The 135,815-nt window shown below is 41.7% G+C and overlaps 76 non-coding genes across 76 annotated transcripts; all 76 read left to right on the top strand.

Annotated features, from left to right (window-relative positions):
• The first annotated feature begins 28,446 nt into the window (after positions 1 to 28,446).
• Positions 28,447 to 28,518, top strand: trnaa-ugc (transfer RNA alanine (anticodon UGC)). The gene has a single exon. It is a non-coding gene; the product is annotated as a tRNA-Ala (tRNA).
• A 1,958-nt stretch (positions 28,519 to 30,476) lies between these two features.
• Positions 30,477 to 30,548, top strand: trnag-ucc (transfer RNA glycine (anticodon UCC)). The gene has a single exon. It is a non-coding gene; the product is annotated as a tRNA-Gly (tRNA).
• A 404-nt stretch (positions 30,549 to 30,952) lies between these two features.
• On the top strand, positions 30,953 to 31,024 carry trnaa-ugc (transfer RNA alanine (anticodon UGC)). The gene has a single exon. It is a non-coding gene; the product is annotated as a tRNA-Ala (tRNA).
• Positions 31,025 to 32,982: 1,958 nt separating this feature from the next.
• Positions 32,983 to 33,054, top strand: trnag-ucc (transfer RNA glycine (anticodon UCC)). Its single transcript has one exon. It is a non-coding gene; the product is annotated as a tRNA-Gly (tRNA).
• A 404-nt stretch (positions 33,055 to 33,458) lies between these two features.
• On the top strand, positions 33,459 to 33,530 carry trnaa-ugc (transfer RNA alanine (anticodon UGC)). The gene has a single exon. It is a non-coding gene; the product is annotated as a tRNA-Ala (tRNA).
• Positions 33,531 to 35,489: 1,959 nt separating this feature from the next.
• Positions 35,490 to 35,561, top strand: trnag-ucc (transfer RNA glycine (anticodon UCC)). Its single transcript has one exon. It is a non-coding gene; the product is annotated as a tRNA-Gly (tRNA).
• An 837-nt stretch (positions 35,562 to 36,398) lies between these two features.
• On the top strand, positions 36,399 to 36,470 carry trnag-ucc (transfer RNA glycine (anticodon UCC)). Its single transcript has one exon. It is a non-coding gene; the product is annotated as a tRNA-Gly (tRNA).
• A 404-nt stretch (positions 36,471 to 36,874) lies between these two features.
• Positions 36,875 to 36,946, top strand: trnaa-ugc (transfer RNA alanine (anticodon UGC)). Its single transcript has one exon. It is a non-coding gene; the product is annotated as a tRNA-Ala (tRNA).
• A 1,958-nt stretch (positions 36,947 to 38,904) lies between these two features.
• On the top strand, positions 38,905 to 38,976 carry trnag-ucc (transfer RNA glycine (anticodon UCC)). The gene has a single exon. It is a non-coding gene; the product is annotated as a tRNA-Gly (tRNA).
• A 404-nt stretch (positions 38,977 to 39,380) lies between these two features.
• Positions 39,381 to 39,452, top strand: trnaa-ugc (transfer RNA alanine (anticodon UGC)). Its single transcript has one exon. It is a non-coding gene; the product is annotated as a tRNA-Ala (tRNA).
• A 1,526-nt stretch (positions 39,453 to 40,978) lies between these two features.
• On the top strand, positions 40,979 to 41,050 carry trnaa-ugc (transfer RNA alanine (anticodon UGC)). The gene has a single exon. It is a non-coding gene; the product is annotated as a tRNA-Ala (tRNA).
• Positions 41,051 to 43,009: 1,959 nt separating this feature from the next.
• Positions 43,010 to 43,081, top strand: trnag-ucc (transfer RNA glycine (anticodon UCC)). The gene has a single exon. It is a non-coding gene; the product is annotated as a tRNA-Gly (tRNA).
• A 404-nt stretch (positions 43,082 to 43,485) lies between these two features.
• Positions 43,486 to 43,557, top strand: trnaa-ugc (transfer RNA alanine (anticodon UGC)). Its single transcript has one exon. It is a non-coding gene; the product is annotated as a tRNA-Ala (tRNA).
• Positions 43,558 to 45,083: 1,526 nt separating this feature from the next.
• On the top strand, positions 45,084 to 45,155 carry trnaa-ugc (transfer RNA alanine (anticodon UGC)). The gene has a single exon. It is a non-coding gene; the product is annotated as a tRNA-Ala (tRNA).
• A 1,959-nt stretch (positions 45,156 to 47,114) lies between these two features.
• On the top strand, positions 47,115 to 47,186 carry trnag-ucc (transfer RNA glycine (anticodon UCC)). Its single transcript has one exon. It is a non-coding gene; the product is annotated as a tRNA-Gly (tRNA).
• Positions 47,187 to 47,590: 404 nt separating this feature from the next.
• On the top strand, positions 47,591 to 47,662 carry trnaa-ugc (transfer RNA alanine (anticodon UGC)). The gene has a single exon. It is a non-coding gene; the product is annotated as a tRNA-Ala (tRNA).
• A 1,959-nt stretch (positions 47,663 to 49,621) lies between these two features.
• Positions 49,622 to 49,693, top strand: trnag-ucc (transfer RNA glycine (anticodon UCC)). Its single transcript has one exon. It is a non-coding gene; the product is annotated as a tRNA-Gly (tRNA).
• Positions 49,694 to 50,097: 404 nt separating this feature from the next.
• On the top strand, positions 50,098 to 50,169 carry trnaa-ugc (transfer RNA alanine (anticodon UGC)). Its single transcript has one exon. It is a non-coding gene; the product is annotated as a tRNA-Ala (tRNA).
• Positions 50,170 to 51,695: 1,526 nt separating this feature from the next.
• On the top strand, positions 51,696 to 51,767 carry trnaa-ugc (transfer RNA alanine (anticodon UGC)). Its single transcript has one exon. It is a non-coding gene; the product is annotated as a tRNA-Ala (tRNA).
• A 1,959-nt stretch (positions 51,768 to 53,726) lies between these two features.
• On the top strand, positions 53,727 to 53,798 carry trnag-ucc (transfer RNA glycine (anticodon UCC)). Its single transcript has one exon. It is a non-coding gene; the product is annotated as a tRNA-Gly (tRNA).
• Positions 53,799 to 54,202: 404 nt separating this feature from the next.
• On the top strand, positions 54,203 to 54,274 carry trnaa-ugc (transfer RNA alanine (anticodon UGC)). The gene has a single exon. It is a non-coding gene; the product is annotated as a tRNA-Ala (tRNA).
• Positions 54,275 to 56,233: 1,959 nt separating this feature from the next.
• On the top strand, positions 56,234 to 56,305 carry trnag-ucc (transfer RNA glycine (anticodon UCC)). Its single transcript has one exon. It is a non-coding gene; the product is annotated as a tRNA-Gly (tRNA).
• Positions 56,306 to 56,709: 404 nt separating this feature from the next.
• Positions 56,710 to 56,781, top strand: trnaa-ugc (transfer RNA alanine (anticodon UGC)). Its single transcript has one exon. It is a non-coding gene; the product is annotated as a tRNA-Ala (tRNA).
• Positions 56,782 to 58,307: 1,526 nt separating this feature from the next.
• Positions 58,308 to 58,379, top strand: trnaa-ugc (transfer RNA alanine (anticodon UGC)). Its single transcript has one exon. It is a non-coding gene; the product is annotated as a tRNA-Ala (tRNA).
• Positions 58,380 to 59,904: 1,525 nt separating this feature from the next.
• Positions 59,905 to 59,976, top strand: trnaa-ugc (transfer RNA alanine (anticodon UGC)). The gene has a single exon. It is a non-coding gene; the product is annotated as a tRNA-Ala (tRNA).
• A 1,958-nt stretch (positions 59,977 to 61,934) lies between these two features.
• trnag-ucc (transfer RNA glycine (anticodon UCC)) lies at positions 61,935 to 62,006 on the top strand. Its single transcript has one exon. It is a non-coding gene; the product is annotated as a tRNA-Gly (tRNA).
• Positions 62,007 to 62,410: 404 nt separating this feature from the next.
• On the top strand, positions 62,411 to 62,482 carry trnaa-ugc (transfer RNA alanine (anticodon UGC)). The gene has a single exon. It is a non-coding gene; the product is annotated as a tRNA-Ala (tRNA).
• A 1,958-nt stretch (positions 62,483 to 64,440) lies between these two features.
• Positions 64,441 to 64,512, top strand: trnag-ucc (transfer RNA glycine (anticodon UCC)). The gene has a single exon. It is a non-coding gene; the product is annotated as a tRNA-Gly (tRNA).
• A 404-nt stretch (positions 64,513 to 64,916) lies between these two features.
• Positions 64,917 to 64,988, top strand: trnaa-ugc (transfer RNA alanine (anticodon UGC)). Its single transcript has one exon. It is a non-coding gene; the product is annotated as a tRNA-Ala (tRNA).
• A 1,959-nt stretch (positions 64,989 to 66,947) lies between these two features.
• On the top strand, positions 66,948 to 67,019 carry trnag-ucc (transfer RNA glycine (anticodon UCC)). Its single transcript has one exon. It is a non-coding gene; the product is annotated as a tRNA-Gly (tRNA).
• A 340-nt stretch (positions 67,020 to 67,359) lies between these two features.
• On the top strand, positions 67,360 to 67,431 carry trnaa-ugc (transfer RNA alanine (anticodon UGC)). The gene has a single exon. It is a non-coding gene; the product is annotated as a tRNA-Ala (tRNA).
• A 1,958-nt stretch (positions 67,432 to 69,389) lies between these two features.
• Positions 69,390 to 69,461, top strand: trnag-ucc (transfer RNA glycine (anticodon UCC)). Its single transcript has one exon. It is a non-coding gene; the product is annotated as a tRNA-Gly (tRNA).
• A 404-nt stretch (positions 69,462 to 69,865) lies between these two features.
• Positions 69,866 to 69,937, top strand: trnaa-ugc (transfer RNA alanine (anticodon UGC)). The gene has a single exon. It is a non-coding gene; the product is annotated as a tRNA-Ala (tRNA).
• Positions 69,938 to 71,896: 1,959 nt separating this feature from the next.
• On the top strand, positions 71,897 to 71,968 carry trnag-ucc (transfer RNA glycine (anticodon UCC)). The gene has a single exon. It is a non-coding gene; the product is annotated as a tRNA-Gly (tRNA).
• Positions 71,969 to 73,263: 1,295 nt separating this feature from the next.
• trnag-ucc (transfer RNA glycine (anticodon UCC)) lies at positions 73,264 to 73,335 on the top strand. The gene has a single exon. It is a non-coding gene; the product is annotated as a tRNA-Gly (tRNA).
• A 404-nt stretch (positions 73,336 to 73,739) lies between these two features.
• trnav-uac (transfer RNA valine (anticodon UAC)) lies at positions 73,740 to 73,811 on the top strand. Its single transcript has one exon. It is a non-coding gene; the product is annotated as a tRNA-Val (tRNA).
• Positions 73,812 to 75,708: 1,897 nt separating this feature from the next.
• trnag-ucc (transfer RNA glycine (anticodon UCC)) lies at positions 75,709 to 75,781 on the top strand. The gene has a single exon. It is a non-coding gene; the product is annotated as a tRNA-Gly (tRNA).
• A 404-nt stretch (positions 75,782 to 76,185) lies between these two features.
• Positions 76,186 to 76,257, top strand: trnaa-ugc (transfer RNA alanine (anticodon UGC)). Its single transcript has one exon. It is a non-coding gene; the product is annotated as a tRNA-Ala (tRNA).
• Positions 76,258 to 78,215: 1,958 nt separating this feature from the next.
• trnag-ucc (transfer RNA glycine (anticodon UCC)) lies at positions 78,216 to 78,287 on the top strand. The gene has a single exon. It is a non-coding gene; the product is annotated as a tRNA-Gly (tRNA).
• Positions 78,288 to 79,124: 837 nt separating this feature from the next.
• trnag-ucc (transfer RNA glycine (anticodon UCC)) lies at positions 79,125 to 79,196 on the top strand. The gene has a single exon. It is a non-coding gene; the product is annotated as a tRNA-Gly (tRNA).
• A 404-nt stretch (positions 79,197 to 79,600) lies between these two features.
• Positions 79,601 to 79,672, top strand: trnaa-ugc (transfer RNA alanine (anticodon UGC)). Its single transcript has one exon. It is a non-coding gene; the product is annotated as a tRNA-Ala (tRNA).
• A 1,958-nt stretch (positions 79,673 to 81,630) lies between these two features.
• Positions 81,631 to 81,702, top strand: trnag-ucc (transfer RNA glycine (anticodon UCC)). Its single transcript has one exon. It is a non-coding gene; the product is annotated as a tRNA-Gly (tRNA).
• A 404-nt stretch (positions 81,703 to 82,106) lies between these two features.
• On the top strand, positions 82,107 to 82,178 carry trnaa-ugc (transfer RNA alanine (anticodon UGC)). Its single transcript has one exon. It is a non-coding gene; the product is annotated as a tRNA-Ala (tRNA).
• A 1,958-nt stretch (positions 82,179 to 84,136) lies between these two features.
• Positions 84,137 to 84,208, top strand: trnag-ucc (transfer RNA glycine (anticodon UCC)). The gene has a single exon. It is a non-coding gene; the product is annotated as a tRNA-Gly (tRNA).
• Positions 84,209 to 84,612: 404 nt separating this feature from the next.
• trnaa-ugc (transfer RNA alanine (anticodon UGC)) lies at positions 84,613 to 84,684 on the top strand. The gene has a single exon. It is a non-coding gene; the product is annotated as a tRNA-Ala (tRNA).
• A 1,959-nt stretch (positions 84,685 to 86,643) lies between these two features.
• trnag-ucc (transfer RNA glycine (anticodon UCC)) lies at positions 86,644 to 86,715 on the top strand. Its single transcript has one exon. It is a non-coding gene; the product is annotated as a tRNA-Gly (tRNA).
• A 404-nt stretch (positions 86,716 to 87,119) lies between these two features.
• trnaa-ugc (transfer RNA alanine (anticodon UGC)) lies at positions 87,120 to 87,191 on the top strand. The gene has a single exon. It is a non-coding gene; the product is annotated as a tRNA-Ala (tRNA).
• A 3,917-nt stretch (positions 87,192 to 91,108) lies between these two features.
• On the top strand, positions 91,109 to 91,180 carry trnag-ucc (transfer RNA glycine (anticodon UCC)). The gene has a single exon. It is a non-coding gene; the product is annotated as a tRNA-Gly (tRNA).
• A 404-nt stretch (positions 91,181 to 91,584) lies between these two features.
• Positions 91,585 to 91,656, top strand: trnaa-ugc (transfer RNA alanine (anticodon UGC)). The gene has a single exon. It is a non-coding gene; the product is annotated as a tRNA-Ala (tRNA).
• A 6,093-nt stretch (positions 91,657 to 97,749) lies between these two features.
• On the top strand, positions 97,750 to 97,821 carry trnaa-ugc (transfer RNA alanine (anticodon UGC)). Its single transcript has one exon. It is a non-coding gene; the product is annotated as a tRNA-Ala (tRNA).
• A 1,959-nt stretch (positions 97,822 to 99,780) lies between these two features.
• Positions 99,781 to 99,852, top strand: trnag-ucc (transfer RNA glycine (anticodon UCC)). Its single transcript has one exon. It is a non-coding gene; the product is annotated as a tRNA-Gly (tRNA).
• Positions 99,853 to 100,256: 404 nt separating this feature from the next.
• trnaa-ugc (transfer RNA alanine (anticodon UGC)) lies at positions 100,257 to 100,328 on the top strand. Its single transcript has one exon. It is a non-coding gene; the product is annotated as a tRNA-Ala (tRNA).
• A 1,970-nt stretch (positions 100,329 to 102,298) lies between these two features.
• Positions 102,299 to 102,370, top strand: trnag-ucc (transfer RNA glycine (anticodon UCC)). Its single transcript has one exon. It is a non-coding gene; the product is annotated as a tRNA-Gly (tRNA).
• Positions 102,371 to 102,774: 404 nt separating this feature from the next.
• trnaa-ugc (transfer RNA alanine (anticodon UGC)) lies at positions 102,775 to 102,846 on the top strand. The gene has a single exon. It is a non-coding gene; the product is annotated as a tRNA-Ala (tRNA).
• Positions 102,847 to 104,371: 1,525 nt separating this feature from the next.
• On the top strand, positions 104,372 to 104,443 carry trnaa-ugc (transfer RNA alanine (anticodon UGC)). Its single transcript has one exon. It is a non-coding gene; the product is annotated as a tRNA-Ala (tRNA).
• A 1,959-nt stretch (positions 104,444 to 106,402) lies between these two features.
• Positions 106,403 to 106,474, top strand: trnag-ucc (transfer RNA glycine (anticodon UCC)). Its single transcript has one exon. It is a non-coding gene; the product is annotated as a tRNA-Gly (tRNA).
• A 404-nt stretch (positions 106,475 to 106,878) lies between these two features.
• trnaa-ugc (transfer RNA alanine (anticodon UGC)) lies at positions 106,879 to 106,950 on the top strand. The gene has a single exon. It is a non-coding gene; the product is annotated as a tRNA-Ala (tRNA).
• Positions 106,951 to 108,211: 1,261 nt separating this feature from the next.
• Positions 108,212 to 108,283, top strand: trnag-ucc (transfer RNA glycine (anticodon UCC)). Its single transcript has one exon. It is a non-coding gene; the product is annotated as a tRNA-Gly (tRNA).
• A 1,295-nt stretch (positions 108,284 to 109,578) lies between these two features.
• Positions 109,579 to 109,650, top strand: trnag-ucc (transfer RNA glycine (anticodon UCC)). Its single transcript has one exon. It is a non-coding gene; the product is annotated as a tRNA-Gly (tRNA).
• Positions 109,651 to 110,054: 404 nt separating this feature from the next.
• On the top strand, positions 110,055 to 110,126 carry trnav-uac (transfer RNA valine (anticodon UAC)). Its single transcript has one exon. It is a non-coding gene; the product is annotated as a tRNA-Val (tRNA).
• A 1,959-nt stretch (positions 110,127 to 112,085) lies between these two features.
• On the top strand, positions 112,086 to 112,157 carry trnag-ucc (transfer RNA glycine (anticodon UCC)). Its single transcript has one exon. It is a non-coding gene; the product is annotated as a tRNA-Gly (tRNA).
• An 837-nt stretch (positions 112,158 to 112,994) lies between these two features.
• trnag-ucc (transfer RNA glycine (anticodon UCC)) lies at positions 112,995 to 113,066 on the top strand. Its single transcript has one exon. It is a non-coding gene; the product is annotated as a tRNA-Gly (tRNA).
• Positions 113,067 to 113,470: 404 nt separating this feature from the next.
• trnaa-ugc (transfer RNA alanine (anticodon UGC)) lies at positions 113,471 to 113,542 on the top strand. Its single transcript has one exon. It is a non-coding gene; the product is annotated as a tRNA-Ala (tRNA).
• Positions 113,543 to 115,500: 1,958 nt separating this feature from the next.
• Positions 115,501 to 115,572, top strand: trnag-ucc (transfer RNA glycine (anticodon UCC)). The gene has a single exon. It is a non-coding gene; the product is annotated as a tRNA-Gly (tRNA).
• Positions 115,573 to 116,409: 837 nt separating this feature from the next.
• trnag-ucc (transfer RNA glycine (anticodon UCC)) lies at positions 116,410 to 116,481 on the top strand. Its single transcript has one exon. It is a non-coding gene; the product is annotated as a tRNA-Gly (tRNA).
• Positions 116,482 to 116,885: 404 nt separating this feature from the next.
• trnaa-ugc (transfer RNA alanine (anticodon UGC)) lies at positions 116,886 to 116,957 on the top strand. The gene has a single exon. It is a non-coding gene; the product is annotated as a tRNA-Ala (tRNA).
• A 1,958-nt stretch (positions 116,958 to 118,915) lies between these two features.
• Positions 118,916 to 118,987, top strand: trnag-ucc (transfer RNA glycine (anticodon UCC)). Its single transcript has one exon. It is a non-coding gene; the product is annotated as a tRNA-Gly (tRNA).
• Positions 118,988 to 119,391: 404 nt separating this feature from the next.
• trnaa-ugc (transfer RNA alanine (anticodon UGC)) lies at positions 119,392 to 119,463 on the top strand. Its single transcript has one exon. It is a non-coding gene; the product is annotated as a tRNA-Ala (tRNA).
• A 1,958-nt stretch (positions 119,464 to 121,421) lies between these two features.
• trnag-ucc (transfer RNA glycine (anticodon UCC)) lies at positions 121,422 to 121,493 on the top strand. The gene has a single exon. It is a non-coding gene; the product is annotated as a tRNA-Gly (tRNA).
• A 404-nt stretch (positions 121,494 to 121,897) lies between these two features.
• trnaa-ugc (transfer RNA alanine (anticodon UGC)) lies at positions 121,898 to 121,969 on the top strand. The gene has a single exon. It is a non-coding gene; the product is annotated as a tRNA-Ala (tRNA).
• A 1,959-nt stretch (positions 121,970 to 123,928) lies between these two features.
• On the top strand, positions 123,929 to 124,000 carry trnag-ucc (transfer RNA glycine (anticodon UCC)). The gene has a single exon. It is a non-coding gene; the product is annotated as a tRNA-Gly (tRNA).
• Positions 124,001 to 124,404: 404 nt separating this feature from the next.
• trnaa-ugc (transfer RNA alanine (anticodon UGC)) lies at positions 124,405 to 124,476 on the top strand. Its single transcript has one exon. It is a non-coding gene; the product is annotated as a tRNA-Ala (tRNA).
• A 6,093-nt stretch (positions 124,477 to 130,569) lies between these two features.
• On the top strand, positions 130,570 to 130,641 carry trnaa-ugc (transfer RNA alanine (anticodon UGC)). The gene has a single exon. It is a non-coding gene; the product is annotated as a tRNA-Ala (tRNA).
• Positions 130,642 to 132,600: 1,959 nt separating this feature from the next.
• trnag-ucc (transfer RNA glycine (anticodon UCC)) lies at positions 132,601 to 132,672 on the top strand. Its single transcript has one exon. It is a non-coding gene; the product is annotated as a tRNA-Gly (tRNA).
• A 404-nt stretch (positions 132,673 to 133,076) lies between these two features.
• On the top strand, positions 133,077 to 133,148 carry trnaa-ugc (transfer RNA alanine (anticodon UGC)). The gene has a single exon. It is a non-coding gene; the product is annotated as a tRNA-Ala (tRNA).
• Positions 133,149 to 135,107: 1,959 nt separating this feature from the next.
• trnag-ucc (transfer RNA glycine (anticodon UCC)) lies at positions 135,108 to 135,179 on the top strand. The gene has a single exon. It is a non-coding gene; the product is annotated as a tRNA-Gly (tRNA).
• Positions 135,180 to 135,815: the final 636 nt, after the last annotated feature.

Here is a 135,815-nt window from a genome sequence, read left to right as displayed (position 1 = left end):
TGCAGCAAAATACTGAAGGGAAAGTGGGTTTGCCTTCATATTTGACCCAGAACAACTCAGTTCAGCATGGAAATATCATTGCAACAGCTTTTATTTAGCCAGAAATCAAGAGTGTAAGTTTTTATGCGCTTAAAAGCATTTTCAGGCCGAATGAGCAAATATGCTTGTTTCTGCCAATTGCAGCAAAATACTGAAGGGAAAGTGGGTTTGCCTTCATATTTGACCCAGAACAACTCAGTTCAGCATGGAAATATCATTGCAACAGCTTTTATTTAGCCAGAAATCAAGAGTGTAAGTTTTTATGCGCTTAAAAGCATTTTCAGGCCGAAAGAGCAAATATGCTTGTTTCTGCCAATTGCAGCAAAATACTGAAGGGAAAGTGGGTTTGCCTTCATTTTTGACCCAGAACAACTCAGTTCAGCATGGAAATATCATTGAAACAGCTTTTATTTAGCCAGAAATCAAGAGTGTAAGTTTTTATGCGCTTAAAAGCATTTTCAGGCCGAAAGAGCAAATATGCTTGTTTCTGCCAATTGCAGCAAAATACTGAAGGGAAAGTGGGTTTGCCTTCATATTTGACCCAGAACAACTCAGTTCAGCATGGAAATATCATTGCAACAGCTTTTATTTAGCCAGAAATCAAGAGTGTACGTTTATATGCGCTTAAAAGCATTTTCAGGCCGAATGAGCAAATATGCTTGTTTCTGCCAATTGCAGCAAAATACTGAAGGGAAAGTGGGTTTGCCTTCATATTTGACCCAGAACAACTCAGTTCAGCATGGAAATATCATTGCAACAGCTTTTATTTAGCCAGAAATCAAGAGTGTAAGTTTTTATGCGCTTAAAAGCATTTTCAGGCCGAATGAGCAAATATGCTTGTTTCTGCCAATTGCAGCAAAATACTGAAGGGAAAGTGGGTTTGCCTTCATATTTGACCCAGAACAACTCAGTTCAGCTTGGAAATATCATTGCAACAGCTTTTATTTAGCCAGAAATCAAGAGTGTAAGTTTTTATGCGCTTAAAAGCATTTTCCGGCCGAATGAGCAAATATGCTTGTTTCTGCCAATTGCAGCAAAATACTGAAGGGAAAGTGGGTTTGCCTTCATAGTTGACCCAGAACAACTCAGTTCAGCATGGCAATATCATTGCAACAGCTTTTATTTAGCCAGAAATCAAGAGTGTAAATTTGTATGCGCCTAAAAGCATTGTCAGGCCGAATGAGCAAATATGCTTGTTTCTGCCAATTGCAGCAAAATACTGAAGGGAAAGTGGGTTTGCCTTCATATTTGACCCAGAACAACTCAGTTCAGCATGGAAATAGCATTGCAACAGCTTTTATTTAGCCAGAAATCAAGAGTGTACGTTTTTATGCTCTTAAAAGCATTTTCAGGCCGAATGAGCAAATATGCTTGTTTCTGCCAATTGCAGCAAAATACTGAAGGGAAAGTGGGTTTGCCTTCATATTTGACCCAGAACAACTCAGTTCAGTATGGAAATATCATTGCAACAGCTTTTATTTAGCCAGAAAACAAGAGTGTAAGTTTATATGCGCTTAAAAGCATTTTCAGACCGAATGAGCAAATATGCTTGTTTCTGCCAATTGCAGCAAAATACTGAAGGGAAAGTGGGTTTGCCTTCATATTTGATCCAGAACAACTCAGTTCAGCATGGAAATATCATTGCAACAGCTTTTATTTAGCCAGAAATCAAGAGTGTACGGTTTGATGCGCTTAAAAGCATTTTCAGGCCAAATGAGCTGATTTCTGCCAATTGCAGCAAAATACTGAAGGGAAAGTGGGTTTGCCTTCATATTTGACCCAGAACAACTCAGTTCAGCATGGAAATATCATTGCAACAGCTTTTATTTAGCCAGAAATCAAGAGTGTAAGTTTTTATGCGCTTAAAAGCATTTTCAGGCCGAAAGAGCAAATATGCTTGTTTCTGCCAATTGCAGCAAAATACTGAAGGGAAAGTGGGTCTGCCTTCATATTTGACCCAGAAAAACTCAGTTCAGCATGGAAATATCATTGCAACAGCTTTTATTTAGCCAGAAATCAAGAGTGTAAGTTTTTATGCTCTTAAAAGCATTTTCAGGCCGAATGAGCAAATATGCTTGTTTCTGCCAATTGCAGCAAAATACTGAAGGGAAAGTGGGTTTGCCTTCATATTTGACCCAGAACAACTCAGTTCAGCATGGAAATATCATTGCAACAGCTTTTATTTAGCCAGAAATCAAGAGTGTACGTTTTGATGCGCTTAAAAGCATTTTCAGGCCAAATGAGCTGATTTCTGCCAATTGCAGCAAAATACTGAAGGGAAAGTGGGTTTGCCTTCATATTTGACCCAGAACAACTCAGTTCAGCATGGAAATATCATTGAAACAGCTTTTATTTAGCCAGAAATCAAGAGTGTAAGTTTTTATGCGCTTAAAAGCATTTTCAGGCCGAAAGAGCAAATATGCTTGTTTCTGCCAATTGCAGCAAAATACTGAAGGGAAAGTGGGTTTGCCTTCATATTTGACCCAGAACAACTCAGTTCAGCATGGAAATATCATTGCAACAGCTTTTATTTAGCCAGAAATCAAGAGTGTACGTTTATATGCGCTTAAAAGCATTTTCAGGCCGAATGAGCAAATATGCTTGTTTCTGCCAATTGCAGCAAAATACTGAAGGGAAAGTGGGTTTGCCTTCATATTTGACCCAGAACAACTCAGTTCAGCATGGAAATATCATTGCAACAGCTTTTATTTAGCCAGAAATCAAGAGTGTAAGTTTTTATGCGCTTAAAAGCATTTTCAGGCCGAATGAGCAAATATGCTTGTTTCTGCCAATTGCAGCAAAATACTGAAGGGAAAGTGGGTTTGCCTTCATATTTGACCCAGAACAACTCAGTTCAGCTTGGAAATATCATTGCAACAGCTTTTATTTAGCCAGAAATCAAGAGTGTAAGTTTTTATGCGCTTAAAAGCATTTTCCGGCCGAATGAGCAAATATGCTTGTTTCTGCCAATTGCAGCAAAATACTGAAGGGACAGTGGGTTTGCCTTCATATTTGACCCAGAACAACTCAGTTCAGCATGGCAATATCATTGCAACAGCTTTTATTTAGCCAGAAATCAAGAGTGTAAATTTGTATGCGCCTAAAAGCATTGTCAGGCCGAATGAGCAAATATGCTTGTTTCTGCCAATTGCAGCAAAATACTGAAGGGAAAGTGGGTCTGCCTTCATATTTGACCCAGAACAACTCAGTTCAGCATGGAAATAGCATTGCAACAGCTTTTATTTAGCCAGAAATCAAGAGTGTACGTTTTTATGCTCTTAAAAGCATTTTCAGGCCGAATGAGCAAATATGCTTGTTTCTGCCAATTGCAGCAAAATACTGAAGGGAAAGTGGGTTTGCCTTCATATTTGACCCAGAACAACTCAGTTCAGCTTGGAAATATCATTGCAACAGCTTTTATTTAGCCAGAAATCAAGAGTGTACGTTTTGATGCGCTTAAAAGAATTTTCAAGCAAAATGAGCTGATTTCTGCCAATTGCAGCAAAATACTGAAGGGAAAGTGGGTTTGCCTTCATATTTGACCCAGAACAACTCAGTTCAGCATGGAAATATCATTGCAACAGCTTTTATTTAGCCAGAAATCAAGAGTGTAAGTTTTTATGCGCTTAAAAGCATTTTCAGGCCGAAAGAGCAAATATGCTTGTTTCTGCCAATTGCAGCAAAATACTGAAGGGAAAGTGGGTTTGCCTTCATATTTGACCCAGAACAACTCAGTTCAGTATGGAAATATCATTGCAACAGCTTTTATTTAGCCAGAAATCAAGAGTGTAAGTTTATATGCGCTTAAAAGCATTTTCAGGCCAAATGAGCTGATTTCTGCCAATTGCAGCAAAATACTGAAGGGAAAGTGGGTTTGCCTTCATATTTGACCCAGAACAACTCAGTTCAGCATGGAAATATCATTGCAACAGCTTTTATTTAGCCAGAAATCAAGAGTGTAAGTTTTTATGCGCTTAAAAGCATTTTCAGGCCGAATGAGCAAATATGCTTGTTTCTGCCAATTGCAACAAAATACTGAAGGGAAAGTGGGTTTGCCTTCATAGTTGACCCAGAACAACTCAGTTCAGCATGGCAATATCATTGCAACAGCTTTTATTTAGCCAGAAATCAAGAGTGTAAATTTGTATGCGCCTAAAAGCATTGTCAGGCCGAATGAGCAAATATGCTTGTTTCTGCCAATTGCAGCAAAATACTGAAGGGAAAATGGGTTTGCCTTCATATTTGACCCAGAACAACTCAGTTCAGCATGGAAATATCATTGCAACAGCTTTTATTTAGCCAGAAATCAAGAGTGTACGTTTTGAAGCGCTTAAAAGCATTTTCAGGCCAAATGAGCTGATTTCTGCCAATTGCAGCAAAATACTGAAGGGAAAGTGGGTTTGCCTTCATATTTGACCCAGAACAACTCAGTTCAGCATGGAAATATCATTGCAACAGCTTTTATTTAGCCAGAAATCAAGAGTGTAAGTTTTCACGCGCTTAAAAGCATTTTCAGGCCGAATGAGCAAATATGCTTGTTTCTGCCAATTGCAGCAAAATACTGAAGGGAAAGTGGGTTTGCCTTCATATTTGACCCAGAACAACTCAGTTCAGCATGGAAATATCATTGCAACAGCTTTTATTTAGCCAGAAATCAAGAGTGTAAGTTTTTATGCTCTTAAAAGCATTTTCAGGCCGAATGAGCAAATATGCTTGTTTCTGCCAATTGCAGCAAAATACTGAAGGGAAAGTGGGTTTGCCTTCATATTTGACCCAGAACAACTCAGTTCAGCATGGAAATATCATTGCAACAGCTTTTATTTAGCCAGAAATCAAGAATGTACGTTTTGATGCGCTTAAAAGCATTTTCAGGCCAAATGAGCTGATTTCTGCCATTTGGCAGCAAAATACTGAAGGGAAAGTGGGTTTGCCTTCATATTTGACCCAGAACAACTCAGTTCAGCATGGAAATATCATTGCAACAGCTTTTATTTAGCCAGAAATCAAGAGTGTAAGTTTTTATGCGCTTAAAAGCATTTTCAGGCCGAATGAGCAAATATGCTTGTTTCTGCCAATTGCAGCAAAATACTGAAGGGAAAGTGGGTTTGCCTTCATATTTGACCCAGAACAACTCAGTTCAGTATGGAAATATCATTGCAACAGCTTTTATTTAGCCAGAAAACAAGAGTGTAAGTTTATATGCGCTTAAAAGCATTTTCAGACCGAATGAGCAAATATGCTTGTTTCTGCCAATTGCAGCAAAATACTGAAGGGAAAGTGGGTTTGCCTTCATATTTGATCCAGAACAACTCAGTTCAGCATGGAAATATCATTGCAACAGCTTTTATTTAGCCAGAAATCAAGAGTGTACGGTTTGATGCGCTTAAAAGCATTTTCAGGCCAAATGAGCTGATTTCTGCCAATTGCAGCAAAATACTGAAGGGAAAGTGGGTTTGCCTTCATATTTGACCCAGAACAACTCAGTTCAGCTTGGAAATATCATTGCAACAGCTTTTATTTAGCCAGAAATCAAGAGTGTAAGTTTTTATGCGCTTAAAAGCATTTTTAGGCCGAATGAGCAAATATGCTTGTTTCTGCCAATTGCAGCAAAATACTGAAGGGAAAGTGGGTTTGCCTTCATAGTTGACCCAGAACAACTCAGTTCAGCATGGCAATATCATTGCAACAGCTTTTATTTAGCCAGAAATCAAGAGTGTAAATTTGTATACGCTTAAAAGCATTTTCAGGCCGAATGAGCAAATATGCTTGTTTCTGCCAATTGCAGCAAAATACTGAAGGGAAAGTGGGTCTGCCTTCATATTTGACCCAGAAAAACTCAGTTCAGCATGGAAATATCATTGCAACAGCTTTTATTTAGCCAGAAATCAAGAGTGTAAGTTTTTATGCTCTTAAAAGCATTTTCAGGCCGAATGAGCAAATATGCTTGTTTCTGCCAATTGCAGCAAAATACTGAAGGGAAAGTGGGTTTGCCTTCATATTTGACCCAGAACAACTCAGTTCAGCATGGAAATATCATTGCAACAGCTTTTATTTAGCCAGAAATCAAGAATGTACGTTTTGATGCGCTTAAAAGCATTTTCAGGCCAAATGAGCTGATTTCTGCCAATTGCAGCAAAATACTGAAGGGAAAGTGGGTTTGCCTTCATATTTGACCCAGAACAACTCAGTTCAGCATGGAAATATCATTGCAACAGCTTTTATTTAGCCAGAAATCAAGAGTGTAAGTTTTTATGCTCTTAAAAGCATTTTCAGGCCGAATGAGCAAATATGCTTGTTTCTGCCAATTGCAGCAAAATACTGAAGGGAAAGTGGGTTTGCCTTCATATTTGACCCAGAACAACTCAGTTCAGCATGGAAATATCATTGCAACAGCTTTTATTTAGCCAGAAATCAAGAATGTACGTTTTGATGCGCTTAAAAGCATTTTCAGGCCAAATGAGCTGATTTCTGCCAATTGCAGCAAAATACTGAAGGGAAAGTGGGTTTGCCTTCATATTTGACCCAGAACAACTCAGTTCAGCATGGAAATATCATTGCAACAGCTTTTATTTAGCCAGAAATCAAGAGTGTAAGTTTTTATGCGCTTAAAAGCATTTTCAGGCCGAATGAGCAAATATGCTTGTTTCTGCCAATTGCAGCAAAATACTGAAGGGAAAGTGGGTTTGCCTTCATATTTGACCCAGAACAACTCAGTTCAGTATGGAAATATCATTGCAACAGCTTTTATTTAGCCAGAAAACAAGAGTGTAAGTTTATATGCGCTTAAAAGCATTTTCAGACCGAATGAGCAAATATGCTTGTTTCTGCCAATTGCAGCAAAATACTGAAGGGAAAGTGGGTTTGCCTTCATATTTGATCCAGAACAACTCAGTTCAGCATGGAAATATCATTGCAACAGCTTTTATTTAGCCAGAAATCAAGAGTGTACGGTTTGATGCGCTTAAAAGCATTTTCAGGCCAAATGAGCTGATTTCTGCCAATTGCAGCAAAAAACTGAAGGGAAAGTGGGTTTGCCTTCATATTTGACCCAGAACAACTCAGTTCAGCATGGAAATATCATTGCAACAGCTTTTATTTAGCCAGAAATCAAGAGTGTAAGTTTTTATGCCCTTAAAAGCATTTTCAGGCCGAAAGAGCAAATATGCTTGTTTCTGCCAATTGCAGCAAAATACTGAAGGGAAAGTGGGTTTGCCTTCATATTTGACCCAGAACAACTCAGTTCAGCTTGGAAATATCATTGCAACAGCTTTTATTTAGCCAGAAATCAAGAGTGTAAGTTTTTATGCGCTTAAAAGCATTTTTAGGCCGAATGAGCAAATATGCTTGTTTCTGCCAATTGCAGCAAAATACTGAAGGGAAAGTGGGTTTGCCTTCATAGTTGACCCAGAACAACTCAGTTCAGCATGGCAATATCATTGCAACAGCTTTTATTTAGCCAGAAATCAAGAGTGTCAATTTGTATACGCTTAAAAGCATTTTCAGGCCGAATGAGCAAATATGCTTGTTTCTGCCAATTGCAGCAAAATACTGAAGGGAAAGTGGGTCTGCCTTCATATTTGACCCAGAAAAACTCAGTTCAGCATGGAAATATCATTGCAACAGCTTTTATTTAGCCAGAAATCAAGAGTGTAAGTTTTTATGCTCTTAAAAGCATTTTCAGGCCGAATGAGCAAATATGCTTGTTTCTGCCAATTGCAGCAAAATACTGAAGGGAAAGTGGGTTTGCCTTCATATTTGACCCAGAACAACTCAGTTCAGCATGGAAATATCATTGCAACAGCTTTTATTTAGCCAGAAATCAAGAGTGTACGTTTTGATGCGCTTAAAAGCATTTTCAGGCCAAATGAGCTGATTTCTGCCAATTGCAGCAAAATACTGAAGGGAAAGTGGGTTTGCCTTCATATTTGACCAAGAACAACTCAGTTCAGCATGGAAATATCATTGCAACAGCTTTTATTTAGCCAGAAATCAAGAGTGTAAGTTTTTATGCGCTTAAAAGCATTTTCAGGCCGAATGAGCAAATATGCTTGTTTCTGCCAATTGCAGCAAAATACTGAAGGGAAAGTGGGTTTGCCTTCATATTTGACCCAGAACAACTCAGTTCAGCATGGAAATATCATTGCAACAGCTTTTATTTAGCCAGAAATCAAGAGTGTAAGTTTTTATGCGCTTAAAAGCATTTTCAGGCCGAAAGAGCAAATATGCTTGTTTCTGCCAATTGCAGCAAAATACTGAAGGGAAAGTGGGTTTGCCTTCATTTTTGACCCAGAACAACTCAGTTCAGCATGGAAATATCATTGAAACAGCTTTTATTTAGCCAGAAATCAAGAGTGTAAGTTTTTATGCGCTTAAAAGCATTTTCAGGCCGAAAGAGCAAATATGCTTGTTTCTGCCAATTGCAGCAAAATACTGAAGGGAAAGTGGGTTTGCCTTCATATTTGACCCAGAACAACTCTGTTCAGCATGGAAATATCATTGCAACAGCTTTTATTTAGCCAGAAATCAAGAGTGTACGTTTATATGCGCTTAAAAGCATTTTCAGGCCGAATGAGCAAATATGCTTGTTTCTGCCAATTGCAGCAAAATACTGAAGGGAAAGTGGGTTTGCCTTCATATTTGACCCAGAACAACTCAGTTCAGCATGGAAATATCATTGCAACAGCTTTTATTTAGCCAGAAATCAAGAGTGTAAGTTTTTATGCGCTTAAAAGCATTTTCAGGCCGAATGAGCAAATATGCTTGTTTCTGCCAATTGCAGCAAAATACTGAAGGGAAAGTGGGTTTGCCTTCATATTTGACCCAGAACAACTCAGTTCAGCTTGGAAATATCATTGCAAAAGCTTTTATTTAGCCAGAAATCAAGAGTGTAAGTTTTTATGCGCTTAAAAGCATTTTCCGGCCGAATGAGCAAATATGCTTGTTTCTGCCAATTGCAGCAAAATACTGAAGGGAAAGTGGGTTTGCCTTCATAGTTGACCCAGAACAACTCAGTTCAGCATGGCAATATCATTGCAACAGCTTTTATTTAGCCAGAAATCAAGAGTGTAAATTTGTATGCGCCTAAAAGCATTGTCAGGCCGAATGAGCAAATATGCTTGTTTCTGCCAATTGCAGCAAAATACTGAAGGGAAAGTGGGTCTGCCTTCATATTTGACCCAGAACAACTCAGTTCAGCATGGAAATAGCATTGCAACAGCTTTTATTTAGCCAGAAATCAAGAGTGTACGTTTTTATGCTCTTAAAAGCATTTTCAGGCCGAATGAGCAAATATGCTTGTTTCTGCCAATTGCAGCAAAATACTGAAGGGAAAGTGGGTTTGCCTTCATATTTGACCCAGAACAACTCAGTTCAGCTTGGAAATATCATTGCAACAGCTTTTATTTAGCCAGAAATCAAGAGTGTACGTTTTGATGCGCTTAAAAGAATTTTCAGGCCAAATGAGCTGATTTCTGCCAATTGCAGCAAAATACTGAAGGGAAAGTGGGTTTGCCTTCATATTTGACCCAGAACAACTCAGTTCAGCATGGAAATATCATTGCAACAGCTTTTATTTAGCCAGAAATCAAGAGTGTAAGTTTTTATGCGCTTAAAAGCATTTTCAGGCCGAAAGAGCAAATATGCTTGTTTCTGCCAATTGCAGCAAAATACTGAAGGGAAAGTGGGTTTGCCTTCATATTTGACCCAGAACAACTCAGTACAGTATGGAAATATCATTGCAACAGCTTTTATTTAGCCAGAAATCAAGAGTGTAAGTTTATATGCGCTTAAAAGCATTTTCAGGCCAAATGAGCTGATTTCTGCCAATTGCAGCAAAATACTGAAGGGAAAGTGGGTTTGCCTTCATATTTGACCCAGAACAACTCAGTTCAGCATGGAAATATCATTGCAACAGCTTTTATTTAGCCAGAAGTCAAGAGTGTAAGTTTTTATGCGCTTAAAAGCATTTTCAGGCCGAATAAGCAAATATGCTTGTTTCTGCCAATTGCAGCAAAATACTGAAGGGAAAGTGGGTTTGCCTTCATAGTTGACCCAGAACAACTCAGTTCAGCATGGAAATATCATTGCAACAGCTTTTATTTTGCCAGAAATCAAGAGTGTAAATTTGTATGCGCTTAAAAGCATTTTCAGGCCAAATGAGCTGATTTCTGCCAATTGCAGCAAAATACTGAAGGGAAAGTGGGTTTGCCTTCATATTTGACCCAGAACAACTCAGTTCAGCATGGAAATATCATTGCAACAGCTTTTATTTAGCCAGAAATCAAGAGTGTAAGTTTTTATGCGCTTAAAAGCATTTTCAGGCCGAATGAGCAAATATGCTTGTTTCTGCCAATTGCAGCAAAATACTGAAGGGAAAGTGGGTTTGCCTTCATAGTTGACCCAGAACAACTCAGTTCAGCATGGCAATATCATTGCAACAGCTTTTATTTAGCCAGAAATCAAGAGTGTAAATTTGTATGCGCCTAAAAGCATTGTCAGGCCGAATGAGCAAATATGCTTGTTTCTGCCAATTGCAGCAAAATACTGAAGGGAAAATGGGTTTGCCTTCATATTTGACCAAGAACAACTCAGTTCAGCATGGAAATATCATTGCAACAGCTTTTATTTAGCCAGAAATCAAGAGTGTACGTTTTGATGCGCTTAAAAGCATTTTCAGGCCAAATGAGCTGATTTCTGCCAATTGCAGCAAAATACTGAAGGGAAAGTGGGTTTGCCTTCATATTTGACCCAGAACAACTCAGTTCAGCATGGAAATATCATTGCAACAGCTTTTATTTAGCCAGAAATCAAGAGTGTAAGTTTTCACGCGCTTAAAAGCATTTTCAGGCCGAATGAGCAAATATGCTTGTTTCTGCCAATTGCAGCAAAATACTGAAGGGAAAGTGGGTTTGCCTTCATATTTGACCCAGAACAACTCAGTTCATCATGGAAATATCATTGCAACAGCTTTTATTTAGCCAGAAATCAAGAGTGTAAGTTTTTATGCTCTTAAAAGCATTTTCAGGCCGAATGAGCAAATATGCTTGTTTCTGCCAATTGCAGCAAAATACTGAAGGGAAAGTGGGTTTGCCTTCATATTTGACCCAGAACAACTCAGTTCAGCATGGAAATATCATTGCAACAGCTTTTATTTAGCCAGAAATCAAGAATGTACGTTTTGATGCGCTTAAAAGCATTTTCAGGCCAAATGAGCTGATTTCTGCCAATTGCAGCAAAATACTGAAGGGAAAGTGGGTTTGCCTTCATATTTGACCCAGAACAACTCAGTTCAGCATGGAAATATCATTGCAACAGCTTTTATTTAGCCAGAAATCAAGATTGTAAGTTTTTATGCGCTTAAAAGCATTTTCAGGCCGAATGAGCAAATATGCTTGTTTCTGCCAATTGCAGCAAAATACTGAAGGGAAAGTGGGTTTGCCTTCATATTTGACCCAGAACAACTCAGTTCAGTATGGAAATATCATTGCAACAGCTTTTATTTAGCCAGAAATCAAGAATGTACGTTTTGATGCGCTTAAAAGCATTTTCAGGCCAAATGAGCTGATTTCTGCCAATTGCAGCAAAATACTGAAGGGAAAGTGGGTTTGCCTTCATATTTGACCCAGAACAACTCAGTTCAGCATGGAAATATCATTGCAACAGCTTTTATTTAGCCAGAAATCAAGAGTGTAAGTTTTTATGCGCTTAAAAGCATTTTCAGGCCGAATGAGCAAATATGCTTGTTTCTGCCAATTGCAGCAAAATACTGAAGGGAAAGTGGGTTTGCCTTCATATTTGACCCAGAACAACTCAGTTCAGTATGGAAATATCATTGCAACAGCTTTTATTTAGCCAGAAAACAAGAGTGTAAGTTTATATGCGCTTAAAAGCATTTTCAGACCGAATGAGCAAATATGCTTGTTTCTGCCAATTGCAGCAAAATACTGAAGGGAAAGTGGGTTTGCCTTCATATTTGATCCAGAACAACTCAGTTCAGCATGGAAATATCATTGCAACAGCTTTTATTTAGCCAGAAATCAAGAGTGTACGGTTTGATGCGCTTAAAAGCATTTTCAGGCCAAATGAGCTGATTTCTGCCAATTGCAGCAAAATACTGAAGGGAAAGTGGGTTTGCCTTCATATTTGACCCAGAACAACTCAGTTCAGCATGGAAATATCATTGCAACAGCTTTTATTTAGCCAGAAATCAAGAGTGTAAGTTTTTATGCGCTTAAAAGCATTTTCAGGCCGAAAGAGCAAATATGCTTGTTTCTGCCAATTGCAGCAAAATACTGAAGGGAAAGTGGGTTTGCCTTCATATTTGACCCAGAACAACTCAGTTCAGCTTGGAAATATCATTGCAACAGCTTTTATTTAGCCAGAAATCAAGAGTGTAAGTTTTTATGCGCTTAAAAGCATTTTTAGGCCGAATGAGCAAATATGCTTGTTTCTGCCAATTGCAGCAAAATACTGAAGGGAAAGTGGGTTTGCCTTCATAGTTGACCCAGAACAACTCAGTTCAGCATGGAAATATCATTGCAACAGCTTTTATTTAGCCAGAAATCAAGAGTGTAAATTTGTATACGCTTAAAAGCATTTTCAGGCGGAATGAGCAAATATGCTTGTTTCTGCCAATTGCAGCAAAATACTGAAGGGAAAGTGGGTCTGCCTTCATATTTGACCCAGAAAAACTCAGTTCAGCATGGAAATATCATTGCAACAGCTTTTATTTAGCCAGAAATCAAGAGTGTAAGTTTTTATGCTCTTAAAAGCATTTTCAGGCCGAATGAGCAAATATGCTTGTTTCTGCCAATTGCAGCAAAATACTGAAGGGAAAGTGGGTTTGCCTTCATATTTGACCCAGAACAACTCAGTTCAGCATGGAAATATCATTGCAACAGCTTTTATTTAGCCAGAAATCAAGAGTGTACGTTTTGATGCGCTTAAAAGCATTTTCAGGCCAAATGAGCTGATTTCTGCCAATTGCAGCAAAATACTGAAGGGAAAGTGGGTTTGCCTTCATATTTGACCAAGAACAACTCAGTTCAGCATGGAAATATCATTGCAACAGCTTTTATTTAGCCAGAAATCAAGAGTGTAAGTTTTTATGCGCTTAAAAGCATTTTCAGGCCGAATGAGCAAATATGCTTGTTTCTGCCAATTGCAGCAAAATACTGAAGGGAAAGTGGGTTTGCCTTCATATTTGACCCAGAACAACTCAGTTCAGCATGGAAATATCATTGCAACAGCTTTTATTTAGCCAGAAATCAAGAGTGTAAGTTTTTATGCGCTTAAAAGCATTTTCAGGCCGAAAGAGCAAATATGCTTGTTTCTGCCAATTGCAGCAAAATACTGAAGGGAAAGTAGGTTTGCCTTCATATTTGACCAAGAACAACTCAGTTCATCATGGAAATATCATTGCAACAGCTTTTATTTAGCCAGAAATCAAGAGTGTAAGTTTTTATGCGCTTTAAAGCATTTTCAAGCCAAATGAGCAAATATGCTTGTTTCTGCCAATTGCAGCAAAATACTGAAGGGAAAGTGGGTTTGCCTTCATATTTGACCCAGAACAACTCAGTTCAGCATGGAAATATCATTGCAACAGCTTTTATTTAGCCAGAAATCAAGAGTGTAAGTTTTTATGCGCTTAAAAGCATTTTCAGGCCGAATGAGCAAATATGCTTGTTTCTGCCAATTGCAGCAAAATACTGAAGGGAAAGTGGGTTTGCCTTCATATTTGACCCAGAACAACTCAGTTCAGCATGGAAATATCATTGCAACAGCTTTTATTTAGCCAGAAATCAAGAGTGTAAGTTTTGATGCGTACAAAAGCATTTTCAGGCCGAATGAGCAAATATGCTTGTTTCTGCCAATTGCAGCAAAATACTGAAGGGAAAGTGGGTTTGCCTTCATATTTGACCCAGAACAACTCTGTTCAGCATGGAAATATCATTGCAACAGCTTTTATTTAGCCAGAAATCAAGAGTATAAGTTTTGATGCGCTTAAAAGCATTTTCAGGCCGAATGAGCAAATATGCTTGTTTCTGCCAATTGCAGCAAAATACTGAAGGGAAAGTGGGTTTGCCTTCATATTTGACCCAGAACAACTCAGTTCAGCTTGGAAATATCATTGCAACAGCTTTTATTTAGCCAGAAATCAAGAGTGTAAGTTTTTATGCGCTTAAAAGCATTTTCAGGCCAAATGAGCTGATTTCTGCCAATTGCAGCAAAATACTGAAGGGAAAGTGGGTTTGCCTTCATATTTGACCCAGAACAACTCAGTTCAGCATGGAAATATCATTGCAACAGCTTTTATTTAGCCAGAAATCAAGAGTGTACGTTTTGATGCGCTTAAAAGCATTTTCAGGCCAAATGAGCTGATTTCTGCCAATTGCAGCAAAATACTGAAGGGAAAGTGGGTTTGCCTTCATATTTGACCCAGAACAACTCAGTTCAGCATGGAAATATCATTGCAACAGCTTTTATTTAGCCAGAAATCAAGAGTGTACGTTTTGATGCGCTTAAAAGCATTTTCAGGCCAAATGAGCTGATTTCTGCCAATTGCAGCAAAATACTGAAGGGAAAGTGGGTTTGCCTTCATATTTGACCCAGAACAACTCAGTTCAGCATGGAAATATCATTGCAACAGCTTTTATTTAGCCAGAAATCAAGAGTGTAAGTTTTTATGCGCTTAAAAGCATTTTCAGGCCGAATGAGCAAATATGCTTGTTTCTGCCAATTGCAGCAAAATACTGAAGGGAAAGTGGGTTTGCCTTCATATTTGACCCAGAACAACTCAGTTCAGCATGGAAATATCATTGCAACAGCTTTTATTTAGCCAGAAATCAAGAGTGTAAGTTTATATGCGCTTAAAAGCATTTTCAGGCCGAATGAGCAAATATGCTTGTTTCTGCCAATTGCAGCAAAATACTGAAGGGAAAGTGGGTTTGCCTTCATATTTGACCCAGAACAACTCAGTTCAGCATGGAAATATCATTGCAACAGGTTTTATTTAGCCAGAAATCAAGAGTGTAAGTTTTTATGCGCTTAAAAGCATTTTCAGGCCGAATGAGCAAATATGCTTGTTTCTGCCAATTGCAGCAAAATACTGAAGGGAAAGTGGGTCTGCCTTCATATTTGACCCAGAAAAACTCAGTTCAGCATGGAAATAGCATTGCAACAGCTTTTATTTAGCCAGAAATCAAGAGTGTAAGTTTTTATGCTCTTAAAAGCATTTTCAGGCCGAATCAGCAAATATGCTTGTTTCTGCCAATTGCAGCAAAATACTGAAGGGAAAGTGGGTTTGCCTTCATATTTGACCCAGAACAACTCAGTTCAGCATGGAAATATCATTGCAACAGCTTTTATTTAGCCAGAAATCAAGAGTGTACGTTTTGATGCGCTTAAAAGCATTTTCAGGCCAAATGAGCTGATTTCTGCCAATTGCAGCAAAATACTGAAGGGAAAGTGGGTTTGCCTTCATATTTGACCCAGAACAACTCAGTTCAGCATGGAAATATCATTGCAACAGCTTTTATTTAGCCAGAAATCAAGAGTGTACGTTTTGATGCGCTTAAAAGCATTTTCAGGCCAAATGAGCTGATTTCTGCCAATTGCAGCAAAATACTGAAGGGAAAGTGGGTTTGCCTTCATATTTGACCCAGAACAACTCAGTTCAGCATGGAAATATCATTGCAACAGCTTTTAGTTAGCCAGAAATCAAGAGTGTAAGTTTTTATGCGCTTAAAAGCATTTTCAGGCCGAATGAGCAAATATGCTTGTTTCTGCCAATTGCAGCAAAATACTGAAGGGAAAGTGGGTTTGCCTTCATATTTGACCCAGAACAACTCAGTTCAGCATGGAAATATCATTGCAACAGCTTTTATTTAGCCAGAAATCAAGAGTGTAAGTTTATATGCGCTTAAAAGCATTTTCAGGCCGAATGAGCAAATATGCTTGTTTCTGCCAATTGCAGCAAAATACTGAAGGGAAAGTGGGTTTGCCTTCATATTTGACCCAGAACAACTCAGTTCAGCATGGCAATATCATTGCAACAGCTATTATTTAGCCAGAAATCAAGAGTGTAAGTTTTTATGCGCTTAAAAGAATTTTCAGGCCGAATGAGCAAATATGCTTGTTTCTGCCAATTGCAGAAAAATACTGAAGGGAAAGTGGGTTTGCCTTCATAGTTGACCCAGAACAACTCAGTTCAGCATGGCAATATCATTGCAACAGCTTTTATTTAGCCAGAAATCAAGAGTGTAAATTTGTATACGCTTAAAAGCATTTTCAGGCCGAATGAGCAAATATGCTTGTTTCTGCCAATTGCAGCAAAATACTGAAGGGAAAGTGGGTCTGCCTTCATATTTGACCCAGAAAAACTCAGTTCAGCATGGAAATAGCATTGCAACAGCTTTTATTTAGCCAGAAATCAAGAGTGTAAGTTTTTATGCTCTTAAAAGCATTTTCAGGCCGAATGAGCAAATATGCTTGTTTCTGCCAATTGCAGCAAAATACTGAAGGGAAAGTGGGTTTGCCTTCTTATTTGACCCAGAACAATTCAGTTCAGCATGGAAATATCATTGCAACAGCTTTTATTTAGCCAGAAATCAAGAGTGTACGTTTTGATGCGCTTAAAAGCATTTTCAGGCCAAATGAGCTGATTTCTGCCAATTGCAGCAAAATACTGAAGGGAAAGTGGGTTTGCCTTCATATTTGACCAAGAACAACTCAGTTCAGCATGGAAATATCATTGCAACAGCTTTTATTTAGCCAGAAATCAAGAGTGTAAGTTTTTATGCGCTTAAAAGCATTTTCAGGCCGAATGAGCAAATATGCTTGTTTCTGCCAATTGCAGCAAAATACTGAAGGGAAAGTGGGTTTGCCTTCATATTTGACCCAGAACAACTCAGTTCAGCATGGAAATATCATTGCAACAGCTTTTATTTAGCCAGAAATCAAGAGTGTAAGTTTTTATGCGCTTAAAAGCATTTTCAGGCCGAAAGAGCAAATATGCTTGTTTCTGCCAATTGCAGCAAAATACTGAAGGGAAAGTAGGTTTGCCTTCATATTTGACCAAGAACAACTCAGTTCATCATGGAAATATCATTGCAACAGCTTTTATTTAGCCAGAAATCAAGAGTGTAAGTTTTTATGCGATTTAAAGCATTTTCAAGCCGAATGAGCAAATATGCTTGTTTCTGCCAATTGCAGCAAAATACTGAAGGGAAAGTGGGTTTGCCTTCATATTTGACCCAGAACAACTCAGTTCAGCATGGCAATATCATTGCAACAGCTATTATTTAGCCAGAAATCAAGAGTGTAAGTTTTTATGCGCTTAAAAGAATTTTCAGGCCGAATGAGCAAATATGCTTGTTTCTGCCAATTGCAGCAAAATACTGAAGGGAAAGTGGGTTTGCCTTCATATTTGACCCAGAACAACTCAGTTCAGCATGTAAATATCATTGCAACAGCTTTTATTTAGCCTGAAATCAAGAGTGTAAGTTTTTATGTGCTTAAAAGCATTTTCAGGCCGAATGAGCAAATATGCTTGTTTCAACCAATTGCAGCAAAATACTGAAGGGAAAGTGGGTTTGCCTTCATAGTTGACCCAGAACAACTCAGTTCAGCATGGCAATATCATTGCAACAGCTTTTATTTAGCCAGAAATCAAGAGTGTAAGTTTTCATGCGCTTAAAAGCATTTTCAGGCCGAATGAGCAAATATGCTTGTTTCTGCCAATTGCAGCAAAATACTGAAGGGAAAGTGGGTTTGCCTTCATATTTGACCCAGAACAACTCAGTTCAGCATGGAAATATCATTGCAACAGCTTTTATTTAGCCAGAAATCAAGAGTGTAAGTTTTGATGCGTACAAAAGCATTTTCAGGCCGAATGAGCAAATATGCTTGTTTCTGCCAATTGCAGCAAAATACTGAAGGGAAAGTGGGTTTGCCTTCATATTTGACCCAGAACAACTCTGTTCAGCATGGAAATATCATTGCAACAGCTTTTATTTAGCCAGAAATCAAGAGTATAAGTTTTGATGCGCTTAAAAGCATTTTCAGGCCGAATGAGCAAATATGCTTGTTTCTGCCAATTGCAGCAAAATACTGAAGGGAAAGTGGGTTTGCCTTCATATTTGACCCAGAACAACTCAGTTCAGCTTGGAAATATCATTGCAACAGCTTTTATTTAGCCAGAAATCAAGAGTGTAAGTTTTTATGTGCTTAAAAGCATTTTCAGGCCGAATGAGCAAATATGCTTGTTTCTGCCAATTGCAGCAAAATACTGAAGGGAAAGTGGGTTTGCCTTCATAGTTGACCCAGAACAACTCAGTTCAGCATGGCAATATCATTGCAACAGCTTTTATTTAGCCAGAAATCAAGAGTGTAAATTTGTATGCGCTTAAAAGCATTTTCAGGCCGAATGAGCAAATATGCTTGTTTCTGCCAATTGCAGCAAAATACTGAAGGGAAAGTGGGTCTGCCTTCATATTTGACCCAGAACAACTCAGTTCAGCATGGAAATAGCATTGCAACAGCTTTTATTTAGCCAGAAATCAAGAGTGTAAGTTTTTATGCTCTTAAAAGCATTTTCAGGCCGAATGAGCAAATATGCTTATTTCTGCCAATTGCAGCAAAATACTGAAGGGAAAGTGGGTTTGCCTTCATATTTGACCCAGAATAACTCAGTTCAGCATGGAAATATCATTGCAACAGCTTTTATTTAGCCAGAAATCAAGAGTGTAAGTTTTTATGCGCTTAAAAGCATTTTCAGGCCAAATGAGCTGATTTCTGCCAATTGCAGCAAAATACTGAAGGGAAAGTGGGTTTGCCTTCATATTTGACCCAGAACAACTCAGTTCAGCATGGAAATATCATTGCAACAGCTTTTATTTAGCCAGAAATCAAGAGTGTACGTTTTGATGCGCTTAAAAGCATTTTCAGGCCAAATGAGCTGATTTCTGCCAATTGCAGCAAAATACTGAAGGGAAAGTGGGTTTGCCTTCATATTTGACCCAGAACAACTCAGTTCAGCATGGAAATATCATTGCAACAGCTTTTATTTAGCCAGAAATCAAGAGTGTAAGTTTTTATGCGCTTAAAAGCATTTTCAGGCCGAATGAGCAAATATGCTTGTTTCTGCCAATTGCAGCAAAATACTGAAGGGAAAGTGGGTTTGCCTTCATATTTGACCCAGAACAACTCAGTTCAGCATGGAAATATCATTGCAACAGCTTTTATTTAGCCAGAAATCAAGAGTGTAAGTTTATATGCGCTTAAAAGCATTTTCAGGCCGAATGAGCAAATATGCTTGTTTCTGCCAATTGCAGCAAAATACTGAAGGGAAAGTGGGTTTGCCTTCATATTTGACCCAGAACAACTCAGTTCAGCATGGAAATATCATTGCAACAGCTTTTATTTAGCCAGAAATCAAGAGTGTAAATTTGTATACGCTTAAAAGCATTTTCAGGCCGAATGAGCAAATATGCTTGTTTCTGCCAATTGCAGCAAAATACTGAAGGGAAAGTGGGTCTGCCTTCATATTTGACCCAGAAAAACTCAGTTCAGCATGGAAATAGCATTGCAACAGCTTTTATTTAGCCAGAAATCAAGAGTGTAAGTTTTTATGCTCTTAAAAGCATTTTCAGGCCGAATCAGCAAATATGCTTGTTTCTGCCAATTGCAGCAAAATACTGAAGGGAAAGTGGGTTTGCCTTCATATTTGACCCAGAACAACTCAGTTCAGCATGGAAATATCATTGCAACAGCTTTTATTTAGCCAGAAATCAAGAGTGTACGTTTTGATGCGCTTAAAAGCATTTTCAGGCCAAATTAGCTGATTTCTGCCAATTGCAGCAAAATACTGAAGGGAAAGTGGGTTTGCCTTCATATTTGACCCAGAACAACTCAGTTCAGCATGGAAATATCATTGCAACAGCTTTTATTTAGCCAGAAATCAAGAGTGTACGTTTTGATGCGCTTAAAAGCATTTTCAGGCCAAATGAGCTGATTTCTGCCAATTGCAGCAAAATACTGAAGGGAAAGTGGGTTTGCCTTCATATTTGACCCAGAACAACTCAGTTCAGCATGGAAATATCATTGCAACAGCTTTTAGTTAGCCAAAAATCAAGAGTGTAAGTTTTTATGCGCTTAAAAGCATTTTCAGGCCGAATGAGCAAATATGCTTGTTTCTGCCAATTGCAGCAAAATACTGAAGGGAAAGTGGGTTTGCCTTCATATTTGACCCAGAACAACTCAGTTCAGCATGGAAATATCATTGCAACAGCTTTTATTTAGCCAGAAATCAAGAGTGTAAGTTTATATGCGCTTAAAAGCATTTTCAGGCCGAATGAGCAAATATGCTTGTTTCTGCCAATTGCAGCAAAATACTGAAGGGAAAGTGGGTTTGCCTTCATATTTGACCCAGAACAACTCAGTTCAGCATGGCAATATCATTGCAACAGCTATTATTTAGCCAGAAATCAAGAGTGTAAGTTTTTATGCGCTTAAAAGAATTTTCAGGCCGAATGAGCAAATATGCTTGTTTCTGCCAATTGCAGCAAAATACTGAAGGGAAAGTGGGTTTGCCTTCATAGTTGACCCAGAACAACTCAGTTCAGCATGGCAATATCATTGCAACAGCTTTTATTTAGCCAGAAATCAAGAGTGTAAATTTGTATACGCTTAAAAGCATTTTCAGGCCGAATGAGCAAATATGCTTGTTTCTGCCAATTGCAGCAAAATACTGAAGGGAAAGTGGGTCTGCCTTCATATTTGACCCAGAAAAACTCAGTTCAGCATGGAAATAGCATTGCAACAGCTTTTATTTAGCCAGAAATCAAGAGTGTAAGTTTTTATGCTCTTAAAAGCATTTTCAGGCCGAATGAGCAAATATGCTTGTTTCTGCCAATTGCAGCAAAATACTGAAGGGAAAGTGGGTTTGCCTTCTTATTTGACCCAGAACAATTCAGTTCAGCATGGAAATATCATTGCAACAGCTTTTATTTAGCCAGAAATCAAGAGTGTACGTTTTGATGCGCTTAAAAGCATTTTCAGGCCAAATGAGCTGATTTCTGCCAATTGCAGCAAAATACTGAAGGGAAAGTGGGTTTGCCTTCATATTTGACCAAGAACAACTCAGTTCAGCATGGAAATATCATTGCAACAGCTTTTATTTAGCCAGAAATCAAGAGTGTAAGTTTTTATGCGCTTAAAAGCATTTTCAGGCCGAAAGAGCAAATATGCTTGTTTCTGCCAATTGCAGCAAAATACTGAAGGGAAAGTAGGTTTGCCTTCATATTTGACCAAGAACAACTCAGTTCAGCATGGAAATATCATTGCAACAGCTTTTATTTAGCCAGAAATCAAGAGTGTACGTTTTTATGCGCTTTAAAGCATTTTCAAGCCGAATGAGCAAATATGCTTGTTTCTGCCAATTGCAGCAAAATACTGAAGGGAAAGTGGGTTTGCCTTCATATTTGACCCAGAACAACTCAGTTCAGCATGGCAATATCATTGCAACAGCTATTATTTAGCCAGAAATCAAGAGTGTAAGTTTTTATGCGCTTAAAAGAATTTTCAGGCCGAATGAGCAAATATGCTTGTTTCTGCCAATTGCAGCAAAATACTGAAGGGAAAGTGGGTTTGCCTTCATATTTGACCCAGAACAACTCAGTTCAGCATGTAAATATCATTGCAACAGCTTTTATTTAGCCTGAAATCAAGAGTGTAAGTTTTTATGTGCTTAAAAGCATTTTCAGGCCGAATGAGCAAATATGCTTGTTTCAACCAATTGCAGCAAAATACTGAAGGGAAAGTGGGTTTGCCTTCATAGTTGACCCAGAACAACTCAGTTCAGCATGGCAATATCATTGCAACAGCTTTTATTTTGCCAGAAATCAAGAGTGTAAATTTGTATGCGCTTAAAAGCATTTTCAGGCTAAATGAGCTGATTTCTGCCAATTGGAGCAAAATACTGAAGGGAAAGTGGGTTTGCCTTCATATTTGACCAAGAACAACTCAGTTCAGCATGGAAATATCATTGCAACAGCTTTTATTTAGCCAGAAATCAAGAGTGTAAGTTTTTCTGCGCTTAAAAGCATTTTCAGGCCGAATGAGCACATATGCTTGTTTCTGCCAATTGCAGCAAAATACTGAAGGGAAAGTGGGTTTGCCTTCATATTTGACCCAGAACAACTCAGTTCAGCTTGGAAATATCATTGCAACAGCTTTTATTTAGCCAGAAATCAAGAGTGTACGTTTTGATGCGCTTAAAAGCATTTTCAGGCCGAATGAGCAAATATGCTTGTTTCTGCCAATTGCAGCAAAATACTGAAGGGAAAGTGGGTTTGCCTTCATATTTGACCCAGAACAACTCAGTTCAGCTTGGAAATATCATTGCAACAGCTTTTATTTAGCCAGAAATCAAGAGTGTAAGTTTTTATGCGCTTAAAAGCATTTTCAGGCCGAATGAGCAAATATGCTTGTTTCTGCCAATTGCAGCAAAATACTGAAGGGAAAGTGGGTTTGCCTTCATAGTTGACCCAGAACAACTCAGTTCAGCATGGCAATATCATTGCAACAGCTATTATTTAGCCAGAAATCAAGAGTGTAAATTTGTATGCGCTTAAAAGCATTTTCAGGCCGAATGAGCAAATATGCTTGTTTCTGCCAATTGCAGCAAAAAACTGAAGGGAAAGTAGGTTTGCCTTCATATTTGACCCAGAACAACTCAGTTCAGCATGGAAATATCATTGCAACAGCTTTTATTTAGCCAGAAATCAAGAGTGTAAGTTTTTATGCGCTTAAAAGCATTTTCAGGCCGAATGAGCAAATATGCTTGTTTCTGCCAATTGCAGCAAAATACTGAAGGGAAAGTGGGTTTGCCTTCATATTTGACCCAGAACAACTCAGTTCAGCATGGCAATATCATTGCAACAGCTTTTATTTTGCCAGAAATCAAGAGTGTAAATTTGTATGCGCTTAAAAGCATTTTCAGGCCAAATGAGCTGATTTCTGCCAATTGCAGCAAAATACTGAAGGGAAAGTGGGTTTGCCTTCATATTTGATCAAGAACAACTCAGTTCAGCATGGAAATATCATTGCAACAGCTTTTATTTAGCCAGAAATCAAGAGTGTAAGTTTTTATGCTCTTAAAAGCATTTTCAGGCCGAATGAGCAAATATGCTTGTTTCTGCCAATTGCAGAAAAATACTGAAGAGAAAGTGGGTTTGCCTTCATATTTGACCCAGAACAACTCAGTTCAGCTTGGAAATATCATTGCAACAGCTTTTATTTAGCCAGAAATCAAGAGTGTAAGTTTTTATGCGCTTAAAAGCATTTTCAGGCCGAATGAGCAAATATGCTTGTTTCTGCCAATTGCAGCAAAATACTGAAGGGAAAGTGGGTTTGCCTTCATATTTGACCCAGAACAACTCAGTTCAGCATGGAAATATCATTGCAACAGCTTTTATTTAGCCAGAAATCAAGAGTGTAAGTTTTCATGCGCTTAAAAGCATTTTCAGGCCGAAGGAGCAAATATGCTTGTTTCTGCCAATTGCAGCAAAATACTGAAGGGAAAGTGGGTTTGCCTTCATATTTGACCCAGAACAACTCAGTTCAGCATGGAAATATCATTGCAACAGCTTTTATTTAGCCAGAAATCAAGATTGGAAGTTTTTATGCGCTTAAAAGCATTTTCAAGCCGAATGAGCAAATATGCTTGTTTTTGCCAATTGCAGCAAAATACTGAAGGGAAAGTGGGTTCGCCTTCATATTTGACCCAGAACAACTCAGTTCAGCATGGAAATATCATTGCAACAGCTTTTATTTAGCCAGAAATCAAGAGTGTAAGTTTTTATGCGCTTAAAAGCATTTTCAGGCCGAATGAGCAAATATGCTTGTTTCTGCCAATTGCAGCAAAATACTGAAGGGAAAGTGGGTTTGCCTTCATAATTGACCCAGAACAACTCAGTTCAGCATGGCAATATCATTGCAACAGCTTTTATTTTAACAGAAGTCAAGAGTGTAAATTTGTATGCGCTTAAAAGCATTTTCAGGCCAAATGAGCTGATTTCTGCCAATTGCAGCAAATTACTGAAGGGAAAGTGGGTTTGCCTTCATATTTGACCCAGAAAAACTCAGTTCAGCATGGAAATATCATTGCAACAGCTTTTATTTAGCCAGAAATCAAGAGTGTAAGTTTTTATGCGCTTAAAAGCATTTTCAGGCCGAATGAGCAAATATGCTTGTTTCTGCCAATTGCAGCAAAATACTGAAGGGAAAGTGGGTTTGCCTTCATATTTGACCCAGAACAACTCAGTTCAGCATGGAAATATCATTGCAACAGCTTTTATTTAGCCAGAAATCAAGAGTGTACGTTTTGATGCGCTTAAAAGCATTTTCAGGCCAAATGAGCTGATTTCTGCCAATTGCAGCAAAATACTGAAGGGAAAGTGGGTTTGCCTTCATATTTGACCCAGAACAACTCAGTTCAGCATGGAAATATCATTGCAACAGCTTTTATTTAGCCAGAAATCAAGAGTGTAAGTTTTTATGCGCTTAAAAGCATTTTCAGGCCGAATGAGCAAATATGCTTGTTTCTGCCAATTGCAGCAAAATACTGAAGGGAAAGTGGGTTTGCCTTCATATTTGACCCAGAACAACTCAGTTCAGCATGGAAATATCATTGCAACAGCTTTTATTTAGCCAGAAATCAAGAGTGTAAGTTTTCATGCGCCTAAAAGCATTTTCAGGCCGAATGAGCAAATATGCTTGTTTCTGCCAATTGCAGCAAAATACTGAAGGGAAAGTGGGTTTGCCTTCATATTTGACCCAGAACAACTCAGTTCAGCATGGAAATATCATTGCAACAGCTTTTATTTAGCCAGAAATCAAGAGTGTAAGTTTTTATGCGCTTAAAAGCATTTTCAAGCCGAATTAGCAAATATGCTTGTTTCTGCCAATTGCAGCAAAATACTGAAGGGAAAGTGGGTTTGCCTTCATATTTGACCCAGAACAACTCAGTTCAGCTTGGAAATATCATTTCAACAGCTTTTATTTAGCCAGAAATCAAGAGTGTAAGTTTTTATGCGCTTAAAAGCATTTTCAGGCCGAATGAGCAAATATGCTTGTTTCTGCCAATTGCAGCAAAATACTGAAGGGAAAGTGGTTTTGCCTTCATATTTGACCCAGAACAACTCAGTTCAGCATGGAAATAGCATTGCAACAGCTTTTATTTAGCCAGAAATCAAGAGTGTAAGTTTTTATGCGCTTAAAAGCATTTTCAAGCCGAATTAGCAAATATGCTTGTTTCTGCCAATTGCAGCAAAATACTGAAGGGAAAGTGGGTTTGCCTTCATATTTGACCCAGAAAAACTCAATTCAGCATGGAAATATCATTGCAACAGCTTTTATTTAGCCAGAAATCAAGAGTGTAATTTTTTATGCGCTTAAAAGCATTTTCAAGCCGAATGAGCAAATATGCTTGTTTCTGCCAATTGCAGCAAAATACTGAAGGGAAAGTGGGTTTGCCTTCATATTTGACCCAGAACAACTCAGTTCAGCATGGAAATATCATTGCAACAGCTTTTATTTAGCCAGAAATCAAGAGTGTAAGTTTTTATGCGCTTAAAAGCATTTTCAGGCCGAATGAGCAAATATGCTTGTTTCTGCCAATTGCAGCAAAATACTGAAGGGAAAGTGGGTTTGCCTTCATATTTGACCCAGAACAACTCAGTTCAGCATGGAAATATCATTGCAACAGCTTTTATTTAGCCAGAAATCAAGAGTGTAAGTTTTCATGCGCCTAAAAGCATTTTCAGGCCGAAAGAGCAAATATGCTTGTTTCTGCCAATTGCAGCAAAATACTGAAGGGAAAGTGGGTTTGCCTTCATATTTGACCCAGAACAACTCAGTTCAGCATGGAAATAGCATTGCAACAGCTTTTATTTAGCCAGAAATCCAGAGTGTAAGTTTTTATGCGCTTAAAAGCATTTTCAGGCCGAATGAGCAAATATGCTTGTTTCTGCCAATTGCAGCAAAATACTGAAGGGAAAGTGGGTTTGCCTTCATATTTGACCCAGAACAACTCAGTTCAGCATGGAAATATCATTGCAACAGCTTTTATTTAGCCAGAAATCAAGAGTGTAAGTTTTCATGCGCTTAAAAGCATTTTCAGGCAGAATGAGCAAATATGCTTGTTTCTGCCAATTGCAGCAAAATACTGAAGGGAAAGTGGGTTTGCCTTCATATTTGACCCAGAACAACTCAGTTCAGCATGGAAATATCATTGCAATAGCTTTTATTTAGCCAGAAATCAAGAGTGTAAGTTCTTATGCGCTTAAAAGCATTTTCAAGCCGAATTAGCAAATATGCTTGTTTCTGCCAATTGCAGCAAAATACTGAAGGGAAAGTGGGTTTGCCTTCATATTTGACCCAGAACAACTCAGTTCAGCTTGGAAATATCATTTCAACAGCTTTTATTTAGCCAGAAATCAAGAGTGTAAGTTTTTATGCGCTTAAAAGCATTTTCAGGCCGAATGAGCAAATATGCTTGTTTCTGCCAATTGCAGCAAAATACTGAAGGGAAAGTGGTTTTGCCTTCATATTTGACCCAGAACAACTCAGTTCAGCATGGAAATAGCATTGCAACAGCTTTTATTTAGCCAGAAATCAAGAGTGTAAGTTTTTATGCGCTTAAAAGCATTTTCAAGCCGAATTAGCAAATATGCTTGTTTCTGCCAATTGCAGCAAAATACTGAAGGGAAAGTGGGTTTGCCTTCATATTTGACCCAGAAAAACTCAATTCAGCATGGAAATATCATTGCAACAGCTTTTATTTAGCCAGAAATCAAGAGTGTAATTTTTTATGCGCTTAAAAGCATTTTCAAGCCGAATGAGCAAATATGCTTGTTTCTGCCAATTGCAGCAAAATACTGAAGGGAAAGTGGGTTTGCCTTCATATTTGACCCAGAACAACTCAGTTCAGCATGGAAATATCATTGCAACAGCTTTTATTTAGCCAGAAATCAAGAGTGTAACTTTTTATGCGCTTAAAAGCATTTTCAGGCCGAATGAGCAAATATGCTTGTTTCTGCCAATTGCAGCAAAATACTGAAGGGAAAGTGGGTTTGCCTTCATAGTTGACCCAGAACAACTCAGTTCAGCATGGCAATATCATTGCAACAGCTTTTATTTTGCCAGAAATCAAGAGTGTAAATTTGTATGCGCTTAAAAGCATTTTCAGGCCAAATGAGCTGATTTCTGCCAATTGCAGCAAAATACTGAAGGGAAAGTGGGTTTGCCTTCATATTTGACCCAGAACAACTCAGTTCAGCATGGAAATATCATTGCAACAGCTTTTATTTAGCCAGAAATCAAGAGTGTAAGTTTTTATGCGCTTAAAAGCATTTTCAGGCCGAATGAGCAAATATGCTTGTTTCTGCCAATTGCAGCAAAATACTGAAGGGAAAGTGGGTTTGCCTTCATAGTTGACCCAGAACAACTCAGTTCAGCATGGCAATATCATTGCAACAGCTTTTATTTAGCCAGAAATCAAGAGTGTAAATTTGTATGCGCTTAAAAGCATTTTCAGGCCGAATGAGCAATTATGCTTGTTTCTGCCAATTGCAGCAAAATACTGAAGGGAAAGTGGGTTTGCCTTCATATTTGACCCAGAACAACTCAGTTCAGCATGGAAATAGCATTGCAACAGCTTTTATTTAGCCAGAAATCAAGAGTGTAAGTTTTTATGCGCTTAAAAGCATTTTCAGGCCGAATGAGCAAATATGCTTGTTTCTGCCAATTGCAGCAAAATACTGAAGGGAAAGTGGGTTTGCCTTCATATTTGACCCAGAACAACTCAGTTCAGCATGGAAATATCATTGCAACAGCTTTTATATAGCCAGTAATCAAGAGTGTAAGTTTTTATGCGCTTAAAAGCATTTTCAGGCCGAATGAGCAAATATGCAGTTGACCCGGGTTCGATTCCCGGCCATCGCAGTTGTCTTCTATTTAGCGATTTGAAAATTGTGCGGTCTTTCGGTACTTTCGAAATCTCAAAGCAAAGCATCTTCTCTAGATTGAAGAGATCAAACTTTGATCAGGCTCAAGAAAATGCGCTAGGAAAAGAGTCAAGAGTTGTTGTTTTCAAACAATCACGGCTCTAAATGACCTTCATTCCATCGTTACGTTTGGCCTCGTTAAGATTGTCATCTTCCTGGGGATGTATGAAAACCACTACAGCAATGGTGTCTGACACTGCTTACTCTGTTGGAGCGGGTCTTTACATGAACAAGCAGGGATCCGAGAGTCCTTGAGAGCCAAATCTGCAAATGCTTCTTTAAAGGTGTTGAAGACGGCTCTTTTTCCTATTCCCATGTGTATGGCTTATGCGCCAGTGCAGCTGGGGATGTAGCTCAGTGGTAGAGCGCATGCTTTGCATGTATGAGGCCCTGGGTTCAATCCCCAGCATCTCCATGCGCTTTAACGAAATGATAGTGTCTTTGTTTCTCAGCTGAGAGTGGAAAATAACTGACTTGGGCTTACTTCTTGACCATGGCAAGGCAATGTGACTGGGTGAACTAGCAAACTATTTTTGAGAATATTTTAACGACAAAGAAGTCCATTTGACATGACTTACCTGCCAGACCCTGGGATCAATTCCTGGCATCTCCATGTACTTAAAAAATTACAGTCTGTTTATTCGACACCTGTGACAGAGTGGATCTCATTCAGCCTGAGGTTCATCCGGGTTTTCAAGTTGCAAAAATTTGAATGACTGTGCCTCCTTGTCCTCCAACTATGCCCAGCTAACTATTGCTCTACCCACTGCCAATTACCTGGATTACGTGTGTTGAGACAGTCACCAATTGGAAGAGAACATTATGCTTTGCCTTATCCCACCCCACCCTAAACTAAGATGCTATCTTTAAGCTCTGATTGGCTGAACAAACCTGATCCAGGTAGTAGGTATTGTGTACAGCCGAAATTGTCAGAAAACAAGCAAGACGAGGGTCCTTGACAACCAAGTCTGGGAATGCTTGCTTACGGGTATTTGAGACTGCTCTATTTCCACTTCCCATTTGATCTTAATCTGTCATGATGTTGGGGATGTAGCTCAGTGGTAGAGTGCATGCTTTGCATGTATGAGGGTTCAATCCCCGGTATCTCCATGTGCTTTAACTAAATGACAGTCTGTTTGTTTCTCACCTGAGAGTGGAAAATGAGTGTCTTGGGCTTACTTCATGACTGTTGCAAGGCAATGTGACTGGGTGCACTAGCCAACTATCTTTGAAACTAAAATGAAGTCCATTTAACATGACTTGCCTTCCATCTCCATGTACTTTTAAAAATGACAGTCTGTTTATATGTCACCTGTGAGAGAGCGGATCTGATTCAGGTTGAGGTTCATCCGGGTTTTCAAGTTGGAAAAATTTTCATGACTGATCAGTCAGAATATTTACTGACTTGTACTGTATACTTTACCAATTTGATTTCTTAAGAGAATAAAAAAAAGGTGTGTTTGAAGTGGTGGTGGTATAGTGGTGAGCATAACTCCCTCCCCAGCCGTTGACCACAGTTTGATTCCCTGCCCTTGCAGTTGTCTTCTGTTTAGCGATTTGAAATTTGTGTGGTTTTTCGATACTTTAGAAATGTCAAAGTAAACATGTTTGTAGGGTAAAGAGAACAAGCTTTGATCAGGCTAAAGAAAATGCGCTAGGAAAAGAGTCAAGAGTTGTTGGCTTTAAACAATCACGGCTCTAAATGACCTTCATTCCATCGTTAGGTGTGGCCTCCTAATGATCGTCATCTTCCTGGGGATGTATGAAAGCCACTACAGCAATGGTGTCTGACACTGCTTACTCTGTTGGAGCGGGTCTTTACATGAACAAGTAGGGATCCAAGAGTCCTTGACAGCCAAATCTGCACATTCTTCTTTAAAGGGATTGAAGACGGCTCTATTTCCTATTCCCATGTGTATGGCTTGCATTGGTGTGCAACCAGAGTTGTAGCTCAGTGGTAGATGGCATGTGTTGCATGTAGAAGGCCCTGGGATCAATCCTTGGCATCTCCACATGCTTTTAAAAATGCCAGTCTGTTTATTTCTCACTTGTGAGAGAGCGGATCTGATTCAGGTTGAGGTTGATCCGGGTTTTAAAGTTGCAATAAGTTTCATGAAAGAAGCTAATGTACTAAATCTATACTGTCAACGGTCAATGAATCTCTGCAACAAGGGCAGCATCAGAACCAATATTCAGCGCACTGCAGACAAGAGCCAACTATCTTTGAAACTTAACGAAACTCTTTCAACTAAAAAGAAGTCCATTTGACATGACTTACCTTCCAGACCCGGATGACTGAGACTCTTTACTGACTTGTACTTTATACTCTACCGATTAGATTTTTTAAGAGAATGAAAATAAAATGCTTTTGAAGCGATGGTGGTATAGTGGTGAGCATAGCTGCCTTCCAAGCAGTTGACCCGGGTTCGATTCCCGGCCATCGCAGTTGTCTTCTATTTAGCGATTTGAAAATTGTGCGGTCTTTCGGTACTTTCAAAATCTCAAAGTAAGCATCTTCTCTAGAGTGAAGAGATCAAACTTTGATCAGGATCAAGAAAATGCGCTAGGAAAAGAGTCAAGAGTTGTTGTTTTCAAACAATCACGGCTCTAAATGACCTTCATTCCATCGTTAAGTTTGGCCTCCTAATGATTGTCATCTTCCTGGGGATGTATGAAAACCACTACAGCAATGGTGTCTGACACTGCTTACTCTGTTGGAGGGGGTCTTTACATGAACAAGTAGGGATCCGAGAGTCCTTGACAGCCAAATCTGCAAATGCTTCTTTAAAGGTGTTGAAGAAGGCTCTTTTTCCTATTCCCATGTGTATGGCTTATGTGCCAGTGCAACTGGGGATGTAGCTCAGTGGTAGAGCGCATGCTTTGCATGTATGAGGCCTTGGGTTCAATCCCCAGCATCTCCACATGCTTTAACAAAATGATAGTGTCTTTGTTTCTCAGCTGAGAGTGGAAAATAACTGACTTGGGCTTGTTTCATGACCATGGCAAGGCAATGTGACTGGGTGAACTAGCCAACTATCTTTGAGAACATTTCAATGACAAAGAAGTCCATTTGACATGACTTACCTGCCAGACCCTGGGATCAATTCCTGGCATCTCCATGTACTTAAAAAATGACAGTATGTTTATTCGACACCTGTGAGAGAGTGGATCTCATTCAGGTTGAGGTTCATCCGGGTTTTCAAGTTGCAAAAATTTGAATGACTGTGCCTCCTTGTCTTCCAACTATGCCCAGCTAACTATTGCTCTACCCACTGCCAATTACCTGGATTACGTGTGTTGAGACAGTCACCAATTGGAAGAGAACATTATGCTTTGCCTTATCCCACCCCACCCTAAACTAAGATGCTATCTTTAAGCTCTGATTGGCTGAACAAACCTGATCCAGGTAGTAGGTATTGTGTACAGCCGAAATTGTCAGAAAACAAGCAAGACGAGGGTCCTTGACAACCAAGTCTGGGAATGCTTGCTTACGGGTATTTGAGACTGCTCTATTTCCACTTCCCATGTGATCTTAATCTGTCATGATGTTGGGGATGTAGCTCAGTGGTAGAGCGCATGCTTTGCATGTATGAGGGTTCAATCCCCGGTATCTCCATGTGCTTTAACTAAATGACAGTCTGTTTGTTTCTCACCTCAGAGTGGAAAATGAGTGGCTTGGGCTTAGTTCATAACCGTTGCAAGGCAATGTGACTGGGTGCACTAGCCAACTATCTTTGAAACTAAAATGAAGTCCATTTAACATGACTTGCCTTCCATCTCCATGTACTTTTAAAAATGACAGTCTGTTTATATGTCACCTGTGAGAGAGCGGATCTGATTCAGGTTGAGGTTCATCTGGGTTTTCAAGTTGGAAAAATTTTCATGACTGATCAGTCAGAATATTTACGGACTTGTACTGTATACTTTACCAATTTGATTTCTTAAGAGAATAAAAAAAAGGTGTGTTTGAAGTGGTGGTGGTATAGTGGTGAGCATAGCTCCCTCCCCAGCCGTTGACCACGGTTTGATTCCCTGCCCTTGCAGTTGTCTTCTGTTTAGCGATTTGAAATTTGTGTGGTTTTTCGATACTTTAGAAATGTCAAAGTAAACATGTTTGTAGGGTAAAGAGAACAAGCTTTGATCAGTCTAAAGAAAATGCGCTAGGAAAAGAGTCAAGAGTTGTTGGCTTTAAACAATCACGGCTCTAAAGGACCTTCATTCCATCGTTAGGTGTGGCCTCCTAATGATCGTCATCTTCCTGGGGATGTATGAAAGCCACTACAGCAATGGTGTCTGACACTGCTTACTCTGTTGGAGCGGGTCTTTACATGAACAAGTGGGGATCTGAGAGTCCTTGACAGACAAATCTGCAAATTCTTCTTTAAAGGGATTGAAGACGGCTCTATTTCCTATTCCCATGTGTATGGCTTGCATTGGTGTGCAACCAGAGTTGTAGCTCAGTGGTAGATGGCATGTGTTGCATTTAGAAGTCCCTGGGATCAATCCCTGGCATCTCCACATGCTTTTAAAAATGCCAGTCTGTTTATTTCTCACTTGTGAGAGAGCGGATCTGATTCAGGTTGAGGTTGATCCGGGTTTTAAAGTTGCAATAAGTTTCATGAAAGAAGCTAATGTACTAAATCTATACTGTCAACGGTCAATGAATCTCTGCAACAAGCGCAGCATCAGAACCAATATTCAGCGCACTGCAGACAAGAGCCAACTATCTTTGAAACTTAACGAAACTCTTTCAACTAAAAAGAAGTCCATTTGACATGACTTACCTTCCAGACCCGGATGACTGAGACTCTTTACTGACTTGTACTTTATACTCTACCGATTAGATTTTTTAAGAGAATGAAAATAAAGTGCTTTTGAAGCGATGGTGGTATAGTGGTGAGCATAGCTGCCTTCCAAGCAGTTGACCCGGGTTCGATTCCCGGCCATCGCAGTTGTTTTCTATTTAGCGATTTGAAAATTGTGCGGTCTTTCGGTACTTTCGAAATCTCAAAGTAAGCATCTTCTCTAGAGTGAAGAGATCAAACTTTGATCAGGATCAAAAAAATGCGCTAGGAAAAGAGTCAAGAGTTGTTGTTTTCAAACAATCACGGCTCTAAATGACCTTCATTCCATCGTTAAGTTTGGCCTCCTAATGATTGTCATCTTCCTGGGGATGTATGAAAACCACTACAGCAATGGTGTCTGACACTGCTTACTCTGTTGGAGCGGGTCTTTACATGAACAAGTAGGGATCCGAGAGTCCTTGACAGCCAAATCTGCAAATGCTTCTTTAAAGGTGTTGAAGACGGCTCTTTTTCCTATTCCCATGTGTATGGCTTATGTGTCAGTGCAACTGGGGATGTAGCTCAGTGGTAGAGCGCATGCTTTGCATGTATGAGGCCCTGGGTTCAATCCCCAGCATCTCCACGTGCTTTAACAAAATGATAGTGTCTTTGTTTCTCAGCTGAGAGTGGAAAATAACTGACTTGGGCTTGCTTCATGACCATGGCAAGGCAATGTGACTGGGTGAACTAGCCAACTATCTTTGAGAACATTTTAACGACAAAGAAGTCCATTTGACATGACTTACATGCCAGACCCTGGGATCAATTCCTGGCATCTCCATGTACTTAAAAAATGACAGTCTGTTTATTCGACACCTGTGAGAGAGTGGATCTCATTCAGGCTGAGGTTCATCCGGGTTTTCAAGTTGCAAAAATTTGAATGACTGTGCCTCCTTGTCTTCCAACTATGCCCAGCTAACTATTGCTCTACCCACTGCCAATTACCTGGATTACGTGTGTTGAGACAGTCACCAATTGGAAGAGAACATTATGCTTTGCCTTATCCCACGCCACCCTAAACTAAGATGCTATCTTTAAGCTCTGATTGGCTGAACAGACCTGATCCAGGTAGTAGGTATTGTGTACAGCCGAAATTGTCAGAAAACAAGCAAGACGAGGGTCCTTGACAAACCAAGTCTGGGAATGCTTGCTTACGGGTATTTGAGACTGCTCTATTTCCACTTCCCATGTGATCTTAATCTGTCATGATGTTGGGGATGTAGCTCAGTGGTAGAGCGCATGCTTTGCATGTATGAGGGTTCAATCCCCGGTATCTCCATGTGCTTTAACTAAATGACAGTCTGTTTGTTTCTCACCTGAGAGTGGAAAATGAGTGTCTTGGGCTTACTTCATGACTGTTGCAAGGCAATGTGACTGGGTGCACTAGCCAACTATCTTTGAAACTAAAATGAAGTCCATTTAACATGACTTGCCTTCCATCTCCATGTACTTTTAAAAATGACAGTCTGTTTATATGTCACCTGTGAGAGAGCGGATCTGATTCAGGTTGAGGTTCATCCGGGTTTTCAAGTTGGAAAAATTTTCATGACTGATCAGTCAGAATCTTTACTGACTTGTACTGTATACTTTACCAATTTGATTTCTTAAGAGAATAAAAAAAAAGTGCGTTTGAAGTGGTGGTGGTATAGTGGTGAGCATAGCTCCTTCCCCAGCTGTTGACCACGGTTTGATTCCCTGCCCTTGCAGTTGTCTTCTGTTTAGCGATTTGAAATTTGTGTGGTTTTTCGATACTTTAGAAATGTCAAAGTAAACATGTTTGTAGGGTAAAGAGAACAAGCTTTGATCAGGCTAAAGAAAATGCGCTAGGAAAAGTGTCAAGAGTTGTTGGCTTTAAACAATCACGGCTCTAAATGACCTTCATTCCATCGTTAGGTGTGGCCTCCTAATGATCGTCATCTTCCTGGGGATGTATGAAAGCCACTACAGCAATGGTGTCTGACACTGCTTACTCTGTTGGAGCGGGTCTTTACATGAACAAGTAGGGATCCAAGAGTCCTTGACAGCCAAATCTGCAAATTCTTCTTTAAAGGGATTGAAGACGGCTCTATTTCCTATTCCCATGTGTATGGCTTGCATTGGTGTGCAACCAGAGTTGTAGCTCAGTGGTAGATGGCATGTGTTGCATGTAGAAGCCCCTGGGATCAATCCCTGGCATCTCCACATGCTTTTAAAAATGCCAGTCTGTTTATTTCTCACTTGTGAGAGAGCGGATCTGATTCAGGTTGAGGTTGATCCGGGTTTTTAAGTTGCAATAAGTTTCATGAAAGAAGCTAATGTACTAAATCTATACTGTCAACGGTCAATGAATCTCTGCAACAAGCGCAGCATCTGAACCAATATTCAGCGCACTGCAGACAAGAGCCAACTATCTTTGAAACTTAACGAAACTCTTTCAACTAAAAAGAAGTCCATTTGACATGACTTACCTTCCAGACCCGGATGACTGAGACTCATTACTGACTTGTACTGTATACTCTACCGATTAGATTTTTTAAGAAAATGAAAATAAAATGCTTTTGAAGCGATGGTGGTATAGTGGTGAGCATAGCTGCCTTCCAAGCAGTTGACCCGGGTTCGATTCCCGGCCATCGCAGTTGTCTTCTATTTAGCGATGTGAAAATTGTGCGGTCTTTCGGTACTTTCGAAATCTCAAAGTAAGCATCTTCTCTAGAGTGAAGAGATCAAACTTTGATCAGGATCAAAAAAATGCGCTAGGAAAAGAGTCAAGAGTTGTTATTTTTAAACAATCACGGCTCTAAATGACCTTCATTCCATCGTTAAGTTTGGCCTCATAATGATTGTCATCTTCCTGGGGATGTATAAAAACCACTACAGCAATGGTGTCTGACACTGCTTACTCTGTTGGAGCGGGTCTTTACATGAACAAGTAGGGATCCAAGAGTCCTTGACAGCCAAATCTGCAATATCTTCTTTAAAGGGATTGAAGAAGGCTCTATTTCCTATTCCCATGTGTATGGCTTGCATTGGTGTGCAACCAGAGTTGGAGCTCAGTGGTAGATGGCATGTGTTGCATGTAGAAGGCCCTGGGATCAATCCCTGGCATCTCCACATGCTTTTAAAAATGCCAGTCTGTTTATTTCTCACTTGTGAGAGAGCGGATCTGATTCAGGTTGAGGTTGATCCGGGTTTTAAAGTTGCAATAAGTTTCATGAAAGAAGCTAATGTACTAAATCTATACTGTCAACGGTCAATGAATCTCTGCAACAAGCGCAGCATCTGAACCAATATTCAGCGCACTGCAGACAAGAGCCAACTATCTTTGAAACTTAACGAAACTCTTTCAACTAAAAAGAAGTCCATTTGACATGACTTACCTTCCAGACCCGGATGACTGAGACTCATTACTGACTTGTACTGTATACTCTACTGATTAGATTTTTTAAGAAAATGAAAATAAAATGCTTTTGAAGCGATGGTGGTATAGTGGTGAGCATAGCTGCCTTCCAAGCAGTTGACCTGGGTTCGATTCCCGGCCATCGCAGTTGTCTTCTATTTAGCGATTTGAAAATTGTGCGGTCTTTCGGTACTTTCGAAATCTCAAAGTAAGCATCTTCTCTAGAGTGAAGAGATCAAACTTTGATCAGGATCAAAAAAATGCGCTAGGAAAAGAGTCAAGAGTTGTTGTTTTCAAACAATCACGGCTCTAAATGACCTTCATTCCATCGTTAAGTTTGGCCTCCTAATGATTGTCATCTTCCTGGGGATGTATGAAAACCACTACAGCAATGGTGTCTGACACTGCTTACTCTGTTGGAGCGGGTCTTTACATGAACAAGTAGGGATCCGAGAGTCCTTGACAGCCAAATCTGCAAATGCTTCTTTAAAGGTGTTGAAGACGGCTCTTTTTCCTATTCCCATGTGTATGGCTTATGTGCCAGTGCAACTGGGCATGTAGCTCAGTGGTAGAGCGCATGCTTTGCATGTATGAGGCCCTGGGTTCTATCCCCAGCATCTCCACATGCTTTAACAAAATGATAGTGTCTTTGTTTCTCAGCTGAGAGTGGAAAATAACTGACTTGGGCTTGTTTCATGACCATGGCAAGGCAATGTGACTGGGTGAACTAGCCAACTATCTTTGAGAACATTTTAACGACAAAGAAGTCCATTTGACATGACTTACCTGCCAGACCCTGGGATCAATTCCTGGCATCTCCATGTACTTAAAAAATGACAGTCTGTTTATTCGACACCTGTGAGAGAGTGGATCTCATTCAGGCTGAGGTTCATCCGGGTTTTCAAGTTGCAAAAATTTGAATGACTGTGCCTCCTTGTCTTCCAACTATGCCCAGCTAACTATTGCTCTACCCACTGCCAATTACCTGGATTACGTGTGTTGAGACAGTCACCAATTGGAAGAGAACATTATGCTTTGCCTTATCCCACCCCACCCTAATCTAAGATGCTATCTTTAAGCTCTGATTGGCTGAACAAACCTGATCCAGGTAGTAGGTATTGTGTACAGCCGAAATTGTCAGAAAAAAAGCAAGACGAGGGTCCTTGACAACCAAGTCTGGGAATGCTTGCTTACGGGTATTTGAGACTGCTCTATTTCCGCTTCCCATGTGATCTTAATCTGTCATGATGTTGGGGATGTAGCTCAGTGGTAGAGTGCATGCTTTGCATGTATGAGGGTTCAATCCCCGGTATCTCCATGTGCTTTAACTAAATGACAGTCTGTTTGTTTCTCACCTGAGAGTGGAAAATGAGTGTCTTGGGCTTACTTCATGACCGTTGCAAGGCAATGTGACTGGGTGCACTAGCCAACTATCTTTGAAACTAAAATGAAGTCCATTTAACATGACTTGCCTTCCATCTCCATGTACTTTTAAAAATGACAGTCTGTTTATATGTCACCTGTGAGAGAGCGGATCTGATTCAGGTTGAGGTTCATCCGGGTTTTCAAGTTGGAAAAATTTTCATGACTGATCAGTCAGAATCTTTACTGACTTGTACTGTATACTTTACCAATTTGATTTCTTAAGAGAATAAAAAAAAGGTGCGTTTGAAGTGGTGGTGGTATAGTGGTAAGCATAGCTCCCTCCCCGGCTGTTGACCACGGTTTGATTCCCTGCCCTTGCAGTTGTCTTCTGTTTAGCGATTTGAAATTTGTGTGGTTTTTCGATACTTTAGAAATGTCAAAGTAAACATGTTTGTAGGGTAAAGAGAACAAGCTTTGATCAGGCTAAAGAAAATGCGCTAGGAAAAGAGTCAAGAGTTGTTGACTTTAAACAATCACGGCTCTAAATGACCTTCATTCCATCGTTAGGTGTGGCCTCCTAATGATCGTCATCTTCCTGGGGATGTATGAAAGCCACTACAGCAATGGTGTCTGACACTGCTTACTCTGTTGGAGCGGGTCTTTACATGAACAAGTAGGGATCCGAGAGTCCTTGACAACCAAATCTGCAAATGCTTCTTTAAAGGTGTTGAAGACAGCTCTATTTCCTATTCCCATGTGTATGGCTTGCATTGGTGTGCAACCAGAGTTGTAGCTCAGTGGTAGATGGCATGTGTTGCATGTAGAAGGCCCTGGGATTAATCCCTGGCATCTCCACATGCTTTTAAAAATGCCAGTCTGTTTATTTCTCACTTGTGAGAGAGCGGATCTGATTCAGGTTGAGGTTGATGCGGGTTTTAAAGTTGCAATAAGTTTCATGAAAGAAGCTAATGTACTAAATCTATACTGTCAACTGTCAATGAATCTCTGCAACAAGCGCAGCATCTGAACCAATATTCAGCGCACTGCAGACAAGAGCCAACTATCTTTGAAACTTAACGAAACTCTTTCAACTAAAAAGAAGTCCATTTGATATGACTTACCTTCCAGACCCGGATGACTGAGACTCATTACTGACTTGTACTGTATACTCTACCGATTAGATTTTTTAAGAAAATGAAAATAAAATGCTTTTGAAGCGATGGTGGTATAGTGGTGAGCATAGCTGCCTTCCAAGCAGTTGACCCGGGTTCGATTCCCGGCCATCGCAGTTGTTTTCTATTTAGCGATTTGAAAATTGTGCGGTCTTTCGGTACTTTCGAAATCTCAAAGTAAGCATCTTCTCTAGAGTGAAGAGATCAAACTTTGATCAGGATCAAAAAAATGCGCTAGGAAAAGAGTCAAGAGTTGTTGTTTTCAAACAATCACGGCTCTAAATGACCTTCATTCCATCGTTAAGTTTGGCCTCCTAATGATTGTCATCTTCCTGGGGATGTATGAAAACCACTACAGCAATGGTGTCTGACACTGCTTACTCTGTTGGAGCGGGTCTTTACATGAACAAGTAGGGATCCGAGAGTCCTTGACAACCAAATCTGCAAATGCTTCTTTAAAGGTGTTGAAGACGGCTCTTTTTCCTATTCCCATGTGTATGGCTTATGTGTCAGTGCAACTGGGGATGTAGCTCAGTGGTAGAGCGCATGCTTTGCATGTATGAGGCCCTGGGTTCAATCCCCAGCATCTCCACGTGCTTTAACAAAATGATAGTGTCTTTGTTTCTCAGCTGAGAGTGGAAAATAACTGACTTGGGCTTACTTCATGACCATGGCAAGGCAATGTGACTGGGTGAACTAGCCAACTATCTTTGAGAATATTTTAACGACAAAGAAGTCCATTTGACATGACTTACCTGCCAGACCCTGGGATCAATTCCTGGCATCTCCATGTACTTAAAAAATGACAGTCTGTTTATTCGACACCTGTGAGAGAGTGGATCTCATTCAGGCTGAGGTTCATCCGGGTTTTCAAGTTGCAAAAATTTGAATGACTGTGCCTCCTTGTCTTCCAACTATGCCCAGCTAACTATTGCTCTACCCACTGCCAATTACCTGGATTACGTGTGTTGAGACAGTCACCAATTGGAAGAGAACATTATGCTTTGCCTTATCCCACCCCACCCTAAACTAAGATGCTATCTTTAAGCTCTGATTGGCTGAACAAACCTGATCCAGGTAGTAGGTATTGTGTACAGCCGAAATTGTCAGAAAAAAAGCAAGACGAGGGTCCTTGACAACCAAGTCTGGGAATGCTTGCTTACGGGTATTTGAGACTGCTCTATTTCCACTTCCCATGTGATCTTAATCTGTCATGATGTTGTGGATGTAACTCAGTGGTAGAGCGCATGCTTTGCATGTATGAGGGTTCAATCCCCGGTATCTCCATGTGCTTTAACTAAATGACAGTCTGTTTGTTTCTCACCTGAGAGTGGAAAATGAGTGTCTTGGGCTTACTTCATGACCGTTGCAAGGCAATGTGACTGGGTGCAATAGCCAACTATCTTTGAAACTAAAATGAAGTCCATTTACCTTTGACTTGCCTTCCATCTCCATGTACTTTTAAAAATGACAGTCTGTTTATATGTCACCTGTGAGAGAGCGGATCTGATTCAGGTTGAGGTTCATCCGGGTTTTCAAGTTGGAAAAATTTTCATGACTGATCAGTCAGAATCTTTACTGACTTGTACTGTATACTTTACCAATTTGATTTCTTAAGAGAATAAAAAAAAGGTGCGTTTGAAGTGGTGGTGGTATAGTGGTGAGCATAGCTCCCTCCCCAGCCGTTGACCACGGTTTGATTCCCTGCCCTTGCAGTTGTCTTCTGTTTAGCGATTTGAAATTTGTGTGGTTTTTCGATACTTTAGAAATGTCAAAGTAAACATGTTTGTAGGGTAAAGAGAACAAGCTTTGATCAGACTAAAGAAAATGCGCTAGGAAAAGAGTCAAGAGTTGTTGTTTTCAAACAATCACGGCTCTAAATGACCTTCATTCCATCGTTAAGTTTGGCCTCCTAATGATTGTCATCTTCCTGGGGATGTATGAAAACCACTACAGCAATGGTGTCTGACACTGCTTACTCTGTTGGAGCGGGTCTTTACATGAACAAGTAGGGATCCGAGAGTCCTTGACAGCCAAATCTGCAAATGCTTCTTTAAAGGTGTTGAAGACGGCTCTTTTTCCTATTCCCATGTGTATGGCTTATGTGCCAGTGCAACTGGGGATGTAGCTCAGTGGTAGAGCGCATGCTTTGCATGTATGAGGCCCTGAGTTCAATCCCCAGCATCTCCACGTGCTTTAACAAAATGATAGTGTCTTTGTTTCTCAGCTGAGAGTGGAAAATAACTGACTTGGGCTTGCTTCATGACCATGGCAAGGCAATGTGACTGGGTGAACTAGCCAACTATCTTTGAGAACATTTTAACGACAAAGAAGTCCCTTTGACATGACTTACATGCCAGACCCTGGGATCAATTCCTGGCATCTCCATGTACTTAAAAAATGACAGTCTGTTTATTCGACACCTGTGAGAGAGTGGATCTCATTCAGGCTGAGGTTCATCCGGGTTTTCAAGTTGCAAAAATTTTAATGACTGTGCCTCCTTGTCTTCCAACTATGCCCAGCTAACTATTGCTCTACCCACTGCCAATTACCTGGATTACGTGTGTTGAGACAGTCACCAATTGGAAGAGAACATTATGCTTTGCCTTATCCCACGCCACCCTAAACTAAGATGCTATCTTTAAGCTCTGATTGGCTGAACAAACCTGATCCAGGTAGTAGGTATTGTGTACAGCCGAAATTGTCAGAAAACAAGCAAGACGAGGGTCCTTGACAAACCAAGTCTGGGAATGCTTGCTTACGGGTATTTGAGACTGCTCTATTTCCACTTCCCATGTGATCTTAATCTGTCATGATGTTGGGGATGTAGCTCAGTGGTAGAGCGCATGCTTTGCATGTATGAGGGTTCAATCCCCGGTATCTCCATGTGCTTTAACTAAATGACAGTCTGTTTGTTTCTCACCTGAGAGTGGAAAATGAGTGTCTTGGGCTTACTTCATGACTGTTGCAAGGCAATGTGACTGGGTGCACTAGCCAACTATCTTTGAAACTAAAATGAAGTCCATTTAACATGACTTGCCTTCCATCTCCATGTACTTTTAAAAATGACAGTCTGTTTATATGTCACCTGTGAGAGAGCGGATCTGATTCAGGTTGAGGTTCATCCGGGTTTTCAAGTTGGAAAAATTTTCATGACTGATCAGTCAGAATATTTACTGACTTGTACTGTATACTTTACCAATTTGATTTCTTAAGAGAATAAAAAAAAGGTGTGTTTGAAGTGGTGGTGGTATAGTGGTGAGCATAGCTCCCTCCCCAGCCGTTGACCACGGTTTGATTCCCTGCCCTTGCAGTTGTCTTCTGTTTAGCGATTTGAAATTTGTGTGGTTTTTCGATACTTTAGAAATGTCAAAGTAAACATGTTTGTAGGGTAAAGAGAACAAGCTTTGATCAGGCTAAAGAAAATGCGCTAGGAAAAGAGTCAAGAGTTGTTGGCTTTAAACAATCACGGCTCTAAATGACCTTCATTCCATCGTTAGGTGTGGCCTCCTAATGATCGTCATCTTCCTGGGGATGTATGAAAGCCACTACAGCAATGGTGTCTGACACTGCTTACTCTGTTGGAGCGGGTCTTTACATGAACAAGTAGGGATCCAAGAGTCCTTGACAGCCAAATCTGCAAATTCTTCTTTAAAGGGATTGAAGACGGCTCTATTTCCTATTCCCATGTGTATGGCTTGCATTGGTGTGCAACCAGAGTTGTAGCTCAGTGGTAGATGGCATGTGTTGCATGTAGAAGCCCCTGGGATCAATCCCTGGCATCTCCACATGCTTTTAAAAATGCCGGTCTGTTTATTTCTCACTTGTGAGAGAGCGGATCTGATTCAGGTTGAGGTTGATGCGGGTTTTAAAGTTGCAATAAGTTTCATGAAAGAAGCTAATGTACTAAATCTATACTGTCAACGGTCAATGAATCTCTGCAACAAGCGCAGCATGTGAACCAATATTCAGCGCACTGCAGACAAGAGCCAACTATCTTTGAAACTTAACGAAACTCTTTCAACTAAAAAGAAGTCCATTTGACATGACTTACCTTCCAGACCCGGATGACTGAGACTCATTACTGACTTGTACTGTATACTCTACCGATTAGATTTTTTAAGAAAATGAAAATAAAATGCTTTTGAAGCGATGGTGGTATAGTGGTGAGCATAGCTGCCTTCCAAGCAGTTGACCCGGGTTCGATTCCCGGCCATCGCAATTGTCTTCTATTTAGCGATTTGAAAATTGTGCGGTCTTTCGGTACTTTCGAAATCTCAAAGTAAGCATCTTCTCTAGAGTGAAGAGATCAAACTTTGATCAGGATCAAAAAAATGCGCTAGGAAAAGAGTCAAGAGTTGTTGTTTTCAAACAATCACGGCTCTAAATGACCTTCATTCCATCGTTAAGTTTGGCCTCCTAATGATTGTCATCTTCCTGGGGATGTATGAAAACCACTACAGCAATGGTGTCTGACACTGCTTACTCTGTTGGAGCGGGTCTTTACATGAACAAGTAGGGATCCGAGAGTCCTTGACAACCAAATCTGCAAATGCTTCTTTAAAGGTGTTGAAGACGGCTCTTTTTCCTATTCCCATGTGTATGGCGTATGTGCCAGTGCAACTGGGGATGTAGCTCAGTGGTAGAGCGAATGCTTTGCATGTATGAGGCCCTGGGTTCAATCCCCAGCATCTCCACGTGCTTTAACAAAATGATAGTGTCTTTGTTTCTCAGCTGAGAGTGGAAAATAACTGACTTGGGCTTGCTTCATGACCATGGCAAGGCAATGTGACTGGGTGAACTAGCCAACTATCTTTGAGAATATTTTAACGACAAAGAAGTCCATTTGACATGACTTACCTGCCAGACCCTGGGATCAATTCCTGGCATCTCCATGTACTTAAAAAATGACAGTCTGTTTATTCGACACCTGTGAGAGAGTGGATCTCATTCAGGCTGAGGTTCATCCGGGTTTTCAAGTTGCAAAAATTTGAATGACTGTGCCTCCTTGTCTTCCAACTATGCCCAGCTAACTATTGCTCTACCCACTGCCAATTACCTGGATTACGTGTGTTGAGACAGTCACCAATTGGAAGAGAACATTATGCTTTGCCTTATCCCACCCCACCCTAAACTAAGATGCTATCTTTAAGCTCTGATTGGCTGAACAAACCTGATCCAGGTAGTAGGTATTGTGTACAGCCGAAATTGTCAGAAAAAAAGCAAGACGAGGGTCCTTGACAACCAAGTCTGGGAATGCTTGCTTACGGGTATTTGAGACTGCTCTATTTCCACTTCCCATGTGATCTTAATCTGTCATGATGTTGTGGATGTAGTTCAGTGGTAGAGCGCATGCTTTGCATGTATGAGGGTTCAATCCCCGGTATCTCCATGTGCTTTAACTAAATGACAGTCTGTTTGTTTCTCACCTGAGAGTGGAAAATGAGTGTCTTGGGCTTACTTCATGACCGTTGCAAGGCAATGTGACTGGGTGCAATAGCCAACTATCTTTGAAACTAAAATGAAGTCCATTTACCTTTGACTTGCCTTCCATCTCCATGTACTTTTAAAAATGACAGTCTGTTTATATGTCACCTGTGAGAGAGCGGATCTGATTCAGGTTGAGGTTCATCCGGGTTTTCAAGTTGGAAAAATTTTCATGACTGATCAGTCAGAATCTTTACTGACTTGTACTGTATACTTTACCAATTTGATTTCTTAAGAGAATAAAAAAAAGGTGCGTTTGAAGTGGTGGTGGTATAGTGGTGAGCATAGCTCCCTCCCCAGCTGTTGACCATGGTTTGATTCCCTGCCCTTGCAGTTTTCTTCTGTTTAGCGATTTGAAATTTGTGTGGTTTTTCGATACTTTAGAAATGTCAAAGTAAACATGTTTGTAGGGTAAAGAGAACAAGCTTTGATCAGGCTAAAGAAAATGCGCTAGGAAAAGAGTCAAGAGTTGTTGACTTTAAACAATCACGGCTCTAAATGACCTTCATTCCATCGTTAGGTGTGGCCTCCTAATGATCGTCATCTTCCTGGGGATGTATGAAAGCCACTACAGCAATGGTGTCTGACACTGCTTACTCTGTTGGAGCGGGTCTTTACATGAACAAGTAGGGATCCGAGAGTCCTTGACAACCAAATCTGCAAATGCTTCTTTAAAGGTGTTGAAGACAGCTCTTTTTCCTATTCCCATGTGTATGGCTTATGTGCCAGTGCAACTGGGGATGTAGCTCAGTGGTAGAGCGCATGCTTTGCATGTATGAGGCCCTGGGTTCAATCCCCAGCATCTCCACGTGCTTTAACAAAATGATAGTGTCTTTGTTTCTCAGCTGAGAGTGGAAAATAACTGACTTGGGCTTGCTTCATGACCATGGCAAGGCAATGTGACCTGGTGAACTAGCCAACTATCTTTGAGAACATTTTAACGACAAAGAAGTCCATTTGACATGACTTACCTGCCAGACCCTGGGATCAATTCCTGGCATCTCCATGTACTTAAAAAATGACAGTCTGTTTATTCGACACCTGTGAGAGAGTGGATCTCATTCAGGCTGAGGTTCATCCGGGTTTTCAAGTTGCAAAAATTTGAATGACTGTGCCTCCTTGTCTTCCAACTATGCCCAGCTAACTATTGCTCTACCCACTGCCAATTACCTGGATTACGTGTGTTGAGACAGTCACCAATTGGAAGAGAACATTATGCTTTGCCTTATCCCACCCCACCCTAAACTAAGATTCTATCTTTAAGCTCTGATGGGCTGAACAAACCTGATCCAGGTAGTAGGTATTGTGTACAGCCGAAATTGTCAGAAAACAAGCAAGACGAGGGTCCTTGACAACCAAGTCTGGGAATGCTTGCTTACGGGTATTTGAGACTGCTCTATTTCCACTTCCCATGTGATCTTAATCTGTCATGATGTTGTGGATGTAGCTCAGTGGTAGAGTGCATGCTCTGCATGTATGAGGGTTCAATCCCCGGTATCTCCATGTGCTTTAACTAAATGACAGTCTGTTTGTTTCTCACCTGAGAGTGGAAAATGAGTGTCTTGGGCTTACTTCATGACCGTTGCAAGGCAATGTGACTGGGTGCACTAGCTAACTATCTTTGAAACTAAAATGAAGTCCATTTACCTTTGACTTGCCTTCCATCTCCATGTACTTTTAAAAATGACAGTCTGTTTATATGTCACCTGTGAGAGAGCGGATCTGATTCAGGTTGAGGTTCATCCGGGTTTTCAAGTTGGAAAAATTTTCATGACTGATCAGTCAGAATCTTTACTGACTTGTACTGTATACTTTACCAATTTGATTTCTTAAGAGAATAAAAAAAAGGTGCGTTTGAAGTGGTGGTGGTATAGTGGTGAGCATAGCTCCCTCCCCAGCTGTTGACCACGGTTTGATTCCCTGCCCTTGCAGTTGTCTTCTGTTTAGCGATTTGAAATTTGTGTGGTTTTTCGATACTTTAGAAATGTCAAAGTAAACATGTTTGTAGGGTAAAGAGAACAAGCTTTGATCAGGCTAAAGAAAATGCGCTAGGAAAAGAGTCAAGAGTTGTTGGCTTTAAACAATCACGGCTCTAAATGACCTTCATTCCATCGTTAGGTGTGGCCTCCTAATGATCGTCATCTTCCTGGGGATGTATGAAAGCCACTACAGCAATGGTGTCTGACACTGCTTACTCTGTTGGAGCGGGTCTTTACATGAACAAGTAGGGATCCAAGAGTCCTTGACAGCCAAATCTGCAAATTCTTCTTTAAAGGGATTGAAGACGGCTCTATTTCCTATTCCCATGTGTATGGCTTGCATTGGTGTGCAACCAGAGTTGTAACTCAGTGGTAGATGGCATGTGTTGCATGTAGAAGGCCCTGGGATCAATCCCTGGCATCTCCACATGCTTTTAAAAATGCCAGTCTGTTTATTTCTCACTTGTGAGAGAGCGGATCTGATTCAGGTTGAGGTTGATCCGGGTTTTAAAGTTGCAATAAGTTTCATGAAAGAAGCTAATGTACTAAATCTATACTGTCAACGGTCAATGAATCTCTGCAACAAGCGCAGCATCTGAACCAATATTCAGCGCACTGCAGACAAGAGCCAACTATCTTTGAAACTTAACGAAACTCTTTCAACTAAAAAGAAGTCCATTTGACATGACTTACCTTCCAGACCCGGATGACTGAGACTCTTTACTGACTTGTACTGTATACTCTACCGATTAGATTTTTTAAGAAAATGAAAATAAAATGCTTTTGAAGCGATGGTGGTATAGTGGTGAGCATAGCTGCCTTCCAAGCAGTTGACCCGGGTTCGATTCCCGGCCATCGCAGTTGTCTTCTATTTAGCGATTTGAAAATTGTGCGGTCTTTCGGTACTTTCGAAATCTCAAAGTAAGCATCTTCTCTAGAGTGAAGAGATCAAACTTTGATCAGGATCAAAAAAATGCGCTAGGAAAAGAGTCAAGAGTTGGTGTTTTCAAACAATCACGGCTCTAAATGACCTTCATTCCATCGTTAAGTTTGGCCTCCTAATGATTGTCATCTTCCTGGGGATGTATGAAAACCACTACAGCAATGGTGTCTGACACTGCTTACTTCTTTGGAGCGGGTCTTTACATGAACAAGTAGGGATCCGAGAGTCCTTGACAGCCAAATCTGCAAATGCTTCTTTAAAGGTGTTGAAGACGGCTCTTTTTCCTATTCCCATGTGTATGGCTTATGTGCCAGTGCAACTGGGGATGTAGCTCAGTGGTAGAGCGCATGCTTTGCATGTATGAGGCCCTGGGTTCAATCCCCAGCATCTCCACGTGCTTTAACAAAATGATAGTGTCTTTGTTTCTCAGCTGAGAGTGGAAAATAACTGACTTGGGCTTGCTTCATGACCATGGCAAGGCAATGTGACTGGGTGAACTAGCCAACTATCTTTGAGAACATTTTAACGACAAAGAAGTCCATTTGACATGACTTACCTGCCAGACCCTGGGATCAATTCCTGGCATCTCCATGTACTTAAAAAATGACAGTCTGTTTATTCGACACCTGTGAGAGAGTGGATCTCATTCAGGCTGAGGTTCATCCGGGTTTTCAAGTTGCAAAAATTTGAATGACTGTGCCTCCTTGTCTTCCAACTATGCCCAGCTAACTATTGCTCTACCCACTGCCAATTACCTGGATTACGTGTGTTGAGACAGTCACCAATTGGAAGAGAACATTATGCTTTGCCTTATCCCACCCCACCCTAAACTAAGATTCTATCTTTAAGCTCTGATTGGCTGAACAAACCTGATCTAGGTAGTAGGTATTGTGTACAGCCGAAATTGTCAGAAAACAAGCAAGACGAGGGTCCTTCACAACCAAGTCTGGGAATGCATGCTTACGGGTATTTGAGACTGCTCTATTTCCACTTCCCATGTGATCTTAATCTGTCATGATGTTGTGGATGTAGCTCAGTGGTAGAGCGCATGCTTTGCATGTATGAGGGTTCAATCCCCGGTATCTCCATGTGCTTTAACTAAATGACAGTCTGTTTGTTTCTCACCTGAGAGTGGAAAATGAGTGTCTTGGGCTTACTTCATGACCGTTGCAAGGCAATGTGACTGGGTGCACTAGCCAACTATCTTTGAAACTAAAATGAAGTCCATTTACCTTTGACTTGCCTTCCATCTCCATGTACTTTTAAAAATGACAGTCTGTTTATATGTCACCTGTGAGAGAGCGGATCTGATTCAGGTTGAGGTTCATCCGGTTTTTCAAGTTGGAAAAATTTTCATGACTGATCAGTCAGAATCTTTACGGACTTGTACTGTATACTTTACCAATTTGATTTCTTAAGAGAATAAAAAAAAGGTGCGTTTGAAGTGGTGGTGGTATAGTGGTGAGCATAGCTCCCTCCCCAGCTGTTGACCACGGTTTGATTCCCTGCCCTTGCAGTTGTCTTCTGTTTAGCGATTTGAAATTTGTGTGGTTTTTCGATACTTTAGAAATGTCAAAGTAAACATGTTTGTAGGGTAAAGAGAACAAGCTTTGATCAGGCTAAAGAAAATGCGCTAGGAAAAGAGTCAAGAGTTGTTGGCTTTAAACAATCACGGCTCTAAATGACCTTCATTCCATCGTTAGGTGTGGCCTCCTAATGATCGTCATCTTCCTGGGGATGTATGAAAGCCACTACAGCAATGGTGTCTGACACTGCTTACTCTGTTGGAGCGGGTCTTTACATGAACAAGTAGGGATCCAAGAGTCCTTGACAGCCAAATCTGCAATATCTTCTTTAAAGGGATTGAAGACGGCTCTATTTCCTATTCCCATGTGTATGGCTTGCATTGGTGTGCAACCAGAGTTGTAACTCAGTGGTAGATGGCATGTGTTGCATGTAGAAGGCCCTGGGATCAATCCCTGGCATCTCCGCATGCTTTTAAAAATGCCAGTCTGTTTATTTCTCACTTGTGAGAGAGCGGATCTGATTCAGGTTGAGGTTCATCCGGGTTTTAAAGTTGCAATAAGTTTCATGAAAGAAGCTAATGTACTAAATCTATACTGTCAACGGTCAATGAATTTCTGCAACAAGCGCAGCATCTGAACCAATATTCAGCGCACTGCAGACAGGAGCCAACTATCTTTGAAACTTAACGAAACTCTTTCAACTAAAAAGAAGTCCATTTGACATGACTTACCTTCCAGACCCGGATGACTGAGACTCATTACTGACTTGTACTGTATACTCTACCGATTAGATTTTTTAAGAAAATGAAAATAAAATGCTTTTGAAGCGATGGTGGTATAGTGGTGAGCATAGCTGCCTTCCAAGCAGTTGACCCGGGTTAGATTCCCGGCCATCGCAGTTGTCTTCTATTTAGCGATTTGAAAATTGTGCGGTCTTTCGGTACTTTCGAAATCTCAAAGTAAGCATCTTCTCTAGAGTGAAGAGATCAAACTTTGATCAGGATCAAAAAAATGCGCTAGGAAAAGAGTCAAGAGTTGTTGTTTTCAAACAATCACGGCTCTAAATGACCTTCATTCCATCGTTAAGTTTGGCCTCCTAATGATTGTCATCTTCCTGGGGATGTATGAAAACCACTACAGCAATGGTGTCTGACACTGCTTACTTCTTTGGAGCGGGTCTTTACATGAACAAGTAGGGATCCGAGAGTCCTTGACAGCCAAATCTGCAAATGCTTCTTTAAAGGTGTTGAAGACGGCTCTTTTTCCTATTCCCATGTGTATGGCTTATGTGCCAGTGCAACTGGGGATGTAGCTCAGTGGTAGAGCGCATGCTTTGCATGTATGAGGCCCTGGGTTCAATCCCCAGCATCTCCACGTGCTTTAACAAAATGATAGTGTCTTCGTTTCTCAGCTGAGAGTGGAAAATAACTGACTTGGGCTTGCTTCAAGACCATGGCAAGGCAATGTGACTGGGTGAACTAGCCAACTATCTTTGAGAACATTTTAACGACAAAGAAGTCCATTTGACATGACTTACCTGCCAGACCCTGGGATCAATTCCTGGCATCTCCATGTACTTAAAAAATGACAGTCTGTTTATTCGACACCTGTGAGAGAGTGGATCTCATTCAGGCTGAGGTTCATCCGGGTTTTCAAGTTGCAAAAATTTGAATGACTGTGCTTCCTTGTCTTCCAACTATGCCCAGCTAACTTTTGCTCTACCCACTGCCAATTACCTGGATTACGTGTGTTGAGACAGTCACCAATTGGAAGAGAACATTATGCTTTGCCTTATCCCACCCCACCCTAAACTAAGATTCTATCTTTAAGCTCTGATTGGCTGAACAAACCTGATCTAGGGAGTAGGTATTGTGTACAGCCGAAATTGTCAGAAAACAAGCAAGACGAGGGTCCTTGACAACCAAGTCTGGGAATGCTTGCTTACGGGTATTTGAGACTGCTCTATTTCCACTTCCCATGTGATCTTAATCTGTCATGATGTTGTGGATGTAGCTCAGTGGTAGAGCGCATGCTTTGCATGTATGAGGGTTCAATCCCCGGTATCTCCATGTGCTTTAACTAAATGACAGTCTGTTTGTTTCTCACCTGAGAGTGGAAAATGAGTGTCTTGGGCTTACTTCATGACCGTTGCAAGGCAATGTGACTGGGTGCACTAGCCAACTATCTTTGAAACTAAAATGAAGTCCATTTACCTTTGACTTGCCTTCCATCTCCATGTACTTTTAAAAATGACAGTCTGTTTATATGTCACCTGTGAGAGAGCGGATCTGATTCAGGTTGAGGTTCATCCGGGTTTTCAAGTTGGAAAAATTTTCATGACTGATCAGTCAGAATCTTTACGGACTTGTACTGTATACTTTACCAATTTGATTTCTTAAGAGAATAAAAAAAAGGTGCGTTTGAAGTGGTGGTGGTATAGTGGTGAGCATAGCTCCCTCCCCAGCTGTTGACCACGGTTTGATTCCCTGCCCTTGCAGTTGTCTTCTGTTTAGCGATTTGAAATTTGTGTGGTTTTTCGATACTTTAGAAATGTCAAAGTAAACATGTTTGTAGGGTAAAGAGAACAAGCTTTGATCAGGCTAAAGAAAATGCGCTAGGAAAAGAGTCAAGAGTTGTTGGCTTTAAACAATCACGGCTCTAAATGACCTTCATTCCATCGTTAGGTGTGGCCTCCTAATGATCGTCATCTTCCTGGGGATGTATGAAAGCCACTACAGCAATGGTGTCTGACACTGCTTACTCTGTTGGAGCGGGTCTTTACATGAACAAGTAGGGATCCGAGAGTCCTTGACAGCCAAATCTTCAAATGCTTCTTTAAAGGTGTTGAAGACGGCTCTTTTTCCTATTCCCATGTGTATGGCTTATGTGCCAGTGCAACTGGGGATGTAGCTCAGTGGTAGGGCGCATGCTTTGCATGTATGAGGCCCTGGGTTCAATCCCCAGCATCTCCACGTGCTTTAACAAAATGATAGTGTCTTTGGTTCTCAGCTGAGAGTGGAAAATAACTGACTTGGGCTTGCTTCATGACCATGGCAAGGCAATGTGACTGGGTGAACTAGCCAACTATCTATGAGAACATTTTAACGACAAAGAAGTCCATTTGACATGACTTACCTGCCAGACCCTGGGATCAATTCCTGGCATCTCCATGTACTTAAAAAATGACAGTCTGTTTATTCGACACCTGTGAGAGAGTGGATCTCATTCAGGCTGAGGTTCATCCGGGTTTTCAAGTTGCAAAAATTTGAATGACTGTGCCTCCTTGTCTTCCAACTATGCCCAGCTAACTATTGCTCTACCCACTGCCAATTACCTGGATTACGTGTGTTGAGACAGTCACCAATTGGAAGAGAACATTATGCTTTGCCTTATCCCACCCCACCCTAAACTAAGATTCTATCTTTAAGCTCTGATTGGCTGAACAAACCTGATCTAGGTAGTAGGTATTGTGTACAGCCGAAATTGTCAGAAAACAAGCAAGACGAGGGTCCTTGACAACCAAGTCTGGGAATGCTTGCTTACGGGTATTTGAGACTGCTCTATTTCCACTTCCCATGTGATCTTAATCTGTCATGATGTTGTGGATGTAGCTCAGGGGTAGAGCGCATGCTTTGCATGTATGAGGGTTCAATCCCTGGTATCTCCATGTGCTTTAACTAAATGACAGTCTGTTTGTTTCTCACCTGAGAGTGGAAAATGAGTGTCTTGGGCTTACTTCATGACCGTTGCAAGGCAATGTGACTGGGTGCACTAGCCAACTATCTTTGAAACTAAAATGAAGTCCATTTACCTTTGACTTGCCTTCCATCTCCATGTACTTTTAAAAATGACAGTCTGTTTATATGTCACCTGTGAGACAGCGGATCTGATTCAGGTTGAGGTTCATCCGGGTTTTCAAGTTGGAAAAATTTTCATAACTGATCAGTCAAAATCTTTACGGACTTGTACTGTATACTTTACCAATTTGATTTCTTAAGAGAATAAAAAAAAGGTGCGTTTGAAGTGGTGGTGGTATAGTGGTGAGCATAGCTCCCTCCCCAGCTGTTGACCACGGTTTGATTCCCTGCCCTTGCAGTTGTCTTCTGTTTAGCGATTTGAAATTTGTGTGGTTTTTCGATACTTTAGAAATGTCAAAGTAAACATGTTTGTAGGGTAAAGAGAACAAGCTTTGATCAGGCTAAAGAAAATGCGCTAGGAAAAGAGTCAAGAGTTGTTGGCTTTAAACAATCACGGCTCTAAATGACCTTCATTCCATCGTTAGGTGTGGCCTCCTAATGATCGTCATCTTCCTGGGGATGTATGAAAGCCACTACAGCAATGGTGTCTGACACTGCTTACTCTGTTGGAGCGGGTCTTTACATGAACAAGTAGGGATCCAAGAGTCCTTGACAGCCAAATCTGCAAATTCTTCTTTAAAGGGATTGAAGACGGCTCTATTTCCTATTCCCATGTGTATGGCTTGCATTGGTGTGCAACCAGAGTTGTAACTCAGTGGTAGATGGCATGTGTTGCATGTAGAAGGCCCTGGGATCAATCCCTGGCATCTCCACATGCTTTTAAAAATGCCAGTCTGTTTATTTCTCACTTGTGAGAGAGCGGATCTGATTCAGGTTGAGGTTGATCCGGGTTTTAAAGTTGCAATAAGTTTCATGAAAGAAGCTAATGTACTAAATCTATACTGTCAACGGTCAATGAATCTCTGCAACAAGCGCAGCATCTGAACCAATATTCAGCGCACTGCAGACAAGAGCCAACTATCTTTGAAACTTAATGAAACTCTTTCAACTAAAAAGAAGTCCATTTGACATGACTTACCTTCCAGACCCGGATGACTGAGACTCATTACTGACTTGTACTGTATACTCTACCGATTAGATTTTTTAAGAAAATGAAAATAAAATGCTTTTGAAGCGATGGTGGTATAGTGGTGAGCATAGCTGCCTTCCAAGCAGTTGACCTGGGTTCGAATCCCGGCCATTGCAGTTGTCTTCTATTTAGCGATTTGAAAATTGTGCGGTCTTTCGGTACTTTCGAAATCTCAAAGTAAGCATCTTCTCTAGAGTGAAGAGATCAAACTTTGATCAGGATCAAAAAAATGCGCTAGGAAAAGAGTCAATAGTTGTTGTTTTCAAACAATCACGGCTCTAAATGACCTTCATTCCATCGTTAAGTTTGGCCTCCTAATGATTGTCATCTTCCTGGGGATGTATGAAAACCACTACAGCAATGGTGTCTGACACTGCTTACTTCTTTGGAGCGGGTCTTTACATGAACAAGTAGGGATCCGAGAGTCCTTGACAGCCAAATCTGCAAATGCTTCTTTAATGGTGTTGAAGACGGCTCTTTTTCCTATTCCCATGTGTATGGCTTATGTGCCAGTGCAACTGGGGATGTAGCTCAGTGGTAGGGCGCATGCTTTGCATGTATGAGGCCCTGGGTTCAATCCCCAGCATCTCCACGTGCTTTAACAAAATGATAGTGTCTTTGGTTCTCAGCTGAGAGTGGAAAATAACTGACTTGTGCTTGCTTCATGACCATGGCAAGGCAATGTGACTGGGTGAACTAGCCAACTATCTATGAGAACATTTTAACGACAAAGAAGTCCATTTGACATGACTTACCTGCCAGACCCTGGGATCAATTCCTGGCATCTCCATGTACTTAAAAAATGACAGTCTGTTTATTCGACACCTGTGAGAGAGTGGATCTCATTCAGGCTGAGGTTCATCCGGGTTTTCAAGTTGCAAAAATTTGAATGACTGTGCCTCCTTGTCTTCCAACTATGCCCAGCTAACTATTGCTCTACCCACTGCCAATTACCTGGATTACGTGTGTTGAGACAGTCACCAATTGGAAGAGAACATTATGCTTTGCCTTATCCCACCCCACCCTAAACTAAGATTCTATCTTTAAGCTCTGATTGGCTGAACAAACCTGATCTAGGTAGTAGGTATTGTGTACAGCCGAAATTGTCAGAAAACAAGCAAGACGAGGGTCCTTGACAACCAAGTCTGGGAATGCTTGCTTACGGGTATTTGAGACTGCTCTATTTCCACTTCCCATGTGATCTTAATCTGTCATGATGTTGTGGATGTAGCTCAGTGGTAGAGCGCATGCTTTGCATGTATGAGGGTTCAATCCCCGGTATCTCCATGTGCTTTAACTAAATGACAGTCTGTTTGTTTCTCACCTGAGAGTGGAAAATGAGTGTCTTGGGCTTACTTCATGACCGTTGCAAGGCAATGTGACTGGGTGCACTAGCCAACTATCTTTGAAACTAAAATGAAGTCCATTTACCTTTGACTTGCCTTCCATCTCCATGTACTTTTAAAAATGACAGTCTGTTTATATGTCACCTGTGAGAGAGCGGATCTGATTCAGGTTGAGGTTCATCCGGGTTTTCAAGTTGGAAAAATTTTCATGACTGATCAGTCAGAATCTTTACGGACTTGTACTGTATACTTTACCAATTTGATTTCTTAAGAGAATAAAAAAAAGGTGCGTTTGAAGTGGTGGTGGTATAGTGGTGAGCATAGCTCCCTCCCCAGCTGTTGACCACGGTTTGATTCCCTGCCCTTGCAGTTGTCTTCTGTTTAGCGATTTGAAATTTGTGTGGTTTTTCGATACTTTAGAAATGTCAAAGTAAACATGTTTGTAGGGTAAAGAGAACAAGCTTTGATCAGGCTAAAGAAAATGCGCTAGGAAAAGAGTCAAGAGTTGTTGGCTTTAAACAATCACGGCTCTAAATGACCTTCATTCCATCGTTAGGTGTGGCCTCCTAATGATCGTCATCTTCCTGGGGATGTATGAAAGCCACTACAGCAATGGTGTCTGACACTGCTTACTCTGTTGGAGCGGGTCTTTACATGAACAAGTAGGGATCCAAGAGTCCTTGACAGCCAAATCTGCAATATCTTCTTTAAAGGGATTGAAGACGGCTCTATTTCCTATTCCCATGTGTATGGCTTGCATTGGTGTGCAACCAGAGTTGTAACTCAGTGGTAGATGGCATGTGTTGCATGTAGAAGGCCCTGGGATCAATCCCTGGCATCTCCACATGCTTTTAAAAATGCCAGTCTGTTTATTTCTTACTTGTGAGAGAGCGGATCTGATTCAGGTTGAGGTTGATCCGGGTTTTAAAGTTGCAATAAGTTTCATGAAAGAAGCTAATGTACTAAATCTATACTGTCAACGGTCAATGAATCTCTGCAACAAGCGCAGCATCTGAACCAATATTCAGCGCACTGCAGACAAGAGCCAACTATCTTTGAAACTTAACGAAACTCTTTCAACTAAAAAGAAGTCCATTTGACATGACTTACCTTCCAGACCCGGATGACTGAGACTCTTTACTGACTTGTACTGTATACTCTACCGATTAGATTTTTTAAGAAAATGAAAATAAAATGCTTTTGAAGCGATGGTGGTATAGTGGTGAGCATAGCTGCCTTCCAAGCAGTTGACCCGGGTTCGATTCCCGGCCATCGCAGTTGTCTTCTATTTAGCGATTTGAAAATTGTGCGGTCTTTCGGTACTTTCGAAATCTCAAAGTAAGCATCTTCTCTAGAGTGAAGAGATCAAACTTTGATCAGGATCAAAAAAATGTGCTAGGAAAAGAGTCAAGAGTTGGTGTTTTCAAACAATCACGGCTCTAAATGACCTTCATTCCATCGTTAAGTTTGGCCTCCTAATGATTGTCATCTTCCTGGGGATGTATGAAAACCACTACAGCAATGGTGTCTGACACTGCTTACTTCTTTGGAGCGGGTCTTTACATGAACAAGTAGGGATCCGAGAGTCCTTGACAGCCAAATCTGCAAATGCTTCTTTAAAGGTGTTGAAGACGGCTCTTTTTCCTATTCCCATGTGTATGGCTTATGTGCCAGTGCAACTGGGGATGTAGCTCAGTGGTAGAGCGCATGCTTTGCATGTATGAGGCCCTGGGTTCAATCCCCAGCATCTCCACGTGCTTTAACAAAATGATAGTGTCTTTGTTTCTCAGCTGAGAGTGGAAAATAACTGACTTGGGCTTGCTTCATGACCATGGCAAGGCAATGTGACTGGGTGAACTAGCCAACTATCTTTGAGAACATTTTAACGACAAAGAAGTCCATTTGACATGACTTACCTGCCAGACCCTGGGATCAATTCCTGGCATCTCCATGTACTTAAAAAATGACAGTCTGTTTATTCGACACCTGTGAGAGAGTGGATCTCATTCAGGCTGAGGTTCATCCGGGTTTTCAAGTTGCAAAAATTTGAATGACTGTGCCTCCTTGTCTTCCAACTATGCCCAGCTAACTATTGCTCTACCCACTGCCAATTACCTGGATTACGTGTGTTGAGACAGTCACCAATTGGAAGAGAACATTATGCTTTGCCTTATCCCACCCCACCCTAAACTAAGATTCTATCTTTAAGCTCTGATTGGCTGAACAAACCTGATCTAGGTAGTAGGTATTGTGTACAGCCGAAATTGTCAGAAAACAAGCAAGACGAGGGTCCTTGACAACCAAGTCTGGGAATGCTTGCTTACGGGTATTTGAGACTGCTCTATTTCCACTTCCCATGTGATCTTAATCTGTCATGATGTTGTGGATGTAGCTCAGTGGTAGAGCGCATGCTTTGCATGTATGAGGGTTCAATCCCCGGTATCTCCATGTGCTTTAACTAAATGACAGTCTGTTTGTTTCTCACCTGAGAGTGGAAAATGAGTGTCTTGGGCTTACTTCATGACCGTTGCAAGGCAATGTGACTGGGTGCACTAGCCAACTATCTTTGAAACTAAAATGAAGTCCATTTACCTTTGACTTGCCTTCCATCTCCATGTACTTTTAAAAATGACAGTCTGTTTATATGTCACCTGTGAGAGAGCGGATCTGATTCAGGTTGAGGTTCATCCGAGTTTTCAAGTTGGAAAAATTTTCATGACTGATCAGTCAGAATCTTTACGGACTTGTACTGTATACTTTACCAATTTGATTTCTTAAGAGAATAAAAAAAAGGTGCGTTTGAAGTGGTGGTGGTATAGTGGTGAGCATAGCTCCCTCCCCAGCTGTTGACCACGGTTTGATTCCCTGCCCTTGCAGTTGTCTTCTGTTTAGCGATTTGAAATTTGTGTGGTTTTTCGATACTTTAGAAATGTCAAAGTAAACATGTTTGTAGGGTAAAGAGAACAAGCTTTGATCAGGCTAAAGAAAATGCGCTAGGAAAAGAGTCAAGAGTTGTTGACTTTAAACAATCACGGCTCTAAATGACCTTCATTCCATCGTTAGGTGTGGCCTCCTAATGATCGTCATCTTCCTGGGGATGTATGAAAGCCACTACAGCAATGGTGTCTGACACTGCTTACTCTGTTGGAGCGGGTCTTTACATGAACAAGTAGGGATCCGAGAGTCCTTGACAACCAAATCTGCAAATGCTTCTTTAAAGGTGTTGAAGACAGCTCTTTTTCCTATTCCCATGTGTATGGCTTATGTGCCAGTGCAACTGGGGATGTAGCTCAGTGGTAGAGCGCATGCTTTGCATGTATGAGGCCCTGGGTTCAATCCCCAGCATCTCCACGTGCTTTAACAAAATGATAGTGTCTTTGTTTCTCAGCTGAGAGTGGAAAATAACTGACTTGGGCTTGCTTCATGACCATGGCAAGGCAATGTGACTGGGTGAACTAGCCAACTATCTTTGAGAACATTTTAACGACAAAGAAGTCCATTTGACATGACTTACCTGCCATACCCTGGGATCAATTCCTGGCATCTCCATGTACTTAAAAAATGACAGTCTGTTTATTCGACACCTGTGAGAGAGTGGATCTCATTCAGGCTGAGGTTCATCCGGGTTTTAAAGTTGCAAAAATTTGAATGACTGTGCCTCCTTGTCTTCCAACTATGCCCAGCTAACTATTGCTCTACCCACTGCCAATTACCTGGATTACGTGTGTTGAGACAGTCACCAATTGGAAGAGAACATTATGCTTTGCCTTATCCCACCCCACCCTAAACTAAGATGCTATCTTTAAGCTCTGATTGGCTGAACAAACCTGATCCAGGTAGTAGGTACTGTGTACAGCCGAAATTGTCAGAAAAAAAGCAAGACGAGGGTCCTTGACAACCAAGTCTGGGAATGCTTGCTTACGGGTATTTGAGACTGCTCTATTTCCACTTCCCATGTGATCTTAATCTATCATGATGTTGTGGATGTAGCTCAGTGGTAGAGCGCATGCTTTGCATGTATGAGGGTTCAATCCCCGGTATCTCCATGTGCTTTAACTAAATGACAGTCTGTTTGTTTCTCACCTGAGAGTGGAAAATGAGTGGCTTGGGCTTACTTCATGACTGTTGCAAGGCAATGTGACTGGGTGCACTAGCCAACTATCTTTGAAACTAAAATGAAGTCCATTTAACATGACTTGCCTTCCATCTCCATGTACTTTTAAAAATGACAGTCTGTTTATATGTCACCTGTGAGAGAGCGGATCTGATTCAGGTTGAGGTTCATCCGGGTTTTCAAGTTGGAAAAATTTTCATGACTGATCAGTCAGAATCTTTACTGACTTGTACTGTATACTTTACCAATTTGATTTCTTAAGAGAATAAAAAAAAGGTGCGTTTGAAGTGGTGGTGGTATAGTGGTGAGCATAGCTCCCTCCCCAGCCGTTGACCACGGTTTGATTCCCTGCCCTTGCAGTTGTCTTCTGTTTAGCGATTTGAAATTTGTGTGGTTTTTCGATACTTCAGAAATGTCAAAGTAAACATGTTTGTAGGGTAAAGAGAACAAGCTTTGATCAGGCTAAAGAAAATGCGCTAGGAAAAGAGTCAAGAGTTGTTGGCTTTAAACAATCACGGCTCTAAAGGACCTTCATTCAATCGTTAGGTGTGGCCTCCTAATGATCGTCATCTTCCTGGGGATGTATGAAAGCCACTACAGCAATGGAGTCTGACACTGCTTACTCTGTTGGAGCGGGTCTTTACATGAACAAGTAGGGATCCGAGAGTCCTTGACAACCAAATCTGCAAATGCTTCTTTAAAGGTGTTGAAGACAGCTCTTTTTCCTATTCCCATGTGTATGGCTTATGTGCCAGTGCAACTGGGGATGTAGCTCAGTGGTAGAGCGCATGCTTTGCATGTATGAGGCCCTGGGTTCAATCCCCAGCATCTCCACGTGCTTTAACAAAATGATAGTGTCTTTGTTTCTCAGCTGAGAGTGGAAAATAACTGACTTGGGCTTGCTTCATGACCATGGCAAGGCAATGTGACTGGGTGAACTAGCCAACTATCTTTGAGAACATTTTAACGACAAAGAAGTCCATTTGACATGACTTACCTGCCATACCCTGGGATCAATTCCTGGCATCTCCATGTACTTAAAAAATGACAGTCTGTTTATGCGACACCTGTGAGAGAGTGGATCTCATTCAGGCTGAGGTTCATCCGGGTTTTAAAGTTGCAAAAATTTGAATGACTGTGCCTCCTTGTCTTCCAACTATGCCCAGCTAACTATTGCTCTACCCACTGCCAATTACCTGGATTACGTGTGTTGAGACAGTCACCAATTGGAAGAGAACATTATGCTTTGCCTTATCCCACCCCACCCTAAACTAAGATGCTATCTTTAAGCTCTGATTGGCTGAACAAACCTGATCCAGGTAGTAGGTACTGTGTACAGCCGAAATTGTCAGAAAAAAAGCAAGACGAGGGTCCTTGACAACCAAGTCTGGGAATGCTTGCTTACGGGTATTTGAGACTGCTCTATTTCCACTTCCCATGTGATCTTAATCTATCATGATGTTGTGGATGTAGCTCAGTGGTAGAGCGCATGCTTTGCATGTATGAGGGTTCAATCCCCGGTATCTCCATGTGCTTTAACTAAATGACAGTCTGTTTGTTTCTCACCTGAGAGTGGAAAATGAGTGGCTTGGGCTTACTTCATGACTGTTGCAAGGCAATGTGACTGGGTGCACTAGCCAACTATCTTTGAAACTAAAATGAAGTCCATTTAACATGACTTGCCTTCCATCTCCATGTACTTTTAAAAATGACAGTCTGTTTATATGTCACCTGTGAGAGAGCGGATCTGATTCAGGTTGAGGTTCATCCGGGTTTTCAAGTTGGAAAAATTTTCATGACTGATCAGTCAGAATCTTTACTGACTTGTACTGTATACTTTACCAATTTGATTTCTTAAGAGAATAAAAAAAAGGTGCGTTTGAAGTGGTGGTGGTATAGTGGTGAGCATAGCTCCCTCCCCAGCCGTTGACCACGGTTTGATTCCCTGCCCTTGCAGTTGTCTTCTGTTTAGCGATTTGAAATTTGTGTGGTTTTTCGATACTTCAGAAATGTCAAAGTAAACATGTTTGTAGGGTAAAGAGAACAAGCTTTGATCAGGCTAAAGAAAATGCGCTAGGAAAAGAGTCAAGAGTTGTTGGCTTTAAATAATCACGGCTCTAAATGACCTTCATTCCATCGTTAGGTGTGGCCTCCTAATGATCGTCATCTTCCTGGGGATGTATGAAAGCCACTACAGCAATGGTGTCTGACACTGCTTACTCTGTTGGAGCGGGTCTTTACATGAACAAGTAGGGATCCAAGAGTCCTTGACAGCCAAATCTGCAAATTCTTCTTTAAAGGGATTGAAGACGGCTCTATTTCCTATTCCCATGTGTATGGCTTGCATTGGTGTGTAACCAGAGTTGTAGCTCAGTGGTAGATGGCATGTGTTGCATGTAGAAGGCCCTGGGATCAATCCCTGGCATCTCCACATGCTTTTAAAAATGCCAGTCTGTTTATTTCTCACTTGTGAGAGAGCGGATCTGTTTCAGGTTGAGGTTGATCCGGGTTTTAAAGTTGCAATAAGTTTCATGAAAGAAGCTAATGTACTAAATCTATACTGTCAACGGTCAATGAATCTCTGCAACAAGCGCAGCATCTGAACCAATATTGAGCGCACTGCAGACAAGAGCCAACTATCTTTGAAACTTAACGAAACTCTTTCAACTAAAAAGAAGTCCATTTGACATGACTTACCTTCCAGACCCGGATGACTGAGACTCTTTACTGACTTGTACTGTATACTCTACCGATTAGATTTTTTAAGAAAATGAAAAGAAAATGCTTTTGAAGCGATGGTGGTATAGTGGTGAGCATAGCTGCCTTCCAAGCAGTTGACCTGGGTTCGATTCCCGGCCATCGCAGCTGTCTTCTATTTAGCGACTTGAAAATTGTGCGGTCTTTTGGTACTTTCGAAATCTCAAAGTAAGCATCTTCTCTAGAGTGATGAGATCAAACTTTGATCAGGATCAAAAAAATGCTCTAGGAAAAGAGTCAAGAGTTGTTGTTTTCAAACAATCACGGCTCTAAATGACCTTCATTCCATCGTTAAGTTTGGCCTCCTAATGATTGTCATCTTCCTGGGGATGTATGAAAACCACTACAGCAATGGTGTCTGACACTGCTTACTCTGTTGGAGCGGGTCTTTACATGAACAAGTAGGGATCCGAGAGTCCTTGACAGCCAAATCTGCAAATGCTTCTTTAAAGGTGTTGAAGACGGCTCTTTTTCCTATTCCCATGTGTATGGCTTATGTGCCAGTGCAACTGGGGATGTAGCTCAGTGGTAGAGCGCATGCTTTGCATGTATGAGGCCCTGGGTTCAATCCCCAGCATCTCCACGTGCTTTAACAAAATTATAGTGTCTTTGTTTCTCAGCTGAGAGTGGAAAATAACTGACTTGGGCTTGCTTCATGACCATGGCAAGGCAATGTGACTGGGTGAACTAGCCAACTATCTTTGAGAACATTTTAACGACAAAGAAGTCCATTTGACATGACTTACCTGCCATACCCTGGAATCAATTCCTGGCATCTCCATGTACTTAAAAAATGACAGTCTGTTTATGCGACACCTGTGAGAGAGTGGATCTCATTCAGGTTGAGGTTCATCCGGGTTTTAAAGTTGCAAAAATTTGAATGACTGTGCCTCCTTGTCTTCCAACTATGCCCAGCTAACTATTGCTCTACCCACTGCCAATTACCTGGATTACGTGTGTTGAGACAGTCACCAATTGGAAGAGAACATTATGCTTTGCCTTATCCCACCCCACCCTAAACTAAGATGCTATCTTTAAGCTCTGATTGGCTGAACAAACCTGATCCAGGTAGTAGGTATTGTGTACAGCCGAAATTGTCAGAAAAAAAGCAAGACGAGGGTCCTTGACAACCAAGTCTGGGAATGCTTGCTTACGGGTATTTGAGACTGCTCTATTTCCACTTCCCATGTGATCTTAATCTGTCATGATGTTGTGGATGTAGCTCAGTGGTAGAGCGCATGCTTTGCATGTATGAGGGTTCAATCCCCGGTAACTCCATGTGCTTTAACTAAATGACAGTCTGTTTGTTTCTCACCTGAGAGTGGAAAATGAGTGTCTTGGGCTTACTTCATGACTGTTGTAAGGCAATGTGACTGGGTGCACTAGCCAACTATCTTTGAAACTAAAATGAAGTCCATTTACCTTTGACTTGCCTTCCATCTCCATGTACTTTTAAAAATGACAGTCTGTTTATATGTCACCTGTGAGAGAGCGGATCTGATTCAGGTTGAGGTTCATCCGGGTTTTCAAGTTGGAAAAATTTTCATGACTGATCAGTCAGAATCTTTACGGACTTGTACTGTATACTTTACCAATTTGATTTCTTAAGAGAATAAAAAAAAGGTGCGTTTGAAGTGGTGGTGGTATAGTGGTGAGCATACTCCCTCCCCAGCTGTTGACCACGGTTTGATTCCCTGCCCTTGCAGTTGTCTTCTGTTTAGCGATTTGAAATTTGTGTGGTTTTTCGATACTTTAGAAATGTCAAAGTAAACATGTTTGTAGGGTAAAGAGAACAAGCTTTGATCAGGCTAAAGAAAATGCGCTAGGAAAAGAGTCAAGAGTTGTTGGCTTTAAACAATCACGGCTCTAAATGACCTTCATTCCATCGTTAGGTGTGGCCTCCTAATGAGCGTCATCTTCCTGGGGATGTATGAAAGCCACTACAGCAATGGTGTCTGACACTGCTTACTCTGTTGGAGCGGGTCTTTACATGAACAAGTAGGGATCCGAGAGTCCTTGACAGCCAAATCTGCAAATTCTTCTTTAAAGGGATTGAAGACGGCTCTATTTCCTATTCCCATGTGTATGGCTTGCATTGGTGTGCAACCAGAGTTGTAACTCAGTGGTAGATGGCATGTGTTGCATGTAGAAGGCCCTGGGATCAATCCCTGGCATCTCCACATGCTTTTAAAAATGCCAGTCTGTTTATTTCTCACTTGTGAGAGAGCGGATCAGATTCAGGTTGAGGTTGATCCGGGTTTTAAAGTTGCAATAAGTTTCATGAAAGAAGCTAATGTACTAAATCTATACTGTCAACGGTCAATGAATCTCTGCAACAAGCGCAGCATCTGAACCAATATTCAGCGCACTGCAGACAAGAGCCAACTATCTTTGAAACTTAACGAAACTCTTTCAACTAAAAAGAAGTCCATTTGACATGACTTACCTTCCAGACCCGGATGACTGAGACTCATTACTGACTTGTACTGTATACTCTACCGATTAGATTTTTTAAGAAAATGAAAATAAAATGCTTTTGAAGCGATTGTGGTATAGTGGTGAGCATAGCTGCCTTCCAAGCAGTTGACCCGGGTTCGATTCCCGGCCATCGCAGTTGTCTTCTATTTAGCGATTTGAAAATTGTGCGGTCTTTCGGTACTTTCGAAATCTCAAAGTAAGCATCTTCTCTAGAGTGAAGAGATCAAACTTTGATCAGGATCAAAAAAATGCGCTAGGAAAAGAGTCAAGAGTTGTTGTTTTCAAACAATCACGGCTCTAAATGACCTTCATTCCATCGTTAAGTTTGGCCTCCTAATGATTGTCATCTTCCTGGGGATGTATGAAAACCACTACAGCAATGGTGTCTGACACTGCTTACTTCTTTGGAGCGGGTCTTTACATGAACAAGTAGGGATCCGAGAGTCCTTGACAGCCAAATCTGCAAATGCTTCTTTAAAGGTGTTGAAGACGGCTCTTTTTCCTATTCCCATGTGTATGGCTTATGTGCCAGTGCAACTGGGGATGTAGCTCAGTGGTAGAGCGCATGCTTTGCATGTATGAGGCCCTGGGTTCAATCCCCAGCATCTCCACGTGCTTTAACAAAATGATAGTGTCTTTGTTTCTCAGCTGAGAGTGGAAAATAACTGACTTGGGCTTGCTTCATGACCATGGCAAGGCAATGTGACTGGGTGAACTAGCCAACTATCTTTGAGAACATTTTAACGACAAAGAAGTCCATTTGACATGACTTACCTGCCAGACCCTGGGATCAATTCCTGGCATCTCCATGTACTTAAAAAATGACAGTCTATTTATTCGACACCTGTGAGAGAGTGGATCTCATTCAGGCTGAGGTTCATCCGGGTTTTCAAGTTGCAAAAATTTGAATGACTGTGCCTCCTTGTCTTCCAACTATGCCCAGCTAACTATTGCTCTACCCACTGCCAATTACCTGGATTACGTGTGTTGAGACAGTCACCAATTGGAAGAGAACATTATGCTTTGCCTTATCCCACCCCACCCTAAACTAAGATTCTATCTTTAAGCTCTGATTGGCTGAACAAACCTGATCTAGGTAGTAGGTATTGTGTACAGCCGAAATTGTCAGAAAACAAGCAAGACGAGGGTCCTTGACAACCAAGTCTGGGAATGCTTGCTTACGGGTATTTGAGACTGCTCTATTTCCACTTCCCATGTGATCTTAATCTGTCATGATGTTGTGGATGTAGCTCAGTGGTAGAGCGCATGCTTTGCATGTATGAGGGTTCAATCCCCGGTATCTCCATGTGCTTTAACTAAATGACAGTCTGTTTGTTTCTCACCTGAGAGTGGAAAATAAGTGTCTTGGGCTTACTTCATGACCGTTGTAAGGCAATGTGACTGGGTGCACTAGCCAACTATCTTTGAAACTAAAATGAAGTCCATTTACCTTTGACTTGCCTTCCATCTCCATGTACTTTTAAAAATGACAGTCTGTTTATATGTCACCTGTGAGAGAGCGGATCTGATTCAGGTTGAGGTTCATCCGGGTTTTCAAGTTGGAAAAATTTTCATGACTGATCAGTCAGAATCTTTACGGACTTGTACTGTATACTTTACCAATTTGATTTCTTAAGAGAATAAAAAAAAGGTGCGTTTGAAGTGGTGGTGGTATAGTGGTGAGCATAGCTCCCTCCCCAGCTGTTGACCACGGTTTGATTCCCTGCCCTTGCAGTTGTCTTCTGTTTAGCGATTTGAAATTTGTGTGGTTTTTCGATACTTTAGAAATGTCAAAGTAAACATGTTTGTAGGGTAAAGAGAACAAGCTTTGATCAGGCTAAAGAAAATGCGCTAGGAAAAGAGTCAAGAGTTGTTGGCTTTAAACAATCACGGCTCTAAATGACCTTCATTCCATCGTTAGGTGTGACCTCCTAATGATCGTCATCTTCCTGGGGATGTATGAAAGCCACTACAGCAATGGTGTCTGACACTGCTTACTCTGTTGGAGCGGGTCTTTACATGAACAAGTAGGGATCCAAGAGTCCTTGACAGCCAAATCTGCAAATTCTTCTTTAAAGGGATTGAAGACGGCTCTATTTCCTATTCCCATGTGTATGGCTTGCATTGGTGTGCAACCAGAGTTGTAACTCAGTGGTAGATGGCATGTGTTGCAAGTAGAAGGCCCTGGGATCAATCCCTGGCATCTCCACATGCTTTTAAAAATGCCAGTCTGTTTATTTCTCACTTGTGAGAGAGCGGATCTGATTCAGGTTGAGGTTGATCCGGGTTTTAAAGTTGCAATAAGTTTCATGAAAGAAGCTAATGTACTAAATCTATACTGTCAACGGTCAATGAATCTCTGCAACAAGCGCAGCATCTGAACCAATATTCAGCGCACTGCAGACAAGAGCCAACTATCTTTGAAACTTAACGAAACTCTTTCAACTAAAAAGAAGTCCATTTGACATGACTTACCTTCCAGACCCGGATGACTGAGACTCATTACTGACTTGTACTGTATACTCTACCGATTAGATTTTTTAAGAAAATGAAAATAAAATGCTTTTGAAGCGATGGTGGTATAGTGGTGAGCATAGCTGCCTTCCAAGCAGTTGACCCGGGTTCGATTCCCGGCCATCGCAGTTGTCTTCTATTTAGCGATTTGAAAATTGTGCGGTCTTTCGGTACTTTCGAAATCTCAAAGTAAGCATCTTCTCTAGAGTGAAGAGATCAAACTTTGATCAGGATCAAAAAAATGCGCTAGGAAAAGAGTCAAGAGTTGTTGTTTTCAAACAATCACGGCTCTAAATGACCTTCATTCATTGGTGTCTGACACTGCTTACTTCTTTGGAGCGGGTCTTTACATGAACAAGTAGGGATCCGAGAGTCCTTGACAGCCAAATCTGCAAATGCTTCTTTAAAGGTGTTGAAGACGGCTCTTTTTCCTATTCGCATGTGTATGGCTTATGTGCCAGTGCAACTGGGGATGTAGCTCAGTGGTAGAGCGCATGCTTTGCATGTATGAGGCCCTGGGTTCAATCCCCAGCATCTCCACGTGCTTTAACAAAACGATAGTGGCTTTGTTTCTCAGCTGAGAGTGGAAAATAACTGACTTGGGCTTGCTTCATGACCATGGCAAGGCAATGTGACTGGGTGAACTAGCCAACTATCTTTGAGAACATTTTAACGACAAAGAAGTCCATTTGACATGACTTACCTGCCAGACCCTGGAATCAATTCCTGGCATCTCCATGTACTTAAAAAATGACAGTCTGTTTATTCGACACTTGTGAGAGAGTGGATCTCATTCAGGCTGAGGTTCATCCGGGTTTTCAAGTTGCAAAAATTTGAATGACTGTGCCTCCTTGTCTTCCAACTATGCCCAGCTAACTATTGCTCTACCCACTGCCAATTACCTGGATTACGTGTGTTGAGACAGTCACCAATTGGAAGAGAACATTATGCTTTGCCTTATCCCACCCCACCCTAAACTAAGATGCTATCTTTAAGCTCTGATTGGCTGTACAAACCTGATCCAGGTAGTAGGTATTGTGTACAGCCGAAATTGTCAGAAAACAAGCAAGACGAGGGTCCTTGACAACCAAGTCTGGGAATGCTTGCTTACGCGTATTTGAGACTGCTCTATTTCCACTTCCCATGTGATCTTAATCTGTCATGATGTTGGGGATGTAGCTCAGTGGTAGAGCGCATGCTTTGCATGTATGAGGGTTCAATCCCTGGTATCTCCATGATCTTTAACTAAATGACAGTCTGTTTGTTTCTCACCTGAGAGTGGAAAATGAGTGGCTTGGGCTTACTTCATGACCGTTGCAAGGCAATGTGACTGGGTGCACAAGCCAACTATCTTTGAAACTAAAATGAAGTCCATTTAACATGACTTGCCTTCCATCTCCATGTACTTTTAAAAATGACAGTCTGTTTATATGTCACCTGTGAGAGAGCGGATCTGATTCAGGTTGAGGTTCATCCGGGTTTTCAAGTTGGAAAAATTTTCATGACTGATCAGTCAGAATCTTTACTGACTTGTACTGTATACTTTACCAATTTGATTTCTTAAGAGAATTAAAAAAAGGTGCGTTTGAAGTGGTGGTGGTATAGTGGTGAGCATAGCTCCCTCCCCAGCCGTTGACCACGGTTTGATTCCCTGCCCTTGCAGTTGTCTTCTGTTTAGCGATTTGAAATTTGTGTGGTTTTTCGATACTTTAGAAATGTCAAAGTAAACATGTTTGTAGGGTAAAGAGAACAAGCTTTGATCAGGCTAAAGAAAATGCGCTAGGAAAAGAGTCAAGAGTTGTTGGCTTTAAACAATCACGGCTCTAAAGGACCTTCATTCAATCGTTAGGTGTGGCCTCCTAATGATCGTCATCTTCCTGGGGATGTATGAAAGCCACTACAGCAATGGAGTCTGACACTGCTTACTCTGTTGGAGCAGGTCTTTACATGAACAAGTGGGGATCCGAGAGTCCTTGACAGCCAAATCTGCAAATTCTTCTTTAAAGGGATTGAAGACGGCTCTATTTCCTATTCCCATGTGTATGGCTTGCATTGGTGTGCAACCAGAGTTGTATCTCAGTGGTACATGGCATGTGTTGCATGTAGAAGGCCCTGGGATTAATCCCTGGCATCTCCATATGCTTTTAAAAATGCCAGTCTGTTTATTTCTCACTTGTGAGAGAGCGGATCTGATTCAGGTTGAGGTTGATCCGGGTTTTAAAGTTGCAATAAGTTTCATGAAAGAAGCTAATGTACTAAATCTATACTGTCAACGGTCAATGAATCTCTGCAACAAGCGCAGCATCTGAACCAATATTCAGCGCACTGCAGACAAGAGCCAACTATCTTTGAAACTTAACGAAACTCTTTCAACTAAAAAGAAGTCCATTTGACATGACTTACCTTCCAGACCCGGATGACTGAGACTCTTTACTGACTTGTACTGTATACTCTACCGATTAGATTTTTTAAGGGAATGAAAATAAAATGCTTTTGAAGCGATGGTGGTATAGTGGTGAGCATAGCTGCCTTCCAAACAGTTGACCCGGGTTCGATTCCCGGCCATCGCAGTTGTCTTCTATTTAGCGATTTGAAAATTGTGCGGTCTTTCGGTACTTTCGAAATCTCAAAGTAAGCATCTTCTCTAGAGTGAAGAGATCAAACTTTGAACAGGATCAAGAAAATGCGCTAGGAAAAGAGTCAAGAGTTGTTGTTTTCAAACAATCACGGCTCTAAATGACCTTCATTCCATCGTTAAGTTTGGCCTCCTAATGATTGTCATCTTCCTGGGGATGTATGAAAACCACTACAGCAATGGTGTCTGACACTGCTTACTCTGTTGGAACGGGTCTTTACATGAACAAGTAGGGATCCGAGAGTCCTTGACAGCCAAATCTGCAAATGCTTCTTTAAAGGTGTTGAAGACGGCTCTTTTTCCTATTCCCATGTGTATGGCTTATGTGCCAGTGCAACTGGGGATGTAGCTCAGTGGTAGAGCGCATGCTTTGCATGTATGAGGCCCTGGGTTCAATCCCCAGCATCTCCACGTGCTTTAACAAAACGATAGTGGCTTTGTTTCTCAGCTGAGAGTGGAAAATAACTGACTTGGGCTTGCTTCATGACCATGGCAAGGCAATGTGACTGGGTGAACTAGCCAACTATCTTTGAGAACATTTTAACGACAAAGAAGTCCATTTGACATGACTTACCTGCCAGACCCTGGGATCAATTCCTGGCATCTCCATGTACTTAAAAAATGACAGTCTGTTTATTCGACACCTGTGAGAGAGTGGATCTCATTCAGGCTGAGGTTCATCTGGGTTTTCAAGTTGCAAAAATTTGAATGACTGTGCCTCCTTGTCTTCCAACTATGCCCAGCTAACTATTGCTCTACCCACTGCCAATTACCTGGATTACGTGTGTTGAGACAGTCACCAATTGGAAGAGAACATTATGCTTTGCCTTATCCCACCCCACCCTAAACTAAGATGCTATCTTTAAGCTCTGATTGGCTGAACAAACCTGATCCAGGTAGTAGGTATTGTGTACAGCCGAAATTGTCAGAAAACAAGCAAGACGAGGGTCCTTGACAACCAAGTCTGGGAATGCTTGCTTACGGGTATTTGAGACTGCTCTATTTCCACCTCCCATGTGATCTTAATCTGTCATGATGTTGGGGATGTAGCTCAGTGGTAGAGCGCATGCTTTGCATGTATGAGGGTTCAATCCCCGGTATCTCCATGTGCTTTAACTAAATGACAGTCTGTTTGTTTCTCACCTGAGAGTGGAAAATGAGTGTCTTGGGCTTACTTCATGACCGTTGCAAGGCAATGTGACTGGGTGCACTAGCCAACTATCTTTGAAACTAAAATGAAGTCCATTTACCTTTGACTTGCCTTCCATCTCCATGTACTTTTAAAAATGACAGTCTGTTTATATGTCACCTGTGAGAGAGCGGATCTGATTCAGGTTGAGGTTCATCCGGGTTTTCAAGTTGGAAAAATTTTCATGACTGATCAGTCAGAATCTTTACGGACTTGTACTGTATACTTTACCAATTTGATTTCTTAAGAGAATAAAAAAAAGGTGCGTTTGAAGTGGTGGTGGTATAGTGGTGAGCATAGCTCCCTCCCCAGCTGTTGACCACGGTTTGATTCCCTGCCCTTGCAGTTGTCTTCTGTTTAGCGATTTGAAATTTGTGTGGTTTTTCGATACTTTAGAAATGTCAAAGTAAACATGTTTGTAGGGTAAAGAGAACAAGCTTTGATCAGGCTAAAGAAAATGCGCTAGGAAAAGAGTCAAGAGTTGTTGGCTTTAAACAATCACGGCTCTAAATGACCTTCATTCCATCGTTAGGTGTGACCTCCTAATGATCGTCATCTTCCTGGGGATGTATGAAAGCCACTACAGCAATGGTGTCTGACACTGCTTACTCTGTTGGAGCGGGTCTTTACATGAACAAGTAGGGATCCAAGAGTCCTTGACAGCCAAATCTGCAAATTCTTCTTTAAAGGGATTGAAGACGGCTCTATTTCCTATTCCCATGTGTATGGCTTGCATTGGTGTGCAACCAGAGTTGTAACTCAGTGGTAGATGGCATGTGTTGCAAGTAGAAGGCCCTGGGATCAATCCCTGGCATCTCCACATGCTTTTAAAAATGCCAGTCTGTTTATTTCTCACTTGTGAGAGAGCGGATCTGATTCAGGTTGAGGTTGATCCGGGTTTTAAAGTTGCAATAAGTTTCATGAAAGAAGCTAATGTACTAAATCTATACTGTCAACGGTCAATGAATCTCTGCAACAAGCGCAGCATCTGAACCAATATTCAGCGCACTGCAGACAAGAGCCAACTATCTTTGAAACTTAACGAAACTCTTTCAACTAAAAAGAAGTCCATTTGACATGACTTACCTTCCAGACCCGGATGACTGAGACTCATTACTGACTTGTACTGTATACTCTACCGATTAGATTTTTTAAGAAAATGAAAATAAAATGCTTTTGAAGCGATGGTGGTATAGTGGTGAGCATAGCTGCCTTCCAAGCAGTTGACCCGGGTTCGATTCCCGGCCATCGCAGTTGTCTTCTATTTAGCGATTTGAAAATTGTGCGGTCTTTCGGTACTTTCGAAATCTCAAAGTAAGCATCTTCTCTAGAGTGAAGAGATCAAACTTTGATCAGGATCAAAAAAATGCGCTAGGAAAAGAGTCAAGAGTTGTTGTTTTCAAACAATCACGGCTCTAAATGACCTTCATTCATTGGTGTCTGACACTGCTTACTTCTTTGGAGCGGGTCTTTACATGAACAAGTAGGGATCCGAGAGTCCTTGACAGCCAAATCTGCAAATGCCAGACCCTGGGATCAATTCCTGGCATCTCCATGTACTTAAAAAATGACAGTCTGTTTATTCGACACCTGTGAGAGAGTGGATCTCATTCAGGCTGAGGTTCATCTGGGTTTTCAAGTTGCAAAAATTTGAATGACTGTGCCTCCTTGTTCTCCAACTATGCCCAGCTAACTATTGCTCTACCCACTGCCAATTACCTATTTAGCGATTTGAAAATTGTGCGGTCTTTCGGTACTTTCGAAATCTCAAAGTAAGCATCTTCTCTAGAGTGAAGAGAACAAGCTTTGATCAGGCTAAAGAAAATGCGCTAGGAAAAGAGTCAAGAGTTGTTGGCTTTAAACAATCACGGCTCTAAAGGACCTTCATTCAATCGTTAGGTGTTGCCTCCTAATGATCGTCATCTTCCTGGGGATGTATGAAAGCCACTACAGCAATGGAGTCTGACACTGCTTACTCTGTTGGAGCAGGTCTTTACATGAACAAGTGGGGATCCGAGAGTCCTTGACAGCCAAATCTGCAAATTCTTCTTTAAAGGGATTGAAGACGGCTCTATTTCCTATTCCCATGTGTATGGCTTGCATTGGTGTGCAACCAGAGTTGTATCTCAGTGGTACATGGCATGTGTTGCATGTAGAAGGCCCTGGGATTAATCCCTGGCATCTCCATATGCTTTTAAAAATTCCAGTCTGTTTATTTCTCACTTGTGAGAGAGCGGATCTGATTCAGGTTGAGGTTGATCCGGGTTTTAAAGTTGCAATAAGTTTCATGAAAGAAGCTAATGTACTAAATCTATACTGTCAACGGTCAATGAATCTCTGCAACAAGCGCAGCATCTGAACCAATATTCAGCGCACTGCAGACAAGAGCCAACTATCTTTGAAACTTAATGAAACTCTTTCAACTAAAAAGAAGTCCATTTGACATGACTTACCTTCCAGACCCGGATGACTGAGACTCTTTACTGACTTGTACTGTATACTCTATCGATTAGATTTTTTAAGGGAATGAAAATAAAATGCTTTTGAAGCGATGGTGGTATAGTGGTGAGCATAGCTGCCTTCCAAGCAGTTGACCCGGGTTCGATTCCCTGCCATCGCAGTTGTCTTCTATTTAGCGATTTGAAAATTGTGCGGTCTTTCGGTACTTTCGAAATCTCAAAGTAAGCATCTTCTCTAGAGTGAAGAGATCAAACTTTGATCAGGATCAAGAAAATGCGCTAGGAAAAGAGTCAAGAGTTGTTGTTTTCAAACAATCACGGCTCTAAATGACCTTCATTCTATCGTTAAGTTTGGCCTCCTAATGATTGTCATCTTCCTGGGGATGTATGAAAACCACTACAGCAATGGTGTCTGACACTGCTTACTCTGTTGGAGCGGGTCTTTACATGAACAAGTAGGGATCCGAGAGTCCTTGACAGCCAAATCTGCAAATGCTTCTTTAAAGGTGTTGAAGACGGCTCTTTTTCCTATTCCCATGTGTATGGCTTATGTGCCAGTGCAACTGGGGATGTAGCTCAGTGGTAGAGCGCATGCTTTACATGTATGAGGCCCTGGGTTCAATCCCCAGCACCTCCACGTGCTTTAACAAAATGATAGTGTCTTTGTTTCTCTGCTGAGAGTGGAAAATAACTGACTTGGGCTTGCTTCATGACCATGGCAAGGCAATGTGACTGGGTGAACTAGCCAACTATCTTTGAGAACATTTCAATGACAAAGAAGTCCATTTGACATGACTTACCTGCCAGACCCTGGGATCAATTCCTGGCATCTCCATGTACTTAAAAAATGACAGTCTGTTTATTCGACACCTGTGAGAGAGTGGATCTCATTCAGGTTGAGGTTCATCTGGGTTTTCAAGTTGCAAAAATTTGAATGACTGTGCCTCCTTGTTTTCCAACTATGCCCAGCTAACTATTGCTCTACCCACTGCCAATTACCTGGATTACGTGTGTTGAGACAGTCACCAATTGGAAGAGAACATTATGCTTTGCCTTATCCCACCCCACCCTAAACTAAGATGCTATCTTTAAGCTCTGATTGGCTGAACAAACCTGATCCAGGTAGTAGGTATTGTGTACAGCCGAAATTGTCAGAAAACAAGCAAGACGAGGGTCCTTGACAACCAAGTCTGGGAATGCTTGCTTACGGGTATTTGAGACTGCTCTATTTCCACCTCCCATGTGATCTTAATCTGTCATGATGTTGGGGATGTAGCTCAGTGGTAGAGCGCATGCTTTGCATGTATGAGGGTTCAATCCCCGGTATCTCCATGTGCTTTAACTAAATGACAGTCTGTTTGTTTCTCACCTGAGAGTGGAAAATGAGTGTCTTGGGCTTACTTCATGACCGTTGCAAGGCAATGTGACTGGGTGCACTAGCCAACTATCTTTGAAACTAAAATGAAGTCCATTTACCTTTGACTTGCCTTCCATCTCCATGTACTTTTAAAAATGACAGTCTGTTTATATGTCACCTGTGAGAGAGCGGATCTGATTCAGGTTGAGGTTCATCCGGGTTTTCAAGTTGGAAAAATTTTCATGACTGATCAGTCAGAATCTTTATTGACTTGTACTGTATACTTTACCAATTTGATTTCTTAAGAGAATTAAAAAAAGGTGCGTTTGAAGTGGTGGTGGTATAGTGGTGAGCATAGCTCCCTCCCCAGCCGTTGACCACGGTTTGATTCCCTGCCCTTGCAGTTGTCTTCTGTTTAGCGATTTGAAATTTGTGTGGTTTTTCGATACTTTAGAAATGTCAAAGTAAACATGTTTGTAGGGTAAAGAGAACAAGCTTTGATCAGGCTAAAGAAAATGCGCTAGGAAAAGAGTCAAGAGTTGTTGGCTTTAAACAATCACGGCTCTAAAGGACCTTCATTCAATCGTTAGGTGTGGCCTCCTAATGATCGTCATCTTCCTGGGGATGTATGAAAGCCACTACAGCAATGGAGTCTGACACTGCTTACTCTGTTGGAGCAGGTCTTTACATGAACAAGTGGGGATCCGAGAGTCCTTGACAGCCAAATCTGCAAATTCTTCTTTAAAGGGATTGAAGACGGCTCTATTTCCTATTCCCATGTGTATGGCTTGCATTGGTGTGCAACCAGAGTTGTATCTCAGTGGTACATGGCATGTGTTGCATGTAGAAGGCCCTGGGATTAATCCCTGGCATCTCCATATGCTTTTAAAAATGCCAGTCTGTTTATTTCTCACTTGTGAGAGAGCGGATCTGATTCAGGTTGAGGTTGATCCGGGTTTTAAAGTTGCAATAAGTTTCATGAAAGAAGCTAATGTACTAAATCTATACTGTCAACGGTCAATGAATCTCTGCAACAAGCGCAGCATCTGAACCAATATTCAGCGCACTGCAGACAAGAGCCAGCTATCTTTGAAACTTAACGAAACTCTTTCAACTAAAAAGAAGTCCATTTGACATGACTTACCTTCCAGACCCGGATGACTGAGACTCTTTACTGACTGATGGTGGTATAGTGGTGAGCATAGCTGCCTTCCAAGCAGTTGACCCGGGTTCGATTCCCGGCCATCGCAGTTGTCTTCTATTTAGCGATTTGAAAATTGTGCGGTCTTTCGGTACTTTCGAAATCTCAAAGTAAGCATCTTCTCTAGAGTGAAGAGATCAAACTTTGATCAGGATCAAGAAAATGCGCTAGGAAAAGAGTCAAGAGTTGTTGTTTTCAAACAATCACGGCTCTAAATGACCTTCATTCTATCGTTAAGTTTGGCCTCCTAATGATTGTCATCTTCCTGGGGATGTATGAAAACCACTACAGCAATGGTGTCTGACACTGCTTACTCTGTTGGAGCGGGTCTTTACATGAACAAGTAGGGATCCGAGAGTCCTTGACAGCCAAATCTGCAAATGCTTCTTTAAAGGTGTTGAAGACGGCTCTTTTTCCTATTCCCATGTGTATGGCTTATGTGCCAGTGCAACTGGGGATGTAGCTCAGTGGTAGAGCGCATGCTTTGCATGTATGAGGCCCTGGGTTCAATCCCCAGCACCTCCACTTACTTTAACAAAATGATAGTGTCTTTGTTTCTCTGCTGAGAGTGGAAAATAACTGACTTGGGCTTGCTTCATGACCATGGCAAGGCAATGTGACTGGGTGAACTAGCCAACTATCTTTGAGAACATTTCAATGACAAAGAAGTCCATTTGACATGACTTACCTGCCAGACCCTGGGATCAATTCCTGGCATCTCCATGTACTTAAAAAATGACAGTCTGTTTATTCGACACCTGTGAGAGAGTGGATCTCATTCAGGTTGAGGTTCATCCGGGTTTTCAAGTTGCAAAAATTTGAATGACTGTGCCTCCTTGTTTTCCAACTATGCCCAGCTAACTATTGCTCTACCCACTGCCAATTACCTGGATTACGTGTGTTGAGACAGTCACCAATTGGAAGAGAACATTATGCTTTGCCTTATCCCACCCCACCCTAAACTAAGATGCTATCTTTAAGCTCTGATTGGCTGAACAAACCTGATCCAGGTAGTAGGTATTGTGTACAGCCGAAATTGTCAGAAAACAAGCAAGACGAGGGTCCTTGACAACCAAGTCTGGGAATGCTTGCTTACGGGTATTTGAGACTGCTCTTTTTCCACTTCCCATGTGATCTTAATCTGTCATGATGTTGGGGATGTAGCTCAGTGGTAGAGCGCATGCTTTGCATGTATGAGGGTTCAATCCCCGGTATCTCCATGTGCTTTAATTAAATGACAGTCTGTTTGTTTCTCACCTGAGAGTGGAAAATGAGTGTCTTGGGCTTACTTCATGACCGTTGCAAGGCAATGTGACTGGGTGCACTAGCCAACTATCTTTGAAACTAAAATGAAGTCCATTTAACATGACTTGCCTTCCATCTCCATGTACTTTTAAAAATGACAGTCTGTTTATATGTCACCTGTGAGAGAGCGGATCTGATTCAGGTTGAGGTTCATCCGGGTTTTCAAGTTGGAAAAATTTTCATGACTGATCAGTCAGAATCTTTACTGACTTCTACTGTATACTTTACCAATTTGATTTCTTAAGAGAATAAAAAAAAGGTGTGTTTGAGGTGGTGGTGGTATAGTGGTGAGCATAGCTCCCTCCCCAGCCGTTGACCACGGTTTGATTCCCTGCCCTTGCAGTTGTCTTCTGTTTAGCGATTTGAAATTTGTGTGGTTTTTCGATACTTTAGAAATGTCAAAGTAAACATGTTTGTAGGGTAAAGAGAACAAGCTTTGATCAGGCTAAAGAAAATGCGCTAGGAAAAGAGTCAAGAGTTGTTGGCTTTAAACAATCACGGCTCTAAATGACCTTCATTCCATCGTTAGGTGTGGCCTCCTAATGATCGTCATCTTCCTGGGGATGTATGAAAGCCACTACAGCAATGGTGTCTGACACTGCTTACTCTGTTAGAGCGAGTCATTACATGAACAAGTAGGGATCCGAGAGTCGTTGACAGCCAAATCTGCAAATTCTTCTTTAAAGGGATTGAAGACGGCTCTATTTCCTATTCCCATGTGTATGGCTTGCATTGGTGTGCAACCAGAGATGTAGCTCAGTGGTAGATGGCATGTGTTGCATGTAAAAGGCCTTGGGATCAATCCCTGGCATCTCCACATGCTTTTAAAAATGCCAGTCTGTTTATTTCTCACTTGTGAGAGAGCGGATCTGATTCAGGTTGAGGTTGATCCGGGTTTTAAAGTTGCAATAAGTTTCATGAAAGAAGCTAATGTTCTAAATCTATACTGTCAACGGTCAATGAATCTCTGCAACAAGCGCAGCATCTGAACCAATATTCAGCGCACTGCAGACAAGAGCCAACTATCTTTGAAATTTAACGAAATTCTTTCAACTAAAAAGAAGTCCATTTGACATGACTTACCTTCCAGACCCGGATGACTGAGACTCTTTACTGACTTGTACTGTATACTCTACCGATTAGATTTTTTAAGAGAATGAAAATAAAGTGCTTTTGAAGCGATGGTGGTATAGTGGTGAGCATAGCTGCCTTCCAAGCAGTTGACCCGGGTTCGATTCCTGGCCATCGCAGTTGTCTTCTATTTAGCGATTTGAAAATGGTGCGGCCTTTCGGTACTTTCGAAATCTCAAAGTAAGCATCTTCTCTAGAGTGAAGAGATCAAACTTTGATCAGGATCAAGAAAATGCGCTAGGAAAAGAGTCAAGAGTTGTTGTTTTCAAACAATCACGGCTCTAAATGACCTTCATTCCATCGTTAGGTGTGGCCTCCTAATGATCGTCATCTTCCTGGGGATGTATGAAAGCCACTACAGCAATGGTGTCTGACACTGCTTACTCTGTTGGAGCGGGTCTTTACATGAACAAGTAGGGATCCGAGAGTCCTTGACAGCCAAATCTGCAAATGCTTCTTTAAAGGTGTTGAAGACGGCTCTTTTTCCTATTCCCATGTGTATGGCTTGCATTGGTGTGCAACCAGAGTTGTATCTCAGTGGTACATGGCATGTGTTGCATGTAGAAGGCCCTGGGATTAATCCCTGGCATCTCCATATGCTTTTAAAAATGCCAGTCTGTTTATTTCTCACTTGTGAGAGAGCGGATCTGATTCAGGTTGAGGTTGATCCGGGTTTTAAAGTTGCAATAAGTTTCATGAAAGAAGCTAATGTACTAAATCTATACTGTCAACGGTCAATGAATCTCTGCAACAAGCGCAGCATCTGAACCAATATTCAGCGCACTGCAGACAAGAGCCAACTATCTTTGAAACTTAACGAAACTCTTTCAACTAAAAAGAAGTCCATTTGACATGACTTACCTTCCAGACCCGGATGACTGAGACTCTTTACCGACTTGTACTGTATACTCTACCGATTAGATTTTTTAAGGGAATGAAAATAAAATGCTTTTGAAGCGATGGTGGTATAGTGGTGAGCATAGCTGCCTTCCAAGCAGTTGACCTGGGTTCGATTCCCGGCCATCGCAGTTGTCTTCTATTTAGCGATTTGAAAATTGTGCGGTCTTTCGGTACTTTCGAAATCTCAAAGTAAGCATCTTCTCTAGAGTGAAGAGATCAAAATTTGATCAGGATCAAGAAAATGCGCTAGGAAAAGAGTCAAGAGTTGTTGTTTTCAAACAATCACGGCTCTAAATGACCTTCATTCCATCGTTAAGTTTGGCCTCCTAATGATTGTCATCTTCCTGGGGATGTATGAAAACCACTACAGCAATGGTGTCTGACACTGCTTACTCTGTTGGAACGGGTCTTTACATGAACAAGTAGGGATCCGAGAGTCCTTGACAGCCAAATCTGCAAATGCTTCTTTAAAGGTGTTGAAGACGGCTCTTTTTCCTATTCCCATGTGTATGGCTTATGTGCCAGTGCAACTGGGGATGTAGCTCAGTGGTAGAGCGCATGCTTTGCATGTATGAGGTCCTGGGTTCAATCCCCAGCATCTCCACGTGCTTTAACAAAACGATAGTGGCTTTGTTTCTCAGCTGAGAGTGGAAAATAACTGACTTGGGCTTGCTTCATGACCATGGCAAGGCAATGTGACTGGGTGAACTAGCCAACTATCTTTGAGAACATTTTAACGACAAAGAAGTCCATTTGACATGACTTACCTGCCAGACCCTGGGATCAATTCCTGGCATCTCCATGTACTTAAAAAATGACAGTCTGTTTATTCGACACCTGTGAGAGAGTGGATCTCATTCAGGCTGAGGTTCATCCGGGTTTTCAAGTTGCAAAAATTTGAATGACTGTGCCTACTTGTCTTCCAACTATGCCCAGATAACTATTGCTCTACCCACTGCCAATTACCTGGATTACGTGTGTTGAGACAGTCACCAATTGGAAGAGAACATTATGCTTTGCCTTATCCCACCCCACCCTAAACTAAGATGCTATCTTTAAGCTCTGATTGGCTGAACAAACCTGATCCAGGTAGTAGGTATTGTGTACAGCCGAAATTGTCAGAAAACAAGCAAGACGAGGGTCCTTGACAACCAAGTCTGGGAATGCTTGCTTACGGGTATTTGAGACTGCTCTATTTCCACTTCCCATGTGATCATAATCTGTCATGATGTTGGGGATGTAGCTCATTGGTAGAGCGCATGCTTTGCATGTATGAGGGTTCAATCCCCGGTATCTCCATGTGCTTTAACTAAATGACAGTCTGTTTGTTTCTCACCTGAGAGTGGAAAATGAGTGTCTTGGGCTTACTTCATGACCGTTGCAAGGCAATGTGACTGGGTGCACTAGCCAACTATCTTTGAAACTAAAATGAAGTCCATTTAACATGACTTGCCTTCCATCTCCATGTACTTTTAAAAATGACAGTCTGTTTATATGTCACCTGTGAGAGAGCGGATCTGATTCAGGTTGAGGTTCATCCGGGTTTTCAAGTTGGAAAAATTTTCATGACTGATCAGTCAGAATATTTACTGACTTGTACTGTATACTTTACCAATTTGATTTCTTAAGAGAATAAAAAAAAGGTGCGTTTGAAGTGGTGGTGGTATAGTGGTGAGCATAGCTCCCTCCCCAGCCGTTGACCACGGTTTGATTCCCTGCCCTTGCAGTTGTCTTCTGTTTAGCGATTTGAAATTTGTGTGGTTTTTCGATACTTTAGAAATGTCAAAGTAAACATGTTTGTAGGGTAAAGAGAACAAGCTTTGATCAGACTAAAGAAAATGCGCTAGGAAAAGAGTCAAGAGTTGTTGGCTTTAAACAATCACGGCTCTAAAGGACCTTCATTCCATCGTTAGGTGTGGCCTCCTAATGATCGTCATCTTCCTGGGGATGTATGAAAGCCACTACAGCAATGGTGTCTGACACTGCTTACTCTGTTGGAGCGGGTCTTTACATGAACAAGTGGGGATCTGAGAGTCCTTGACAGACAAATCTGCAAATTCTTCTTTAAAGGGATTGAAGACGGCTCTATTTCCTATTCCCATGTGTATGGCTTGCATTGGTGTGCAACCAGAGTTGTAGCTCAGTGGTAGATGGCATGTGTTGCATGTAGAAGGCCCTGGGATCAATCCCTGGCATCTCCACATGCTTTTAAAAATGCCAGTCTGTTTATTTCTCACTTGTGAGAGAGCGGATCTGATTCAGGTTGAGGTTGATCCGGGTTTTAAAGTTGCAATAAGTTTCATGAAAGAAGCTAATGTACTAAATCTATACTGTCAACGGTCAATGAATCTCTGCAACAAGCGCAGCATCTGAACCAATATTCAGCGCACTGCAGACAAGAGCCAACTATCTTTGAAACTTAACGAAACTCTTTCAACTAAAAAGAAGTCGATTTGACATGACTTACCTTCCAGACCCGGATGACTGAGACTCATTACTGACTGGTACTATATACTCTACCGATTAGATTTTTTAAGAAAATGAAAATGAAATGCTTTTGAAGCGATGGTGGTATAGTGGTGAGCATAGCTGCCTTCCAAGCAGTTGACACGGGTTCGATTCCCGGCCATCGCAGTTGTCTTCTATTTAGCGATTTGAAAATTGTGCGGTCTTTCGGTACTTTCGAAATCTCAAAGTAAGCATCTTCTCTAGAGTGAAGAGATCAAACTTTGATCAGGATCAAGAAAATGCGCTAGGAAAAGAGTCAAGAGTTGTTGTTTTCAAACAATCACGGCTCTAAATGACCTTCATTCCATCGTTAAGTTTGGCCTCCTAATGATTGTCATCTTCCTGGGGATGTATGAAAACCACTACAGCAATGGTGTCTGACACTGCTTACTCTGTTGGAGCGGGTCTTTACATGAACAAGTAGGGATCCGAGAGTCCTTGACAGCCAAATCTGCAAATGCTTCTTTAAAGGTGTTGAAGACGGCTCTTTTTCCTATTCCCATGTGTATGGCTTATGTGCCAGTGCAACTGGGGATGTAGCTCAGTGGTAGAGCGCATGCTTTGCATGTATGAGGCCCTGGGTTCAATCCCCAGCATCTCCACGTGCTTTAACAAAATGATAGTGTCTTTGTTTCTCAGCTGAGAGTGGAAAATAACTGACTTGGGCTTGCTTCATGACCATGGCAAGGCAATGTGACTGGGTGAACTAGCCAACTATCTTTGAGAACATTTCAACGACAAAGAAGTCCATTTGACGTGACTTACCTGCCAGACCCTGGGATCAATTCCTGGCATCTCCATGTACTTAAAAAATGACAGTCTGTTTATTCGACACCTGTGAGAGAGTGGATCTCATTCAGGCTGAGGTTCATCCGGGTTTTCAAGTTGCAAAAATTTGAATGACTGTGCTTTCTTGTCTTCCAACTATGCCCAGCTAACTATTGCTCTACCCACTGCCAATTACCTGGATTACGTGTGTTGAGACAGTCACCAATTGGAAGAGAACATTATGCTTTGCCTTATCCCACCCCACCCTAAACTAAGATGCTATCTTTAAGCTCTGATTGGCTGAACAAACCTGATCCAGGTAGTAGGTATTGTGTACAGCCGAAATTGTCAGAAAACAAGCAAGACGAGGGTCCTTGACAACCAAGTCTGGGAATGCTTGCTTACGGGTATTTGAGACTGCTCTATTTCCACTTCCCATGTGATCTTAATCTGTCATGATGTTGGGGATGTAGCTCAGTGGTAGAGCGCATGCTTTGCATGTATGAGGGTTCAATCCCCGGTATCTCCATGTGCTTTAATTAAATGACAGTCTGTTTGTTTCTCACCTGAGAGTGGAAAATGAGTGTCTTGGGCTTACTTCATGACCGTTGCAAGGCAATGTGACTGGGTGCACTAGCCAACTATCTTTGAAACTAAAATGAAGTCCATTTAACATGACTTGCCTTCCATCTCCATGTACTTTTAAAAATGACAGTCTGTTTATATGTCACCTGTGAGAGAGCGGATCTGATTCAGGTTGAGGTTCATCCGGGTTTTCAAGTTGGAAAAATTTTCATGACTGATCAGTCAGAATCTTTACTGACTTCTACTGTATACTTTACCAATTTGATTTCTTAAGAGAATAAAAAAAAGGTGTGTTTGAGGTGGTGGTGGTATAGTGGTGAGCATAGCTCCCTCCCCAGCCGTTGACCACGGTTTGATTCCCTGCCCTTGCAGTTGTCTTCTGTTTAGCGATTTGAAATTTGTGTGGTTTTTCGATACTTTAGAAATGTCAAAGTAAACATGTTTGTAGGGTAAAGAGAACAAGCTTTGATCAGGCTAAAGAAAATGCGCTAGGAAAAGAGTCAAGAGTTGTTGGCTTTAAACAATCACGGCTCTAAATGACCTTCATTCCATCGTTAGGTGTGGCCTCCTAATGATCGTCATCTTCCTGGGGATGTATGAAAGCCACTACAGCAATGGTGTCTGACACTGCTTACTCTGTTAGAGCGAGTCTTTACATGAACAAGTAGGGATCCGAGAGTCGTTGACAGCCAAATCTGCAAATTCTTCTTTAAAGGGATTGAAGACGGCTCTATTTCCTATTCCCATGTGTATGGCTTGCATTGGTGTGCAACCAGAGATGTAGCTCAGTGGTAGATGGCATGTGTTGCATGTAAAAGGCCTTGGGATCAATCCCTGGCATCTCCACATGCTTTTAAAAATGCCAGTCTGTTTATTTCTCACTTGTGAGAGAGCGGATCTGATTCAGGTTGAGGTTGATCCGGGTTTTAAAGTTGCAATAAGTTTCATGAAAGAAGCTAATGTTCTAAATCTATACTGTCAACGGTCAATGAATCTCTGCAACAAGCGCAGCATCTAAACCAATATTCAGCGCACTGCAGACAAGAGCCAACTATCTTTGAAACTTAACGAAACTCTTTCAACTAAAAAGAAGTCCATTTGACATGACTTACCTTCCAGACCCGGATGACTGAGACTCTTTACTGACTTGTACTGTATACTCTACCGATTAGATTTTTTAAGAGAATGAAAATAAAGTGCTTTTGAAGCGATGGTGGTATAGTGGTGAGCATAGCTGCCTTCCAAGCAGTTAACCCGGGTTCGATTCCCGGCCATCGCAGTTGTCTTCTATTTAGCGATTTGAAAATGGTGCGGCCTTTCGGTACTTTCGAAATCTCAAAGTAAGCATCTTCTCTAGAGTGAAGAGATCAAACTTTGAACAGGATCAAGAAAATGCGCTAGGAAAAGAGTCAAGAGTTGTTGTTTTCAAACAATCACGGCTCTAAATGACCTTCATTCCATCGTTAAGTTTGGCCTCCTAATGATTGTCATCTTCCTGGGGATGTATGAAAACCACTACAGCAATGGTGTCTGACACTGCTTACTCTGTTGGAGCGGGTCTTTACATGAACAAGTAGGGATCCGAGAGTCCTTGACAGCCAAATCTGCAAATGCTTCTTTAAAGGTGTTGAAGACGGCTCTTTTTCCTATTCCCATGTGTATGGCTTATGTGCCAGTGCAACTGGGGATGTAGCTCAGTGGTAGAGCGCATGCTTTGCATGTATGAGGCCCTGGGTTCAATCCCCAGCATCTCCACGTGCTTTAACAAAATGATAGTGTCTTTGTTTCTCAGCTGAGAGTGGAAAATAACTGACTTGGGCTTGCTTCATGACCATGGCAAGGCAATGTGACTGGGTGAACTAGCCAACTATCTTTGAGAACATTTTAACGACAAAGAAGTCCATTTGACATGACTTACCTGCCAGACCCTGGGATCAATTCCTGGCATCTCCATGTACTTAAAAAATGACAGTCTGTTTATTCGACACCTGTGAGAGAGTGGATCTCATTCAGGCTGAGGTTCATCTGGGTTTTCAAGTTGCAAAAATTTGAATGACTGTGCCTCCTTGTCTTCCAACTATGCCCAGCTAACTATTGCTCTACCCACTGCCAATTACCTGGATTACGTGTGTTGAGACAGTCACCAATTGGAAGAGAACATTATGCTTTGCCTTATCCCACCCCACCCTAAACTAAGATTCTATCTTTAAGCTCTGATTGGCTGAACAAACCTGATCTAGGTAGTAGCTATTGTGTACAGCCGAAATTGTCAGAAAACAAGCAAGACGAGGGTCCTTGACAACCAAGTCTGGGAATGCTTGCTTACGGGTATTTGAGACTGCTCTATTTCCACTTCCCATGTGATCTTAATCTGTCATGATGTTGTGGATGTAGCTCAGTGGTAGAGCGCATGCTTTGCATGTATGAGGGTTCAATCCCCGGTATCTCCATGTGCTTTAACTAAATGACAGTCTGTTTGTTTCTCACCTGAGAGTGGAAAATGAGTGTCTTGGGCTTACTTCATGACCGTTGCAAGGCAATGTGACTGGGTGCACTAGCCAACTATCTTTGAAACTAAAATGAAGTCCATTTACCTTTGACTTGCCTTCCATCTCCATGTACTTTTAAAAATGACAGTCTGTTTATATGTCACCTGTGAGAGAGCGGATCTGATTCAGGTTGAGGTTCATCCGGGTTTTCAAGTTGGAAAAATTTTCATGACTGATCAGTCAGAATCTTTACGGACTTGTACTGTATACTTTACCAATTTGATTTCTTAAGAGAATAAAAAAAAGGTGCGTTTAAAGTGGTGGTGGTATAGTGGTGAGCATAGCTCCCTCCCCAGCTGTTGACCACGGTTTGATTCCCTGCCCTTGCAGTTGTCTTCTGTTTAGCGATTTGAAATTTGTGTGGTTTTTCGATACTTTAGAAATGTCAAAGTAAACATGTTTGTAGGGTAAAGAGAACAAGCTTTGATCAGGCTAAAGAAAATGCGCTAGGAAAAGAGTCAAGAGTTGTTGGCTTTAAACAATCACGGCTCTAAATGACCTTCATTCCATCGTTAGGTGTGGCCTCCTAATGATCGTCATCTTCCTGGGGATGTATGAAAGCCACTACAGCAATGGTGTCTGACACTGCTTACTCTGTTGGAGCGGGTCTTTACATGAACAAGTAGGGATCCAAGAGTCCTTGACAGCCAAATCTGCAAATTCTTCTTTAAAGGGATTGAAGACGGCTCTATTTCCTATTCCCATGTGTATGGCTTGCATTGGTGTGCAACCAGAGTTGTAACTCAGTGGTAGATGGCATGTGTTGCATGTAGAAGGCCCTGGGATCAATCCCTGGCATCTCCACATGCTTTTAAAAATGCCAGTCTGTTTATTTCTCACTTGTGAGAGAGCGGATCTGATTCAGGTTGAGGTTGATCCGGGTTTTAAAGTTGCAATAAGTTTCATGAAAGAAGCTAATGTACTAAATCTATACTGTCAACGGTCAATGAATCTCTGCAACAAGCGCAGCATCTGAACCAATATTCAGCGCACTGCAGACAAGAGCCAACTATCTTTGAAACTTAACGAAACTCTTTCAACTAAAAAGAAGTCGATTTGACATGACTTACCTTCCAGACCCGGATGACTGAGACTCATTACTGACTGGTACTATATACTCTACCGATTAGATTTTTTAAGAAAATGAAAATGAAATGCTTTTGAAGCGATGGTGGTATAGTGGTGAGCATAGCTGCCTTCCAAGCAGTTGACACGGGTTCGATTCCCGGCCATCGCAGTTGTCTTCTATTTAGCGATTTGAAAATTGTGCGGTCTTTCGGTACTTTCGAAATCTCAAAGTAAGCATCTTCTCTAGAGTGAAGAGATCAAACTTTGATCAGGATCAAGAAAATGCGCTAGGAAAAGAGTCAAGAGTTGTTGTTTTCAAACAATCACGGCTCTAAATGACCTTCATTCCATCGTTAAGTTTGGCCTCCTAATGATTGTCATCTTCCTGGGGATGTATGAAAACCACTACAGCAATGGTGTCTGACACTGCTTACTCTGTTGGAGCGGGTCTTTACATGAACAAGTAGGGATCCGAGAGTCCTTGACAGCCAAATCTGCAAATGCTTCTTTATAGGTGTTGAAGACGGCTCTTTTTCCTATTCCCATGTGTATGGCTTATGTGCCAGTGCAACTGGGGATGTAGCTCAGTGGTAGAGCGCATGCTTTGCATGTATGAGGCCCTGGGTTCAATCCCCAGCATCTCCACGTGCTTTAACAAAATGATAGTGTCTTTGTTTCTCAGCTAAGAGTGGAAAATAACTGACTTGGGCTTGCTTCATGACCATGGCAAGGCAATGTGACTGGGTGAACTAGCCAACTATCTTTGAGAACATTTTAACGACGAAGAAGTCCATTTGACGTGACTTACCTGCCAGACCCTGGGATCAATTCCTGGCATCTCCATGTACTTAAAAAATGACAGTCTGTTTATTCGACACCTGTGAGAGAGTGGATCTCATTCAGGCTGAGGTTCATCCGGGTTTTCAAGTTGCAAAAATTTGAATGACTGTGCCTCCTTGTCTTCCAACTATGCCCAGCTAACTATTGCTCTACCCACTGCCAATTACCTGGATTACGTGTGTTGAGACAGTCACCAATTGGAAGAGAACATTATGCTTTGCCTTATCCCACCCCACCCTAAACTAAGATGCTATCTTTAAGCTCTGATTGGCTGAACAAACCTGATCCAGGTAGTAGGTATTGTGTACAGCCGAAATTGTCAGAAAACAAGCAAGACGAGGGTCCTTGACAACCAAGTCTGGGAATGCTTGCTTACGGGTATTTGAGACTGCTCTATTTCCACTTCCCATGTGATCTTAATCTGTCATGATGTTGGGGATGTAGCTCATTGGTAGAGCGCATGCTTTGCATGTATGAGGGTTCAATCCCCGGTATCTCCATGTGCTTTAATTAAATGACAGTCTGTTTGTTTCTCACCTGAGAGTGGAAAATGAGTGTCTTGGGCTTACTTCATGACCGTTGCAAGGCAATGTGACTGGGTGCACTAGCCAACTATCTTTGAAACTAAAATGAAGTCCATTTAACATGACTTGCCTTCCATCTCCATGTACTTTTAAAAATGACAGTCTGTTTATATGTCACCTGTGAGAGAGCGGATCTGATTCAGGTTGAGGTTCATCCGGGTTTTCAAGTTGGAAAAATTTTCATGACTGATCAGTCAGAATATTTACTGACTTGTACTGTATACTTTACCAATTTGATTTCTTAAGAGAATAAAAAAAAGGTGTGTTTGAAGTGGTGGTGGTATAGTGGTGAGCATAGCTCCCTCCCCAGCCGTTGACCACGGTTTGATTCCCTGCCCTTGCAGTTGTCTTCTGTTTAGCGATTTGAAATTTGTGTGGTTTTTCGATACTTTAGAAATGTCAAAGTAAACATGTTTGTAGGGTAAAGAGAACAAGCTTTGATCAGACTAAAGAAAATGCGCTAGGAAAAGAGTCAAGAGTTGTTGGCTTTAAACAATCACGGCTCTAAAGGACCTTCATTCCATCGTTAGGTGTGGCCTCCTAATGATCGTCATCTTCCTGGGGATGTATGAAAGCCACTACAGCAATGGTGTCTGACACTGCTTACTCTGTTGGAGCGGGTCTTTACATGAACAAGTGGGGATCTGAGAGTCCTTGACAGACAAATCTGCAAATTCTTCTTTAAAGGGATTGAAGACGGCTCTATTTCCTATTCCCATGTGTATGGCTTGCATTGGTGTGCAACCAGAGTTGTAGCTCAGTGGTAGATGGCATGTGTTGCATGTAGAAGGCCCTGGGATCAATCCCTGGCATCTCCACATGCTTTTAAAAATGCCAGTCTGTTTATTTCTCACTTGTGAGAGAGCGGATCTGATTCAGGTTGAGGTTGATCCGGGTTTTAAAGTTGCAATAAGTTTCATGAAAGAAGCTAATGTACTAAATCTATACTGTCAACGGTCAATGAATCTCTGCAACAAGCGCAGCATCTGAACCAATATTCAGCGCACTGCAGACAAGAGCCAACTATCTTTGAAACTTAACGAAACTCTTTCAACTAAAAAGAAGTCGATTTGACATGACTTACCTTCCAGACCCGGATGACTGAGACTCATTACTGACATGTGGTAGAGCGCATGCTTTGCATGTATGAGGCCCTGGGTTCAATCCCCAGCATCTCCACGTGCTTTAACAAAATGATAGTGTCTTTGTTTCTCAGCTAAGAGTGGAAAATAACTGACTTGGGCTTGCTTCATGACCATGGCAAGGCAATGTGACTGGGTGAACTAGCCAACTATCTTTGAGAACATTTTAACGACAAAGAAGTCCATTTGACGTGACTTACCTGCCAGACCCTGGGATCAATTCCTGGCATCTCCATGTACTTAAAAAATGACAGTCTGTTTATTCGACACCTGTGAGAGAGTGGATCTCATTCAGGCTGAGGTTCATCCGGGTTTTCAAGTTGCAAAAATTTGAATGACTGTGCCTCCTTGTCTTCCAACTATGCCCAGCTAACTATTGCTCTACCCACTGCCAATTACCTGGATTACGTGTGTTGAGACAGTCACCAATTGGAAGAGAACATTATGCTTTGCCTTATCCCACCCCACCCTAAACTAAGATGCTATCTTTAAGCTCTGATTGGCTGAACAAACCTGATCCAGGTAGTAGGTATTGTGTACAGCCGAAATTGTCAGAAAACAAGCAAGACGAGGGTCCTTGACAACCAAGTCTGGGAATGCTTGCTTACGGGTATTTGAGACTGCTCTATTTCCACTTCCCATGTGATCTTAATCTGTCATGATGTTGTGGATGTAGCTCAGTGGTAGAGCGCATGCTTTGCATGTATGAGGGTTCAATCCCCGGTATCTCCATGTGCTTTAACTAAATGACAGTCTGTTTGTTTCTCACCTGAGAGTGGAAAATGAGTGTCTTGGGCTTACTTCATGACCGTTGCAAGGCAATGTGACTGGGTGCACTAGCCAACTATCTTTGAAACTAAAATGAAGTCCATTTACCTTTGACTTGCCTTCCATCTCCATGTACTTTTAAAAATGACAGTCTGTTTATATGTCACCTGTGAGAGAGCGGATCTGATTCAGGTTGAGGTTCATCCGGGTTTTCAAGTTGGAAAAATTTTCATGACTGATCAGTCAGAATCTTTACGGACTTGTACTGTATACTTTACCAATTTGATTTCTTAAGAGAATAAAAAAAAGGTGCGTTTAAAGTGGTGGTGGTATAGTGGTGAGCATAGCTCCCTCCCCAGCTGTTGACCACGGTTTGATTCCCTGCCCTTGCAGTTGTCTTCTGTTTAGCGATTTGAAATTTGTGTGGTTTTTCGATACTTTAGAAATGTCAAAGTAAACATGTTTGTAGGGTAAAGAGAACAAGCTTTGATCAGGCTAAAGAAAATGCGCTAGGAAAAGAGTCAAGAGTTGTTGGCTTTAAACAATCACGGCTCTAAATGACCTTCATTCCATCGTTAGGTGTGGCCTCCTAATGATCGTCATCTTCCTGGGGATGTATGAAAGCCACTACAGCAATGGTGTCTGACACTGCTTACTCTGTTGGAGCGGGTCTTTACATGAACAAGTAGGGATCCAAGAGTCCTTGACAGCCAAATCTGCAAATTCTTCTTTAAAGGGATTGAAGACGGCTCTATTTCCTATTCCCATGTGTATGGCTTGCATTGGTGTGCAACCAGAGTTGTAACTCAGTGGTAGATGGCATGTGTTGCATGTAGAAGGCCCTGGGATCAATCCCTGGCATCTCCACATGCTTTTAAAAATGCCAGTCTGTTTATTTCTCACTTGTGAGAGAGCGGATCTGATTCAGGTTGAGGTTGATCCGGGTTTTAAAGTTGCAATAAGTTTCATGAAAGAAGCTAATGTACTAAATCTATACTGTCAACGGTCAATGAATCTCTGCAACAAGCGCAGCATCTGAACCAATATTCAGCGCACTGCAGACAAGAGCCAACTATCTTTGAAACTTAACGAAACTCTTTCAACTAAAAAGAAGTCGATTTGACATGACTTACCTTCCAGACCCGGATGACTGAGACTCATTACTGACTGGTACTATATACTCTACCGATTAGATTTTTTAAGAAAATGAAAATGAAATGCTTTTGAAGCGATGGTGGTATAGTGGTGAGCATAGCTGCCTTCCAAGCAGTTGACACGGGTTCGATTCCCGGCCATCGCAGTTGTCTTCTATTTAGCGATTTGAAAATTGTGCGGTCTTTCGGTACTTTCGAAATCTCAAAGTAAGCATCTTCTCTAGAGTGAAGAGATCAAACTTTGATCAGGATCAAGAAAATGCGCTAGGAAAAGAGTCAAGAGTTGTTGTTTTCAAACAATCACGGCTCTAAATGACCTTCATTCCATCGTTAAGTTTGGCCTCCTAATGATTGTCATCTTCCTGGGGATGTATGAAAACCACTACAGCAATGGTGTCTGACACTGCTTACTCTGTTGGAGCGGGTCTTTACATGAACAAGTAGGGATCCGAGAGTCCTTGACAGCCAAATCTGCAAATGCTTCTTTATAGGTGTTGAAGACGGCTCTTTTTCCTATTCCCATGTGTATGGCTTATGTGCCAGTGCAACTGGGGATGTAGCTCAGTGGTAGAGCGCATGCTTTGCATGTATGAGGCCCTGGGTTCAATCCCCAGCATCTCCACGTGCTTTAACAAAATGATAGTGTCTTTGTTTCTCAGCTAAGAGTGGAAAATAACTGACTTGGGCTTGCTTCATGACCATGGCAAGGCAATGTGACTGGGTGAACTAGCCAACTATCTTTGAGAACATTTTAACGACGAAGAAGTCCATTTGACGTGACTTACCTGCCAGACCCTGGGATCAATTCCTGGCATCTCCATGTACTTAAAAAATGACAGTCTGTTTATTCGACACCTGTGAGAGAGTGGATCTCATTCAGGCTGAGGTTCATCCGGGTTTTCAAGTTGCAAAAATTTGAATGACTGTGCCTCCTTGTCTTCCAACTATGCCCAGCTAACTATTGCTCTACCCACTGCCAATTACCTGGATTACGTGTGTTGAGACAGTCACCAATTGGAAGAGAACATTATGCTTTGCCTTATCCCACCCCACCCTAAACTAAGATGCTATCTTTAAGCTCTGATTGGCTGAACAAACCTGATCCAGGTAGTAGGTATTGTGTACAGCCGAAATTGTCAGAAAACAAGCAAGACGAGGGTCCTTGACAACCAAGTCTGGGAATGCTTGCTTACGGGTATTTGAGACTGCTCTTTTTCCACTTCCCATGTGATCTTAATCTGTCATGATGTTGGGGATGTAGCTCAGTGGTAGAGCGCATGCTTTGCATGTATGAGGGTTCAATCCCCGGTATCTCCATGTGCTTTAATTAAATGACAGTCTGTTTGTTTCTCACCTGAGAGTGGAAAATGAGTGTCTTGGGCTTACTTCATGACCGTTGCAAGGCAATGTGACTGGGTGCACTAGCCAACTATCTTTGAAACTAAAATGAAGTCCATTTAACATGACTTGCCTTCCATCTCCATGTACTTTTAAAAATGACAGTCTGTTTATATGTCACCTGTGAGAGAGCGGATCTGATTCAGGTTGAGGTTCATCCGGGTTTTCAAGTTGGAAAAATTTTCATGACTGATCAGTCAGAATCTTTACTGACTTGTACTGTATACTTTACCAATTTGATTTCTTAAGAGAATAAAAAAAAGGTGTGTTTGAAGTGGTGGTGGTATAGTGGTGAGCATAGCTCCCTCCCCAGCCGTTGACCACGGTTTGATTCCCTGCCCTTGCAGTTGTCTTCTGTTTAGCGATTTGAAATTTGTGTGGTTTTTCGATACTTTAGAAATGTCAAAGTAAACATGTTTGTAGGGTAAAGAGAACAAGCTTTGATCAGTCTAAAGAAAATGCGCTAGGAAAAGAGTCAAGAGTTGTTGGCTTTAAACAATCACGGCTCTAAAGGACCTTCATTCCATCGTTAGGTGTGGCCTCCTAATGATCGTCATCTTCCTGGGGATGTATGAAAGCCACTACAGCAATGGTGTCTGACACTGCTTACTCTGTTGGAGCGGGTCTTTACATGAACAAGTGGGGATCTGAGAGTCCTTGACAGACAAATCTGCAAATTCTTCTTTAAAGGGATTGAAGACGGCTCTATTTCCTATTCCCATGTGTATGGCTTGCATTGGTGTGCAACCAGAGTTGTAGCTCAGTGGTAGATGGCATGTGTTGCATTTAGAAGTCCCTGGGATCAATCCCTGGCATCTCCACATGCTTTTAAAAATGCCAGTCTGTTTATTTCTCACTTGTGAGAGAGCGGATCTGATTCAGGTTGAGGTTGATCCGGGTTTTAAAGTTGCAATAAGTTTCATGAAAGAAGCTAATGTACTAAATCTATACTGTCAACGGTCAATGAATCTCTGCAACAAGCGCAGCATCTGAACCAATATTCAGCGCACTGCAGACAAGAGCCAACTATCTTTGAAACTTAACGAAACTCTTTCAACTAAAAAGAAGTCGATTTGACATGACTTACCTTCCAGACCCGGATGACTGAGACTCATTACTGACATGTGGTAGAGCGCATGCTTTGCATGTATGAGGCCCTGGGTTCAATCCCCAGCATCTCCACGTGCTTTAACAAAATGATAGTGTCTTTGTTTCTCAGCTAAGAGTGGAAAATAACTGACTTGGGCTTGCTTCATGACCATGGCAAGGCAATGTGACTGGGTGAACTAGCCAACTATCTTTGAGAACATTTTAACGACAAAGAAGTCCTTTTGACGTGACTTACCTGCCAGACCCTGGGATCAATTCCTGGCATCTCCATGTACTTAAAAAATGACAGTCTGTTTATTCGACACCTGTGAGAGAGTGGATCTCATTCAGGCTGAGGTTCATCCGGGTTTTCAAGTTGCAAAAATTTGAATGACTGTGCCTCCTTGTCTTCCAACTATGCCCAGCTAACTATTGCTCTACCCACTGCCAATTACCTGGATTACGTGTGTTGAGACAGTCACCAATTGGAAGAGAACATTATGCTTTGCCTTTTCCCACCCCACCCTAAACTAAGATGCTATCTTTAAGCTCTGATTGGCTGAACAAACCTGATCCAGGTAGTAGGTATTGTGTACAGCCGAAATTGTCAGAAAACAAGCAAGACGAGGGTCCTTGACAACCAAGTCTGGGAATGCTTGCTTACGGGTATTTGAGACTGCTCTATTTCCACTTCCCATGTGATCTTAATCTGTCATGATGTTGGGGATGTAGCTCAGTGGTAGAGCGCATGCTTTGCATGTATGAGGGTTCAATCCCCGGTATCTCCATGTGCTTTAACTAAATGACAGTCTGTTTGTTTCTCACCTCAGAGTGGAAAATGAGTGGCTTGGGCTTACTTCATGACCGTTGCAAGGCAATGTGACTGGGTGCACTAGCCAACTATCTTTGAAACTAAAATGAAGTCCATTTAACATGACTTGCCTTCCATCTCCATGTACTTTTAAAAATGACAGTCTGTTTATATGTCACCTGTGAGAGAGCGGATCTGATTCAGGTTGAGGTTCATCCGGGTTTTCAAGTTGGAAAAATTTTCATGACTGATCAGTCAGAATCTTTACTGACTTCTACTGTATACTTTACCAATTTGATTTCTTAAGAGAATAAAAAAAAGGTGTGTTTGAGGTGGTGGTGGTATAGTGGTGAGCATAGCTCCCTCCCCAGCCGTTGACCACGGTTTGATTCCCTGCCCTTGCAGTTGTCTTCTGTTTAGCGATTTGAAATTTGTGTGGTTTTTCGATACTTTAGAAATGTCAAAGTAAACATGTTTGTAGGGTAAAGAGAACAAGCTTTGATCAGGCTAAAGAAAATGCGCTAGGAAAAGAGTAAAGAGTTGTTGGCTTTAAACAATCACGGCTCTAAATGACCTTCATTCCATCGTTAGGTGTGGCCTCCTAATGATCGTCATCTTTCTGGGGATGTATGAAAGCCACTACAGCAATGGTGTCTGACACTGCTTACTCTGTTGGAGCGGGTCTTTACATGAACAAGTAGGGATCCAAGAGTCCTTGACAGCCAATTCTGCAAATTCTTCTTTAAAGGGATTGAAGACGGCTCTATTTCCTATTCCCATGTGTATGGCTTGCATTGGTGTGCAACCAGAGTTGTGGCTCAGTGGTAGATGGCATGTGTTGCATGTAGAAGGCCCTGGGATCAATCCCTGGCATCTCCACATGCTTTTAAAAATGCCAGTCTGTTTATTTCTCACTTGTGAGAGAGCGGATCTGATTCAGGTTGAGGTTGATCCGGGTTTTAAAGTTGCAATAAGTTTCATGAAAGAAGCTAATGTACTAAATCTATACTGTCAACGGTCAATGAATCTCTGCAACAAGCGCAGCATCTGAACCAATATTCAGCGCACTGCAGACAAGAGCCAACTATCTTTGAAACTTAACGAAACTCTTTCAACTAAAAAGAAGTCCATTTGACATGACTTACCTTCCAGACCCTGGGATCAATTCCTGGCATCTCCATGTACTTAAAAAATGACAGTCTGTTTATTCGACACCTGTGAGAGAGTGGATCTCATTCAGGCTGAGGTTCATCCGGGTTTTCAAGTTGCAAAAATTTGAATGACTGTGCCTCCTTGTCTTCCAACAATGCCCAGCTAACTATTGCTCTACCCACTGCCAATTACCTGGATTACGTGTGTTGAGACAGTCACCAATTGGAAGAGAACATTATGCTTTGCCTTATCCCACCCCACCCTAAACTAAGATTCTATCTTTAAGCTCTGATTGGCTGAACAAACCTGATCTAGGTAGTAGGTATTGTGTACAGCCGAAATTGTCAGAAAACAAGCAAGACGAGGGTCCTTGACAACCAAGTCTGGGAATGCTTGCTTACGGGTATTTGAGACTGCTCTATTTCCACTTCCCATGTGATCTTAATCTGTCATGATGTTGTGGATGTAGCTCAGTGGTAGAGCGCATGCTTTGCATGTATGAGGGTTCAATCCCCGGTATCTCCATGTGCTTTAACTAAATGACAGTCTGTTTGTTTCTCACCTGAGAGTGGAAAATGAGTGTCTTGGGCTTACTTCATGACTGTTGTAAGGCAATGTGACTGGGTGCACTAGCCAACTATCTTTGAAACTAAAATGAAGTCCATTTACCTTTGACTTGCCTTCCATCTCCATGTACTTTTAAAAATGACAGTCTGTTTATATGTCACCTGTGAGAGAGCGGATCTGATTCAGGTTGAGGTTCATCCGGGTTTTCAAGTTGGAAAAATTTTCATGACTGATCAGTCAGAATCTTTACGGACTTGTACTGTATACTTTACCAATTTGATTTCTTAAGAGAATAAAAAAAAGGTGCGTTTGAAGTGGTGGTGGTATAGTGGTGAGCATAGCTCCCTCCCCAGCTGTTGACCACGGTTTGATTCCCTGCCCTTGCAGTTGTCTTCTGTTTAGCGATTTGAAATTTGTGTGGTTTTTCGATACTTTAGAAATGTCAAAGTAAACATGTTTGTAGGGTAAAGAGAACAAGCTTTGATCAGGCTAAAGAAAATGCGCTAGGAAAAGAGTCAAGAGTTGTTGGCTTTAAACAATCACGGCTCTAAATGACCTTCATTCCATCGTTAGGTGTGGCCTCCTAATGATCGTCATCTTCCTGGGGATGTATGAAAGCCACTACAGCAATGGTGTCTGACACTGCTTACTCTGTTGGAGCGGGTCTTTACATGAACAAGTAGGGATCCAAGAGTCCTTGACAGCCAATTCTGCAAATTCTTCTTTAAAGGGATTGAAGACGGCTCTATTTCCTATTCCCATGTGTATGGCTTGCATTGGTGTGCAACCAGAGTTGTAACTCAGTGGTAGATGGCATGTGTTGCATGTAGAAGGCCCTGGGATCAATCCCTGGCATCTCCACATGCTTTTAAAAATGCCAGTCTGTTTATTTCTCACTTGTGAGAGAGCGGATCTGATTCAGGTTGAGGTTGATCCGGGTTTTAAAGTTGCAATAAGTTTCATGAAAGAAGCTAATGTACTAAATCTATACTGTCAACGGTCAATGAATCTCTGCAACAAGCGCAGCATCTGAACCAATATTCAGCGCACTGCAGACAAGAGCCAACTATCTTTGAAACTTAACGAAACTCTTTCAACTAAAAAGAAGTCCATTTGACATGACTTACCTTCCAGACCCGGATGACTGAGACTCATTAACGACTTGTACTGTATACTCTACCGATTAGATTTTTTAAGAAAATGAAAATAAAATGCTTTTGAAGCGATGGTGGTATAGTGGTGAGCATAGCTACCTTCCAAGCAGTTGACCCGGGTTCCATTCCTGGCCATCGCAGTTGTCTTCTATTTAGCGATTTGAAAATTGTGCGGTCTTTCGGTACTTTCGAAATCTCAAAGTAAGCATCTTCTCTAGAGTGAAGAGATCAAACTTTGATCAGGATCAAAAAAATGCGCTAGGAAAAGAGTCAAGAGTTGTTGTTTTCAAACAATCACGGCTCTAAATGACCTTCATTCCATCGTTAAGTTTGGCCTCCTAATGATTGTCATCTTCCTGGGTATGTATGAAAACCACTACAGCAATGGTGTCTGACACTGCTTACTTCTTTGGAGCGGGTCTTTACATGAACAAGTAGGGATCCGAGAGTCCTTGACAGCCAAATCTGCAAATGCTTCTTTAAAGGTGTTGAAGACGGCTCTTTTTCCTATTCCCATGTGTATGGCTTATGTGCCAGTGCAACTGGGGATGTAGCTCAGTGGTAGAGCGCATGCTTTGCATGTATGAGGCCCTGGGTTCAATCCCCAGCATCTCCACGTGCTTTAACAAAATGATAGTGTCTTTGTTTCTCAGCTGAGAGTGGAAAATAACTGACTTGGGCTTGCTTCATGACCATGGCAAGGCAATGTGACTGGGTGAACTAGCCAATTATCTTTGAGAACATTTTAACGACAAAGAAGTCCATTTGACATGACTTACCTGCCAGACCCTGGAATCAATTCCTGGCATCTCCATGTACTTAAAAAATGACAGTCTGTTTATTCGACACTTGTGAGAGAGTGGATCTCATTCAGTCTGAGGTACATCCGGGTTTTAAAGTTGCAAAAATTGGAATGACTGTGCCTCCTTGTCTTCCAACTATGCCCAGCTAACTATTGCTCTACCCACTGCCAATTACCTGGATTACGTGTGTTGAGACAGTCACCAATTGGAAGAGAACATTATGCTTTGCCTTATCCCACCCCACCCTAAACTAAGATTCTATCTTTAAGCTCTGATTGGCTGAACAAACCTGATCCAGGTAGTAGGTATTGTGTACAGCCGAAATTGTCAGAAAACAAGCAAGACGAGGGTCCTTGACAACCAAGTCTGGGAATGCTTGCTTACGGGTATTTGAGACTGCTCTATTTCCACCTCCCATGTGATCTTAATCCGTCATGATGTTGTGGATGTAGCTCAGTGGTAGAGCGCATGCTTTGCATGTATGAGGGTTCAATCCCCGGTATCTCCATGTGCTTTAACTAAATGACAGTCTGTTTGTTTCTCACCTGAGAGTGGAAAATGAGTGTCTTGGGCTTACTTCATGACCGTTGCAAGGCAATGTGACTGGGTGCACTAGCCAACTATCTTTGAAACTAAAATAAAGTCCATTTACCTTTGACTTGCCTTCCATCTCCATGTACTTTTAAAAATGACAGTCTGTTTATATGTCACCTGTGAGAGAGCGGATCTGATTCAGGTTGAGGTTCATCCGGGTTTTCAAGTTGGAAAAATTTTCATGACTGATCAGTCAGAATCTTTACTGACTTGTACTGTATACTTTACCAATTTGATTTCTTAAGAGAATTAAAAAAAGGTGCGTTTGAAGTGGTGGTGGTATAGTGGTGAGCATAGCTCCCTCCCCAGCCGTTGACCACGGTTTGATTCCCTGCCCTTGCAGTTGTCTTCTGTTTAGCGATTTGAAATTTGTGTGGTTTTTCGATACTTTAGAAATGTCAAAGTAAACATGTTTGTAGGGTAAAGAGAACAAGCTTTGATCAGGCTAAAGAAAATGCGCTAGGAAAAGAGTCAAGAGTTGTTGGCTTTAAACAATCACGGCTCTAAAGGACCTTCATTCAATCGTTAGGTGTGGCCTCCTAATGATCGTCATCTTCCTGGGGATGTATGAAAGCCACTACAGCAATGGAGTCTGACACTGCTTACTCTGTTGGAGCAGGTCTTTACATGAACAAGTGGGGATCCGAGAGTCCTTGACAGCCAAATCTGCAAATTCTTCTTTAAAGGGATTGAAGACGGCTCTATTTCCTATTCCCATGTGTATGGCTTGCATTGGTGTGCAACCAGAGTTGTATCTCAGTGGTACATGGCATGTGTTGCATGTAGAAGGCCCTGGGATTAATCCCTGGCATCTCCATATGCTTTTAAAAATGCCAGTCTGTTTATTTCTCACTTGTGAGAGAGCGGATCTGATTCAGGTTGAGGTTGATCCGGGTTTTAAAGTTGCAATAAGTTTCATGAAAGAAGCTAATGTACTAAATCTATACTGTCAACGGTCAATGAATCTCTGCAACAAGCGCAGCATCTGAACCAATATTCAGCGCACTGCAGACAAGAGCCAACTATCTTTGAAACTTAACGAAACTCTTTCAACTAAAAAGAAGTCCATTTGACATGACTTACCTTCCAGACCCGGATGACTGAGACTCTTTACCGACTTGTACTGTATACTCTACCGATTAGATTTTTTAAGGGAATGAAAATAAAATGCTTTTGAAGCGATGGTGGTATAGTGGTGAGCATAGCTGCCTTCCAAGCAGTTGACCCGGGTTCGATTCCCGGCCATCGCAGTTGTCTTCTATTTAGCGATTTGAAAATTGTGCGGTCTTTCGGTACTTTCGAAATCTCAAAGTAAGCATCTTCTCTAGAGTGAAGAGATCAAAATTTGATCAGGATCAAGAAAATGCGCTAGGAAAAGAGTCAAGAGTTGTTGTTTTCAAACAATCACGGCTCTAAATGACCTTCATTCCATCGTTAAGTTTGGCCTCCTAATGATTGTCATCTTCCTGGGGATGTATGAAAGCCACTACAGCAATGGTGTCTGACACTGCTTACTCTGTTGGAACGGGTCTTTACATGAACAAGTAGGGATCCGAGAGTCCTTGACAGCCAAATCTGCAAATGCTTCTTTAAAGGTGTTGAAGACGGCTCTTTTTCCTATTCCCATGTGTATGGCTTATGTGCCAGTGCAACTGGGGATGTAGCTCAGTGGTAGAGCGCATGCTTTGCATGTATGAGGCCCTGGGTTCAATCCCCAGCATCTCCACGTGCTTTAACAAAATGATAGTGTCTTTGTTTCTCAGCTGAGAGTGGAAAATAACTGACTTAGACTTGCTTCATGACCATGGCAAGGCAATGTGACTGGGTGAACTAGCCAACTATCTTTGAGAACATTTTAACGACAAAGAAGTCCATTTGACATGACTTACCTGCCAGACCCTGGGATCAATCCCTGGGATCAATTCCTGGCATCTCCATGTACTTAAAAAATGACAGTCTGTTTATTCGACACCTGTGAGAGAGTGGATCTCATTCAGGCTGAGGTTCATCTGGGTTTTCAAGTTGCAAAAATTTGAATGACTGTGCCTCCTTGTCTTCCAACTATGCCCAGCTAACTATTGCTCTACCCACTGCCAATTACCTGGATTACGTGTGTTGAGACAGTCACCAATTGGAAGAGAACATTATGCTTTGCCTTATCCCACCCCACCCTAAACTAAGATGCTATCTTTAAGCTCTGATTGGCTGAACAAACCTGATCCAGGTAGTAGGTATTGTGTACAGCCGAAATTGTCAGAAAAAAAGCAAGACGAGGGTCCTTGACAACCAAGTCTGGGAATGCTTGCTTACGGGTATTTGAGACTGCTCTATTTCCACTTCCCATGTGATCTTAATCTGTCATGATGTTGGGGATGTAGCTCAGTGGTAGAGCGCATGCTTTGCATGTATGAGGGTTCAATCCCCGGTATCTCCATGTGCTTTAATTAAATGACAGTCTGTTTGTTTCTCACCTGAGAGTGGAAAATGAGTGTCTTGGGCTTACTTCATGACCGTTGCAAGGCAATGTGACTGGGTGCACTAGCCAACTATCTTTGAAACTAAAATGAAGTCCATTTAACATGACTTGCCTTCCATCTCCATGTACTTTTAAAAATGACAGTCTGTTTATATGTCACCTGTGAGAGAGCGGATCTGATTCAGGTTGAGGTTCATCCGGGTTTTCAAGTTGGAAAAATTTTCATGACTGATCAGTCAGAATCTTTACTGACTTCTACTGTATACTTTACCAATTTGATTTCTTAAAAGAATAAAAAAAGGTGTGTTTGAGGTGGTGGTGGTATAGTGGTGAGCATAGCTCCCTCCCCAGCCGTTGACCACGGTTTGATTCCCTGCCCTTGCAGTTGTCTTCTGTTTAGCGATTTGAAATTTGTGTGGTTTTTCGATACTTTAGAAATGTCAAAGTAAACATGTTTGTAGGGTAAAGAGAACAAGCTTTGATCAGGCTAAAGAAAATGCGCTAGGAAAAGAGTCAAGAGTTGTTGGCTTTAAACAATCACGGCTCTAAATGACCTTCATTCCATCGTTAGGTGTGGCCTCCTAATGATCGTCATCTTCCTGGGGATGTATGAAAGCCACTACAGCAATGGTGTCTGACACTGCTTACTCTGTTAGAGCGAGTCTTTACATGAACAAGTAGGGATCCGAGAGTCGTTGACAGCCAAATCTGCAAATTCTTCTTTAAAGGGATTGAAGACGGCTCTATTTCCTATTCCCATGTGTATGGCTTGCATTGGTGTGCAACCAGAGATGTAGCTCAGTGGTAGATGGCATGTGTTGCATGTAAAAGGCCTTGGGATCAATCCCTGGCATCTCCACATGCTTTTAAAAATGCCAGTCTGTTTATTTCTCACTTGTGAGAGAGCGGATCTGATTCAGGTTGAGGTTGATCCGGGTTTTAAAGTTGCAATAAGTTTCATGAAAGAAGCTAATGTTCTAAACCTATACTGTCAACAGTCAATGAATCTCTGCAACAAGCGCAGCATCTGAACCAATATTCAGCGCACTGCAGACAAGAGCCAACTATCTTTGAAACTTAACGAAACTCTTTCAACTAAAAAGAAGTCCATTTGACATGACTTACCTTCCAGACCCGGATGACTGAGACTCATTACTGACTTGTACTGTATACTCTACCGATTAGATTTTTTAAGAGAATGAAAATAAAGTGCTTTTGAAGCGATGGTGGTATAGTGGTGAGCATAGCTGCCTTCCAAGCAGTTGACCCGGGTTCGATTCCCGGCCATCGCAGTTGTCTTCTATTTAGCGATTTGAAAATGGTGCGGCCTTTCGGTACTTTCGAAATCTCAAAGTAAGCATCTTCTCTAGAGTGAAGAGATCAAACTTTGAACAGGATCAAGAAAATGCGCTAGGAAAAGAGTCAAGAGTTGTTGTTTTCAAACAATCACGGCTCTAAATGACCTTCATTCCATCGTTAAGTTTGGCCTCCTAATGATTGTCATCTTCCTGGGGATGTATGAAAACCACTACAGCAATGGTGTCTGACACTCCTTACTCTGTTGGAGCGGGTCTTTACATGAACAAGTAGGGATCCGAGAGTCCTTGACAGCCAAATCTGCAAATGCTTCTTTAAAGGTGTTGAAGACGGCTCTTTTTCCTATTCGCATGTGTATGGCTTATGTGCCAGTGCAACTGGGGATGTAGCTCAGTGGTAGAGCGCATGCTTTGCATGTATGAGGCCCTGGGTTCAATCCCCAGCATCTCCACGTGCTTTAACAAAACGATAGTGGCTTTGTTTCTCAGCTGAGAGTGGAAAATAACTGACTTGGGCTTGCTTCATGACCATGGCAAGGCAATGTGACTGGGTGAACTAGCCAACTATCTTTGAGAACATTTTAACGACAAAGAAGTCCATTTGACATGACTTACCTGCCAGACCCTGGAATCAATTCCTGGCATCTCCATGTACTTAAAAAATGACAGTCTGTTTATTCGACACTTGTGAGAGAGTGGATCTCATTCAGGCTGAGGTTCATCCGGGTTTTCAAGTTGCAAAAATTTGAATGACTGTGCCTCCTTGTCTTCCAACTATGCCCAGCTAACTATTGCTCTACCCACTGCCAATTACCTGGATTACGTGTGTTGAGACAGTCACCAATTGGAAGAGAACATTATGCTTTGCCTTATCCCACCCCACCCTAAACTAAGATGCTATCTTTAAGCTCTGATTGGCTGAACAAACCTGATCCAGGTAGTAGGTATTGTGTACAGCCGAAATTGTCAGAAAACAAGCAAGACGAGGGTCCTTGACAACCAAGTCTGGGAATGCTTGCTTACGGGTATTTGACACTGCTCTATTTCCACTTCCCATGTGATCTTAATCTGTCATGATGTTGGGGATGTAGCTCAGTGGTAGAGCGCATGCTTTGCATGTATGAGGGTTAAATCCCCGGTATCTCCATGTGCTTTAACTAAATGACAGTCTGTTTGTTTCTCACCTGAGAGTGGAAAATGAGTGTCTTGGGCTTACTTCATGACCGTTGCAAGGCAATGTGACTGGGTGCACTAGCCAACTATCTTTGAAACTAAAATGAAGTCCATTTAACATGACTTGCCTTCCATCTCCATGTACTTTTAAAAATGACAGTCTGTTTATATGTCACCTGTGAGAGAGCGGATCTGATTCAGGTTGAGGTTCATCCGGGTTTTCAAGTTGGAAAAATTTTCATGACTGATCAGTCAGAATCTTTACTGACTTCTACTGTATACTTTACCAATTTGATTTCTTAAGAGAATAAAAAAAAGGTGTGTTTGAGGTGGTGGTGGTATAGTGGTGAGCATAGCTCCCTCCCCAGCCGTTGACCACGGTTTGATTCCCTGCCCTTGCAGTTGTCTTCTGTTTAGCGATTTGAAATTTGTGTGGTTTTTCGATACTTTAGAAATGTCAAAGTAAACATGTTTGTAGGGTAAAGAGAACAAGCTTTGATCAGGCTAAAGAAAATGCGCTAGGAAAAGAGTCAAGAGTTGTTGGCTTTAAACAATCACGGCTCTAAATGACCTTCATTCCATCGTTAGGTGTGGCCTCCTAATGATCGTCATCTTTCTGGGGATGTATGAAAGCCACTACAGCAATGGTGTCTGACACTGCTTACTCTGTTGGAGCGGGTCTTTACATGAACAAGTAGGGATCCGAGAGTCCTTGACAGCCAAATCTGCAAATGCTTCTTTAAAGGTGTTGAAGACGGCTCTTTTTCCTATTCCCATGTGTATGGCTTATGTGCCAGTGCAACTGGGGATGTAGCTCAGTGGTAGAGCGCATGCTTTGCATGTATGAGGCCCTGGGTTCAATCCCCAGCATCTCCACGTGCTTTAACAAAATGATAGTGTCTTTGTTTCTCAGCTGAGAGTGGAAAATAACTGACTTGGGCTTGCTTCATGACCATGGCAAGGCAATGTGACTGGGTGAACTAGCCAATTATCTTTGAGAACATTTTAACGACAAAGAAGTCCATTTGACATGACTTACCTGCCAGACCCTGGAATCAATTCCTGGCATCTCCATGTACTTAAAAAATGACAGTCTGTTTATTCGACACTTGTGAGAGAGTGGATCTCATTCAGTCTGAGGTTCATCCGGGTTTTAAAGTTGCAAAAATTTGAATGACTGTGCCTCCTTGTCTTCCAACTATGCCCAGCTAACTATTGCTCTACCCACTGCCAATTACCTGGATTACGTGTGTTGAGACAGTCACCAATTGGAAGAGAACATTATGCTTTGCCTTATCCCACCCCACCCTAAACTAAGATTCTATCTTTAAGCTCTGATTGGCTGAACAAACCTGATCCAGGTAGTAGGTATTGTGTACAGCCGAAATTGTCAGAAAACAAGCAAGACGAGGGTCCTTGACAACCAAGTCTGGGAATGCTTGCTTACGGGTATTTGAGACTGCTCTATTTCCACCTCCCATGTGATCTTAATCTGTCATGATGTTGGGGATGTAGCTCAGTGGTAGAGCGCATGCTTTGCATGTATGAGGGTTCAATCCCCGGTATCTCCATGTGCTTTAACTAAATGACAGTCTGTTTGTTTCTCACCTGAGAGTGGAAAATGAGTGTCTTGGGCTTACTTCATGACCGTTGCAAGGCAATGTGACTGGGTGCACTAGCCAACTATCTTTGAAACTAAAATGAAGTCCATTTACCTTTGACTTGCCTTCCATCTCCATGTACTTTTAAAAATGACAGTCTGTTTATATGTCACCTGTGAGAGAGCGGATCTGATTCAGGTTGAGGTTCATCCGGGTTTTCAAGTTGGAAAAATTTTCATGACTGATCAGTCAGAATCTTTACTGACTTGTACTGTATACTTTACCAATTTGATTTCTTAAGAGAATTAAAAAAAGGTGCGTTTGAAGTGGTGGTGGTATAGTGGTGAGCATAGCTCCCTCCCCAGCCGTTGACCACGGTTTGATTCCCTGCCCTTGCAGTTGTCTTCTGTTTAGCGATTTGAAATTTGTGTGGTTTTTCGATACTTTAGAAATGTCAAAGTAAACATGTTTGTAGGGTAAAGAGAACAAGCTTTGCTCAGGCTAAAGAAAATGCGCTAGGAAAAGAGTCAAGAGTTGTTGGCTTTAAACAATCAAGGCTCTAAAGGACCTTCATTCAATCGTTAGGTGTGGCCTCCTAATGATCGTCATCTTCCTGGGGATGTATGAAAGCCACTACAGCAATGGAGTCTGACACTGCTTACTCTGTTGGAGCAGGTCTTTACATGAACAAGTGGGGATCCGAGAGTCCTTGACAGCCAAATCTTCAAATTCTTCTTTAAAGGGATTGAAGACGGCTCTATTTCCTATTCCCATGTGTATGGCTTGCATTGGTGTGCAACCAGAGTTGTATCTCAGTGGTACATGGCATGTGTTGCATGTAGAAGGCCCTGGGATTAATCCCTGGCATCTCCATATGCTTTTAAAAATGCCAGTCTGTTTATTTCTCACTTGTGAGAGAGCGGATCTGATTCAGGTTGAGGTTGATCCGGGTTTTAAAGTTGCAATAAGTTTCATGAAAGAAGCTAATGTACTAAATCTATACTGTCAACGGTCAATGAATCTCTGCAACAAGCGCAGCATCTGAACCAATATTCAGCGCACTGCAGACAAGAGCCAGCTATCTTTGAAACTTAACGAAACTCTTTCAACTAAAAAGAAGTCCATTTGACATGACTTACCTTCCAGACCCGGATGACTGAGACTCTTTACTGACTTGTACTGTATACTCTACCGATTAGATTTTTTAAGAGAATGAAAATAAAGTGCTTTTGAAGCGATGGTGGTATAGTGGTGAGCATAGCTGCCTTCCAAGCAGTTGACCCGGGTTTGATTCCCGGCCATCGCAGTTGTCTTCTATTTAGCGATTTGAAAATTGTGCGGCCTTTCGGTACTTTCGAAATCTCAAAGTAAGCATCTTCTGTAGAGTGAAGAGATCACACTTTGATCAGGATCAAGAAAATGCGCTAGGAAAAGAGTCAAGGGTTGTTGTTTTCAAACAATCACGGCTCTAAATGACCTTCATTCCATCGTTAAGTTTGGCCTCCTAATGATTGTCATCTTCCTGGGGATGTATGAAAACCACTACAGCAATGGTGTCTGACACTGCTTACTCTGTTGGAGCGGGTCTTTACATGAACAAGTAGGGATCCGAGAGTCCTTGACAGCCAAATCTGCAAATGCTTCTTTAAAGGTGTTGAAGACGGCTCTTTTTCCTATTCCCATGTGTATGGCTTATGTGCCAGTGCAACTGGGGATGTAGCTCAGTGGTAGAGCGCATGCTTTGCATGTATGAGGCCCTGGGTTCAATCCCCAGCATCTCCACGTGCTTTAACAAAATGATAGTGTCTTTGTTTCTCAGCTAAGAGTGGAAAATAACTGACTTGGGCTTGCTTCATGACCATGGCAAGGCAATGTGACTGGGTGAACTAGCCAACTATCTTTGAGAACATTTCAACGACAAAGAAGTCCATTTGACTCCATCTCCATGTACTTTTAAAAATGACAGTTTGTTTATATGTCACCTGTGAGAGAGCGGATCTGATTCAGGTTGAGGTTCATCCGGGTTTTCAAGTTGGAAAAATTTTCATGACTGATCAGTCAGAATCTTTACGGACTTGTACTGTATACTTTACCAATTTGATTTCTTAAGAGAATAAAAAAAAGGTGCGTTTGAAGTGGTGGTGGTATAGTGGTGAGCATAGCTCCCTCCCCAGCTGTTGACCACGGTTTGATTCCCTGCCCTTGCAGTTGTCTTCTGTTTAGCGATTTGAAATTTGTGTGGTTTTTCGATACTTTAGAAATGTCAAAGTAAACATGTTTGTAGGGTAAAGAGAACAAGCTTTGATCAGGCTAAAGAAAATGCGCTAGGAAAAGAGTCAAGAGTTGTTGGCTTTAAACAATCACGGCTCTAAATGACCTTCATTCCATCGTTAGGTGTGACCTCCTAATGATCGTCATCTTCCTGGGGATGTATGAAAGCCACTACAGCAATGGTGTCTGACACTGCTTACTCTGTTGGAGCGGGTCTTTACATGAACAAGTAGGGATCCAAGAGTCCTTGACAGCCAAATCTGCAAATTCTTCTTTAAAGGGATTGAAGACGGCTCTATTTCCTATTCCCATGTGTATGGCTTGCATTGGTGTGCAACCAGAGTTGTAACTCAGTGGTAGATGGCATGTGTTGCAAGTAGAAGGCCCTGGGATCAATCCCTGGCATCTCCACATGCTTTTAAAAATGCCAGTCTGTTTATTTCTCACTTGTGAGAGAGCGGATCTGATTCAGGTTGAGGTTGATCCGGGTTTTAAAGTTGCAATAAGTTTCATGAAAGAAGCTAATGTACTAAATCTATACTGTCAACGGTCAATGAATCTCTGCAACAAGCGCAGCATCTGAACCAATATTCAGCGCACTGCAGACAAGAGCCAACTATCTTTGAAACTTAACGAAACTCTTTCAACTAAAAAGAAGTCCATTTGACATGACTTACCTTCCAGACCCGGATGACTGAGACTCATTACTGACTTGTACTGTATACTCTACCGATTAGATTTTTCAAGAAAATGAAAATAAAATGCTTTTGAAGCGATGGTGGTATAGTGGTGAGCATAGCTGCCTTCCAAGCAGTTGACCCGGGTTCGATTCCCGGCCATCGCAGTTGTCTTCTATTTAGCGATTTGAAAATTGTGCGGTCTTTCGGTACTTTCGAAATCTCAAAGTAAGCATCTTCTCTAGAGTGAAGAGATCAAACTTTGATCAGGATCAAAAAAATGCGCTAGGAAAAGAGTCAAGAGTTGTTGTTTTCAAACAATCACGGCTCTAAATGACCTTCATTCATTGGTGTCTGACACTGCTTACTTCTTTGGAGCGGGTCTTTACATGAACAAGTAGGGATCCGAGAGTCCTTGACAGCCAAATCTGCAAATGCCAGACCCTGGGATCAATTCCTGGCATCTCCATGTACTTAAAAAATGACAGTCTGTTTATTCGACACCTGTGAGAGAGTGGATCTCATTCAGGCTGAGGTTCATCTGGGTTTTCAAGTTGCAAAAATTTGAATGACTGTGCCTCCTTGTCTTCCAACTATGCCCAGCTAACTATTGCTCTACCCACTGCCAATTACCTATTTAGCGATTTGAAAATTGTGCGGTCTTTCGGTACTTTCGAAATCTCAAAGTAAGCATCTTCTCTAGAGTGAAGAGAACAAGCTTTGATCAGGCTAAAGAAAATGCGCTAGGAAAAGAGTCAAGAGTTGTTGGCTTTAAACAATCACGGCTCTAAAGGACCTTCATTCAATCGTTAGGTGTTGCCTCCTAATGATCGTCATCTTCCTGGGGATGTATGAAAGCCACTACAGCAATGGAGTCTGACACTGCTTACTCTGTTGGAGCAGGTCTTTACATGAACAAGTGGGGATCCGAGAGTCCTTGACAGCCAAATCTGCAAATTCTTCTTTAAAGGGATTGAAGACGGCTCTATTTCCTATTCCCATGTGTATGGCTTGCATTGGTGTGCAACCAGAGTTGTATCTCAGTGGTACATGGCATGTGTTGCATGTAGAAGGCCCTGGGATTAATCCCTGGCATCTCCATATGCTTTTAAAAATGCCAGTCTGTTTATTTCTCACTTGTGAGAGAGCGGATCTGATTCAGGTTGAGGTTGATCCGGGTTTTAAAGTTGCAATAAGTTTCATGAAAGAAGCTAATGTACTAAATCTATACTGTCAACGGTCAATGAATCTCTGCAACAAGCGCAGCATCTGAACCAATATTCAGCGCACTGCAGACAAGAGCCAACTATCTTTGAAACTTAATGAAACTCTTTCAACTAAAAAGAAGTCCATTTGACATGACTTACCTTCCAGACCCGGATGACTGAGACTCTTTACTGACTTGTACTGTATACTCTATCGATTAGATTTTTTAAGGGAATGAAAATAAAATGCTTTTGAAGCGATGGTGGTATAGTGGTGAGCATAGCTGCCTTCCAAGCAGTTGACCCGGGTTCGATTCCCTGCCATCGCAGTTGTCTTCTATTTAGCGATTTGAAAATTGTGCGGTCTTTCGGTACTTTCGAAATCTCAAAGTAAGCATCTTCTCTAGAGTGAAGAGATCAAACTTTGATCAGGATCAAGAAAATGCGCTAGGAAAAGAGTCAAGAGTTGTTGTTTTCAAACAATCACGGCTCTAAATGACCTTCATTCTATCGTTAAGTTTGGCCTCCTAATGATTGTCATCTTCCTGGGGATGTATGAAAACCACTACAGCAATGGTGTCTGACACTGCTTACTCTGTTGGAGCGGGTCTTTACATGAACAAGTAGGGATCCGAGAGTCCTTGACAGCCAAATCTGCAAATGCTTCTTTAAAGGTGTTGAAGACGGCTCTTTTTCCTATTCCCATGTGTATGGCTTATGTGCCAGTGCAACTGGGGATGTAGCTCAGTGGTAGAGCGCATGCTTTACATGTATGAGGCCCTGGGTTCAATCCCCAGCACCTCCACGTGCTTTAACAAAATGATAGTGTCTTTGTTTCTCTGCTGAGAGTGGAAAATAACTGACTTGGGCTTGCTTCATGACCATGGCAAGGCAATGTGACTGGGTGAACTAGCCAACTATCTTTGAGAACATTTCAATGACAAAGAAGTCCATTTGACATGACTTACCTGCCAGACCCTGGGATCAATTCCTGGCATCTCCATGTACTTAAAAAATGACAGTCTGTTTATTCGACACCTGTGAGAGAGTGGATCTCATTCAGGTTGAGGTTCATCTGGGTTTTCAAGTTGCAAAAATTTGAATGACTGTGCCTCCTTGTTTTCCAACTATGCCCAGCTAACTATTGCTCTACCCACTGCCAATTACCTGGATTACGTGTGTTGAGACAGTCACCAATTGGAAGAGAACATTATGCTTTGCCTTATCCCACCCCACCCTAAACTAAGATGCTATCTTTAAGCTCTGATTGGCTGAACAAACCTGATCCAGGTAGTAGGTATTGTGTACAGCCGAAATTGTCAGAAAACAAGCAAGACGAGGGTCCTTGACAACCAAGTCTGGGAATGCTTGCTTACGGGTATTTGAGACTGCTCTATTTCCACCTCCCATGTGATCTTAATCTGTCATGATGTTGGGGATGTAGCTCAGTGGTAGAGCGCATGCTTTGCATGTATGAGGGTTCAATCCCCGGTATCTCCATGTGCTTTAACTAAATGACAGTCTGTTTGTTTCTCACCTGAGAGTGGAAAATGAGTGTCTTGGGCTTACTTCATGACCGTTGCAAGGCAATGTGACTGGGTGCACTAGCCAACTATCTTTGAAACTAAAATGAAGTCCATTTACCTTTGACTTGCCTTCCATCTCCATGTACTTTTAAAAATGACAGTCTGTTTATATGTCACCTGTGAGAGAGCGGATCTGATTCAGGTTGAGGTTCATCCGGGTTTTCAAGTTGGAAAAATTTTCATGACTGATCAGTCAGAATCTTTATTGACTTGTACTGTATACTTTACCAATTTGATTTCTTAAGAGAATTAAAAAAAGGTGCGTTTGAAGTGGTGGTGGTATAGTGGTGAGCATAGCTCCCTCCCCAGCCGTTGACCACGGTTTGATTCCCTGCCCTTGCAGTTGTCTTCTGTTTAGCGATTTGAAATTTGTGTGGTTTTTCGATACTTTAGAAATGTCAAAGTAAACATGTTTGTAGGGTAAAGAGAACAAGCTTTGATCAGGCTAAAGAAAATGCGCTAGGAAAAGAGTCAAGAGTTGTTGGCTTTAAACAATCACGGCTCTAAAGGACCTTCATTCAATCGTTAGGTGTGGCCTCCTAATGATCGTCATCTTCCTGGGGATGTATGAAAGCCACTACAGCAATGGAGTCTGACACTGCTTACTCTGTTGGAGCAGGTCTTTACATGAACAAGTGGGGATCCGAGAGTCCTTGACAGCCAAATCTGCAAATTCTTCTTTAAAGGGATTGAAGACGGCTCTATTTCCTATTCCCATGTGTATGGCTTGCATTGGTGTGCAACCAGAGTTGTATCTCAGTGGTACATGGCATGTGTTGCATGTAGAAGGCCCTGGGATTAATCCCTGGCATCTCCATATGCTTTTAAAAATGCCAGTCTGTTTATTTCTCACTTGTGAGAGAGCGGATCTGATTCAGGTTGAGGTTGATCCGGGTTTTAAAGTTGCAATAAGTTTCATGAAAGAAGCTAATGTACTAAATCTATACTGTCAACGGTCAATGAATCTCTGCAACAAGCGCAGCATCTGAACCAATATTCAGCGCACTGCAGACAAGAGCCAACTATCTTTGAAACTTAATGAAACTGTTTCAACTAAAAAGAAGTCCATTTGACATGACTTACCTTCCAGACCCGGATGACTGAGACTCTTTACTGACTTGTACTGTATACTCTACCGATTAGATTTTTTAAGGGAATGAAAATAAAATGCTTTTGAAGCGATGGTGGTATAGTGGTGAGCATAGCTGCCTTCCAAGCAGTTGACCCGGGTTCGATTCCCGGCCATCGCAGTTGTCTTCTATTTAGCGATTTGGAAATTGTGCGGTCTTTCGGTACTTTCGAAATCTCAAAGTAAGCATCTTCTCTAGAGTGAAGAGAACAAGCTTTGCTCAGGCTAAAGAAAATGCGCTAGGAAAAGAGTCAAGAGTTGTTGGCTTTAAACAATCAAGGCTCTAAAGGACCTTCATTCAATCGTTAGGTGTGGCCTCCTAATGATCGTCATCTTCCTGGGGATGTATGAAAGCCACTACCGCAATGGAGTCTGACACTGCTTACTCTGTTGGAGCAGGTCTTTACATGAACAAGTGGGGATCCGAGAGTCCTTGACAGCCAAATCTGCAAATTCTTCTTTAAAGGGATTGAAGACGGCTCTATTTCCTATTCCCATGTGTATGGCTTGCATTGGTGTGCAACCAGAGTTGTATCTCAGTGGTACATGGCATGTGTTGCATGTAGAAGGCCCTGGGATTAATCCCTGGCATCTCCACATGCTTTTAAAAATGCCAGTCTGTTTATTTCTCACTTGTGAGAGAGCGGATCTGATTCAGGTTGAGGTTGATCCGGGTTTTAAAGTTGCAATAAGTTTCATGAAAGAAGCTAATGTACTAAATCTATACTGTCAACGGTCAATGAATCTCTGCAACAAGCGCAGCATCTGAACCAATATTCAGCGCACTGCAGACAAGAGCCAGCTATCTTTGAAACTTAACGAAACTCTTTCAACTAAAAAGAAGTCCATTTGACATGACTTACCTTCCAGACCCGGATGACTGAGACTCTTTACTGACTTGTACTGTACACTCTACCGATTAGATTTTTTAAGAGAATGAAAATAAATTGCTTTTGAAGCGATGGTGGTATAGTGGTGAGCATAGCTGCCTTCCAAGCAGTTGACCCGGGTTCGATTCCCGGCCATCGCAGTTGTCTTCTATTTAGCGATTTGAAAATTGTGCGGTCTTTCGGTACTTTCGAAATCTCAAAGTAAGCATCTTCTCTAGAGTGAAGAGATCAAACTTTGATCAGGATCAAGAAAATGCGCTAGGAAAAGAGTCAAGAGTTGTTGTTTTCAAACAATCACGGCTCTAAATGACCTTCATTCTATCGTTAAGTTTGGCCTCCTAATGATTGTCATCTTCCTGGGGATGTATGAAAACCACTACAGCAATGGTGTCTGACACTGCTTACTCTGTTGGAGCGGGTCTTTACATGAACAAGTAGGGATCCGAGAGTCCTTGACAGCCAAATCTGCAAATGCTTCTTTAAAGGTGTTGAAGACGGCTCTTTTTCCTATTCCCATGTGTATGGCTTATGTGCCAGTGCAACTGGGGATGTAGCTCAGTGGTAGAGCGCATGCTTTGCATGTATGAGGCCCTGGGTTCAATCCCCAGCACCTCCACTTACTTTAACAAAATGATAGTGTCTTTGTTTCTCTGCTGAGAGTGGAAAATAACTGACTTGGGCTTGCTTCATGACCATGGCAAGGCAATGTGACTGGGTGAACTAGCCAACTATCTTTGAGAACATTTCAATGACAAAGAAGTCCATTTGACATGACTTACCTGCCAGACCCTGGGATCAATTCCTGGCATCTCCATGTACTTAAAAAATGACAGTCTGTTTATTCGACACCTGTGAGAGAGTGGATCTCATTCAGGTTGAGGTTCATCCGGGTTTTCAAGTTGCAAAAATTTGAATGACTGTGCCTCCTTGTTTTCCAACTATGCCCAGCTAACTATTGCTCTACCCACTGCCAATTACCTGGATTACGTGTGTTGAGACAGTCACCAATTGGAAGAGAACATTATGCTTTGCCTTATCCCACCCCACCCTAAACTAAGATGCTATCTTTAAGCTCTGATTGGCTGAACAAACCTGATCCAGGTAGTAGGTATTGTGTACAGCCGAAATTGTCAGAAAACAAGCAAGACGAGGGTCCTTGACAACCAAGTCTGGGAATGCTTGCTTACGGGTATTTGAGACTGCTCTTTTTCCACTTCCCATGTGATCTTAATCTGTCATGATGTTGGGGATGTAGCTCAGTGGTAGAGCGCATGCTTTGCATGTATGAGGGTTCAATCCCCGGTATCTCCATGTGCTTTAATTAAATGACAGTCTGTTTGTTTCTCACCTGAGAGTGGAAAATGAGTGTCTTGGGCTTACTTCATGACCGTTGCAAGGCAATGTGACTGGGTGCACTAGCCAACTATCTTTGAAACTAAAATGAAGTCCATTTAACATGACTTGCCTTCCATCTCCATGTACTTTTAAAAATGACAGTCTGTTTATATGTCACCTGTGAGAGAGCGGATCTGATTCAGGTTGAGGTTCATCCGGGTTTTCAAGTTGGAAAAATTTTCATGACTGATCAGTCAGAATCTTTACTGACTTCTACTGTATACTTTACCAATTTGATTTCTTAAGAGAATAAAAAAAAGGTGTGTTTGAGGTGGTGGTGGTATAGTGGTGAGCATAGCTCCCTCCCCAGCCGTTGACCACGGTTTGATTCCCTGCCCTTGCAGTTGTCTTCTGTTTAGCGATTTGAAATTTGTGTGGTTTTTCGATACTTTAGAAATGTCAAAGTAAACATGTTTGTAGGGTAAAGAGAACAAGCTTTGATCAGGCTAAAGAAAATGCGCTAGGAAAAGAGTCAAGAGTTGTTGGCTTTAAACAATCACGGCTCTAAATGACCTTCATTCCATCGTTAGGTGTGGCCTCCTAATGATCGTCATCTTCCTGGGGATGTATGAAAGCCACTACAGCAATGGTGTCTGACACTGCTTACTCTGTTAGAGCGAGTCATTACATGAACAAGTAGGGATCCGAGAGTCGTTGACAGCCAAATCTGCAAATTCTTCTTTAAAGGGATTGAAGACGGCTCTATTTCCTATTCCCATGTGTATGGCTTGCATTGGTGTGCAACCAGAGATGTAGCTCAGTGGTAGATGGCATGTGTTGCATGTAAAAGGCCTTGGGATCAATCCCTGGCATCTCCACATGCTTTTAAAAATGCCAGTCTGTTTATTTCTCACTTGTGAGAGAGCGGATCTGATTCAGGTTGAGGTTGATCCGGGTTTTAAAGTTGCAATAAGTTTCATGAAAGAAGCTAATGTTCTAAATCTATACTGTCAACGGTCAATGAATCTCTGCAACAAGCGCAGCATCTGAACCAATATTCAGCGCACTGCAGACAAGAGCCAACTATCTTTGAAATTTAACGAAATTCTTTCAACTAAAAAGAAGTCCATTTGACATGACTTACCTTCCAGACCCGGATGACTGAGACTCTTTACTGACTTGTACTGTATACTCTACCGATTAGATTTTTTAAGAGAATGAAAATAAAGTGCTTTTGAAGCGATGGTGGTATAGTGGTGAGCATAGCTGCCTTCCAAGCAGTTGACCCGGGTTCGATTCCTGGCCATCGCAGTTGTCTTCTATTTAGCGATTTGAAAATGGTGCGGCCTTTCGGTACTTTCGAAATCTCAAAGTAAGCATCTTCTCTAGAGTGAAGAGATCAAACTTTGATCAGGATCAAGAAAATGCGCTAGGAAAAGAGTCAAGAGTTGTTGTTTTCAAACAATCACGGCTCTAAATGACCTTCATTCCATCGTTAGGTGTGGCCTCCTAATGATCGTCATCTTCCTGGGGATGTATGAAAGCCACTACAGCAATGGTGTCTGACACTGCTTACTCTGTTGGAGCGGGTCTTTACATGAACAAGTAGGGATCCGAGAGTCCTTGACAGCCAAATCTGCAAATGCTTCTTTAAAGGTGTTGAAGACGGCTCTTTTTCCTATTCCCATGTGTATGGCTTGCATTGGTGTGCAACCAGAGTTGTATCTCAGTGGTACATGGCATGTGTTGCATGTAGAAGGCCCTGGGATTAATCCCTGGCATCTCCATATGCTTTTAAAAATGCCAGTCTGTTTATTTCTCACTTGTGAGAGAGCGGATCTGATTCAGGTTGAGGTTGATCCGGGTTTTAAAGTTGCAATAAGTTTCATGAAAGAAGCTAATGTACTAAATCTATACTGTCAACGGTCAATGAATCTCTGCAACAAGCGCAGCATCTGAACCAATATTCAGCGCACTGCAGACAAGAGCCAACTATCTTTGAAACTTAACGAAACTCTTTCAACTAAAAAGAAGTCCATTTGACATGACTTACCTTCCAGACCCGGATGACTGAGACTCTTTACCGACTTGTACTGTATACTCTACCGATTAGATTTTTTAAGGGAATGAAAATAAAATGCTTTTGAAGCGATGGTGGTATAGTGGTGAGCATAGCTGCCTTCCAAGCAGTTGACCTGGGTTCGATTCCCGGCCATCGCAGTTGTCTTCTATTTAGCGATTTGAAAATTGTGCGGTCTTTCGGTACTTTCGAAATCTCAAAGTAAGCATCTTCTCTAGAGTGAAGAGATCAAAATTTGATCAGGATCAAGAAAATGCGCTAGGAAAAGAGTCAAGAGTTGTTGTTTTCAAACAATCACGGCTCTAAATGACCTTCATTCCATCGTTAAGTTTGGCCTCCTAATGATTGTCATCTTCCTGGGGATGTATGAAAACCACTACAGCAATGGTGTCTGACACTGCTTACTCTGTTGGAACGGGTCTTTACATGAACAAGTAGGGATCCGAGAGTCCTTGACAGCCAAATCTGCAAATGCTTCTTTAAAGGTGTTGAAGACGGCTCTTTTTCCTATTCCCATGTGTATGGCTTATGTGCCAGTGCAACTGGGGATGTAGCTCAGTGGTAGAGCGCATGCTTTGCATGTATGAGGTCCTGGGTTCAATCCCCAGCATCTCCACGTGCTTTAACAAAACGATAGTGGCTTTGTTTCTCAGCTGAGAGTGGAAAATAACTGACTTGGGCTTGCTTCATGACCATGGCAAGGCAATGTGACTGGGTGAACTAGCCAACTATCTTTGAGAACATTTTAACGACAAAGAAGTCCATTTGACATGACTTACCTGCCAGACCCTGGGATCAATTCCTGGCATCTCCATGTACTTAAAAAATGACAGTCTGTTTATTCGACACCTGTGAGAGAGTGGATCTCATTCAGGCTGAGGTTCATCCGGGTTTTCAAGTTGCAAAAATTTGAATGACTGTGCCTACTTGTCTTCCAACTATGCCCAGATAACTATTGCTCTACCCACTGCCAATTACCTGGATTACGTGTGTTGAGACAGTCACCAATTGGAAGAGAACATTATGCTTTGCCTTATCCCACCCCACCCTAAACTAAGATGCTATCTTTAAGCTCTGATTGGCTGAACAAACCTGATCCAGGTAGTAGGTATTGTGTACAGCCGAAATTGTCAGAAAACAAGCAAGACGAGGGTCCTTGACAACCAAGTCTGGGAATGCTTGCTTACGGGTATTTGAGACTGCTCTATTTCCACTTCCCATGTGATCATAATCTGTCATGATGTTGGGGATGTAGCTCATTGGTAGAGCGCATGCTTTGCATGTATGAGGGTTCAATCCCCGGTATCTCCATGTGCTTTAACTAAATGACAGTCTGTTTGTTTCTCACCTGAGAGTGGAAAATGAGTGTCTTGGGCTTACTTCATGACCGTTGCAAGGCAATGTGACTGGGTGCACTAGCCAACTATCTTTGAAACTAAAATGAAGTCCATTTAACATGACTTGCCTTCCATCTCCATGTACTTTTAAAAATGACAGTCTGTTTATATGTCACCTGTGAGAGAGCGGATCTGATTCAGGTTGAGGTTCATCCGGGTTTTCAAGTTGGAAAAATTTTCATGACTGATCAGTCAGAATATTTACTGACTTGTACTGTATACTTTACCAATTTGATTTCTTAAGAGAATAAAAAAAAGGTGCGTTTGAAGTGGTGGTGGTATAGTGGTGAGCATAGCTCCCTCCCCAGCCGTTGACCACGGTTTGATTCCCTGCCCTTGCAGTTGTCTTCTGTTTAGCGATTTGAAATTTGTGTGGTTTTTCGATACTTTAGAAATGTCAAAGTAAACATGTTTGTAGGGTAAAGAGAACAAGCTTTGATCAGACTAAAGAAAATGCGCTAGGAAAAGAGTCAAGAGTTGTTGGCTTTAAACAATCACGGCTCTAAAGGACCTTCATTCCATCGTTAGGTGTGGCCTCCTAATGATCGTCATCTTCCTGGGGATGTATGAAAGCCACTACAGCAATGGTGTCTGACACTGCTTACTCTGTTGGAGCGGGTCTTTACATGAACAAGTGGGGATCTGAGAGTCCTTGACAGACAAATCTGCAAATTCTTCTTTAAAGGGATTGAAGACGGCTCTATTTCCTATTCCCATGTGTATGGCTTGCATTGGTGTGCAACCAGAGTTGTAGCTCAGTGGTAGATGGCATGTGTTGCATGTAGAAGGCCCTGGGATCAATCCCTGGCATCTCCACATGCTTTTAAAAATGCCAGTCTGTTTATTTCTCACTTGTGAGAGAGCGGATCTGATTCAGGTTGAGGTTGATCCGGGTTTTAAAGTTGCAATAAGTTTCATGAAAGAAGCTAATGTACTAAATCTATACTGTCAACGGTCAATGAATCTCTGCAACAAGCGCAGCATCTGAACCAATATTCAGCGCACTGCAGACAAGAGCCAACTATCTTTGAAACTTAACGAAACTCTTTCAACTAAAAAGAAGTCGATTTGACATGACTTACCTTCCAGACCCGGATGACTGAGACTCATTACTGACTGGTACTATATACTCTACCGATTAGATTTTTTAAGAAAATGAAAATGAAATGCTTTTGAAGCGATGGTGGTATAGTGGTGAGCATAGCTGCCTTCCAAGCAGTTGACACGGGTTCGATTCCCGGCCATCGCAGTTGTCTTCTATTTAGCGATTTGAAAATTGTGCGGTCTTTCGGTACTTTCGAAATCTCAAAGTAAGCATCTTCTCTAGAGTGAAGAGATCAAACTTTGATCAGGATCAAGAAAATGCGCTAGGAAAAGAGTCAAGAGTTGTTGTTTTCAAACAATCACGGCTCTAAATGACCTTCATTCCATCGTTAAGTTTGGCCTCCTAATGATTGTCATCTTCCTGGGGATGTATGAAAACCACTACAGCAATGGTGTCTGACACTGCTTACTCTGTTGGAGCGGGTCTTTACATGAACAAGTAGGGATCCGAGAGTCCTTGACAGCCAAATCTGCAAATGCTTCTTTAAAGGTGTTGAAGACGGCTCTTTTTCCTATTCCCATGTGTATGGCTTATGTGCCAGTGCAACTGGGGATGTAGCTCAGTGGTAGAGCGCATGCTTTGCATGTATGAGGCCCTGGGTTCAATCCCCAGCATCTCCACGTGCTTTAACAAAATGATAGTGTCTTTGTTTCTCAGCTGAGAGTGGAAAATAACTGACTTGGGCTTGCTTCATGACCATGGCAAGGCAATGTGACTGGGTGAACTAGCCAACTATCTTTGAGAACATTTCAACGACAAAGAAGTCCATTTGACGTGACTTACCTGCCAGACCCTGGGATCAATTCCTGGCATCTCCATGTACTTAAAAAATGACAGTCTGTTTATTCGACACCTGTGAGAGAGTGGATCTCATTCAGGCTGAGGTTCATCCGGGTTTTCAAGTTGCAAAAATTTGAATGACTGTGCTTTCTTGTCTTCCAACTATGCCCAGCTAACTATTGCTCTACCCACTGCCAATTACCTGGATTACGTGTGTTGAGACAGTCACCAATTGGAAGAGAACATTATGCTTTGCCTTATCCCACCCCACCCTAAACTAAGATGCTATCTTTAAGCTCTGATTGGCTGAACAAACCTGATCCAGGTAGTAGGTATTGTGTACAGCCGAAATTGTCAGAAAACAAGCAAGACGAGGGTCCTTGACAACCAAGTCTGGGAATGCTTGCTTACGGGTATTTGAGACTGCTCTATTTCCACTTCCCATGTGATCTTAATCTGTCATGATGTTGGGGATGTAGCTCAGTGGTAGAGCGCATGCTTTGCATGTATGAGGGTTCAATCCCCGGTATCTCCATGTGCTTTAATTAAATGACAGTCTGTTTGTTTCTCACCTGAGAGTGGAAAATGAGTGTCTTGGGCTTACTTCATGACCGTTGCAAGGCAATGTGACTGGGTGCACTAGCCAACTATCTTTGAAACTAAAATGAAGTCCATTTAACATGACTTGCCTTCCATCTCCATGTACTTTTAAAAATGACAGTCTGTTTATATGTCACCTGTGAGAGAGCGGATCTGATTCAGGTTGAGGTTCATCCGGGTTTTCAAGTTGGAAAAATTTTCATGACTGATCAGTCAGAATCTTTACTGACTTCTACTGTATACTTTACCAATTTGATTTCTTAAGAGAATAAAAAAAAGGTGTGTTTGAGGTGGTGGTGGTATAGTGGTGAGCATAGCTCCCTCCCCAGCCGTTGACCACGGTTTGATTCCCTGCCCTTGCAGTTGTCTTCTGTTTAGCGATTTGAAATTTGTGTGGTTTTTCGATACTTTAGAAATGTCAAAGTAAACATGTTTGTAGGGTAAAGAGAACAAGCTTTGATCAGGCTAAAGAAAATGCGCTAGGAAAAGAGTCAAGAGTTGTTGGCTTTAAACAATCACGGCTCTAAATGACCTTCATTCCATCGTTAGGTGTGGCCTCCTAATGATCGTCATCTTCCTGGGGATGTATGAAAGCCACTACAGCAATGGTGTCTGACACTGCTTACTCTGTTAGAGCGAGTCTTTACATGAACAAGTAGGGATCCGAGAGTCGTTGACAGCCAAATCTGCAAATTCTTCTTTAAAGGGATTGAAGACGGCTCTATTTCCTATTCCCATGTGTATGGCTTGCATTGGTGTGCAACCAGAGATGTAGCTCAGTGGTAGATGGCATGTGTTGCATGTAAAAGGCCTTGGGATCAATCCCTGGCATCTCCACATGCTTTTAAAAATGCCAGTCTGTTTATTTCTCACTTGTGAGAGAGCGGATCTGATTCAGGTTGAGGTTGATCCGGGTTTTAAAGTTGCAATAAGTTTCATGAAAGAAGCTAATGTTCTAAATCTATACTGTCAACGGTCAATGAATCTCTGCAACAAGCGCAGCATCTGAACCAATATTCAGCGCACTGCAGACAAGAGCCAACTATCTTTGAAACTTAACGAAACTCTTTCAACTAAAAAGAAGTCCATTTGACATGACTTACCTTCCAGACCCGGATGACTGAGACTCTTTACTGACTTGTACTGTATACTCTACCGATTAGATTTTTTAAGAGAATGAAAATAAAGTGCTTTTGAAGCGATGGTGGTATAGTGGTGAGCATAGCTGCCTTCCAAGCAGTTGACCCGGGTTCGATTCCCGGCCATCGCAGTTGTCTTCTATTTAGCGATTTGAAAATGGTGCGGCCTTTCGGTACTTTCGAAATCTCAAAGTAAGCATCTTCTCTAGAGTGAAGAGATCAAACTTTGAACAGGATCAAGAAAATGCGCTAGGAAAAGAGTCAAGAGTTGTTGTTTTCAAACAATCACGGCTCTAAATGACCTTCATTCCATCGTTAAGTTTGGCCTCCTAATGATTGTCATCTTCCTGGGGATGTATGAAAACCACTACAGCAATGGTGTCTGACACTGCTTACTCTGTTGGAGCGGGTCTTTACATGAACAAGTAGGGATCCGAGAGTCCTTGACAGCCAAATCTGCAAATGCTTCTTTAAAGGTGTTGAAGACGGCTCTTTTTCCTATTCCCATGTGTATGGCTTATGTGCCAGTGCAACTGGGGATGTAGCTCAGTGGTAGAGCGCATGCTTTGCATGTATGAGGCCCTGGGTTCAATCCCCAGCATCTCCACGTGCTTTAACAAAATGATAGTGTCTTTGTTTCTCAGCTGAGAGTGGAAAATAACTGACTTGGGCTTGCTTCATGACCATGGCAAGGCAATGTGACTGGGTGAACTAGCCAACTATCTTTGAGAACATTTTAACGACAAAGAAGTCCATTTGACATGACTTACCTGCCAGACCCTGGGATCAATTCCTGGCATCTCCATGTACTTAAAAAATGACAGTCTGTTTATTCGACACCTGTGAGAGAGTGGATCTCATTCAGGCTGAGGTTCATCTGGGTTTTCAAGTTGCAAAAATTTGAATGACTGTGCCTCCTTGTCTTCCAACTATGCCCAGCTAACTATTGCTCTACCCACTGCCAATTACCTGGATTACGTGTGTTGAGACAGTCACCAATTGGAAGAGAACATTATGCTTTGCCTTATCCCACCCCACCCTAAACTAAGATTCTATCTTTAAGCTCTGATTGGCTGAACAAACCTGATCTAGGTAGTAGCTATTGTGTACAGCCGAAATTGTCAGAAAACAAGCAAGACGAGGGTCCTTGACAACCAAGTCTGGGAATGCTTGCTTACGGGTATTTGAGACTGCTCTATTTCCACTTCCCATGTGATCTTAATCTGTCATGATGTTGTGGATGTAGCTCAGTGGTAGAGCGCATGCTTTGCATGTATGAGGGTTCAATCCCCGGTATCTCCATGTGCTTTAACTAAATGACAGTCTGTTTGTTTCTCACCTGAGAGTGGAAAATGAGTGTCTTGGGCTTACTTCATGACCGTTGCAAGGCAATGTGACTGGGTGCACTAGCCAACTATCTTTGAAACTAAAATGAAGTCCATTTACCTTTGACTTGCCTTCCATCTCCATGTACTTTTAAAAATGACAGTCTGTTTATATGTCACCTGTGAGAGAGCGGATCTGATTCAGGTTGAGGTTCATCCGGGTTTTCAAGTTGGAAAAATTTTCATGACTGATCAGTCAGAATCTTTACGGACTTGTACTGTATACTTTACCAATTTGATTTCTTAAGAGAATAAAAAAAAGGTGCGTTTAAAGTGGTGGTGGTATAGTGGTGAGCATAGCTCCCTCCCCAGCTGTTGACCACGGTTTGATTCCCTGCCCTTGCAGTTGTCTTCTGTTTAGCGATTTGAAATTTGTGTGGTTTTTCGATACTTTAGAAATGTCAAAGTAAACATGTTTGTAGGGTAAAGAGAACAAGCTTTGATCAGGCTAAAGAAAATGCGCTAGGAAAAGAGTCAAGAGTTGTTGGCTTTAAACAATCACGGCTCTAAATGACCTTCATTCCATCGTTAGGTGTGGCCTCCTAATGATCGTCATCTTCCTGGGGATGTATGAAAGCCACTACAGCAATGGTGTCTGACACTGCTTACTCTGTTGGAGCGGGTCTTTACATGAACAAGTAGGGATCCAAGAGTCCTTGACAGCCAAATCTGCAAATTCTTCTTTAAAGGGATTGAAGACGGCTCTATTTCCTATTCCCATGTGTATGGCTTGCATTGGTGTGCAACCAGAGTTGTAACTCAGTGGTAGATGGCATGTGTTGCATGTAGAAGGCCCTGGGATCAATCCCTGGCATCTCCACATGCTTTTAAAAATGCCAGTCTGTTTATTTCTCACTTGTGAGAGAGCGGATCTGATTCAGGTTGAGGTTGATCCGGGTTTTAAAGTTGCAATAAGTTTCATGAAAGAAGCTAATGTACTAAATCTATACTGTCAACGGTCAATGAATCTCTGCAACAAGCGCAGCATCTGAACCAATATTCAGCGCACTGCAGACAAGAGCCAACTATCTTTGAAACTTAACGAAACTCTTTCAACTAAAAAGAAGTCGATTTGACATGACTTACCTTCCAGACCCGGATGACTGAGACTCATTACTGACTGGTACTATATACTCTACCGATTAGATTTTTTAAGAAAATGAAAATGAAATGCTTTTGAAGCGATGGTGGTATAGTGGTGAGCATAGCTGCCTTCCAAGCAGTTGACACGGGTTCGATTCCCGGCCATCGCAGTTGTCTTCTATTTAGCGATTTGAAAATTGTGCGGTCTTTCGGTACTTTCGAAATCTCAAAGTAAGCATCTTCTCTAGAGTGAAGAGATCAAACTTTGATCAGGATCAAGAAAATGCGCTAGGAAAAGAGTCAAGAGTTGTTGTTTTCAAACAATCACGGCTCTAAATGACCTTCATTCCATCGTTAAGTTTGGCCTCCTAATGATTGTCATCTTCCTGGGGATGTATGAAAACCACTACAGCAATGGTGTCTGACACTGCTTACTCTGTTGGAGCGGGTCTTTACATGAACAAGTAGGGATCCGAGAGTCCTTGACAGCCAAATCTGCAAATGCTTCTTTATAGGTGTTGAAGACGGCTCTTTTTCCTATTCCCATGTGTATGGCTTATGTGCCAGTGCAACTGGGGATGTAGCTCAGTGGTAGAGCGCATGCTTTGCATGTATGAGGCCCTGGGTTCAATCCCCAGCATCTCCACGTGCTTTAACAAAATGATAGTGTCTTTGTTTCTCAGCTAAGAGTGGAAAATAACTGACTTGGGCTTGCTTCATGACCATGGCAAGGCAATGTGACTGGGTGAACTAGCCAACTATCTTTGAGAACATTTTAACGACAAAGAAGTCCATTTGACATGACTTACCTGCCAGACCCTGGGATCAATTCCTGGCATCTCCATGTACTTAAAAAATGACAGTCTGTTTATTCGACACCTGTGAGAGAGTGGATCTCATTCAGGCTGAGGTTCATCCGGGTTTTCAAGTTGCAAAAATTTGAATGACTGTGCCTCCTTGTCTTCCAACTATGCCCAGCTAACTATTGCTCTACCCACTGCCAATTACCTGGATTACGTGTGTTGAGACAGTCACCAATTGGAAGAGAACATTATGCTTTGCCTTATCCCACCCCACCCTAAACTAAGATGCTATCTTTAAGCTCTGATTGGCTGAACAAACCTGATCCAGGTAGTAGGTATTGTGTACAGCCGAAATTGTCAGAAAACAAGCAAGACGAGGGTCCTTGACAACCAAGTCTGGGAATGCTTGCTTACGGGTATTTGAGACTGCTCTTTTTCCACTTCCCATGTGATCTTAATCTGTCATGATGTTGGGGATGTAGCTCAGTGGTAGAGCGCATGCTTTGCATGTATGAGGGTTCAATCCCCGGTATCTCCATGTGCTTTAATTAAATGACAGTCTGTTTGTTTCTCACCTGAGAGTGGAAAATGAGTGTCTTGGGCTTACTTCATGACCGTTGCAAGGCAATGTGACTGGGTGCACTAGCCAACTATCTTTGAAACTAAAATGAAGTCCATTTAACATGACTTGCCTTCCATCTCCATGTACTTTTAAAAATGACAGTCTGTTTATATGTCACCTGTGAGAGAGCGGATCTGATTCAGGTTGAGGTTCATCCGGGTTTTCAAGTTGGAAAAATTTTCATGACTGATCAGTCAGAATCTTTACTGACTTGTACTGTATACTTTACCAATTTGATTTCTTAAGAGAATAAAAAAAAGGTGTGTTTGAAGTGGTGGTGGTATAGTGGTGAGCATAGCTCCCTCCCCAGCCGTTGACCACGGTTTGATTCCCTGCCCTTGCAGTTGTCTTCTGTTTAGCGATTTGAAATTTGTGTGGTTTTTCGATACTTTAGAAATGTCAAAGTAAACATGTTTGTAGGGTAAAGAGAACAAGCTTTGATCAGTCTAAAGAAAATGCGCTAGGAAAAGAGTCAAGAGTTGTTGGCTTTAAACAATCACGGCTCTAAAGGACCTTCATTCCATCGTTAGGTGTGGCCTCCTAATGATCGTCATCTTCCTGGGGATGTATGAAAGCCACTACAGCAATGGTGTCTGACACTGCTTACTCTGTTGGAGCGGGTCTTTACATGAACAAGTGGGGATCTGAGAGTCCTTGACAGACAAATCTGCAAATTCTTCTTTAAAGGGATTGAAGACGGCTCTATTTCCTATTCCCATGTGTATGGCTTGCATTGGTGTGCAACCAGAGTTGTAGCTCAGTGGTAGATGGCATGTGTTGCATTTAGAAGTCCCTGGGATCAATCCCTGGCATCTCCACATGCTTTTAAAAATGCCAGTCTGTTTATTTCTCACTTGTGAGAGAGCGGATCTGATTCAGGTTGAGGTTGATCCGGGTTTTAAAGTTGCAATAAGTTTCATGAAAGAAGCTAATGTACTAAATCTATACTGTCAACGGTCAATGAATCTCTGCAACAAGCGCAGCATCTGAACCAATATTCAGCGCACTGCAGACAAGAGCCAACTATCTTTGAAACTTAACGAAACTCTTTCAACTAAAAAGAAGTCGATTTGACATGACTTACCTTCCAGACCCGGATGACTGAGACTCATTACTGACATGTGGTAGAGCGCATGCTTTGCATGTATGAGGCCCTGGGTTCAATCCCCAGCATCTCCACGTGCTTTAACAAAATGATAGTGTCTTTGTTTCTCAGCTAAGAGTGGAAAATAACTGACTTGGGCTTGCTTCATGACCATGGCAAGGCAATGTGACTGGGTGAACTAGCCAACTATCTTTGAGAACATTTTAACGACAAAGAAGTCCTTTTGACGTGACTTACCTGCCAGACCCTGGGATCAATTCCTGGCATCTCCATGTACTTAAAAAATGACAGTCTGTTTATTCGACACCTGTGAGAGAGTGGATCTCATTCAGGCTGAGGTTCATCCGGGTTTTCAAGTTGCAAAAATTTGAATGACTGTGCCTCCTTGTCTTCCAACTATGCCCAGCTAACTATTGCTCTACCCACTGCCAATTACCTGGATTACGTGTGTTGAGACAGTCACCAATTGGAAGAGAACATTATGCTTTGCCTTATCCCACCCCACCCTAAACTAAGATGCTATCTTTAAGCTCTGATTGGCTGAACAAACCTGATCCAGGTAGTAGGTATTGTGTACAGCCGAAATTGTCAGAAAACAAGCAAGACGAGGGTCCTTGACAACCAAGTCTGGGAATGCTTGCTTACGGGTATTTGAGACTGCTCTATTTCCACTTCCCATGTGATCTTAATCTGTCATGATATTGGGGATGTAGCTCAGTGGTAGAGCGCATGCTTTGCATGTATGAGGGTTCAATCCCCGGTATCTCCATGTGCTTTAACTAAATGACAGTCTGTTTGTTTCTCACCTCAGAGTGGAAAATGAGTGGCTTGGGCTTACTTCATGACCGTTGCAAGGCAATGTGACTGGGTGCACTAGCCAACTATCTTTGAAACTAAAATGAAGTCCATTTAACATGACTTGCCTTCCATCTCCATGTACTTTTAAAAATGACAGTCTGTTTATATGTCACCTGTGAGAGAGCGGATCTGATTCAGGTTGAGGTTCATCCGGGTTTTCAAGTTGGAAAAATTTTCATGACTGATCAGTCAGAATCTTTACTGACTTCTACTGTATACTTTACCAATTTGATTTCTTAAGAGAATAAAAAAAAGGTGTGTTTGAGGTGGTGGTGGTATAGTGGTGAGCATAGCTCCCTCCCCAGCCGTTGACCACGGTTTGATTCCCTGCCCTTGCAGTTGTCTTCTGTTTAGCGATTTGAAATTTGTGTGGTTTTTCGATACTTTAGAAATGTCAAAGTAAACATGTTTGTAGGGTAAAGAGAACAAGCTTTGATCAGGCTAAAGAAAATGCGCTAGGAAAAGAGTAAAGAGTTGTTGGCTTTAAACAATCACGGCTCTAAATGACCTTCATTCCATCGTTAGGTGTGGCCTCCTAATGATCGTCATCTTTCTGGGGATGTATGAAAGCCACTACAGCAATGGTGTCTGACACTGCTTACTCTGTTGGAGCGGGTCTTTACATGAACAAGTAGGGATCCAAGAGTCCTTGACAGCCAATTCTGCAAATTCTTCTTTAAAGGGATTGAAGACGGCTCTATTTCCTATTCCCATGTGTATGGCTTGCATTGGTGTGCAACCAGAGTTGTGGCTCAGTGGTAGATGGCATGTGTTGCATGTAGAAGGCCCTGGGATCAATCCCTGGCATCTCCACATGCTTTTAAAAATGCCAGTCTGTTTATTTCTCACTTGTGAGAGAGCGGATCTGATTCAGGTTGAGGTTGATCCGGGTTTTAAAGTTGCAATAAGTTTCATGAAAGAAGCTAATGTACTAAATCTATACTGTCAACGGTCAATGAATCTCTGCAACAAGCGCAGCATCTGAACCAATATTCAGCGCACTGCAGACAAGAGCCAACTATCTTTGAAACTTAACGAAACTCTTTCAACTAAAAAGAAGTCCATTTGACATGACTTACCTTCCAGACCCTGGGATCAATTCCTGGCATCTCCATGTACTTAAAAAATGACAGTCTGTTTATTCGACACCTGTGAGAGAGTGGATCTCATTCAGGCTGAGGTTCATCCGGGTTTTCAAGTTGCAAAAATTTGAATGACTGTGCCTCCTTGTCTTCCAACAATGCCCAGCTAACTATTGCTCTACCCACTGCCAATTACCTGGATTACGTGTGTTGAGACAGTCACCAATTGGAAGAGAACATTATGCTTTGCCTTATCCCACCCCACCCTAAACTAAGATTCTATCTTTAAGCTCTGATTGGCTGAACAAACCTGATCTAGGTAGTAGGTATTGTGTACAGCCGAAATTGTCAGAAAACAAGCAAGACGAGGGTCCTTGACAACCAAGTCTGGGAATGCTTGCTTACGGGTATTTGAGACTGCTCTATTTCCACTTCCCATGTGATCTTAATCTGTCATGATGTTGTGGATGTAGCTCAGTGGTAGAGCGCATGCTTTGCATGTATGAGGGTTCAATCCCCGGTATCTCCATGTGCTTTAACTAAATGACAGTCTGTTTGTTTCTCACCTGAGAGTGGAAAATGAGTGTCTTGGGCTTACTTCATGACTGTTGTAAGGCAATGTGACTGGGTGCACTAGCCAACTATCTTTGAAACTAAAATGAAGTCCATTTACCTTTGACTTGCCTTCCATCTCCATGTACTTTTAAAAATGACAGTCTGTTTATATGTCACCTGTGAGAGAGCGGATCTGATTCAGGTTGAGGTTCATCCGGGTTTTCAAGTTGGAAAAATTTTCATGACTGATCAGTCAGAATCTTTACGGACTTGTACTGTATACTTTACCAATTTGATTTCTTAAGAGAATAAAAAAAAGGTGCGTTTGAAGTGGTGGTGGTATAGTGGTGAGCATAGCTCCCTCCCCAGCTGTTGACCACGGTTTGATTCCCTGCCATTGCAGTTGTCTTCTGTTTAGCGATTTGAAATTTGTGTGGTTTTTCGATACTTTAGAAATGTCAAAGTAAACATGTTTGTAGGGTAAAGAGAACAAGCTTTGATCAGGCTAAAGAAAATGCGCTAGGAAAAGAGTCAAGAGTTGTTGGCTTTAAACAATCACGGCTCTAAATGACCTTCATTCCATCGTTAGGTGTGGCCTCCTAATGATCGTCATCTTCCTGGGGATGTATGAAAGCCACTACAGCAATGGTGTCTGACACTGCTTACTCTGTTGGAGCGGGTCTTTACATGAACAAGTAGGGATCCAAGAGTCCTTGACAGCCAATTCTGCAAATTCTTCTTTAAAGGGATTGAAGACGGCTCTATTTCCTATTCCCATGTGTATGGCTTGCATTGGTGTGCAACCAGAGTTGTAACTCAGTGGTAGATGGCATGTGTTGCATGTAGAAGGCCCTGGGATCAATCCCTGGCATCTCCACATGCTTTTAAAAATGCCAGTCTGTTTATTTCTCACTTGTGAGAGAGCGGATCTGATTCAGGTTGAGGTTGATCCGGGTTTTAAAGTTGCAATAAGTTTCATGAAAGAAGCTAATGTACTAAATCTATACTGTCAACGGTCAATGAATCTCTGCAACAAGCGCAGCATCTGAACCAATATTCAGCGCACTGCAGACAAGAGCCAACTATCTTTGAAACTTAACGAAACTCTTTCAACTAAAAAGAAGTCCATTTGACATGACTTACCTTCCAGACCCGGATGACTGAGACTCATTAACGACTTGTACTGTATACTCTACCGATTAGATTTTTTAAGAAAATGAAAATAAAATGCTTTTGAAGCGATGGTGGTATAGTGGTGAGCATAGCTACCTTCCAAGCAGTTGACCCGGGTTCCATTCCTGGCCATCGCAGTTGTCTTCTATTTAGCGATTTGAAAATTGTGCGGTCTTTCGGTACTTTCGAAATCTCAAAGTAAGCATCTTCTCTAGAGTGAAGAGATCAAACTTTGATCAGGATCAAAAAAATGCGCTAGGAAAAGAGTCAAGAGTTGTTGTTTTCAAACAATCACGGCTCTAAATGACCTTCATTCCATCGTTAAGTTTGGCCTCCTAATGATTGTCATCTTCCTGGGTATGTATGAAAACCACTACAGCAATGGTGTCTGACACTGCTTACTTCTTTGGAGCGGGTCTTTACATGAACAAGTAGGGATCCGAGAGTCCTTGACAGCCAAATCTGCAAATGCTTCTTTAAAGGTGTTGAAGACGGCTCTTTTTCCTATTCCCATGTGTATGGCTTATGTGCCAGTGCAACTGGGGATGTAGCTCAGTGGTAGAGCGCATTCTTTGCATGTATGAGGCCCTGGGTTCAATCCCCAGCATCTCCACGTGCTTTAACAAAATGATAGTGTCTTTGTTTCTCAGCTGAGAGTGGAAAATAACTGACTTGGGCTTGCTTCATGACCATGGCAAGGCAATGTGACTGGGTGAACTAGCCAATTATCTTTGAGAACATTTTAACGACAAAGAAGTCCATTTGACATGACTTACCTGCCAGACCCTGGAATCAATTCCTGGCATCTCCATGTACTTAAAAAATGACAGTCTGTTTATTCGACACTTGTGAGAGAGTGGATCTCATTCAGTCTGAGGTACATCCGGGTTTTAAAGTTGCAAAAATTTGAATGACTGTGCCTCCTTGTCTTCCAACTATGCCCAGCTAACTATTGCTCTACCCACTGCCAATTACCTGGATTACGTGTGTTGAGACAGTCACCAATTGGAAGAGAACATTATGCTTTGCCTTATCCCACCCCACCCTAAACTAAGATTCTATCTTTAAGCTCTGATTGGCTGAACAAACCTGATCCAGGTAGTAGGTATTGTGTACAGCCGAAATTGTCAGAAAACAAGCAAGACGAGGGTCCTTGACAACCAAGTCTGGGAATGCTTGCTTACGGGTATTTGAGACTGCTCTATTTCCACCTCCCATGTGATCTTAATCCGTCATGATGTTGTGGATGTAGCTCAGTGGTAGAGCGCATGCTTTGCATGTATGAGGGTTCAATCCCCGGTATCTCCATGTGCTTTAACTAAATGACAGTCTGTTTGTTTCTCACCTGAGAGTGGAAAATGAGTGTCTTGGGCTTACTTCATGACCGTTGCAAGGCAATGTGACTGGGTGCACTAGCCAACTATCTTTGAAACTAAAATAAAGTCCATTTACCTTTGACTTGCCTTCCATCTCCATGTACTTTTAAAAATGACAGTCTGTTTATATGTCACCTGTGAGAGAGCGGATCTGATTCAGGTTGAGGTTCATCCGGGTTTTCAAGTTGGAAAAATTTTCATGACTGATCAGTCAGAATCTTTACTGACTTGTACTGTATACTTTACCAATTTGATTTCTTAAGAGAATTAAAAAAAGGTGCGTTTGAAGTGGTGGTGGTATAGTGGTGAGCATAGCTCCCTCCCCAGCCGTTGACCACGGTTTGATTCCCTGCCCTTGCAGTTGTCTTCTGTTTAGCGATTTGAAATTTGTGTGGTTTTTCGATACTTTAGAAATGTCAAAGTAAACATGTTTGTAGGGTAAAGAGAACAAGCTTTGATCAGGCTAAAGAAAATGCGCTAGGAAAAGAGTCAAGAGTTGTTGGCTTTAAACAATCACGGCTCTAAAGGACCTTCATTCAATCGTTAGGTGTGGCCTCCTAATGATCGTCATCTTCCTGGGGATGTATGAAAGCCACTACAGCAATGGAGTCTGACACTGCTTACTCTGTTGGAGCAGGTCTTTACATGAACAAGTGGGGATCCGAGAGTCCTTGACAGCCAAATCTGCAAATTCTTCTTTAAAGGGATTGAAGACGGCTCTATTTCCTATTCCCATGTGTATGGCTTGCATTGGTGTGCAACCAGAGTTGTATCTCAGTGGTACATGGCATGTGTTGCATGTAGAAGGCCCTGGGATTAATCCCTGGCATCTCCATATGCTTTTAAAAATGCCAGTCTGTTTATTTCTCACTTGTGAGAGAGCGGATCTGATTCAGGTTGAGGTTGATCCGGGTTTTAAAGTTGCAATAAGTTTCATGAAAGAAGCTAATGTACTAAATCTATACTGTCAACGGTCAATGAATCTCTGCAACAAGCGCAGCATCTGAACCAATATTCAGCGCACTGCAGACAAGAGCCAACTATCTTTGAAACTTAACGAAACTCTTTCAACTAAAAAGAAGTCCATTTGACATGACTTACCTTCCAGACCCGGATGACTGAGACTCTTTACCGACTTGTACTGTATACTCTACCGATTAGATTTTTTAAGGGAATGAAAATAAAATGCTTTTGAAGCGATGGTGGTATAGTGGTGAGCATAGCTGCCTTCCAAGCAGTTGACCCGGGTTCGATTCCCGGCCATCGCAGTTGTCTTCTATTTAGCGATTTGAAAATTGTGCGGTCTTTCGGTACTTTCGAAATCTCAAAGTAAGCATCTTCTCTAGAGTGAAGAGATCAAAATTTGATCAGGATCAAGAAAATGCGCTAGGAAAAGAGTCAAGAGTTGTTGTTTTCAAACAATCACGGCTCTAAATGACCTTCATTCCATCGTTAAGTTTGGCCTCCTAATGATTGTCATCTTCCTGGGGATGTATGAAAGCCACTACAGCAATGGTGTCTGACACTGCTTACTCTGTTGGAACGGGTCTTTACATGAACAAGTAGGGATCCGAGAGTCCTTGACAGCCAAATCTGCAAATGCTTCTTTAAAGGTGTTGAAGACGGCTCTTTTTCCTATTCCCATGTGTATGGCTTATGTGCCAGTGCAACTGGGGATGTAGCTCAGTGGTAGAGCGCATGCTTTGCATGTATGAGGCCCTGGGTTCAATCCCCAGCATCTCCACGTGCTTTAACAAAATGATAGTGTCTTTGTTTCTCAGCTGAGAGTGGAAAATAACTGACTTGGGCTTGCTTCATGACCATGGCAAGGCAATGTGACTGGGTGAACTAGCCAACTATCTTTGAGAACATTTTAACGACAAAGAAGTCCATTTGACATGACTTACCTGCCAGACCCTGGGATCAATTCCTGGCATCTCCATGTACTTAAAAAATGACAGTCTGTTTATTCGACACCTGTGAGAGAGTGGATCTCATTCAGGCTGAGGTTCATCTGGGTTTTCAAGTTGCAAAAATTTGAATGACTGTGCCTCCTTGTCTTCCAACTATGCCCAGCTAACTATTGCTCTACCCACTGCCAATTACCTGGATTACGTGTGTTGAGACAGTCACCAATTGGAAGAGAACATTATGCTTTGCCTTATCCCACCCCACCCTAAACTAAGATGCTATCTTTAAGCTCTGATTGGCTGAACAAACCTGATCCAGGTAGTAGGTATTGTGTACAGCCGAAATTGTCAGAAAACAAGCAAGACGAGGGTCCTTGACAACCAAGTCTGGGAATGCTTGCTTACGGGTATTTGAGACTGCTCTATTTCCACCTCCCATGTGATCTTAATCTGTCATGATGTTGGGGATGTAGCTCAGTGGTAGAGCGCATGCTTTGCATGTATGAGGGTTCAATCCCCGGTATCTCCATGTGCTTTAACTAAATGACAGTCTGTTTGTTTCTCACCTGAGAGTGGAAAATGAGTGTCTTGGGCTTACTTCATGACCGTTGCAAGGCAATGTGACTGGGTGCACTAGCCAACTATCTTTGAAACTAAAATGAAGTCCATTTACCTTTGACTTGCCTTCCATCTCCATGTACTTTTAAAAATGACAGTCTGTTTATATGTCACCTGTGAGAGACCGGATCTGATTCAGGTTGAGGTTCATCCGGGTTTTCAAGTTGGAAAAATTTTCATGACTGATCAGTCAGAATCTTTACTGACTTGTACTGTATACTTTACCAATTTGATTTCTTAAGAGAATTAAAAAAAGGTGCGTTTGAAGTGGTGGTGGTATAGTGGTGAGCATAGCTCCCTCCCCAGCCGTTGACCACGGTTTGATTCCCTGCCCTTGCAGTTGTCTTCTGTTTAGCGATTTGAAATTTGTGTGGTTTTTCGATACTTTAGAAATGTCAAAGTAAACATGTTTGTAGGGTAAAGAGAACAAGCTTTGATCAGGCTAAAGAAAATGCGCTAGGAAAAGAGTCAAGAGTTGTTGGCTTTAAACAATCACGGCTCTAAAGGACCTTCATTCAATCGTTAGGTGTGGCCTCCTAATGATCGTCATCTTCCTGGGGATGTATGAAAGCCACTACAGCAATGGAGTCTGACACTGCTTACTCTGTTGGAGCAGGTCTTTACATGAACAAGTGGGGATCCGAGAGTCCTTGACAGCCAAATCTGCAAATTCTTCTTTAAAGGGATTGAAGACGGCTCTATTTCCTATTCCCATGTGTATGGCTTGCATTGGTGTGCAACCAGAGTTGTATCTCAGTGGTACATGGCATGTGTTGCATGTAGAAGGCCCTGGGATTAATCCCTGGCATCTCCATATGCTTTTAAAAATGCCAGTCTGTTTATTTCTCACTTGTGAGAGAGCGGATCTGATTCAGGTTGAGGTTGATCCGGGTTTTAAAGTTGCAATAAGTTTCATGAAAGAAGCTAATGTACTAAATCTATACTGTCAACGGTCAATGAATCTCTGCAACAAGCGCAGCATCTGAACCAATATTCAGCGCACTGCAGACAAGAGCCAACTATCTTTGAAACTTAACGAAACTCTTTCAACTAAAAAGAAGTCCATTTGACATGACTTACCTTCCAGACCCGGATGACTGAGACTCTTTACTGACTTGTACTGTATACTCTACCGATTAGATTTTTTAAGGGAATGAAAATAAAATGCTTTTGAAGCGATGGTGGTATAGTGGTGAGCATAGCTGCCTTCCAAGCAGTTGACCCGGGTTCGATTCCCGGCCATCGCAGTTGTCTTCTATTTAGCGATTTGAAAATTGTGCGGTCTTTCGGTACTTTCGAAATCTCAAAGTAAGCATCTTCTCTAGAGTGAAGAGAACAAGCTTTGATCAGGCTAAAGAAAATGCGCTAGGAAAAGAGTCAAGAGTTGTTGGCTTTAAACAATCACGGCTCTAAAGGACCTTCATTCAATCGTTAGGTGTTGCCTCCTAATGATCGTCATCTTCCTGGGGATGTATGAAAGCCACTACAGCAATGGAGTCTGACACTGCTTACTCTGTTGGAGCAGGTCTTTACATGAACAAGTGGGGATCCGAGAGTCCTTGACAGCCAAATCTGCAAATTCTTCTTTAAAGGGATTGAAGACGGCTCTATTTCCTATTCCCATGTGTATGGCTTGCATTGGTGTGCAACCAGAGTTGTATCTCAGTGGTACATGGCATGTGTTGCATGTAGAAGGCCCTGGGATTAATCCCTGGCATCTCCATATGCTTTTAAAAATGGCAGTCTGTTTATTTCTCACTTGTGAGAGAGCGGATCTGATTCAGGTTGAGGTTGATCCGGGTTTTAAAGTTGCAATAAGTTTCATGAAAGAAGCTAATGTACTAAATCTATACTGTCAACGGTCAATGAATCTCTGCAACAAG

The sequence above is a fragment of the Channa argus genome, unplaced genomic scaffold, assembly GCF_033026475.1.
Source record: "Channa argus isolate prfri unplaced genomic scaffold, Channa argus male v1.0 Contig081, whole genome shotgun sequence".
In the NCBI taxonomy this organism is placed as follows: Eukaryota; Metazoa; Chordata; class Actinopteri; order Anabantiformes; family Channidae; genus Channa; species Channa argus.
This window is presented reverse-complemented; position numbering and strand designations above follow the sequence as displayed.